This window comes from Rhinopithecus roxellana, chromosome 12, assembly GCF_007565055.1.
Source record: "Rhinopithecus roxellana isolate Shanxi Qingling chromosome 12, ASM756505v1, whole genome shotgun sequence".
NCBI classification, from domain to species: domain Eukaryota; kingdom Metazoa; phylum Chordata; class Mammalia; order Primates; family Cercopithecidae; genus Rhinopithecus; species Rhinopithecus roxellana.
In genome coordinates, this window is record NC_044560.1 from 85,926,659 (window position 1) to 86,057,205 (window position 130,547).

The following is a 130,547-nucleotide window of genomic DNA, read 5'->3' on the forward strand; positions in this document are numbered from 1 at the left end:
AGTCAAAACACTCCAATAAAGTGGCAGAGATTGTCCACTTTATTTTTATTTTATTTATTCTTTCTTTCTTTATTTATTTATTTTTGGAGACAGAGTCTTGCTCTGTCACCCAGGCTGGAGTGCAGTGGTGTGATCTCAGTTCACTGCAACCTCCATCTCCTGGGTTCATGCGATTCTTGTGTCTCAGCCTCTTGAGTAGCTGGGACTATAGGCAGGCACCACCACTCTCCATTATTTATTTTTATGTATTCATTTATTGCACTTTTAGTAGAGATGAGGATTTGCCACATTGCCCAGGGTTGTCTTGAACTTCCTGAACTCAGGCAATCTGCCCACCTCAGCCTCCCAAAGTGCCAGGATTACAGGCATGAGCCATATTTATTTATTTATTGGAGCTTTATCATCCAAGCTGAAGTGCAGTGGCAAAATCATGGCTCACTGCAGCCTCAGCTTCCCAAGGCTCAAGTGATCCTCCCACCTCAGCCTCCCCTGTAGCTGGGACTACAGGCACATGCCACCACACCTAGCTAATTTTTGTATTTTTTTGTAGAGATGAGTTTTGCCATGTTGCTCAGCCTGGTCTTGAACGCCTGGCCTCAAGTGATCCTCCTACCCTGGTCTCCCAAAGTGCTGGGATTACAGATGTGAGCCACCAAGCCCAGCCAATTGTCCATGCCTGGCACAGTGGCTCATGCCTGTTAATTCCAACACTTTGGGAAGCCCAGGTGGGCAGATCACTTAAGGCTAGAAGTTTGGGACCAGCCTGGCCAACATGGCAAAACCCCGTCGCTACTAAAAATACAAAAATTAGCCAGACATGGTGGTGGCACTTGTAGTCTCAGCTACTTGGGAGGCTGAGGCACAAGAATTGCTTGAACCTGGGAGGTGGAGTTTGTAGTGAGCCGAGATCGCACACTACACTCCAGAAAACAAGATCTTGTCTCAAAATTAAAAAAAAAAAAAAAAAAGAGACAGGCTAAAAGTAAAAGGATTAAAAAGATACAGCATACAACAAAATAAAGTGAAGTGACTATATTAGTATCTACCAAAGTAGACTTCAAAACAAGGACTGTTACCAGTGATAAAGAGCTACATTTCATAATAGTAAGGAGTCGATTAAACAAGAGGGCATAATAACTCTAAATTCACATTCATCTAATAAAGGAGCTTTAAGCAGCATAAAGCAAAAACTGAGAGAAGAGAAAAACAATAGACATATCTGTAATTATAGTTAGAAATTTCAATACTCCTCTCTCAGTAATTGATACAACAAGGAGACAAAAATTAGTAAGTACGTAGAAGACTTGAAAATTATCAACCAACCTGACCTAATTGACATTAATAGAACACTCTACCAACACAGAAGAATAAATATTTTTCTCAAGTGCACAGGGAACGTACACCAAAATAGATCATACACTGAGCCACAAAATAAATCTCAATAAATTCAAAAGGATTTCAATCATACAGAATGTGTTCTCCGGCCATAACAAAATTACATTAAAAGTAAAAAACAGCCATATATGAAAATAACTCGTGTCTAGGAATTAACAAAGTTCTAAATAATTCATGGTCAAAGAACATATCACAAGAGAAATTAGAAAATATTTAAAACTGAATAATAATGAAAGCACAATATATCAAAATGTGTAAGGGCATGGCTAAAATAGTGCTTAGCAAAGAATGGATACTTTTTTTTTTTTTTTTTGAGACAGAGTCTTGCTCTGTTGCCCAGGCTGGAGTGCAATGGCGTGATCTCAGCTCACTGCAACCTCCACCTCCTGGGTTCAAGTGATTCTCCTGCCTCAGTGCCTGGGATTACAGGTGTCTGCCACCACGCCTGGTTAATTTTTGTATTTTTAGTAGAGACAGGGTTTCGTCATGCTGGCCAGGCTGGTATTGAACTCCTGACGTCAGGTGATCCACCTGCCTCGACCTCCCAAAGTGCTTGGATTACAGGTGTGAGCCATCGCGCCTGGCCAAGGTATACTTCTAAATGCTTACATTAGAAAAGAATAAAGGTCAAAAATCAATAAGACTCCACCTTCAGAAAAAAAGAAGCATATATTAAACTCAAAGAGAGATTCCTTCTACTTATTAGTAGAAAGAAAGAAAGAATGAAGATAAGAGCAAAATAAAAAAAGTAGAAAACAAATAATAGAAAAAATCACTGGGCGCGGTGGCACGTGCCTGTAATCCCAGCTACTTGGGAGGCTGAAGCAGGAGAATTGCTTGAACCCAGGAGGTGGAGGTTGCAGTGAGCCGAGGCCAGCCATTCCAGCCTGGGTGACAGAGGAGACTGTGTCTCAAAAAAAAAAAAAAAAAAGGAAAAAGAAAAAATCAATGAAACTTAAAGCTGTTATTTAAAAGGTCAACAAAATTTATAAACCTTTAATTTAAAAAAGACACGATTTATTGATGTCAGATATGAAAGGGGAAACATCATGATCCTACAGATATTAAAGTGATAACAAGATAATCTTATGGCAATTTTATCTAATAAATTCAATAATTTGGATGTAATTGGCAAATTCAATGGAAGAAACAAATAGCTAATACTGACTGGAGAAAAAACCAAAAACTTCAATAGCTCTATATTCTTGAAGAAATTGGGCCAGGCAGTGCCTCACACCTGTAATCCCAGCACTTTGGGAGGCTGCGGTGGGAGAATCACTTGAGTTTGAGACCAGCCTGGGCAACACAGGGAGACCTCATCACTACAAAAATAAAAATAAAAATAAAAAAAACTAGCCAGGTGCGGTGACACATGCCTATGGTCCCAGCTACTCAGAAGGCTGAGGTGGGAGCATCGCTTGAGCCTGGGGGGTCGAGGCTGCAATGAGCCATGATCGCAACACTGCACTCCAGCTTGGGCAACAAAGTGAGATCCCATTTAAAAAACAAAACAAAACAAAAAAAAACTGATTTTCTAATTAAAGCCTTCCCATAAAGAAACCTCTCAACCCAGATGAATTCTGGTGAATTCTATCATTGTTGCATCCAGCTGAACCCATAGCTAGACTTTCCCCAAAAGCGATGGCAGGGAAATTCCTTCAAGGGCCTACTCCAGAACTTCTGGATATGGGGATGGTTCGAATTCCAAAGAAAGAGGCACTAAACACCAGGGTGATCAGTCCAAAACATGTATTAGGGCAATTTATAGCCTGATGCAGCGATCATTGCATTGAACAGTGAGCGAAAGAGAGGTTCTGCCTAAGTATGTCTGCAAGGAGGGGATCAGGTTATGGAGTTGATATGAGGGTTTAAGGAATTTGGCTCAGAGTGAGAGCTACTTTTTTCTACATGTTTAGCAATGTGTATTTCAGGCAACAACCTAAACAATTTTATCAGTGTCTGGGAATACTCAAGGCCCAGGTTTGGGTTCAAGCCTGCGTGGTTAAACATGCAGCTGGCCAGGGCACAGAGCAGTCAAGGCACTCTGTGTTTCTCCGTCTGAACCAGAAAAAAAATGGGGAGAACTGAGAGATCCTAGAAACATCAAAGAAGAAATAATACCTTCTACACAAAACGTTTTCAGAAAATAGTTAAGAACACTTCCCAACTTGTTTATAAGATCAGCATTACCGTGTTACCAAGGTCATACAAAGACCTCTCAAGAACAGAAAATTATTGGTCAATATACCTCAAGAATATAAATACAAAAAGTCCACAACAAATATTAGCAAACTGAATCAAGCATGAAATTTAAACATACGTCTTGATATCTGGAAGTGTAAGTATTCCAAATTAGTTCTACTGTCAAGACTGCCTTGGCTATTCTAGGTCCTTTATATTTCTATATGAATTTTAGAATTGGCTTGTCAATTTCCACAAAAATAACCCTGTTTGGATTGTGACTGAGATTGTATTAAATCTATGGATCAATTTGAGGGGCACTGGCATTTTAAAAACATTGAGACTTCCAATTCATAAGCATGGTATATCCCTTCATTTATATAAATCTTCTTTTAGAATATCTTAAACATTTTGTAGTTTGCAGTTTGTAAGTCAAGAACATCTTTCATTGACTTTGTTCATAGGATTTGTGTGTGTGTGTGTATGAGTGCATACACTATAGCGACTGATATTATTTTATTTTATTTCCTAATTGTATGCTTCAATGTAGATATACCATTGTTTTTGCACATTGATCTTATATACAGTGACCTTGGTAAATTCATTTTAAAATTCTAATAGTCAATTCTTTGGATTTGTACAGAATTATCTACAAATATTGATAGCTTTATTTCTTCCATTCCCATCTTTTTAATATTTATTTCTTTTTCTTTATTGCACCAAGCAACCAAACTACACCTTCATAGGCACATAATAGTCAAACAGCTGAAATCCAAAGACAGTAGGAAATCTTAAAATCATACAGAAGAAAATACACATTTCAGTCAAAGGAGCAATAAAATTGATAAATATTTTTCCAAAGAAAGTATGCAAGCTAGAAGACAACACAATGACATCTTTAAAGTGTTGAGGGGGGAAAAAACTGGAAACCTAGAAAAAATTATTCAAAAATAAAGGTAAAAAGATCAGATGAGATGGTTCATGCCTGCAATCCCAACACTCTCGGAGGCTGAGGCAGGAAGATTCCTTGAGGCCAGGAGTTCAAGATCAATCTGGGAAACATAACGAGACCTCATCTCTATAGAAAATCTAAAAATTAGCCAGGGAGATAACATATACCTATAGTCCCAGATGCTCAGGAGGTTGAGGCAGGAGGATTGCTCCTGCCCAGGAGTTTGGGTGGGATTGGACAATGATTACACCACCGCACTCCAGCCTGGGTAACAGAGTAAGTGAGACTCTGTCTCTAAATAAATAAATAATTAAGGTGAAACACAAAATTTTTCAGAGCTAGGCTGGCTGCGGTGGCTCATGCCTGTAATCCCAGCACTTTGGGAGGCCAAGGTGGGCAGATCACAAGGTCAGGAGCTCGAGACAAGCCTGGCCAATATGGTGAAACCCTGTCTCTACCAAAAATACAAAAATTAGCTGGGCATGATGGCATGCACCTGTAGTCCCAGCTACTTGGGAGGCTGAGGCAGAAGAATCACTTGAACCTGGGAGGCAGAGGTCGTAGTGAGCCAAGATCGCGCCACTGCACTCCAGCCTGGGTGACAGGGCAAGACTATCTCAAAAAAAAAAAATCAGAGCTGAGAATAGTCTTCATTAATAGATCTGTGATACAATAAAAACTAAGGTAGACAATAATAAATCAGTATTGTAATCTCTAGGGTAAATATTGAAGGAATTATAAAAGAATGTATAACAAAAGAGTTAATAGAATTGAAAAAAATTTAAGAATATCTGATTAATTCAAAAGAAGACAAGAAAAAAATATAAAACAACAAAAAGGTGAGACGAAGAGAAAACAAATAGCAAGATGGTAGATTTAAACCAAAGCATATTAGTAATTACACTAAATGTAAATGAACTGACAATCAAATTAAGAGATAATATTGATCTCATTAGATAAAAAACACCAACTATTTGGTTTTTATGAGATTCACTTTACATAAAATGAGGCAGAAAGGTTGAAAATAAACCATGGAAAGGTTCTACATTATAAAGTGTATTGCTTCCGGCAAGGGCTTTCATACTGCTTTTTCATAACATGGCAGAATATCAGAATGGGAAGCGAACACATGCACAAGAGACCAGACGTAAGGGGCAGCCTCACTCTGTAACCAGCCACTCTCGGCCAGGCGCAGTGGCTCACGCCTGTAATCCTAGCATTTTGGGAGGCCGAGGCAGGCAGATCACTTGAGGTCAGGAGTTCGAGACCAGCCTGGCCAACATGTGAAACCCCAGTCTCTACTAAAAATACAAAAATTAGGCCGGGCGCGGTGGCTCAAGCCTGTAATCCCAGCACTTTGGGAGGCCGAGACGGGCGGATCACGAGGTCAGGAGATCGAGACCATCCTGGCTAACACGGTGAAACCCCGTCTCTACTAAAAATACAAAAACTAGCCGGGCGAGGTGGCGGGCGCCTGTAGTCCCAGCTACTCGGGAGGCTGAGGCAGGAGAATGGCGTAAACCCAGGAGGCGGAGCTTGCAGTGAGCTGAGATCTGGCCACTGCACTCCAGTCCGGGTGACAGAGCGAGACTCCGCCTCAAAAAAAAAAAAAAAAAAAAATTAGCCAGGCGTGGTGGCCCACACGTAATCCCCGCTACTTGGGAGGCAGAGGCAGGAGAATTGCTTGAATCAGGGAGGCAGAGGTTGCAGTGAGCTGAGATTGCACCACTGCAGTCCAGCCTGAGTGACAGAGACTCCATCTCAAAACAAAAACAACAAACAAGCCACTCTCACGGTAAGGGATCCAGTCCTGAAAGAGCTGCTAATGCAGAGTCCCCAGGACCCAAACATCTCATAAAGTTCCCACAACTTCTCAACACTGTTACACTGGGAACTAGGTCTTCAATACATACATTTTGGGAGACAAATCATATTAAACCATAGCAATGCCTTTCATCAGTTTTGAAAAGTTCTTGGCTTTCATTTCTTTAAATATGCCCTCTGACCCATCTCTCCTCTCTTCTGGCACTACATTTACAAGCATAATGGAATTTTGATTGATCCCACATGTCTTTTATGACCTAAACTTAAAATAATAATAATAATAATGCTTGGCTTGGCATGCTGGCTCATGCCTGTAATCCCAGCACTTTGGGAGGCCAAAGCAGGCGGATCACTTGAGGCCAGGAGTTGAAGACCAGTCTGAACAACATGGCCAAACTCGTCTACACACAATTAGCCAGTATTGGGTACTAGGCTTAATACCTTAATGATGAAATAATCTGTACAACAAACTCCCGTGACATGAGTTTACCTATAGAACAAACCTTCATATGTGCCCCCAAACCTAAAATAAAAGTTAAAAAAATAAATTAGCTGGGCATGGTAGCTCACACCTGTAGTCTCAGCTGCTCAGGAGGCTGAAGTGGGAGGATCACCTGAGTCAGGAGGTCAAAGCTGCAGTGAACTATGATCACACAACTGCACTCCAGCTAGGGGACCAGAGTGAGACCCTGTCTCAATAAATAAATCAATACATATAAAACAAACAAACAAACAAATAAATGTATTCTTCATTCACTTTACATTCTGTTTGGATATTTTCTAATGACCTGTCTTCAAGTTGGCTAATTTTATTATCTACATTGAGTCCTCTCTTAAATCCATTCAAGGAATTCTTAATTTCAGATATTGTATTTTTTAGTTCTAAATGTCCATTTGGTCCTTTTTTTTTTTTTTTTGGAAAAAGGCGAAGCTCAGTCTTATTTTTTGTTTTTTCGGCAAATGGTGATACCTGGGGAGTTTAGACAAAGATGGGCTGTAGACTTAGTTTGCCAATGCTGACCAGTCATTGCCAATCACAGTCCTTGCCAAGAAGTAGTGTTAGAAGGGGACCCTTCTAGCAAACAACATTCTCTGTTCCATTTGCAATGGAAATCTGTAAGCATTTATTTTAGCAGGGGGTATAAGCTGCTGTTCCCATTTGCTTAAGTTTGTCCCACCTTGTGATAACATCAGGCTTTTCGGAATGGCCATTCCCCTGAATTAGCCAGAGGAATCTATTTTTTCAGCACAGCCTCTTGTTTTAGTTAAAATTCACAATGCAGAAGATAAATTATAGCACAGAATCTCAAATGTCTCCACTTCTGACATTTGTGCTGCTAATTAGTTTCTCCTCATTGTTACATTCCATCTTCTCTGTTTTACTTTGGAAAAAAATACATAAATGTAAATACATTTTCACATATTCAGAGTTCCATTTCAATATTCAGGAGAAGTATAGTTTCAGTGTCTGTCCTGAACATGTGACAAGTGTTTAGATGCCACATTTCATATTCAATCACATTGTGTTTTATTTCTACAGTACCATAGAAGCAAATTTGCTTAAACAAAGCCCAATTTAAAACAAAATCTTACTTGGGAGGCTGAGGTGGGAGGATTGCTTGAGCCCAGGAGGTCGAGGCTGCAGTGAGCCATGATCACATACACCACTGCACTCTGGCCTGGGCAACAGAGCGAGATTAAAAAAAAAAAAAAAAAAAATTCCAGCATGAAACTGGAGGTTAAAAAAAAAAAATTAAAACAATGAGCATTTTATCTCCAAACATCAGTTCTATCCCATTTTTAAGAATTATCACTACTACCAATTGACCCCTGATATATCCAAGCACTATATGAAATGCCTTACGGATGCTGCCTCCTCCTTTACACCTGGGAAAAACCAAGCATGTGGAAGAGCAACATTTTGCTAAGAGTCTATAGTTGGAGCATGATGGAGCTGAGATTTTATCCTAGGTGTCTCTAACTCCAGATCCCATGCTTTTTCGCATCTGTATTCCAGGCTTTCATCACGCCTTAATTTCCAAGCAAAATTTGACAATCCAAGCAAAATGATTTTAATTAATTGGAATACTAGACTTTGCATTTTCTTTCAAACCAAAATGATACCTAATTTTTTCTCAGCTGACATTTTTACAAAGACAGTTTTCTCCCACAGTTTCCCCTTGTCTCTGAAAACTGCTGCTGTACTTAGAGTGTTCAAGGGTAACCTACCCCACCTCTAATTTCCTTTAATGCCCCAGGATAAAAGCCCTGACAGCTTACAGGATGTCGGGAGGTCCTGGACCACTCATCCTCCTGAATGGCTGAAGCCAATAAAACATGTGATAGCAGACTTTTCTTACTTTGTTTCCATCAGTGTTGAAATGCTAGCGATTCCTTCTTCCCAGATATCTCTGGTAAAATTTTACCATGTAACATAAATTATTAATGTTTATTGATAGATTTGCTTCTAGCAAGAGGTTGATTAATCTGTTGTACTTTATAGGGTTTGGACTGAGAGAAATTATACAATATCGAATTCTGCTTATTAGCTGTTATTCTATTGTAAAAGAATCCCACATCCTGTCAATGTTATCTTACCTATAGTTCTCAAATCAATCATTTTATTCCTTTTTATGAATTCCAAGTGTTAAAAAATATCAATTTTTCACTCATTTGTTGATATTTTCCTCTATTTTAAAACCACTGTAATTATCATTATATCATTACATTATTATAATTATTTAATTATAATTGTTTTTAATAGTTTAGGTTTTTTTTTTTTTTTTTTTTTTTTTGAGACTGTCTCTCTCTGTTGCCTAGGCTGGAATACCGTGGTGCAACCACAGCTCAAGTGATCCTCCCACCTCAGCTTCCTGAGTGGCTGGGACCGCAGGCGTGCACCACCACCGCATCCAGCTAATTTTTAGACGTTTTTCGTAGAGACAGGAATCTTACCATATTGCCCAGGCTGGTCTCAAACTCTGGGGTTCAAGTGATCCTCCCACCTTGGCCTCCCAAAGTGCTGGGATTATATGTGTGAGCCACCACGCTCAGCCTATAATTATTTAATTACAGTTACTTAAAGTCTTTGTCTTATTACTTCAACATCTGGATCATTTATGAGTCTGTTTCTATTGTCTCTCTATTCTCTTGATTATCAGCCACATTTTCCTGCATCTTTGGATATCTAGTGACTTTCTATTTAAAAAGAGCTGCAGAGACCTGTATATGAAAGACCTGTAGAGGTTCTGTGTGGTATTTCCCACCAAGTTCCAGCTTTCCTCTGTTAGGCAGATAGGATGACGGACTGATCACCTCAGTCCAATCAGGAGTTAACTGAGGCAGAGCTGGGCTGCAGTTTTAATATGATGCAGTCCATGGCTGGGCGCAGTGGCTCATGCCTGTAATCCCAACACTTTGGGAGGCCGAGGTGGGAGGATCTCTTGAAGCCAGGAGTTTGAGATCAGCCTGGCCAATAGGTGAAGCCCTGTCTCTACGAAAAATACAAAAATTAGCCAGGTGTGGTGGTGCACACCTGCAGTCCCAACTCGGGAGGCTGAGGCAGGAGAATTGCTTGAATTGCTTGAACCCAGGAGACGGAGGTTGCAGTGAGTCAAGATCACACCACTGCATTCCAGCCTGGGCAACAGAATGAGACTCTGTCTCAAAAAAATATAGATAGATAGATAGATAGATAGATAGATAGATAGATAGATAGATAGATAGATAGATGGATGCAGTCCACCTGCATTGCATTCCTGTTTTCATGTGAGGGCTTCCTAGGTTTTTGATTGAAAGTCTTGTGGCTCTCTGTCTCCTCAGCCCTGTTAGACCTACAGAAGATTCCCTTGGAAGGTTCTGAGCTTAGAACTTTAGCCTTTTTCCCAAGCTCCTCTTCACACTCACAGCTATAAACTGGCTAATTTTTTGAGGGGGATACCATCATGTTTTTGTATCAGGCCTCATTCCTCTAGTTGGACTTTGTGTTCTAAGCATTTCAAGATTAGGGGAGATTTCACCTTGGCTTTTAGAAGCCCTCAACCTAGCTTTCCAGGCTTCCACACTCAGTCTCAGGACCTGGAAAATATCATATGGCTATAACCAGCTGTGTTGTTATTGTTGTTTGAGATGGATTTTTGCTCTTGTCTCCCAGGCTGGAGTACAATGGTGCGATCTCAGCTCACTGCAACCTCCACCTCCCAGGTTCAAGCAATTCTCCTGCTTCAGTCTCCCAAGTAGCTGGGATTACAGGCATGTGCCACTATGTCTGGCTAATTTTTGTATTTTTAGTAGAGATGGAGTTTCACCATGTTGGTCAGGCTAGTCTTGAACTCCTGACTTCAAGTGATCCACCTGCCTCGGCCTCTCAAAGTGCTGGAATTAGAGGCATGAGCCACCATGCCAGCAAGCTGTGTTTTTTGAGACCCCAACTTTTCACAACAACCCCACTTAACTACCAAAAGTCTTGCAATTGTAGAAGCCCTCTATACGAATTAAGCCCAATACTCAGTTCATACACAGAACAAGCAAATGCTCTCAGGAAGAAAACATCCCATGACCATCAGCTCAACTCAGAAGGGATACTCCCTGTCTGAGTTCCAATTCTAGTCATTGTTGCTTCCACAGCTCTCCAGTATCTTAAAGATATGATTTTTGTCATTTATTTAGCTTTTTCTCGTTATTGCAAACAAGAGTGCAGTGTTAGGGTGCTACCTCCTATACAAATCAGAATCTCAAAGTACAAGTTTGATTTGAATGAGGAACTGAAAACACACACACACACACACACACACACACACACACAAAAACCCAGCTTTCAATTGTCAGCAATGATTTAAAGGATTGCCAATGACAAGACTACAGTCATGATGCTAATATGACTAACAAAGAAATGTATACAAGGCAAAATTTTGGCCAAAATTCTAGAAGTACTCTTTGGCCATGAAGACAGAGTTTCCACTGTGCTGATACCAATGACATTTTTGGGTGTAATTCAGATTTTACACAATATTTTCTGGCTGTACCCAAAGACGTAACATATTGATGAGACACATCAAATCTGACCTCAGAACTACTCTCAGACACATTATGGCAATCCCAGCTAAATGCTGCTAAATAAATTAAATTGAATTTATTTAAGATATAAGATGTACTGGGAAAGTTAAATGAGACAACCAACATTCTCAGATAACAAATTATGGTCTTTGGTGGAAAAACATTAATTTTAGAGATGTATTATTGTTAGTTGATTTGCACTATTGTTTGCTATTTAAAATGTTGTAAAAGCTTATGTAAACAATTGACTAATGCTGTCATTTGGATGCTTGTCCCCTAAGCCTCCTGTTGAAATTTGATCCCCAGTGTTGGAGGTGGGGCCTAATGGAAGGTGTCTGGATCACCGGGGCAAATCCCTCATGAATGGCTTGGTGCTGTCCTTGCAATTATGAGTGAGTTCTCACTCTGTTAGCTCCTGCAACTGCTCGTTACAATGAGCCTGGCACCTCCCTGCTTCTCTCTTGCTTCTCCTCTCACCATGGGATATCTGCACAACCAGCTCCCCTTCACCTGTGGCCATGAGTGGAAGCAGCCTGAGGCTTTCAGCAGATGCCCTATCTTGAACCTTCTAGGCAGCAGGATCACAACCCAGATAAGCCTTTTTTCTTTATAAATCTCTCAGTCTCAGATATTCCTTTTACAGCAACACAAACAGACTTAGACAACTAAGTTTAACCACTTTACTTTTAAAATTAAAAAATATTTATGTAGGTATTAGAACATGGTTTTTCTAGTTTGGAAGAAAACTGCATATGAAATATACAACCAAAGTGAAATTTCAATGAAATATAAGGCAATTAGGACAATGAAAGGAAAATATGTTTATGACAGTGACTAAGTTCACAGTCAAATAATCTCAAAACTAATTTCTACAGAGACTATTTTTTGACCGTTATAGATTGAGGTATTAATTGATTGAAGAGAAATCTGAACAAGTTTAACAACAAACTGTCATTATATAATAGTGAATTTCTGTTTTTTAAATAGACCATCATTGAAGATTTTGAAAAAAATAAGAAAAACTGTATGAATATAACTATGGCTTGAAGAAATAGTAAAAAAAAAGAAAAAAGAAAAACACATTATGAATGATAGTAATTTATATGATGAAATTCAAATATTTTATATTTTCTGTGATAATCATGTATCATACATGACCCAAACACAATGTTTAAACACAATATGTAAAACTGAATGCAGTCATCTTTGAAAATTTGCTTACTTTCAGTCCTGAAAACTACAGCTTCCCACATATTTTTCTATTTTGTCATTACAAAGGTAGATTTGACAATGCAGAAGGATGAAATGCATTTTATTCAGCAATGTGTGAGCTCGATTTACAATTTTTAAATATATAGACATAGAGTATGTGGGCCACCATTCATACTCTTGCCACGGATGCTAGGGACCAACATGAGCCCAGCATCCCAACCACAAATACATTTCAGAAGTAGGCTGGTGAGCACTAAGAATGAGGGGTGAGGAAGCCTGATTTAATGACAATAATTCCCTGTCAGGGCTAGGTGACTGGCATGTGCCACACCAAAGGCAAGAAAGGGTGGGCCCAAGAGAGGCCTAGGAATAGTTGATCAAGAAAGGAGGCTGCTGTCCCTGAAGCTGAAATATAGTTCAAGGAGGTAGTTTCAAGGTCAGCAAAGGACAGCTGCAGCTCAAGAGAGATCTGCAGGACCCAGCAGGGCAAACACTACCCTCCTCCTAGGGCCAGAGAAGAGGAGCACAGATGTCAAGGCAAAGAATCAGATGCAGAAAATGCCTTGAGGCCCCAAGACAGAGATCAAGCTTAAATCTGACAGGCTTCCCTACAGAGGCCCCGGGGAGCAGGTGGCACGGGGGCTGGAAGTGAGGGTCCCAGCAGGAGCAGGCAGGGTCACAGAGGATGCATGGCTGGTGGAAGGGCCCAGGTGGGTGTGTGCACAGTCAAGGACCTGGGCCAGTCCTGGCCAAGGTCAAGAACCAGGTTGGGCTGAGTTCAGAGACCTGGACTGTGATTGAGCTGAGGGAAAGAGTAGAGTCCAGTAGAGAAAGGGAATTTTGTTCTTTGTGTGCCAGGAGCAGCTTCCCTCGACCATGTCTGCACTTCACAGCCACAAGGTGTGGCCTGGGTGGGTAGGAGCAGGGATAGGATGTTTCTGGCCCTGCAGGACTGTGGGGGTCTGGGGCAGACTAATTGGTAGCTACCGAGAACAGCTGTGGATGAGTTTTCCCTGAATCCTTGGAGAAAGTGGGTGTCCAGCATCTATCTAGTCAAGCTCCTTTCTTTTCTTTCTGAGAGGAAGGGAGCTCCCTTCTCCAACCAACCTGAACAACCTGGACTCCATTCTCTTCCTTTCTAGATTGAGGAAGGATCTTAGGTCAAATTTGTGATGGTTTGAAATAAGTATAAAGACCGAGAGTCCAAAAGGACTGCCAGTGCAAGGCAGTCTGTTCTCTCTCATTCCTCGGGTTCTTCACCTTTAGGTCCTCACCCAAGGTTCCTCCTTCCCTGAGTCAACCCAGAGGGAGGAGAGGATCCCCACACACTGTCACTCTAGACAGAGGCTTATTTCCATCATGTCTGACCTGCCAGAAGCAATCGACTCTCAGGCTCTTTTTCCCCAGGTCAGACACAAAAGACTAAGTTAGACATTTCCCAAAGGAAACTGACTACTAGGGGAAAAGTCACATCAAAAGCATGATAGTACAAGACTGCAGGGATGGATGTGACCATAGGGAATTTATTTTTTTATTTGGGCAGAATCAAATTCCACCTCAGGAGATTCAGCTGACTCTAGTGTGGATGCCAAGTTATTTCTCAAAGACCCAACCTTGCATGGCCCCTGGGGCTGAGCGACTCATTCCACCACAGCAAGTGAATTCATGATGTGGGCCCAGGCTGCCTCCTGGCCTTGGGCTGAGATGCTGGTCAGTGCTGCATGGCATGAGCCAGCCTAATTCCCAATGAAGGGGAGGGAATTAATTATTAAGGACCTACCAGTTTGCATTTGGGTTTTCATTTAATCCCTTCAACAAGCAAGACAGCTAATATTTGGCTGGTATGAGATCTTAGTTTGACCCAGTCAGGTTTCAAATAGCTGTGGAGGAGACTGAGAAATCTTCTAGGAAAAAGAAACAAATTGACCATGCTCACAATTAGAATGCAGATATATTCAAATACATCTCTAGAGGAACTAGGGCACCAACACAAGTCCAGACTCAAGAAGTGGCAGGTGATAATTCCCAGTGCTGGTGAGGGACCATTACATGCTTTTGATAAGTGTATAATTTGGTGCAGTGTTTTTTATTTTTTGTTTGTTTGTTTGCTTGTTTTGAGATGTAGTCTTGTGTCTGTCGCCCGGGCTAGAGTGCAGTGGCGCAATCTCAGCTCACTGCAACCTCCACCTCCTGGGTTCAAGTGACCCCAGCTTCCCGAGTAGCTAGGATTACAGGTTCCTGCCACCATGCTCAGGTAATTTTTCGTATTTTTAGTAGAGATGGGGTTTTACCATCTTGGCCAGGCTGGTCTCGAACTCCTGACCTCGTAATCTACCCCTCTCGGCCTCCCAAAGTGCTGGGATCACAGTCATGAGCTACTGTGCCCGGCCTGGTGCAGCGTTCTTGAAGGCAATTTGCTGTCATTAAACATTCGCACACAGATACTCTTTGACAGCAGTTTCACTGCCAGGAATTTATTCTACAGATTTACAAGTACGCAAACATTTGTGAACAAGAACATTCACTGAAGCATTGTTTATAACAGTAAAATAGCCGGGCGCGGTGGCTCAAGCCTGTAATCCCAGCACTTTGGGAGGCCGAGACGGGTGGATCACGAGGTCAGGAGATCAAGACCATTCTGGCTAACACCGTGAAACCCCGTCTCTACTAAAAAATACAAAAAAACTAGCCGGGCGAGGTGGCGGGCACCTGTAGTCTCAGCTACTTGGGAGGCTGAGGCAGGAGAATGGCGTAAACCCGGGAGGCGGAGCTTGCAGTGAGCTGAGATCCGGCCACTGCACTCCAGCCTGGGCAACAGAGCGAGACTCCGTCTCAAAAAAAAAAGAAAAAAAAAAAAAAACAGTAAAATAATGGAAACAAATGCCCATCAGTAGGGGACTAATTGAGTAAAATAAATACTCTGCATCTATTGAAAAAACGAGATGAATCTATATGTGCTGATATGGAACAATATATGAGATAAAATGAGAAGAGTAAATTGCAGAAGAACCTTGCAATACTATTCCATTTGTAGGTTTTTAAAGAAAAATGACTACATATGGACTTACAGTGGAATAGAAAATATTTGGAAAGATACACAAATGAATATTGTGTATATTTATAATTGCGTATATAATAGTGGCTATCACTAGGGGACTTTTACTTTCTTTTTGTTTTTTGAGACCGGGTCTCCTCCATCTCCAAGGCTGGAGTGCAGTGGCTCCATCACGGCTCACTGCAGCCTTGACCTCCTGGGCTCAAGCAAGCCTTTCACTTCAGTCTCCGAGTAGCTAGGACCATGCCCGGCTAATTTTTGTATTTTTTGTAGAGACAGGGTTTTGCCATGTTGCCCTGGCTAGTACTTCCTATCTTACATTTTTCTTTACTGCTTTGAATTTACTTTTATGAACCTATATTACTTTTAAAATAGAAAAGAAAAAAGTGAAAGAAGGAATTAGGGACCAAAAAGAGAAAAAAAGGAATTTACCAAATGTATCCTTAGAAATCAAACTCAGCAACAGGACCTAAAGGCAGGTAAGACATGGTGGCTGATTGATGGACCCTTCCTGACCAGCTGACATGGCCAAATGAAGAGGGTTTGCTCTCACTCATCAAGCGGTCTTGCTGTGGGGCTCCAATAATGTGGCTGAGAAGAGTGGTGCCCTTTCCCGTTAGAAGCAGACTGTGGAGTTGTCAGAAAGAACAGAAGGGTAAGCACTGGTAGCTGGAGCCCCTGGCAGAGACTGGTGCTCATGGAAGAGTCTGGAGGCAGCAGGCATTGGATTTCCAGCAGGCTGGATCTCCAGCTTACTTACCACCAAGTCTTGGTACAGTGGAGGTGATGGCAGAACTGCAAGTATCCAGCAACAGCAGAAGGAGGCAGTCATCAGAACTGGGCTAGGAATGTATGGTGGGGGTGGGTAAGACAAGCTTGGAGAATCTCAGAAACACTTGAGGAAAAGCTATCAGAGACTGGAATGTCTGAGTGAGTACTTAAGCAATTCAAATTAATGATATTCAGGTTTCACTCACTCATCTGATACACTGAGCTCTTATTATATGCAAGGCACAGTACCAACCACAGGAGATACAGCAGTGAGCAAGGTAAACACGGAATTTATTAAGTTGAACTGGGTGGAAATAAAATTTCCAATATTCAACTTTTGGGGACTTAAAAAATGGTAATTTCTTATGGGTCAGCATGAATACATTCCGGCAAGAGAGAAAGAAAACAACAACGCATTACCCAATTAATTGCTTGATTACAACTATGAAAAGAGCTATCAAAGAGCAATCCGATCTGATTCAGTCGTGTGTGTGTGTGTGTGTGTGTGTGTGTTGCCAGTCAAGAAAGGCTTTCCTATAAGGAGTTACTTTAGAGGAAGTGAGGGTGAAGAAGAACTAACTTAGTGAAAGAGAGTAACAGAGATCATTCCTGGCCAAGTCAGGTGCGAAGGCTGTGAAGGGTAGGAGACTGGCATTTTCCCGGGCCTGAGAAGGTGGTGACTGCCTGCAGGCAGACGCAGGGGTGGTGGGATAAGGTCTGGAGAGAAGGGGGAGTCGAATCAGACAGGGCCTTGTAGGCCATGATAAGGACTTTCTTTTATCCCAAGAGGTTTAAAAAAACACAATGGTATATTATTTGTATCCAAAAGCTGGCAACATCCAGGGAACATTCAGGTTACAAAAAAATGTTCTATGCCCTTGGTACAGATGAGCCCGGAGGTTCACAGCTACAGGGGTAGTATGTGGTTGCGTCAGGATCAGAATCTAGGTCTTTCCAAAGAGCTTTCTCCACCCTGGATGCCACTGGGAGGGTGGCAGGGGGGTGAGACAGGCGGGGAGGCCAGGAGACTCTCTAGGAGGAGGCCAAGGAGGCCCCGTGCGCCCTGGGCGCCCCCTTCACCGGGCGGCAGCTCAGTGCCCAGTAGCAGTCCTGGCGGAAGCGGCGCACCAAGCAGCAGCAGATGAGTGAGTCCAGGCAGCTGTTGAGGCTCAGCAGCGCCAGGCTGAGGGTGTGCAGGACTGTCGAGCATGGAGGTGGCGCGACACCGGTCTCCGTCGCTGTCCCGCCCGGCCACCCTGGGCTCCAGCAGCAGGTGGTAGGGCGCCAGACTGAGGGCGAAGACCAGCAGGAGCCCCAGGACCAAGGTCTTGGCCGCGCGCGGGTGCGCGCTGGCGCTAGCAGGGCCTGGGCCCGAGGGCGCCTGGAGCGCCCGCGCCAGGCTCACGCAGGCTGCGAGCACCAGCAGGAAGGCGGCCGCGAAGAAGGCCACCATGACTGAGGCCAGCCCCGAGCTTGCCAAGCGGTGCTCCTGGCAGGGAGGGGCCAGGCCCGCCAACCAGGCGAAGGCGCAGGCAGTGCGCAGCGGGGCGCCGGCGGCGCAGGCCAGGCAGGCAGCCGCCCCAGGCCCGGGGCCGCGTACGGAGCAGCAGCGGCACACGCTGATGTGTCTGGCGAAGACCACCGCGTAGGTGGACACGTAGTAGGTGGACACGTAGTAGGCGGCCCCAGCAGTGCGGCAGGCGGCCTCCGGGCCAGGCCCAGGTAGTAGAGGAGCCACGGCTGCAGCGTGAGCGTGAAGAGCTCATCAGCCAGAGCCAGGTTGAACAGGTAGAGAAGCAGGGCCTGGCCCAGGCGCCCGGCGCTGCGGATGAACACTGCCAGGGCAGCCACGTTGGCTGGCAGCCCCAGGCCCAGCGCCAAGGCATAGGCCGCGGGCACCACGATGAAACGAGCAGGGTCATCCCAGAGGCTGCAGCCGCCAACACCCAGGTCCCCAATAATGCTGTTCATCTCTGACTTTGATGTGGCAGAGGAAAGGTTACTGCGGAGGCTAGCCACAAAGGCAACCCCCATTCCACCTTCTCCCACCCCAATCTCCTTCAGCCCTTGCGGGGAGGGGGCACTAGAGGCAGAGTCCATGTGAGAGGGAATGAGGACCGAACCTGGCCAGCAGCTGCTGAGAGGGGATGGACTCCGGAGTTTTTGGTGACAAGCTGTGGGAAGCGAGGAAGAGGCAGGAGTCCTAGATAACTTGGAAATTTCCAACCTTGGTGACTGAGAGGGTAGAGGTGCCCCTCACAGATGGAGTATGGTTCATACATGTTGGGGCACAGACCTGTGCAGTAAACCCACATAGGGCTGAGCCAACAGAGAATTCTAGAGAAACAGGCTGAAACATAGAGGCCTTTCCAGAAAAAGACCCAACTCCCTCATCCTTGTGCCACCCAGATAAGAAGCACAGATAGAGGAATGGGCTTGTGGTGCAGTGACCCATAGGATAGGCCTATGCACAGTGACCTCGGACTTGCCTTGGTGAAGGTCCTCTCCCAGGGAGGTACCTCAGCACTTGCCTGGAGCACCCTTGGCTGGGCTGAAAAGCTTTTGCCACTCTGAAGCCTTCCATCCTTTTTCCTCCCCCCTCACTTTTTGACCACAAAGAAGTCCTGGGTCAGACTCAGACCTCTGGACAGAAAAGCAAAAAGTGCACAAGCCCAGCAATCAGGCAGATTCTAGATATACACATCTATTTGCCATGTGACCTTGGGCAAATTACTCAGCTTCACTGAGCCTGTCTTTGCTGCAGTAAAATGGAGATTAAAATACCTACCTCACAGGGTTGTTGGGAGGATTATGAGAAAACATAAGTAAAACTGAGCCATGTGGCTGACACTGGGGAGATACTTCATTACTGTTAGCTCCCTTCCCTTCTAGGCAGCACATAGATAAATGTGTACACTCACACAGGCACACACAGAGTGTCAGAGACATAGACACCCCAGGCACACAAAACAACACAAAAACATCTGGGCATATTCCTATCCTCTTCCCAAGGGAGGTAAGTGTACAAATCAATGTCCTGTTACTATTTGTGACACACTTACACACTCCTAGGATGTCCTAAAACTCAGTTCCTCCAAAATCTGGATTTTTGCCTTTGAGCATCTCAGGCTCCAATCCTTTCTGAGACCCTGGGTAACTATTTCCTTTCCCCACTTCCTCTGTTCTGTTCTCCATGCCTGTAGCCCTACCCTGACCCATCCCCTGCCATCCTACCAGATTGTTCCTTTCTTACCTTTTGCTATAATGGCTGCTGGAGTTCTCTCTGGGGTCCTGACTTTAAGGATCTGAGACAGGGCAGAATCCCCTCCCACACACATCCCAGACCCTCCCATGGGCCAGCTAATCCCAAGAAACGACATGAAGAATGGGTCTGACAGCTGGAAGGGCTGGAGCCCACCTGTGGCAGCTGTGAGCTGGGTTTCTGGGGCTGCAGCCAGGGCCCCAAGGGAAGGGAGTGTCATCGGAGGACAAGAGAGCCTTCAGCACAGGGAGGGAGATACAAATGTATTAGGAAGGGCAGGAAGCTGAACATCATCGTGCTGAGATGACCTAGATTTAGGCTGGAGTTTGGGGGGCACATTTCCTGAGGCCCGGCTTCTCCCTGCGCTGCTAAAGAGGCACCGCTTGGGCTCAAGATCCTCCTGCTGCTGTCAGTCCCAAATGCTCATACACATCAGCTGCCCAGCCTACTCCTCTAGCACCCTGACTTTCCTGTAGCTGCTGGGCAGTCAGTCCTACAGCCAAGCTTGGGGCCCCCAGTAGCTGCTTATCAGCCTACAGATCCAGACTTGGTAAACAGGAGCCCTCAATCTAATGCTAGCTGCGAGAGGTTTTACTCAAAGTCCGTCCTGGCAGGACACGGGCTGGCAGTGGCATCCTGGAAGGGGTGGAGAAAGTATAAGGCCAGGATCCTTGGAGCTCCAGGCTTTACTTTCTTGGGCTTCAAAATTTCCAAGCAAGACGGGCACAGTGGCTAATGCCTATAAACCCAGCACTTTGAGAGGCCAAGGCGGGCAGATCACCTGAGGTCAGGAGTTCGAGATCAGCCTGGCCAACATGGTGAAATCCCATCTCCAAAAAAAAAAAAAAAAATCCAATCAGAGGGGAAATGCTGGAAAGCAGGACAGATTTCATCACGCCAGACAGGTCATCCCATCTACCCTCAGATTGAAGACAGCAGGGGTGCCATGCCTGTCCATTTTCAGCTTTGGCAGCTGGTGCAGTGAAAAGTTTGGGTTCTGGAATCAATTAGCCTTAGTTCTAGTTCCAAATCTCATATATAGGCACTTAAGCTTTCCAGATGCATCTTCTCAACTGTAAAACAAATCAGTATTTAATAATGGCTAGCATTTACTCAACATTTACTACGTGCCGGGCTATTAAATAGTTACTATCATTATCCATAGTTTTCAAATAAGCTAGTAAATGACAGAAACCATTGTCTACTTCCTCTTCTTCCTTGCTGACCAGTGTGGGTAAATCTTAACTAGTCTAAGTTTATTATGGGAATTCCATTCTCCTACCAGTGATTAGGAATGGAAATGGGACATAGTTCTGCCCAGTAAGATCTACGGGAAAATCTAGGGTCTTCTAAAGCACCCTTCCTCTCTTTTCACCTTTCAGTATTATAGCAAATGCACTATCTGGAGCTGCTGCAGCTATTTCGCAACTCTGAGGGCAATAGCCAATACACTGAAAGCAGCAGAGCAGAAAGTTTAAAGAATGTTGATTCTTGATGCCATCATTAGGCAAATTAACCAACATTGAAACTGAAGTGGTTATCTCTGAACCTCTTACATGAGAGAAAAGGTTTCCTTATTGTTTTGACATTACCATTTATTTAGTGTAATCTATCTATTCTTACTGTATAGGCAGACTGTACCACCATGCTTTCGGACTCAAGAATAAAAAAAAATCCAACTGAGAGCGTCACCTTGCCTGAGGTTCACTAGTCAGAATGGGAATTAGCATTTTGTAGTGAACATGAAATGGAGTAATAGAGACTTCTTTTACACCCTCAAAGCAAGTCTGTAGGCTGATAGCTAGAATATTTGCATAAATAAGTGAACTGTTTCTCACTATGATCCCTCATGGGAGGTACATCACTTCCCAAAAGCCCACAGCCCTGCCTACCTAAGATAAAGATGGTGGTGACATAATAGCAGATGCCCTAACGTGTTGTCCACTTTTCCCCTAAGAACTGTCACACATATGCACCCTTCCTACCCCCAAGGACCTCTGGGATTCCTCCCAGGCTTTGGGCCCTGCTGTACCACTCAGCATTTCACAGAGTTGGCTGTCCCTCACCTCCACTTAGGTGTCAAGGAACACTGGACTGGATGCCACACATCACCACCAGAGTTTGATTTCAGGTCCTGTCAAATGGCTCCACGCCTACCTGCTAGCTCTGCAAATCTAATATGTCAGAGAAAAAAAGGAGTGGGAGGGAATCTCTAATGTGGCTCAAAGAGCATAGGCAGAAGCAAGTACTTAAGTTCTGCCATACAGAACCTGTACATTTTAAATATGTATTAAAAGCCTTAAAAATATGCATGTGTTTTGAACCAGCACCCTTACTTCTAGGGGAAGAAAATAAGTATGCAAAAGAGATTTACTGTGAGGCTTACAATAGCAAAAAATTGAGAAAAACCCAAATGTTCCTCGTGGGGGGTTAAATACATTATAGTACATCCTTACAATGGAATACTATGCAGCCATTAACAGCAATGAGGCAAAAGAGACATGAAACAGTGTTATAGTTTATAAGGTTTTAAAAGGAAGGAATAAAATAGGATATATGGTTTTATTTTCATTTTAAAAAATATGTATCTGTTTAAAGGCACAGAAAAAAGTTCAGAGGTATACTAACACCAAGGCATTAAAAGTGGTTATTTGGGGCATCAGAATTTTGGTTGATTTAAATTTCTTTTCTGCTTATTTTGTATTTTCATATGACATGAGGAATGTTAATATGCATAACATGTACTCCTCACAAAAAAAAACTTAGTAAAGCTAAAAAGAGAAAGCAGGGCCAGGTAGGCAAAATGTCTCTTTCAACACTGGCTGACCCTGGATATTATACTGGTAACAAGATGACAGACTCTGTGTTCTACCATATTTCTGCTGTGACAGCTGCATGGCATAAACAGGCAGAGATGCTCTACTTCCAGGATTCCTTGAATGTACTTAGAGTCTTCTTCCTAGTGGGTCTGACCACCTTCTTAGTCTGGGCTAAGAGCTGGCCAACATTCAGCAGCAGCAGGAACCCCAGGCAGACGATGGCCGGGATACAGGTGCTTAGTGACTCTTTTAGAGCTGCCAAGGTGAAGATAGCCCCTGGAATGGAAAGTGAGGTCCCTGAGGCTCCTAGGGAGAACCCAGGAGATCCAGGAGCTCAGGGCTCTCCAGTTTAGGCTGATCCACTCCAGCCCAAGCCCTCCCATTAAACACCCTCACCACTCCCAACGTGCATTACCAAAACTAGCTGCATTCATCTCTAGCCTCCTGGAGAAAGCAGGACCAGGAAATTAGAAGCCTCTTGAACAATAGCTGTGGCAACAGTTGCCCCTCTCAGAGGACAAGAAAGAAACAGAAATGACCCAGCAAAATAGGGCAGTGGCTAGAGTGGATAGATTTTGGGGAAAAAAATCTCCCTGATCCTTCTTTCTTTCCTCTTTCTTTTTTTCTTTCTTTTCTTTCTCTCTTTCTCTCTCTCTTTCTCTCTTTCTTTTTTAAGGCAGAGTTTTGCTCTGTCACCCAGGCTGGAGTGCAATAGCAAGATCTCCTACCAGCCTCCTGAGTAGCTGGGCTACTGGGTTCTGGGTACTGGCTTCAAGTGATTCTCCTGCCTCAGCCTCCTGAGTAGCTGGGATTACAGGCGCCCACCACCACGCCCGGCTAATGCTTGTATTTTTAGTAGAGATGGGGTTTCACCATGTTGGTCAGGCTGGTCTCGAACTCCTGACCTTGTGATCCGCCCACCTCGGCCTCCCAAAGTGCTGGGATTACAGGCGTGAGCCACCGTGTCTGGCCCCTTCTCCTTTCTTAATCCTACATCTACTAAGATTAAGATGGAGGGAAGGACTAGCCCAGCGGCTGTTGGTTGGAGGTACGGGAAAGATCTGAAAATGAGAGAAGCTCCAGAGATGGAAGCAAGCCTGGTAGTGGTGGCAGCAATGGTAACAGATGCCAGGGCATATAGAAGAGCCTGAAGATATCTGGCCTTTGAAGCAACAGCTGTCTACACCAAACTGCCAGACACATACATCAAATGGCAGCTGCTCCTCCATCCCCTCATCCCAGAAGTGGGTGTGTGGAGGAAGGAGCAGAGGCCCTGAGCTTGCAATACATCTTCACAAGGGAATACCATGCAGCCATTAGAATTGAGGAGGTAGAAGGTACACTTAACATGTGATAATGTTCTAGCATATTAAGTTTAAAAAAGTACCTGTGCTAGTTTGAAGACCATGGAAACTGTGGTAGAGCAGGAAGTGCTCTTGATCCCAGAGAAAAAAGAAGGGTGGCAACAGTAAGGGGGAACAGCCAGGTCTTTCCATCATCCTCCCCCAGAAAACCCCATTTTCTCAGGCCAGTTGGCCCCCTTACCCATCATGAGCAGAATCAAGAACAAGTTACTGATCTCTTGCAGCATCGGTGGGCCCGTGACCAGCAGCAACCCAGCCAGCAGTTCCAGAAAGCCCACAGCTATTTGGTAGTTCAGGGGATCTGGCTGGTAGCCAAATACCTTCAGTGGGAACACCTCAGCAAACTGCACGAACAGGGCGTTCTAGGGGTGGCAAGGAATGCCTGTCAGCCTCATGCTCACCAAGGATGAGCTCCCCAGATGCTCCATGGCATATCTATGCCTGTGCCCTCAACTCCCCAGAGAAAAGAACTACTACTCTAGGTCAGGTCCAGGCCTGAGGTCAGCCTGGAGGGGAGAGGGCTGCCCTGTGGCGCTGAGCTTTGGAATCAGGAAACAGGCTCCATGTTCCAAGTGGTACAGAGATTGACCAGACCTCCAAGTGGTATAGAGATACACTAGACCTCTCAAGAGATTACAACCCAGGCCAAATCCCAGGAGAAGGGGGCTGGGCTTGGCTCCCTAGTGCCAAGGCCTGGGGAATTCCACAGTTTACTTCTTTGTGCCTGCCCTGGTTTCTCTTAAGGCTGCAGTACAGGGAATATTTGGAGGTGGGGCGGAGTTAGGTGGGCTCAAAGTGACTCTTCTTGTCAAGGCAGGTCCACCCCTGAGCCAAATGGCAACTTCATCCTTACTTTCGGGGTTACTTTTTCCTGTTCCCACTCCTCAGCTCTACCTCCCCTCCTCAGCTCTGCTGGGCAGCAGCTCTAAGCTATCGTCTCTGGGGATGTATCCAGGCCTTGGAGAGAGATGCCAGCAGGGGTCTACAAGTCTAGCTCTTTTGAGGGACCTCGGAGATTGGTGAACAGGACATGAAAGCTTTCCCATGAGTCTGGAACTAGACAGAAGGCTGAAAGACGACTTCAGGGCTTCCCTCTCAGGCTTCCAGGAGAGGCTTCCCTTTCTGGGTTCCGAGTTAGGAGTGACTAGTTTGTGTCCTGCTTCCTGACTAGATGTGCAACCTTTAGCAGATATACTTGCCCTTCAGGGCGGGCTTCCTTCCCTGCAAAGCCAGGATTACTACACCCTAACGCCACGAACCTCCCGAAAACTGAAGCAAACGGCGAAAAAGGGGAAGACAGCGCGGAGTGAGCTCATTTTCCCGCTGCATCATCCTCCCCCAGGGTCCGGGGAGAGGGGAGGAGGGTCCTCCTAAGGCTCTAGGTTTGCCTGGGGCCACCAATGCTCAGCAGGAAGGGGAGGTTCTGTCCCCTTCCGTCTAGGGAAGATCCAGAGAACTCAAGGAACTCCCCAGGCAGGACCTGCGCCTCAGTCGAAAGCCAGGAGCTTTCCCCCATCTCCAGCTGAGCCTCGGAAGCCCAAAGGCAGCCTGCCGGGCCGGGGGCGAGGAGCGGCGGGGCGGAGCACACGCCTCCACGGGCCCGATCCCCGACCGCCCGCCCGCGCCGCTCACCATCCGCTCTGAAACTGGGGCCGAGATCTCCTCCGACAGCTTGGCCAACCCCACGAGCGCGAAGAAGCCGCCCAGCAGTACACGCAGCACCGACAGCAGAAGCTCCATGGCCGCGCTCCCCTCACCGTGGGTTGGCCCCGCCGAAAACCCGCCTCTGCCGCCGACTCATTTCCTCCCTCCCTGGGGCGGCCGGAAGACTCTCGCCTGAGCTACCATCCCCCGCCCTCCAGGGGGTCGCGAGGCTGCAGCACTGGTCCTACAGGTGGGGACACTTGAGGACCACTGGCTCGTAACTGACTAAACCGACACCTTTGGATTCAGGGAGTGTTTCCCAGCCAATACGGAGTGCTGGCAGACACGGATGGGTGTCTGGGTGCGGCTCAGCTACTATCAAAAGACCCCGGGACTTCGTTCCTGCCTGTGCCACAGTAGCTGTGGGATCTGAGCTGTCACCCGACCCCAAAGGGCCTCGGTATCTGCATCTGTATACGAGGATAACTCAGTTCTCCAGAGTTTGTAACAGGCCTTAGCACAGTGCCTGCACATGTAAGAGCTCAGAAAGTTATTTGTAAATTAGCAAATTAATTTATAAAATTATAATAAATCAAAAACCATTAATTATTAAATAAGTCTCTTTTCTATCTTTGCCTGAGGTATCTTTTCCCTCTAATTTATCTCAGCTGAGACTGAAATGTGAAAGCTGTTTGAAAATTCAGATACTTGCAGCCATGGATAGAGAGACTTTCACTGAACCAAGCCCTACAGTCCACTCCTGGCCCATTTGCTCTTACTTGGAAATCTGTCTAAAGCTGGGATGGGCAAACCATGGGCCAAATTTGCCCAGCTGTCTGATTTTTTTCCATGCTTCTCCCCTTCCCCGAAGCTAATAATGTTTGTTTACATTTTTTATGATAAAAACTTTTAAAAGAAGCTTGTGTGACATAGGAAAATTATATGAAATTCCTATTTCAGTGTTCACGAATAAGTTTTATTTAAGCAGCCACACTCATCTGCATATTGTCTATGGCTGCTTTTGCACTGCAACTGCAGAATTGAGTAGTTGTGACAGTATGGCCTGCAAAGCTGAAAATATTTACTATCTGGCTCTTTATTTAAAAAGTTTGCTAAGCCCTGGTATATTAGGCCAGAAAGCCCCCAAGCAGGGGTCTCAAACCCCCCTATTGCTTCCATTTATTGTTACCCAAGCTGCTTAGATCTTTTTCCAGCTGGGCATGGTGGCTCACACTTGTAATCCCAGCACTTTGGGAGGCCGAGGCAGGTGGATCACTTGAGGTCAGGAGTTCGAGACCAGCCTGACCAGCATGGTGAAACCCCATCTCTACTAAAAAAATACAACAGACAGGTGTAGTGGCACATGCCTGGTAACTCCAGCTACCCAGAAGGCCGAGGCAGGAGAATTGTTTGAACCCAGGAGGCAGAGGTTCCAGTGAGCCAAGATCACGCCATTGCACTCCAGCCTGGGCAACAAGAGCAAAACTCCATCTCAAAAAAAAAGAAAAAAAAAAAGATCTATCTTTTCCACCTACTCACAACCTTGCTGGGGTAAGTAGCTGGTTGGCTGGAAGACTGAAATGTTCCACTTGCTTCTAAAGGCCAAGCTGTTTCAACATTCAGGTTGTGCTGTTACATTATAAACTGGGCCTCTTATTACCTTCAGTCTTTGTCACTAATCCAAATTTAATGAAATAACTAAATTTTCTACCCTGGATTATAATTATACATAATTACTTACAAAAATCATAATTATTAAATTCCTCAACAAAAAGGGAAAAATTATTAAAACATTTAATCACTGAAAACACAAATCCACATTAGGAAATTATCTTTTAGGATACTTATACAAAACTTAACACAAGATTATTGACTTCACTATTAAGCAATGTGCATATTGCTACTCTTTTTCCTTCACTAATTTTTCCATCCTTGGAATTAAAGATGTGACTGCAAGTCTTAGGGCAGGGCCAGAAACCAACAGATTTCTTTGTTTTGACTCAGTCAAAGCTGAAAAGGCAGCATCACATAAATAAACAGTTGAAAAGGGTAATAAAAATTTCATTGCCCTTTCATGGAGTTCTGGGTAACTTGTCTTTGCATTTATCCAAAACTGAGTTACAGACACTGATTTAAATACTGATTGTAATCCTAAATCTGAAGATAGCTGTGTTAGCTTTTCTTCTTCGAAGTCGGTGAGATTATTATTTTGGTGATTCATAAAAGGGTTAATTATCCACAAATTTCCTGAACGCAAGTCTTGTTCTGGTGGAAAACAGTCACTGAACACTTGAGAAAGTCCTTCCAGGTGCTCAAAAATAATCCTTGTGATCTCTGTCATATTTAAGCCTGATGAATTTGAGAATTCAGAAAATGAAGGGAACATGTCATAATCATTCTCTTGCGTGCGCTTCAACCACATTTTTAACTTTCTCTTAAATACATCAATTTTTTTACACAAATTGAAGAAAGTAGTCAAAGTTCCTTGGAGACTTAAATTTAATTCATTTATAAGTGAAAATATATCTGATAAGTAGGCCAGCTTTGCAACCCATTCCTCATCATGGAAATACTTGGCCAAATCTGAATGCTTTTGACTTAAAAATATTTCAATCTCATGTCGTAATTCAAATAATCTTTTTAACATTCTCCCTCTTGATATCCAACGTACTTCAGCATGAAGCGGTAAACTCACATGCTCAGATCCCATCTCTTCACACAAAATTGTTAACATACGTGAATTCAATGCATTGCTCTTTATAAAACTTAGAATTTGTGCTGACTGCAAAAGAATTTTATGTAAACATGGAGACAACTTTTCTGCCACTAAACGTTCACGGTGAATAAAACAATGTGTAAATGCCACTGTACTCATGGCAACTTCTTGAATTTTTGCTTTTAAACCAGAATACCTGCCAGTCATGCTTGCAGCCCCATCGGTACAGAGACCAACACAATGTTTCCAATTCAGAGATTTACTATCAATATATTTATTTATTAGTTCAAATATTTCAAAACCAGTTATTTGAGTAGGCATTTCAATGCAAAATAATAATTCTTCTTTTACATCACGACAATCATAATCAATGAAACGAATATAGCACAAAAGAAGTGTGATATCTGAGATTTCTGATGACTCATCTATCTGTAGGGCAAACCACTTTGACTCTCTGATCTTTTGAATCAGCTGGTCTTCAATGTCTGCAGATAGTTCCTCAATCCTGTGTTGAATTGTAACGTTAGAAAGTGGGATAGTTTTCATTTTGTCTCCAGCACTTGAACCCAAAACTTCTGAACACATTTCTACTAAATATGGTTTAATTAATTCTTCAGCAATGGAGAATGGCTTCTTGCTTGCAGCAGTTTGGAAAGCAATTAAATAAGAAGCTTTCACAAGTGACTTTTCAACTAGTAAACACTTTTTTAAAGAACTATTTTGACATTCCATTTCCAGAGATTTTTGTTCAAAAAAATCTACTGGTTTGTTTTCTAATTCTGCATGTTTTGTCTTCAAATGATGAGAAAGATTTGCTGGCTTCATGTTTTCACTGGATAAGATCTCTCCACAAATGACACACTGTGGCCTTGGTGAACTTTCTTTTGATCCAGGACAGATAATAAAACCAACTTTTAGATATTCTGTATCGTAAGTCTGGAAAAAACCTAATCTTTTTTTCTTTGAAGGTGGAGAATCAAGTTCTGCATCATTTTTTTCATTAGGCATAGGTAAATCTGAATGAAATATTTGAATCACTGTTATTTTCAAGAACAAATAAGCAATGTTCTTTATGTATCTCCCCACACATTTAAAATTCATATTTGGTTACTATTTCTATTTATCAAAAGAATGCACTGATAAAAGTTTAAGCACAAATCATAATATTTCCAGTGATGCCACTGACAACTGAATTTCTCCTTTGCCCAAAGCTTGATCACTAGCTATAATAAAACTGTAGGATGTGATACATGTACAAGTAATCCCAAGCACCCACTAGGTTATTGAAATTAGGGCTGAAGACCACAGTACACATCAAATTAACAATAAACTTTTTGGCTGAGCAGGGTGGCTCACACCTATAATCCCAGCACTTTGGGATGCCAAGGTGGGTGGATCACTTGAGCCCCGGTGTTAGAGACCAGTCTGGGCAACATGGCAAAACTCCATCTCTACAAAAAAAAAAAAAAAAAAAAAATTGGCTGGGTGCAGTGGCACACGTCTATAGTCCCAGCTACTTGGGTAGCTAAAGCAAGAGGATCACCTGAGCCCAGGAGGTTGAGGCCACAGGGAGCCAGGATCACACCACTGCACTCTTGAGACTGTGTCTCAAGAAACAAAAAAAAAAAAGAAGAAATTTTGTATTGGTGAGTGACACTGGTATCGAAAAAAATTTTTAAAGAAAAAGAAAAAAAAGACCAGGCATGGGGCTCACACCTGTACTCCCAGCACTCTGGGAGGCCAAGGTGGGCAGATCACTTGTGATCAGGAGTTCGAGACCAGCAAGGCCAACATGGTGAAACCCCCTCTCTACTAAAAACACAAAATTAGCCAGGCGTGGTGGTATGTGCCTATAATCCCAACCACTTGAGAGGCTGAGACAGGAGAATTGCTTGAACCCAGGAGGCGGAGGTTGCAGTGTGCTGAGATCACGCCATTGCACTCCAGCCTGGGAGACAAGAGCGAAACTCCATCTCAAAAAAGAGAAAGAGAAGGAAGAAAAAGAGAAAGAAAAATAATGTTTTACTTTGAAACAATCCAGAAAAAAAAAAAATTGCAAAAAGTTAACATTTCATTTATCTAGATGAAGAGTATACTAGTGTTGACTGTACTGTATACTCAACCTTTCTGAATTTTGATACTCAGTGTCAGTGAGGTTGTAGAGAAATGGATCCTCCTGAACACCGCTGGTTGGAGCATACATTGATGTAACTTTTCAGGAGGGCAATTTAGGCAACAGGTATCAAAAGCTTTAAGAATAGATAATAGGCCAGGCACAGTGGCTCATGCTTGTAATCCCAGCACTTTGGGAGGCTGAGGCAGGCGGATCATGAGGTCAGGAGTTCAAGACCAGCGTGGCCAACACAGTGAAACCTGTCTCTAAAAATACAAAAAAAATTAGCTGGCCGTGGTCACGGGTGCCTGTAATCCCATCTACTTGGGAGGCTTGAGGCAGGAGAATCGCTTGAACCCAGGAGGTGGAGGCTGCAGTGAGCCGAGATCGCACCACTGCGCTACAGCCTGAGCGACAGAGATAGACTCTGTCTCAAAAAAAAAAAAAATTGATGATAGTCTTTGAATCAATAATTCCACTGACTAGGATTTATCCTAAGGACATAATTAGGCAAGTGGACAAGATCCATTAACCTAGCTTAACCCAACATTGCTTATAATATCTAAATTTCCAATTTTACGGAGTTGGTTACATTATATACACTGAATTCTATTTTTAGAATCTCATACCCAGGTAACAAATCTGCACATGTACCCCCTGAATAAAATAAAATAAAATAAAATAAAATAAAATAATAAAAATTGGAAAAAAAGAATCTCAATGTATATTTAAATTTACATTGATGTGGAATAATGTTTCCAATGCAATGTCAAATGAAAAAATAATTTCGATTGTTAGAAAACAATTCAATATTTATTCTTTTTTTTTTTTTTTTTTTTTTTTTTTTTTTTTTTTTTTTTTTTGAGACGGAGTCTCACTCTGTCCCCAGGCTGGAGTGCAGTGGCCGGATCTCAGCTCACTGCAAGCTCCGCCTCCCGGGTTCATGCCATTCTCCTGCCTCAGCCTCCGGAGTAGCTGGGACTACAGGCGCCCGCCACCTCGCCCGGCTAGTTTTTTTTTGTATTTTTAGTAGAGACGGGGTTTCACCGTGTTAGCCAGGATGGTCTCGATCTCCTGACCTCGTGATCCGCCCGTCTCGGCCTCCCAAAGTGCTGGGATTACAGGCTTGAGCCACCGCGCCCGGCAATATTTATTCTTTTAAAAAAGATGGAGTTTCACTCTTGTTGCCCAGGTTGGAGCACAATGGCGCGATCTTGGCTCACAGCAACCTCCACCTCCTAGGTTCAAGCGATTCTCCTGCCTCAGCCTCCTGAGTAGCTGGGATTATAGTCATATGCCATCACGCCCAGCTAATTTTGTATTTTTAGTAGAGATAGGGTTTCACCATGTTGGTTAGGCTAGTCTCAAACTCCTGACCTCAGGTGATCTGCCCATGTTGGCCTCCCAAAGTGCTGAGACTATATGCATGAGCCACCGCGTCCGACCGACAATTCAATATTTAATCTAAAACTCAAAACATAAGCACGCGCGTGCACACACACACAGATGCCCACAGATCCTTCAGTACTCTCCATGTGTGAATGTTTTTTAATATAAATTCAAGTACAAAGAATATATTGTTTTAATAGGAATATAAATTTCCTGAGGAAGGAAAACAGGATTCTCCTTGACTTCTACCAAAATAAAGGTACGCTACATAAAAACTTACTACTTGTTGACAGACTAAGCTTTTAAATACAGCATATTCTATGAAGTAAAATTATTATTAAAAACAAAAATCAGGCCGGGGGCAGTGGCTCATGCCTGTAATCCCAGCACTTTGGGAGACCGAGGCAGGCAGATCACCTGAGGTCAGGAGTTCAAAACCAGCCTGGTCAAAGTGGTGAAACCCCATCTCTACTAAAAATACAAAAATTAGCCAGCTGTGGCGGCAGGCACCTGTAATCCCAGCTGCTCAGGAGGCTGAGGCAGGAGAATCACTTGAACCCAGAAGTTACAGGGAGCCAAGATCGTGCTATTACACTCTAGCTTGGGCGACAAGAGTGAAACTCCATCTCAAAAAAAAAAAAAAAAAATCAATGCTTTAGGCACAGTAGACTATTAAAGCAATTGAAAATCTAAGGGTAGTTGGATTAAAAGTAATACTTTACAACTTTTTCAAATATAAGCTCAAACAATTTTCACGGTCACCAATACCTCAGATAAATTAGTTGTACTGTCAGCAACTGACAATTGAATTTGCAGTATTTAAAAAAAAAAAACAGGTTAAATCATTAATGCTTTCAACTAAAACTATATGTTAGTAATTATAATAGCTTGTTATAATAGCTGGTTATTAGTGTTAATAATTATGAAAGCAATAAATTAAGTATTCAAAGTATGTGAGCCAAGAAAAGGAATGTTTTCACATTTAAGAATCTGTCAATTATTTTCTTTTCCTTTTTTAAAAAACAAAAACAAGCCAGAAAACAAGCTTTGTACATGGGAACACACAAGGATACATACCTGTCTGACATTCTTTGTGCTGTGTATGTGGTTTGCAAGAAGTGGCCTTGGTCTGTGAGACGGGTTTGCATGATATGCCTTTGTTCTTTAAAAGCCTGGAAGGCTGGGAAGACTGGGAAGATGGAAATTTCATGGCATCTGCCTGTGTACTTTCCTAGTTAAAAGCAAATTCAGAAACCGCAGAAAGATTTTTTTTAGTATCTTATCACTGACTATAATTGCTACCAACTGAAAGTTGATATACATCAGGAGAAATACAATTCCTCTCAAAGAGTGGTTGCAATAAAAAAGTCACCTTGGAAAATACACACAGATTCCTACTTCTCCCAATCAGCATTAGTTTAATTTACTGATTTTAAAAAATATTTATAAACTATAAATATAAAATTTATAAATATAATATATATTTTTAAAATAAGTATGATCAAAACAATGAAAACAATTGTTAATCTTGCTGATTAGGATAACTGGCTACTCAGAAAAATTAGATCCAACCTCAGACCATACACAAAAATATATTCCACATCAATTAAAGATCTCAGAAAAAAAAAAAAAAACCCAAAACTAAAGTCACTAGAGAACTTTCAAATAATCAGATCACAAAGTATAACCAGATCACAAAGTCTTCTTTTCTTTTTTTGTTTTTTGTTTTTTGAGACAGAGTCTCACTCTGTCACCCAGGCTGGAGTACAGTGGCACAATCTCGGCTCACTGCAACCTTCGCCTCCCAGGTTCAAGCGATTCTTGTGCCTCAGCCTCCTGAGTAGCTGGGACCACAGGTGTGCGCCACCACGCCCGGCTAATTTTTTGTATTTTTAGTAGAGAAAGTGTTTCACTATGTTGGCCAGGCTGGTCTCGAACTCCTGACCTCGTGATCTACCCACCTCGGCCTCCCAAAGTGCTAGGATTACAGGCATGAGCCAGCGTGCCCGGCCGGGATCACAAAGTATTCTTTTTTTTTTTTTTTTTTTTTTTTTTTTGAGACGGAGTCTCGCTCCGTCACCCAGGCTGGAGTGCAGTGGCCGGACGCAGCTCACTGCAAGCTCCGCCTCCCGGGTTCACGCCATTCTCCTGCCTCAGCATCCCGAGTAGCTGGGACCACAGGCGCCCGCCACCTCGCCCGGCTAGTTTTTTGTATTTTTTAGTAGAGACGGAGTTTCACCGTGTTAGCCAGGATGGTCTCGATCTCCTGACCTCGTGATCCGCCCGTCTCGGCCTCCCAAAGTGCTGGGATTACAGGCTTGAGCCACCGCGCCCGGCCAAGTATTCTTAAATAAAACACGAAAGAGTCAAAGTAGAAAGTTGATACATTTGAGTACCTCAAAATTTAAAACTGCTCAGATGATCCAGGATAATCTCCCTATTTTAAGGTTAGCTGATTAGTAACCCTAATGCCATTTGCTACCTTAATTCATCTTTGCCATGTAATGTAATATATTCACAGATTCTGTGGACAAGGACATGGACATCTTTGGGGGGGCTACTATTCTGCCTATCATAATAAAGCTCTTAAAAAGTAAATTTTTTTAATCAAAAATAAAAACTTCTGTAAACAAAGGTCTTTATAAAACAAAGTTACAGGACAAACAACAGAGTGGAGGAATGTACTTAAAACATGTATATTCACTCAGTATTTATTTCCTGAATGTTTACTACAAGCCAGGCACTGTTCTAAGCCCTGGAGATACAGCAGAAAACAAGACAAAGTTCTGCTCTTATAAGCCTTACATTCTAGAGGAAGGCACAAACAATAAACAAGTAAAACAAATAATATATAATGCTAGGTAGTGATAAGTGCAATGAAGAAAATAAAGCAGCGTACAGGAATGGAGAGTGATGGCATGGAGGAGGGGCAATTTCAAAGTAAACATCTGAGCAGAGACCTTCTGAATTATTCAAAAGAGTAAGCCATGCAAAGGCCTAAGGTCAGGAGAGTTCAGGCAGGAAGACTATAGGTGCAAAAACCCTGAAGTGGGAAAAAGCTTGGCATGCTTTAGAAACATCAACAAGAACAAGGCTGAAAGACAGTAAGCAACGGGAGAATGATACATTTGGAGAAGTAGGCAGAAACTAAATTGTATAGGATCTGGAAGGTCTCAGTCAAAAACAAAATTAGGATTGTATTTTAAATTTGATGGGAAGCCATTGGAGATTATATTTAAATTTACTTTAAACAAAAGTAATACATGAACTCAGTGCAAAATTCAAAAGGTATGGAAGTACTGCGTTGGTGCAAAAATAACTGTCGTTTTTGCAATTAAAGTAATATATACATGAATCACTACCATCTACCCAGACTCAACCTTGAACACAACTACTGTTCCCAGTTTCTTATACAGTTGTTCCCCCTTATCTGCTGGGAATATGTTCCAAGACCCCCAGTGGTAGCCTGAAACCATGGATCATACCGAACCCTATATATATACACACATATGTATATATGTGTATATATGTATATGGATATATTATGGATATATATGGATATATTATGGATATATGTATATATCCATATATAGGCATAGTATATATGTATATACTGTATATGTATACATAAATACACACACAGATATGTATGTGTGTATATATATAATTCCAGGTAGTGATAAGTGCTAAGTGTGATATATATACACATATATATGTATATAGGGTTTGGTATGATCCATGGTTTCAGGCAACCACTATGTTGCCTGAAATATGTATACAGGGTTGTATATACACATACAATATGTATATTGTAATTATAATTATAATATATATAATATAATTATAATATATACTGTAATAAAAGTTACATGAATGTACTCTCTCTCAAAATATCTTAATGTGCTGTACTCATCCTTCTTGTAACCTGATAACTGAGATGGCTACTGACTAGTGATGGGTAGTATACACAGTGTGGATATGCTAGACAAAGAGATGATTTACATCCCAGGTAGAATGGCATGATATTTCATCGTGCTACTCAGAATGGCACACAATTTAAAACTTATGAATTGTTTATTTCTGGAATTTTCCATTTAATATTTTCAAGCCACAGATAAGCGGTACTACTATATATCCTTCTAGAGATGGTCTATGTAATCAAACAAAGTTGCTTCTGACTACAAAGTGTAGCCTATTATTATCAAGATTCAGAACCTTGCTCTTGTCACTTAGCAAACTATCTTGGAGGTCCATTTACACAACATTGTATAAAGCTGCCTAATAACAGCTTGCATAGTATTCCATTATTAAATGTACCAAAAGTAATCTGAAGAATCCCTGATGAACATATCTAGGATGTTACAAATCTTTTACTGTTATAAACAATGCTACAATGAGTATGTTTAGACCTAAATTAATTCTACATGTGCCAGTTTATCTACAGAATAAAGTCTTAAAAGTGTTGTTGGTGGGTCCCAAATACACAATGTTAATTCTGATGGTACTGCCACATTGCTCTCCATAGACCTTATATCAAATTATGTGACCATTCTCAACAGATGTGGGCCTTTCCCAGTATCCTAGTCAATACAGTATTACCAAAACATTTTGTTATTTCTCAGTAAGTGAAAAATTATTTTACTTTAGTGTAGTTAGGTATTTTTCACATGTAAGCATTATTTGTAGTCCCTCTTCTGTGAACTCTCAATTCATATTCATTATCATTTTCCCTTATCTTTTCAAAAAAAATTCTATGCATGTTTAACAGATGTGCCAAAAAATTCAAAGATTCAAATAATACACAATGAAAAAATAATTTTCCCTTTTAAAATTCTCCCCTAGTGATTCAATTATCCTTAGAGGCAACCACTATTACCCATTTATTAGTTGTCTTCCAGGGATAGTCTACACATATATATAAGTGTGTGTGTGTGTGTAGCACAAATGGCACCATGTTACACAATCTTGTGTCTTTTTTCACTTATGATATTTGAGACTGCTCTATGTATGCATATACTGAGCTGCCACATTCTTTTTTAACAACTGTGTAATATTCCATTGTTAGGGATATATACCTTGTTCAGTTTTAACTATAGCCTCAACAAGGCCACTATGTATGCCTGCACAGCAACTCCACGTGCCAGGCCATATAAATAGGTGTGAAATTCAAAAAGGGTACATTTCAGACCCTGCCCACGTAGAGCTATTTTTTTCTAATTCACACAATAACTCAAGAGTGAATACACCACGGCCCTGACCACTAGTGAAATAATTAGGTTGCTTTTAAGCTTCTGCTACTACAAACAATGCTATGATTAAAATCCTTGTACATGCTTCATTTCATAAATGTACAAAATGTATCTGAAAGATAAATTCCTAAAAATGGAGTTCCTGGGTAAATGGTAGTTAAAATTTTAATAGGTTCTACTAAATTGCCCTCTGCAGCACTTTTATCAATTTACACTCCTATTGGCAATAAGAATACCTTAGCAGTGTTACCCATCATTTTTCTTTGCCAATCTGATTAAACCATAGTTCTAACCAGCATTTCTCTCGTTTTGAAGTTAAGTATCTTTGCATATGTTACTTTTGCCCATTTTCCTACCTGCATTTAAAATGATTCACAGAAGCTCCTTGGGGATTTTTTGTTTTTGTTTTTGTTTTTTGAGACAGTCTCGCTCTGTCACCCAGACGCAAGTGCAGTGGCGTGATCTCAGCTCACTGCAACCTCCGCATCCCGGGATCAAGCAATTACCCGTGCCTTAGCCACCTGAGTAGCTGGGATTACAGGCATGTGCCAAGACACCCAACTAATTTTTGTATTTTTAGAAGAGACAGGGTTTCGCCATGTTGGCCAGGCTGGTCTTGAACTCCTGCCCTTAGGAGATTTGCCCACCTCGGCCTCCCAAAGTGTTGGGATTACAGGCATGAGCCACCGCACCCGGCCCATAGAAGCTCTTTACTATTTAAAAAAACTAGATTTTTGCAACATGAGTTGTATGTAACCTTTTCATTTTGTCATTTGTCTTTTGATTTTGAAATATGGTTGAATTTCCCCATTGATTCTTTTATGGCTTCTGGGTTTTGTGACATATTTAGAAAGACTTCTACACTGTTAAAATTTTTTCCTATATTTTTCTGACTACATACTTACAATTTCTTAGGTATTTCTCCATCTGAACTTTATTTTTTTGTGAAATACAAATCTAAATTTTCTTCCATGTGTCTACTCAGTTGTCACAGCATTATTTATTAAATAATCCATATTTTTCCTGTTGATCTGAAATGTCACCTCTATCATTACTAAATTCCCATATATTAAATATATGTTTGGGCCAGGTGCTGTGGCTCATGCCTGTAATCCCAGCACTTTGGGAGGCCGAGGTGGGTGAATCACGAGGTCAGGAGTTCAAGACTAGCGTGGCAAAGATGGTGAAACCCTGTCTCTACTAAAAATACAAAAATTAGCCAGGCATGGTGGCACGCACCTGTAATCCCAGCTACTAGGGAGGCTGAGGCAGAGAATTGCTTGAACCTGGGAGGCGGAGGTTGAAGTGAGCTGAGATCGCATGACTGCACTCCAGTCTGGGCGACAGGGCGAGACTCTGTCTCAAAAAAAAAAAAATGTTTGGGCCTATTTCTGGGTTTCTCTTCTACTGGGTTGTCTGTCTGTTCATGCACCAGTACCAACTGTTTTAACTACGTAGCTTTATATCTGTAGTTTTCCCATAATTTCAATATGTGGAAACTAGCTCTTTGCCTTCTTTATTCTTTTCAGAATTTCACTGAAGGTTTTTGAGCAGAGGAATGACATGATCTGATTTGGGTTTTTAAAAGACCATTCTGGTAACAGTGTAGAGAAAAAACTGCGAAGGACAAAAATGGAAGCAGGAAGACAGATAGGTCACTGCAATAATCCAAAAGAATGATGATGCTCAGACTAAAGAGGTGGTAATGGAGGTGGTAAGAAGTAGGGATCACTGAAGAGAAGTCTGGGGGGATAAAAGGGTTCTGTTTTAGATATACTATTTGAGATGGTTGTTAATCATCTAAGTGTAAATGTCAAGTCGGCAGCTGGATACATGAATCTGGAGCTCAAAGGTCAGGGTAAGAGAAATAAATCTAAATACATCTAGAAGGAATCAACCACCATCTAGGTGGTATTTAAAACCAAAGGACTGGGCCAAGAGAAATGGCTCACATCTGTATCCTAGCACTTTGGGAGGCTGAGGTGGGAGGATGGCTTGAGTCCAGAAGTTTGAGACCAGCCTGGGCAACATAGCGAGACCTCATCTCTACTAAAAATGTACAAAAGTTAACCAGGCATGGTGGCATGCCGCTGTGGTCCCAACTACCAGAAGGCTGAGGTGGGAGGGTCTCAATCCCAGAAGGTGGAGGTTGCAGTGAGCTGAGATCATGCTACTGCACTCAAGACCCTGTCTCAATCAATCAATCGATCAATAAAACCACAGGACTGCATGAGTTCACTAAAAGTAATGTAGACTGAGAAAAGGGCCAAGTATGATGTTCTGGAAGTTGAATGAAGAAAGTATTTCAAAAAAGGAAGACAGAGTAACTGTTAAATACAGTAAATTGACTACCAGATTTGGCAAAATAAAGACTGATAGCATATTGACAAGAACAGTTTCAATGCAATGGTGCAGACAAAAGCCTGACTGGAATGACCTAAGGAGAGATAACAGATAAGGAGGCAGAGGCGGCAAAAACAGGCTACCTTTAGAGGAGTTTTTCCACAAAGAGAGCAGAGAAAAGGGATAGTTGCTGGAGGGCCATGGTGTTAAAAAAGGATTATTCTCAGATAAGATGCAGGACTGTATATTTTTGTGTTGATGAAAATAATTAGTTGAAAAGGGGGAAAATCCAGATTAGAGAGACCACCTAAAAATCATTAAGAAAAAGATAATTCAACACAAAAATGGGGAAAAATTAAAAACAGGAAATTAAAGAAAATTCAAATGACCAAAAAACAGAAATATAAGCAAACCTACTGGTAATCAGTGACACACAAAATAAGACAACAATAAGATACCACCAAACAGATTGGCAAAAAAAGTTTAAATCTGACAACATTAAATGATGGTGAGGCTGTAATATATGGGTACAGTCATAACTGTTGGTAGGGATAAAAGTTGGAACAGCCCTAAAAATGAAAATGCTCTTTGACCTAACAATTCCACTCTTCCATTTCTACACATCTACGTACACAGAAGGAGATATATACAAGGATATTCACTGTAGCAGATATTTTTATTTATTTATTTATTTAGAGACGGGGTCTTACTCTGTCACCCAGGCTGGAGTGTAGTGGTGTGATCTCAGCTCACCGCAGCTTTGACCTACCTCCTAGGCTCAAGCAACCCTCCCACCTCAGCCTCCTGAGTAGCTGGGACTACAGGAATGCACCACCATACCCAGCTAATTTTTTGGTATTTTTTATAAAGATGAGGTTTCATCATGTTGCCCAGGCTGGTCTCAAACTCCTGGACTCAAGTGACCCTTGGCCTCCCAAAGTGCTGGGATTACAGGCGTGAGCCACCACACTTGGCCCCAGAGATTTTTTTTTTTCTTTTTCTTTTTCTTTTCTGAGACAGGGTCTCACTCTGTCACCCAAGCTGGAGTGCAGTGGTGCAATCAAGGCTCACTACAGCCTTGAACTCCTAGATTCAGGTGATTCTCCCATCTCAGCCTCACAAGTAGCTGGGACTAGATGCACTTGCCACCACCTCGCTAATTTTTTGTACTTTCAGTAGAGATGGGGTTTTGCCATGTTGTCCAGGCTGGTCTCAAACTCCTGAGCTCAAGAGATCTACCCACCTTGGCCTCCCAAAATGCTGGGATTACAGACATGAGCCACCGTGCCTAGCTGCAAAGATTTTTAATAGCGAAAACCTGGAAACGATCTAATGTTCATCAATAGGGCAACGGATAAATAAAATGTGGTACCTAGAGGCAAAATATTACTATAATCAACAGGAATGTACAAAACCTACTCAGTATCAATGTGGATAGATATTTTTTAAAACAATATTAAATATTTTCCATGGATCTGTAAATATGAAAGATTACTAGATCGTCTAAAAGCACACACACTAAACTCATAATAGTAGTTGCTTCCAGGGATGTAAAAGGGAGACGAACTGGTAGCAGTGATTAATTTTTTAAAAAAGAAGAAAAAGGTAGAGGAAAGAAACTGAGCAAATAAACCAAATCTAACAATGGTTAATTCTGGATGGTGGGAATATCATAGAGCAGGGGTTGGCAAACTATGGCCTGTGCACCATGTCCAGCCCACCATCTGTTTTTGTAAATAAAATTTTACTGGAACATAGCCACGCTCACTCTTTCATGTATTATTTATGGCAGCTTCTGCACTACAATGGCAGAGGTGACAGAGTCTACAGTTGCAACCATAGAGCCTGCAAAGTCTAAAATATTTACTATCTAGACTTTTAAAGGAAAAGTTTGTTGAGTTTTACAGATTTTCCTCTTTGTAGTTTCTGTATTCTTCACCTTTCCCAAAAATTTAAAACCATTTACATAACTTGAGGGAGATCCACAACAAAGTTTTCAGAGAAACCAAGAAAATATTCTAAAACTGTCAGGTTTGTTTGTTTTTTTTCATGTTGTAAGAGCACTACATTATTTATTATTATGCTTTTTATAGACTAAAGTGAAAATATTAATCAAAACTATTCTGTAACATAGTTTAAATGACTGGTGAATTATAGAAATACTCTACATAGGGGCTGGTTACAGTGGCTCACGCCTGTAATCCCAGCACTTTGGGAGGCCGAGGCAGGTGGATCACGAGGTCAGGAGATCAAGACCATCCTGGCTAACACAGTGAAATCCTGTCTCTACTACAAATACAAAAAATTAGCTGGGCGTGGTGGTGGGCGCCTGTAGTCCCAGCTACTCGAGAGGCTGAGGCAGGAGAATGGCATGAATCCAGGAGGTGGAGCTTGCAGTGAGCTGAGATCGGGTCACAGCATTCCAGCCTGGGGGACAGAGTGAGACTCCGTCTCAAAAAAAAAAAAAAAAAAAGGTGGCCGGGCGCGGTGGCTCAAGCCTGTAATCCCAGCACTTTGGGAGGCCGAGACGGGCGGATCACGAGGTCAGGAGATCGAGACCATCCTGGCTAACACGGTGAAACCCCGTCTCTACAAAAAAAAATACAAAAAACTAGCCGGGCGAGGTGGCGGGCACCTGTAGTCCCAGCTACTCGGGAGGCTGAGGCAGGAGAATGGCGTAAACCCAGGAGGCGGAGCTTGCAGTGAGCTGCAATCTGGCCACTGCACTCCAGCCTGGGCGACACAGCGAGACTCTGTCTCAAAAAAAAAAAAAAAAAAAAAGAAATACTCCACATATAATTCAAGACTAATTATCTCATATATATAGAGGAAAGAAGCATTCTCAGAGTACGGAAATCTATAATTAATACAGAATGTTTTTATGAATACATGTTAATACTAATATATAATAATACATTAATATCTTGATTATACAATTGTGTGGTTAATAATTAATGTACAACACAGTGATTTATTATGTAATTTTAAAATATAATTTAGGCTGGGCGCGGTGGCTCAAGCCTGTAATCCCAGCACTTTGGGAGGCCGAGACGGGCGGATCACGAGCTCAGGAGATCGAGACCATCCTGGCTAACATGGTGAAACCCTGTCTCTACTAAAAAATACAAAAAAAAAAAACTAGCCGGGCGAGGTGGCGGGCGCCTGTAGTCCCAGGTACTTGGGAGGCTGAGGCAGGAGAATGGCATAAACTCGGGAGGCGGAGCTTGCGGTGAGCTGACATCCGGCCACTGCACTCCAGCCCGGGCGACAGAGTGAGACTCTGTCTCAAAAAATATATATATATATAATTTATTGCACAATACGGAATATTCAAATAAATACCAAGTTAACTTAATGACAGTTCATTATCTAATGTGGTATGCTGCTTGAAAATAATTAAGGAGAAATTACTATCATCTTCCAACAACACAAATAATGAGAGGGTTACGAGACACTAAATTAGGATAAGCTATCTCTCCACATTTCAGTGAAGGCTGGTCTGATTCCTTGGAAGACTTTTGCTAAAGAATGAATCTAATGTAGTTTACAGAGTTTTTCTTTCTCTTTTTTTTTCACTGAGGATTTCTTGGTATGCAGACACATTTTTCATCTTTAGATTTGCCACCACGAACAGCAATCCACATTTAGCTCACCTTCAAAAATAGTAATTGCTGCTGAAATATGGTCAAAAGCCTATGGCAGTCACTTTACTGTCAGTTGTGCCCAAGGCCCGGCTTGACTGCTAGGACCCTCTTCCAGCTGCTTTTGTTTTTCTAATTCTAGCAAGACTTCCTCTATTAATCCATGGGGGACAACCCAAGCAAATATTCAATATCCTCTTCAGGAACTCTATGCAAATCTACCTTCTGTTCTACTTGCACAGATTCCTTATTAGCAGGTGTTACGTTGTTATGTTGTCTTCCAAGTTAAAGCCTCTTTAAATTATGGTAAGGCTGAAATGTTTTGATAGCTTTGGAGTTAGCAGATACAGCTTGCCGGCTCATTTTTATATTCCTAAAACCTTGGTGAGCTTTAAAATTGGAGAGCCAGCCATGACTTGTAGTAAACCTTTTGTCTCACTGTCACCTCTTTTCAAATCAAAATCAGAATACTCATGCCTTAGCATAGATGACAGATTGCCCTCAGGGGTGCATTATGGCAGCATTGATCTTGCAACTTGTGTTACCAGAACTTTTTTCCATTTATTCCATTATCAATGCCTGGTTATAATTTTTATGAACTAAGAGGCATACCTGCTTTAATACTACTTTCGGTTTTTTGAGCACTACCGCTAATATTCTGCAGGGTACACTCTCCTAAATTAATAGCATGAGATATCACAGCAGTGGTTTGGTCATCTTCATAGATTTTTTTATCACATCTAACTTTCATTCTAAAGTTATTAAATTTGGAGCACATTTTTTAGCACTAGCACCACCACTTAATATAACACTTAAATGGCATTGTTCTATGATATGAAAAAGAGTTTTAATTATATCAAGAGCAAATGTTAAGACAGCAGCACAAGCTGGGCACCATCGGCTCATGCCCGTAATCACAACAGCTTCGAGGTTGAGGTGGGAGGATCACTTGAGGCCAGGAGTTTGAGACTAGCCTGGGCAACATAGCAAGACTGAGACCCTATCTCAACAAAAGAAAAAAACAAAATAAGCTGGGCGTGGTGGCAGACACCTGTGGTTCTAGCTCCTCAGGAGGCTGAGGTAGGGGATTGCTTGAGCCCAGGATTTCAAGGTTGCAGTGAGCTATGATCATGCCACTGCACTCCAGCCTGGGCAACAGAGCAAGACCCTGTCTCAAAAGAAAAAAAAAAAGGCATAACAGTCATCAGAAACATTAACCCAAGAACCGATACAGTATCATGTGATACTAATAAAGAATGATGGGAATTTTGTTTTCCTGCTAAAGTGATGCTGATACAAGGCAACAATGCCATAATTTGCAGTCAGCCTGCCAGACTTGAAAGTATGCATTTCTTGAACATTTTTTTTAATTTTGAGGAGTCTCACAATATTTCAAATTTGAGACATAAAGTGAAAGTCTAAATGTATTTTTACTTTGCACTATTTTCAGTCTCACATAATTCAAAGTTGCATAAAACAGGACTACACTGAACTTTCGAAACTTAAAAGGAAAATACTTGAATATAGTAAAAGAGAAAAATAATGTAGTTTTGTTATTTCCAACCAGGTGGAATTAACAAGAATTTAAATAAATTATAGAACCTGAATATAAATAATAAAATAAATCAAGAATGCATTCTTACTAATGATCTAAGATTAAACTGTAAGATTCAAAACAAAAGCGCACAATATATCACTCCACTTTTTTAAAGACTAAGCTTGCCACTATGAACAGCAATCCACGTTTACATCATCTTCAAAAAACAGTAATTGCTGCTGAAATATGGTCAAAAGCCTATGCCAGTCACTTTACTGTTAGTTGTGCCCAAGACCCAGATTAATAACTAAGACCCTCTTCCAGCAAAAAGAAAAGTATTCAGATATATTAGAATGCTATACCCAAAGTGAAAATAAGCCCAAGTGGCATTATCAAGAAAAGTATTAACAATCAAACTCACATCTTGAATGATCTTTGCTGCCTCTTTAGAAACTGCACCTGTTGTAAATTAAAATAAACATTATTATCTGAGAATATACAGAAGTAAACACTGAAACTGAGAAGTTACTTTCCTCCCATTAAGCTGGGCTAGAGTCTAAACCAGAATTTCTCAGAAAAATGGTACAAGGAAACTGCATCAGTATCACCCAGGGTGCTTAATGTTGGTAAGGCTTCATGGGCCCCAACCCTATCCAACTGTATTAGAACCTCTGGCAGTAAAGGAATAGGAATATCAAAATAATTTGGGCTCCTAAAAAAATATCATTTCCTGGGGAGTGTCTCTGAACCTTCTATGGCTCAAGAGCCTGCCTGATTAAAAAAAAAAAAAAAAAAAATTAGCCCAGTGTGGTGGCCTGTAATCCCAGCACTTTGGGAGGCCACGGCGGGAGGCCAGGAGCTCCAGACCAGCCTGGCCAACATGGTGAAACCCCGTCTCTACCAAAAATATAAAATTATCTGGGTGTGGTGGCAGGCACTTGTAAACCCAGCTACTCAAGAGGCTGAGACAGAAGAATTGCTTGAACCTGGGAGGTGGAGGTTGCAGTGAGCCCAGATAGCGCCATTGCACTCCAGCCTGGGTGACAGAGTGAGACTCCGTCTCAAAAAAAAAAATTAAAAATTGAAAAAACAAAAATAAAGACACTTCCTTTCCCATCCACACCACCTTGCTTGCTACCCACTCCCCTGAGGCGGGGGTGGGGGGGCGGCGGGAGGGGGTGCATGTTCCCCTACATCACATGAAGAAAGGTATTACCAGTAAGAACTACTGGCTAGTAGCTCACACCTGTAATCCCAGCACTTTGGGAGGCCGAGGCAGGTGGACCACCTGAGGTCAGGAGTTTGAGATCAGCCTAGCCAACATGGTGAAATCCCGTTTCTACTAAAAATACCAAAATAGCTGGGCATGGTGGCAGGTGCCTGTAATCCCAGCTCCTCGGGAGGCTGAAGCAGGAGAACTGCTTGAGCCCAGGAGGCAGAGGGTGCAGTGAGTTGAGATCGCGCTATTGCACTTCAGCCTGGGCAACAAGAGTGAAACTCTGTCTCAAAAAAAGAGAACTACTTAGGCTAGACAACACTCACTTCTATGGCTTAGCCAAATGTCATTATATCAAGTCATACCTTTTAAAACACTGTTAGTGTTCCCTGTAGATAAGGCAGCAGGTATTTTTGCCAATGACACCACACTGGTTATAACTGGTGTTGTATCTGTCCTTGCAGAAGGGAGCTCCATCACAGCAGTTTTCGCTTTAGAAATATTTACTGATTAAAATAAAAAGTTAAGACCTGGAATAAACAAAAGGGTCTCTCTCTCATACACACTCATACTCACACACAAAACCCTGTTTAGTAACTAGGTTTTCAAGAAGCAATACAAATATCTGATTCTGTATAATGTTAGGTTGGGTGACTCTGGTCAGATTAGTGTTCATTAGGACTTAAAGAGAGTCCAATTCTATAAAATTATAAACCTCAAATGACATTTAACAGGTAGAAATACAGGTGCTGGATACAGTGGCACCAGCCTGTAATCCCAGCTACTTGGGAGGCTGAAACAGGAGGATCACTTGAGACCAGGAGTTCAAGACCAACCTGGGCAACATAGCAAAACCTACTCTCAACAACAACAACAAAAAAGACAACTATTAGCTTCAGGATTCACTGGGCTGTTCTATTAGTAACTATTAAAACTCCTAGACCTAAGCGTGCATCAAATAAAAACAGCATGACAATTTTTATAAATAAGTTAATGAGGGAGCTGTCCAACCCCATAACACTGGTTTTCTTAACCCATATTATAAAATGAATATTCTACTACCAACTTGACTGGTTCTGGGGAATGGAGGGCTAACACAAAAGATTAGCACAAGGCATTTATGATTAAGGTAATCATTAATAAGGCTGCAAAGGTAGGCAATGGCCAGACTGCAAGGAGCCAAAGCTCTGTCAATTAGGTAGCACTCCAGGCTTTGATCACAGGACATAATACCAAGCGGCTTTTTTTCTTCTGAGAGGGAGTATATCGTTCTGTTGCCCAGGCTGGAGTGCCATGGTGTGATCTCGGCTCACTGTAACCTCCGTCTCTCGGGTTCTCATGCCTCAGCCTCCTGAGTAGCTGAGATTACAGGCACACACCACCACACCTGGCTAATTTTTGCATTTTTAATAGAGATGGGGTTTCACCATGATTACCAGTCTGGTCTCGAACTCCTTGCCTCAAGTAATTTGCCTGTCTCAGCCTTCCAAAGTGCTGGGATTACAGGTGCAAGCTACCGCGCCCGGCTACCAAATGTTTTTAATCTAATACTGAGAAAGAAATATTTAGGAGAGCTACTTTATGAATACACCATGTATCTATCTACTCACCTGGATATTCTGACCACATTAGCTGTCCTACTTGCAAAATTATTTTATTCTTAGCCAGGATCAACTTTGCTACCCAAGTAGAACCCGTCTATTTTATATTTTCTGAGATAATTAATGTGTTGTTCTTTTCTCCTTGCCTATAAGCAAGCTCTGAATCAAATTTTACACTAGTCACAGCAACTACATTAACTATACTCTCCCTTTGTTTGCCCTGATTTTCTATTTTTATTTCTGGTTTATTAACTAAACACTATATATCCTTAGTTTAAGTTATTTATGTACAGATACATTCAATCAAAAGCAATCAAATACAAGTTTCCTATAAAAATAAGTGCAGATACATTATTGGCCTTTTGGTGTGCTTGACCATCAGAGCAAAAGGTATTAGAATTACTTTTCCCTCAAGGGAAAATCTTAAAGACTTCTTAAAGAAAAATTTAAGGAAATTCAGGCTATTTGAATCCAATGAAATTTTGTTTTTATTATATTATTTATAACTGTGTGTGCTGTTAGTGTCCTAGCACTGACATAAAAATCCCATTAGCTAAGTTTAATTTTACCTTTATTTTGTGGAAGAGAGTCATTCATAATTTGCTGATGACAAAACTCCAAGACACAAAATAGATTACAGAAATGTTTAATGTTGCCTCGCCACTTTATGGACTCATTTAGTTTACCCTGTCGTTTACAACCATCACACTTGGCCATCTGAGAAAGAAACGTTGGACAAGATAGGCTTAAAACTATAAAATAATGATAAGATAACATTAATCATAAAAAGAGGCACTATGAACACAGGATATATGAGTCAGTTGAGACTACAAAATGTAAGGTTCTTACCTTAAAATACTGATTTTATTTAATTTTTTGTTTTATATAGATGCCCTAAATCAAGATAATATAAAAATTGTGGCCAGGCACGGCAGCTCACACCTGTAATCCCAGCATTTTGGGAGGCCGAGGCAGGCGGATCACAAAGTCAGGAGTTCAAGACCAGCCTGACCAACATGATGAAACCCCGTCTCTACTAAAAATACAAAAATTAGCTGGGCATGGTGGCACACGCCTGTAATCCCAGCTACTCAGAAGGCTGAAGCAGGAGAATTGCTTGAACCCGGGAGGCAGAGGTTGCAGTGAGCGAAGATCGCATCACTGCACTCCATCCTGGGCGACAGAGCAAGATTCTGTCTCAACAAAACAAAACAAAACGAAAAAATGCTCTTGTTTTCAAAATTACCAATAAGGGAGTCTAAAGACAGGTTCATAACTGGGTGTGGTGGTGCGCACCTTTCCTGGTTACTCAGGAGCCTGAGGCAGGAGAATCGCTTGAACCCAGGAGGCGGAGGCTACAGGGAGCCAACATCACCCACTGATCACACCACTGCACACCACCCTGAGCAACAGAATAAGGTTCTGTCTGGCAGTGGGGTGGAGGGTGGGCAGCGTGAGGTGGGGGAAGAAAAGATACAAATGAAAAATAAGTAAAAAAAAAATAAAGTTAGGTTCAACTTTTAAGAAATTAAGCAGCAGCTTACAGCAGTTGATATAATATGGGCTTTGGAGTCATAAAGGTTTTGATTCATTCAGCAAATATTTAATTAGACATCCTTTGTCTTAAGCACAGTGATTGGCCCTAATTATATAATCATGAAAAATAGATTACCCTCCCCCAACAATAAAATTCTATTTTGGGGGTGAGGGAGACAAGGAAACAGTGATTTCACCAGAGTGTTATAGATGCTGTCTTCCTGTCCCCTACCAGCTTCCTCAAGAGCGTATTACTTAACTTCCCTGGACCTCTCTCCTTTTTCTTATTTATAAAATGGCAATAATATACTTAGCTCTTGGGACTATGGTAGGATTAAATGAAATGACACTTACGGAGCACCAGATATATATTAGTGGTTCAATTAACTGCAGCTACCATTGTTAGCCTTTCAAAAAGTTAATCTTTTTTAAAATGAGGTAGGAATGGTTGCCAGCTATTGTCCTTTGACCTATGAAGTGAGACAAGGTCTGACTTCAAATTCCTCAGAGTAACCTGAATGAGAGAGCCACTTGAGGCAACATTATGTGAAGTTCTAACCTGAAAGAAGTCAAATAAGGGCAATGTGCCTTATAAGAAGGCAAACATAAAAGGAACATATCCAATCAACAACAAAGTCTGCAGAAATCCTATACTTTTTATCCCAAAGATTTCATGTTTATATTCAACTGAATTTTTGTTATAGTCCATAACTTATTTTATCCAGTGCTAAACACCAAATTTTTCTTGACATAATTTGAATATATTTTAAATAGAAAACAATTTGCACTGATTTCAGAAAGCCAAAAAAAGTATATTATCACCTTTACCTGATAAAACAGAACCGTAAATTTGGACATACAATCTTCACAACAAAACTCTTCTAACTTGCCCTCCAATCGGTTTTCTACCAAATTTGGGGATGTCTGTGAACAATAGCTGCACATCTTACAGTAGTTTCCCCATCGTTCTCCAAAGTCACGGGCAGATAGGAATTTGCAAACTGAGGATCAGAGGGATGAAAGGAAGAAAGATCAAATTTACATTAACTGAGGAGGTATAAGAAGTTTCTGTGGTCTCAGATATAAAACTTTAAGAAAATTTCTAATACTTACACAATTATTTGCCTCTAGATTACAGGACAGTCTCTATAGTCACAAACCAAACTTATACCACCTTTTATTTCATTTTATTTTATTTTTCTGAGACAGAGTCTCACTCATTTTGCCCAGGCTGGAGGGCAGTGGCACGATCTCAGCTCACTGCAACCTCCGCCTCCCGGGTTCAAGTGATTCTCCTGCCTCAGCCTCCCGAGTAGAGTAGCTGGGATTACAGGCGCCTGCCACTACGCCCAGCTAATTTTTATATTTTTAGTAAAGACAGCGTTTCGCCATGTTGGCCAGGCTGTTCTAGAACTCCTGACCTCAGGTGATCTGGCTCACCTCAGCCTCCTCAAAATGCTGGGATTATAGGCGTGAGCCACTGCGCGTGGCCCCCACCTTTTAAATATACTCTAAATATTAGGCCATTTATATTCAGAAACATCAGAGGTATAAAAGTTTTTTAAGCCAAGAAGCAGCAACTATTTAAGCTCATCTTTACAAATGAGTGCAAGAACAAAAAGATCTCTGACATCATAGCTAAACTTATGAAGAGATTTTCTTTATTAATACCACTGATCTAATCATTTTTACAGTTTTTTATTGCAATTATTGCAACATTTAAAAAGACTGACTTTCGTCCATGCACAGTCGCTCAAGCCTGTAATCCTAGCACTTTGGGAGGCCGAGGCGGGAGTATCACCTGAGCTCAGGAATTCAAGACCAGTCTGGACAACATGGTGAAACCCCGTCTTTACAAAAAATAAAAAAAGGCCAGGCGCAGTGGCTCAAGCCTGTAATTCCAGCACTTTGGGAGGCCGAGACGGGCGAATCACGAGGTCAGGAGTTCGAGACCATCCTGGCTAACACGGTGAAACCCCGTCTCTACTAAAAAATACAAAAAGCTAGCCGGGCGAGGTGGCTGGCGCCTGTAGTCCCAGCTACTCGGGAGGCTGAGGCAGGAGAATGGCGTAAACCCGGGAGGCGGAGCTTGCAGTGAGCTGAGATCCGGCCACTGCACTCCAGGCCGGGCGACAGAGCGAGACTCTGTCTCAAAAAAATAAAATAAAATAAAATAAAAATAAAAAAATAAAAAAAATTAGCCAGGCATGGTGGCATGCTCTTGTAGCTTCAGCTACTTGGGAGGCTGAAGTGGGAGGATCCCTTAAACCAGGGAGGCAGAGATAGCAGTAAGCCAAGATCATGCCACCACACTCCAGCCTGAGTGACAGGGCAAGACCTTGTCTCAAAAAAAATAAATAAATAAAAATAATAAATAAAAAGATTGACTTTAAAGTGAATTAACTGTAAACACAATTTAAAAAAACTTTTTTTTGAGACAGTGTTTCACTCTTGTCGCCCAAGCTAGAGTGCAATGGCGTGATACCGGCTCACTGCAACCTCTGCCTCCGAGGTTCAAGCAATTCTCCTGCCTCAGGCTGCGAAGTAGCTAGGATTACAGGCGTGTGCCACCATGCCCAGCTAATTTTGTATAGAGATGGGGTTTTTTAACAGAGATGGGGTTTCACCATGTTGGTCAGGCTGGTCTTGAACTCCCAACCTCAAGTGATCCACCCGCCCCAGCCTCCTGAAGTGCTGGGATTACAGGCGTGAGCCACCATGCCAGGCCTCCAAAATACTTCTAATTATACCTCATAAGACAAAAAGAATGTGAAAGGCCGGGCACGGTGGCTCAAGCCTGTAATCCCAGCACTTTGGGAGGCCGAGACGGGTGGATCACGAGGTCAGGAGATCGAGACCATCCTGGCCTACACGGTGAAACCCTGTCTCTACTAAAAAATACAAAAAACTAGCCGGGCGAGATGGCGGGCGCCTGTAGTCCCAGCTACTCGGGAGGCTGAGGCAGGAGAATGGCGTGAACCCGGGAGGTGGAGCTTGCAGTGAGCCGAGATTGCTGCCACTGCACTCCAGCCTGGGCGACAGAGTGAGACTAGGCCTCAAAAAAAAAAAAAAAAAAAAAAAAAAAAAGAATGTGAAAACTAATTGTGGCTTAATTGCCCAAGTCATCATGAATTATAACAACCCATGCACTGTGGATAAACCAACTTTGTCTTTACCTTCACTACAGAATGGCTTGTCAACCCCTGAGAATCGCACAGTCTCCTTTATAATTTTCTGCAGTTTACAGTAGTCACACATTGCCACAACTTTATATTTCTTCTTGTATTCATCAGAGCAATTCTTGCCACAAAACAGAAACATTCTACCCTGCAGAAAAGCAAGAGTCATTAAGAGCTAACTAAACAGTTGCTTTATCTTTAAGAAGTCCTTTTCATGTCAAAGCAAATTGAGTGTTCAAAATTGAAAACACAAAAGTGTTTCTACTGGATAAGTTTATATTCAATCCCTTTCATGATCTCTCTTTACCTTGTAGAAAAGAAGTTCTGGTTTTGTGGCAAACAGATGATTACAGTGCTGACACTTGAGTTTAACAACTGTATGGGTTAAAGCAACTTGCTGGGATTGTTCAGCAAGAGGTTGGAGGCTGGCTGCAGCAGAGCCACGGATGGAGCTGGGGGAAACAGGCAGAGGTGTTACCTCCTCCTGTTGACACTGCTGACCTGGAGGAGGGCAGGCTTACAACCACTTGGCCCTGAGACAGGGGCACCGCTGAAGAGTTTGTTCCTTTTGGCTTGTTAAATACATTCTGAATGAAAACAAATAAGGTAAAGATTTTTATCAAGTGAGAAATAAGGTAACTTGGTACTTTTCATTTCCTCACTTTAATAAATCAAGTCCCCCACAAACATTTTTTAAAATTTTCTGTGTCACCGAAAGAGTTTAAATGGCATACTTCCACAATAAAAGGACTGAGAAATACAACATTAAAAGGTCAAGGACTGGAATTCAGGCTTTCCTGACAAAGACCTCTAATGTATGCCTCTAATAAATTAGAGCAGGCTTCTCCTTCCCCCCAAAACTTCCCCCTACCTGCACTCCCATTATCAACTAGCTTCTGATGGCTATTAAGACACAACAGCCACCAACAGTCTCTTTCTCCCTAATGCCAGGGATACTGCATCAGGCATGTTCCTACCCCGGAGATTACTAAACTCTACTCTGTGTGTGTATTGCAGAGAGGGAGGAGAAAATGGGACAAGTGGATGCTTACAATTCCATGCCAGGAGTCACTAGGTATCTGACCCAGGATAAGAGAGGAAGGGGCATGTGAATCCCATCAGGCTACTATTCTTCACCATACCACCTACCCAAACCATAATCCTAGCTTCCATCTTTGTGAAGGGAAGAGACCCAAGGGAGAAAGTGGGAGGGAATGACAGTTTAGGCAAAGATCCTAAATAAAGTAGAAATTGCTGAGACCCAATATCTGGGTTCAGATATTTTATAGAAATGACCTGGTTGGGACCCTGGATGAAACAAAACAAATTTTTTCTTTTTAATTCAAATTTAAATTTTCATAAGAACAGGACTTCAGCAGTTAACACTGTGCCACAGATCAATGCCTAAGAGAATCACATGCATGATGTGCTACCTTAGATCATACCTGGAAAGCGACCACACAACTGGAGCTGCAGAAGCTGTATATAGTTCCATTTGACATGGCTAGGTGATACTGAGGGATTGCTGAGGTTTTACAACTATGACATGAAACCTGGACACCTTGGTGACAAAAAATAAAAAACAATGATTAAGTTATACCAATGAACAAACAATACAAAAATCTATTGGGAGAATGAAAAAATTAAATAATCAATAATATACCAAAAAAATCAAAGAACTTTACAGAAATATGAAATCTAACTACAACTAACCTCTATTAAGTTCCACTTAGACAAAAACTAAGTTGGAAATTTTAAGTGTTTTTTCTTTCTTCTCACATATGAAACTATAAAATACTGTATATATTGCAACCAAGAAAATCGGTGAAAAACTATTTTCACATACAAGTCAGTTATTTAAAAGTCAATCTTGGGTCTTTATTTAACTAACTAGATAAATTTAGCTTGTAACAAAATCAAAGAAAAGCAGTTACATTTTTCTTCAATAGTTATTAAATCTATAAATTTATCAAATTTAAACATTACCTGAAGAAGTAACAGTCTTAACTCTGTAAGCAGATAAGCAATTAATAGAGCAGAAAAGCTCTGTTTTTCCTGAATCATTTGTAGTCTCAATCATTTCAGCTGAGGGCCTCAATGACTTCCCCAGGGCATATGGAGGAATCTGGGCTGAATTCTATTAAAATAAAAGAACATTAGATACCTAGTACAAGCATACATATTTACATATTGTTCAAAAAAGTAAAAAGAAAAGCTACCTACAACCACAGCTCTTGGTTGAAATATTTGAGCATGATGATGAAACCACATTATTGGGAGGTGGGAAAATAAGTTCTTCCAGACAGTAATAAAATAGAAACTGAAGAAAATTAGTAACTACTCAGATAGAGATCTTAGCAAACAAAACACATTAATTCAAACACAAGTAATGAATTAGGTAGTCATTACATACTTTTTCATCACCAATAACCAGAGAAGACCAGCGAATCCATGAACCAAAGGGCCATTCTCGATATAGCCTTGTACATCAATCTAGAAGAGTCTACCACCTTTAAGGTTACTTAATTTGTGAGATTCTTCAGCAGGAGATAGAAATGATACTTAATGTATATTAATAGAGATCCTACAGAACTACCTATTTTTCAAGGTGAGTTTCATAACAAAATCTGCTTACGTTTATTCATGTTTTAAGAAATAATAAAAATAGCTACCATTTACATAACCAATACTATAACTTACTGAATGCTTATCATGAGCCAGGCCCCAGGCTAAGCAACTGTTATATAGTGTGTCACAGAATCCTTTCAACGACAGAATGAGGTGCTCTCAAAAATTACATTAACAAAAAGTTCAAATTAACTTTAATTAAATTAACAGATGAGCAGAAGAAGTAGGAAATTAAACTCATTTCATCAGGCTCCAAAGTTCAGGCTCCTAACCACTACACTACCCTGTCAGTGACACATTATAAGGTCTCTCAATATGAAAGGAAATCGTAAGAAAATATAAATTCTGAGGTTTCACTACATAATCTTCCTAGTAAAAAGACAGAGCACAATACTGGTAACAAAATTAGAAATGGAACTCATTTTGGGATCATATATAAAATAACATGGATTCTTTTCCTGTGAAAGTAGTAACCAGACTGCCAAAAATGGCAATTCTTAAAAAAAAGAGATTATTTTCAGTGATGAATGTCCATATGTCCATTACCAACTGCTCAGAGGAAGTAACAAATCAAACTTGCTAACTGAAAAAAACATTTATCATTTACAAGATACATCTTTACATCTTTAAGAAAAACTTTTTAAAACCACAAATCAGTAATAATTAAATTGACACAAGGTAGATATATTTAGTAACAAGCTTACTGCATTATTCATTACAATAAATAAAATTACTTGAAGTATTCTCATAAGACACTGTTGACCAAATAATTACAATTCATTCCCAAACACATTTTAAAATGAAGAAGACAAGCTTTGTTTAGATTCACTGATTTTATCATCTTAACTCTTGCTTATGGCTTATTTATAATATGGTTTTCTTGCTATCAATACATCACAAAATATTTCATGCTCAAAGAAAATCATGAAATTACATTTGAGGCCGGGACGTGGTTACTCACGCCTGTAATCCTGGCACTTTGGGAGGCTGAGGTGGGTGGATGGCTTGAGCTCAGGAGTTCAAGACCGGCCTGAGCAACATGGCAAAACCCCATCTTGATTAAAAAAAAGAAAAGAAAAGAAAAGAAATCGCATTTGTGAATTCTGAGCTCTGAAGGGAGCCTTAAAAAAGGGACTTATTAGGCCGGGCGCGGTGGCTCAAGCCTGTAATCCCAGCACTTTGGGAGGCCGAGACGGGCGGATCATGAGGTCAGGAGATCGAGACCATCCTGGCTAACACGGTGAAACCCCGTCTCTACCAAAAAAAACTACAAAAATCTAGCCGGGCGAGGTGGTGGGCGCCTGTAGTCCCAGCTACTCGGGAGGCTGAGGCAGGGAGAATGGCGTGAACCCGGGAGGCGGAGCTTGCAGTGAGCTGAGATCCGGCCACTGCACTCCAGCCTGGGCGACAGAGCGAGACTCCATCTCAAAAAAAAAAAAAAAAAAAGGGACTTATTTTACCTATATCAACTTACCACCACAATCATCCCTCACACCATCAGAATCTATCTCATTTTCTGGAAGGGAAATCACATATCAGGATGGACTAATGGAAGGAGCTCACTCTCATTTTGTAGTTCATCCCTGTGCAGCCAAATCAGAAGGAGTGGGCCTAACTACATGCAACAAATAGATATTCATACCTGCTTGTATGCCGTGACACTTGTTGAACTAAAAACTTTCTGGGATTGGCAAGGACCAGAGCTACTATAGCAATAGCTCCCACAGTTCTCACAACAGTTCATGGTGAGGTTGTTTGTAGAGTGAAATTTTGAAAAACAGGCATCACTACAAAGACCATGTACCACATTTTGATATTTAACTTCAAATCGAGTCTAGGAAATAAACACACACACACATACACAAAATAAGCAGAGCCAGCTAAAAAAAATCTCTTTGAGCAGAATCCCAATAAAAGTAAAATAACTTACATCAGCATTCTTCTGACACATACTGCACTTAGTTGAAATGCTTTTGGTATATATGGTAACAACAGGTTTTTTCTTTAGCTCGTAAGACGACAAGCATGATTGGCTACAGAAATCTTTGCTAGGAGAGGAATTCTCAAAGCGAGTTGTGATCACATCCTTAGAATTTAAAATGTCTCTAAAAATAAATAACAAAGGTAAAAATGAAATGTATTCTTCACAATTGTAACTTCCTCCTCTTTGTGAGCTGAAATAACACTTACTAAGGGCAGGTATTGTATGGTAGAAAAAGGATAAGGTGTCTGCAAACCTTGGTTTGATGATGAGTTCTGCTATTTATCAGGTGAGTGACAATGAATGATGTAATTACTATCTCAATTTCCTCATGTATAAAATGGGGTTTGTAATACCTAATTCATAAATTTGTCAAGAGCGAATTCTATTTAAAATATAACCAGCCAGGGCCGGGCATGGTGGCTCACGCTTGTAATCCCAGCACTTTGGGAGGCCGAGGTGGGCGGATCATGAGGTCAGGAGTTCAAGACCAGCCTGGCCAACACAGTGAAACCTCATCTCTACTAAAAATACAAAAGTTAGCTGGGTGTGGTAGTGGGTGCCTGTAATCCCAGCTACTCCAGAGGCTGAGGCAGGAGAATCGCCTGAACCCAGGAGGCGGAGGTTGCAGTGAGCCGAGATTGTGCCACTGAACTCCAGCCTGGGCAACAGAGCTAGACACCATCTCAAAAAAAAAAAAAAAAATATATATATATATATATATACACACACACAAGTATATATATATACAGCCAGCCAGATGCTGAAGACAAAAATAGGAAGGCTTCCAGCCCCAACCAAGTCTCATCTGCTGTAGCCAATAGGACCAGTCAGTGTCCATCCCACAACTCCAGACCACAAGACACTGGTTCTCTTACTAGCCAGAGGCTGCCCAAAGTAGAACTGAAATGAGACAATAAATGAATTTTTTTTTTTTTTTTTTTTTGTGAGACAGAGTCTCACTCTGCTGCCCAGGCTGGAGTGCAGTGGCACGATCTTGGCTCACTGCAACCTCCACCTCCTGGGTTCAAGCGATTCTCCTGTCTCAGCCTCCCGCCCGAGTAGCTGGGACACAGGCCCATGCCACCATGCCAGGCTAATTTTTGTATTTTTAGTAGAGACAGGGTTTTGCCATATTGGCCAGGCTGGTCTCAAACTCCTGACCTCGTGATCCGCCTGCCTCAGCCTCCCAAAGTGTTGGGATTACAGGCACAAGCCACCGCATCCAGCCAAGACAATAAACGAAATGTTTAAAAGTTAAAAGTGCAAGATTTTGAGAAACAAATGAGCTACCAGAATACAAAAAATAAGCATGATATATGATATTTAGCTATAACTGAAAAAATCAAAGAAACATATGATAAAAGGGCTGTTAGGGCTTTGTATCAGAGGACAGATGGAAACAAGAACGAGATAGGAAGAACAAAAATAATTGAGTGGTTCTGTGAGATTCCTAGAGCCAATCTGTAAAAGCTAATTATTGCAATAAGCACAAATAGCAATATCCTGGTAAAACAGAAGCTAAGTATTGCCATTCTTCCGACAAGTATAAAAACTAAAGGAAATAGTCACTAATTATAAACACTAGTGCAGGCCACAAAGTAAATGGCAAAGTATATAATAATGGCAATAATATATACTACAATAAGTGTGTTGAGTAATTACTATGTGCCAAGCATTATTCTCTTTACTCAAATTATCCAATTTAAACAACACAAAAATGACAGAGTGCAGTGGCTTACCCCCATAATCCTAGCACTTTGGGAGGCCAAGGCAGAAGGATTGCTTGAGGCCAGGGAGTTCAAAGCTCCAATGAGCCGTGATCATGCCACTGCACTCCAGCCTGGGCAACACAGCAAGACCCAATCTCTACAAAAAATTTTTTTTAATTAGCAGGGCATGCTGGCTTATCCCCATGGTCTCAGTTACTCAGGATGCTGAGCTGGAAGGACTGCTTGAGCCCAGGAAGTAGAGGCTGCGGTGAGGTGGGATCACGCAACTGCACTCCAGCCTGGGTGACAGAGTGAAACCCTATTTCAAAAAAAAAAAAAATCCCCAAACTACTATGAGGTTAAGTATTACTGCAACTGCCACTTTACAGATGAGGAAACTGAATCAGAGGTTAAACAGCTTGTCAAAATCATATTGCTAGTAGGCAGTAAAGCTGAAATACAAATCCAGGTAGTCTGATTCTAGTCTATGGAATTAATTATTCCACTATACCACCTCCCATCCAGCACCTTTATTATACAGGTGTACTCAATGGTAAACCATGAGAAAATAACAACAACAAAAATTATTTTAATTCTTTAAAACTCAACTGTAAAAATACGACAGCAAATCTTGGAAACCAAAAGAATATGCTTATAATATACAGATGAAGTATTAATTTTGAAAAGTGATTTTTCTACTGAAAACAGAGCAATAAAGAGTTTCACTTAATAAGGTGAATCTGCCAGTGGTATAATAAGTAAAAAAAAAAGTAAGTAAAAATACGTAAATCAAAGACAGTAATTTTATAATGAAAATCTATGCACATAAATTATAAATGTACTCTGAACTTTACACACTCAAATGAGTGTTATACCATAACATTTACCTTAGAAAAACCAACAATAACATAGCTCAAACATTTTTCTAATTTTTTTAAGATAAAACTTAAGATAAACCTTTAGACTATTTAACTTTTAATTTTATAAATCTCATGTTTTAACAGTATGACTCAATTTAATTAGCTACTATATTAGCCTGATTAAGGTATCAAGCACCTTTGAAAATTTGTAAAAATCAAATGCATGCTGAAAAGATAAGAATCTGTCTCCTAATCTTATGCTAAAAAGTCACTGACAGGGGTGACTACTTTTAAGAAAACAATAGGCATTTGGATGTGTAAGTTGTGTTATGTTCTTTAAAATTATTTAATTTTATTTTGATATTTGGTATGTTGAAACAATATCTAAAAATAGAAAACTAAGTTTACTTCTTCAGATTAGTTTCATGAGAACGACATAAAAGTGTTAATTAGAAGGGTATTTTGCAACAAACTAATTTAGAGTATATAAATATTTTAAAATTCCTCTCTCCTGGCCAGGTATGATGGCTCATGCCAATAGTCCCAGCACTTTGGGAGGCTGAGGCAGGCTAATTGCTTGAGCCCAGGAGTTTGAGAACAGCCTGGGCAACATAGCAAAACCATCTCTACAAAAAATACAAAAATTAGCCGGGCATGGTGGTGTGCGCCTGTGGTCCCAGCTACTTTCAGGCTAAGGTGGGAGGATCATCTGAGCCCAGGGAGTTCAAGGCTGCAGTGAGCAGTGATCATGCCACTGCACTCCAGCATGGCCAACAAAGAAAAAAAAAACATCCTCTCTCCTCTTTAGTTGGAAATTTCCATATAGCAGGATCTACTTTTAGATAGTTTAGGTCAAGACACAAAACACATAAACATGGCCAAAGACAAAATAGGGGCCTACAGGTGGTATGTTAAGTATACAAAGTAATATGTATCATATATACATATATTTATTAAATTTAATATATTTATCATGTTAACTATAAATAGTAACACATGATATAATTTTTATTATTAATAACAGGATTCTATTTATTAAGTACTTGCTATGCGCTAGGCCATGTGCTAACACTGTCTCATTAAAATCCTAGGAAGCAACTATTATTTACTGATGAGAAATGGAGGCTTAGAAAGTTAAATATCTAGCCCGAAGTCACAGAGATAAATGATAGAGCCACAGTTTAAAAGCAAGCTCTTACTATTTTTTGCCCATAGTGACTACTAACAACACACTGTATTCCTCAAATTACACTACCACAGTGTACTGTAAAACATGCCAATCCTTCAAATGTACTAAGGCAGGGAAAGATTTATGTGACTTTGTTGCTGTTTTTTCTTCTCTCTGCATCTAAGCATTATTGTAAAGCAACAATGACCCCACAAGGACATTAGAAATAAACACATTTTTGTGACCATGTGGAGTTTTTACTTTTTAAAGAATTAAATAGCTTTCATATACTATTAAAAGAGTGAAATTACATTATGCTATACCAAATAACTTTCAAGATAACTGTTAAATAAATTTAAATGGTGGGTGTCTACGATTACAGGATAGTCCTGCAATTCCCACACGTTATTTGTTATTTCTTTCCATAGTAAAATCTAAAGTAATAAAAAACTGGTTTAATCATTATTCTAACACCAAGTCACTTAATGTTGCAAAACTTTTAAATTGGCTAATTCTTCCATTAGCTAAAATGTTATTTCTACAGATACATGCTAAAAAGATTTAAAGTATCAACAGCATGTTTGAACTAAACTATATATACACTAAAAAAAAGGTAAAGTAAAAAGGGATGTTAAGAATTTTATACTTCGAGCAGTTTGTGCAGGTTTTCTTGGGAGGAGGTGGCAGGCAGGCAGGTGAAGAATGTCTGGTGATGCATCGTGTGGAGCAGAAGAGCTGAGTAGATCCTGTCTTATGATATGCAGTTTGGCCCTTACAAAGCATTTTTTTACAACCAGAACAAAAAACCTTAATAGCAACAGCTGGAACTGAAGGAAGCAATACACTTGGGCCAGATGATGCAAAAGAAAGCTGAAAGCCTGGGTTCAACTGCTGGGCTATCAAAACAAAATAAAAAAAGTTTTAGTATCAATACTAATGCATACACAGTCTCAGTCTCTCCTTCTCCCTCTCTCTCTCTCTCTCTCTCTCTTTCTTTTTCTGAGACAGGGTCTCACTGTCACCCAGGCTGGAGGGCAGTGGTGCAATCATAGCCCACTGAAGCCTCAAACTCCCAGGATTAACTAATCCTCCCGCCTCAGCCTCTTGAGTAGCTGGGACTACAGGCACACGCCACCATACCCAGCTAATTTTTTTTAATTTTTAGCAGAGATAAGGTCTCACTATGTTGTCCAGACTGGCCTCAAACTCTTGAGCAAAAGCCATCCACCTGCCTCAGCCTCCCAAGTTGCTGAGATTACAGGTGTTAGCCACCACACCCGGCCCAGTCTCTCTTTTTTAGGACAAATTTCCTATCTTGAAATTCAGTATCAATGAGGCAATAAGTATCAATGAGGCAATAAGCACTCCAAAACTGAGGTTTCAATTTTTTTTTTACCATGACTCAAAGTAGGAAATACATTTAATATTATAACCCAGTTCTCATATACATATGTTTGTAAATGTGGGGATGTGTGTTCAATTCAATCACTGAAACAGAAATTTTATGAAACAAAACGTTTCCTTACTATACATATCATATTCTGATATAATCTTATTCTATTTTATTTTTTTCTGCTGAAAACCAGCTACTCAGTTTGAAAAACCACAGCTCTAAAGAAAGAGAAAGACGTACATGAAAAGATGCTTTCTCTCAATTTTACAAGTCAGAATAAGCAAATACTAATTGTAATTAACTTATACAGTTCCATTTCTTACCAAGAGGTCTCTCATTAACTGAAAACACACCACTAATTTTCAATTCACTTTCTTGAATTTTTGGCTGTTGGGCACTTCCATACTCCTTTAAAAAAGAAAAGAAAAGAAAAAAGAGCAAGGAATACAGTGTATGTAAGTAAACTAGAAATTCAAGCAAAAAAAAAATTATTCTATCCTATTCATCTTTTTTTTTTTTTTTTTTTTTGAGATGGAGTCTTGCTCTGTCACCCAGGCTGGTGTGCAGTGGCACAATCTTGGCTCACTGCAACCTCTGCCTCCCAGATTCAAGTGATTCTTCTGCCTCAGCTGCCCAAGTAGCTGGGACTACAGGTATGCGCCACCACACCCAGCTATTTTTTGTATTTTTAGTACAGACGGGGTTTCACCATATTGGCCAGGCTGGTCTCAAACTCCTGACCTCATGATCCACCCACCTCAGCCTCCCAAAGTTCTGGAACTACAGGCGTGAGCCACCACACCTGGCCCTATTAATCTCTTAAACAGTCTAATCATAAATACCTTCACAAACACCTCAAAAGTCAAAATTTACAAGTTATTAGACTAGATTTAATCTTTACGAAGACAATCTTTCAGAATTAGAGAATCTTTTAAAATACTTTTATCTACTTTTCAAATGTAATTTTGATATATGGGAGTAATACATAATTATTCCAAATGCTGAGCACTACCTATTTTTTAGATAGTGTGTTTAAAAGGGGGCAATAAATAATTTTTTTATTTTTTTATTTTTTGAGATGGAGTCTCATTCTGTCACCCAGGAATGCAATGGTGCGATCTTGGCTTAATGTAACCTCCACCACCTGGGTTCAAGCGACTCTCCTGCCTCAGCCTCCCAAGTAGCTGGGACTACAGGCTTGCGCTACTACACCCGGCGAATTTTTGTGTTTTTTCCAATAGAGACGGGGTTTTGCTATGTTGGCCAGGCTGGTCTCAAACTCCTGACCTCAGGTGATCTGCCCACTTTGACCTGCCAAAATGCTGGGATTACAGGTGTGTGCCACCGCACCCAGCAAAAAGGAGCAATAAATGAAATTAAATATGGCTGAGCGTGGTGGCTCACACCTATAGTCCCAGCTACCAGGAAGGCTGAGGCAGGAGAATCATTTGAACCCAGGAGGAGGACACTGCAGTAGGCTGAGATTGTGCCACTGCACTCCAGCCTGGGCAACAGAGCGTGCCTCTGTCTCAAAAAAAAAAAAGAAAAATTAAATCTGAATCATTTAGAGTTTGGATTTCAATCATTTTAGACTTACAAGCTGCCTTTTCTGTTAATGGCAGAAAAGATACAAGAGTGTCAATGCAATCTGCTCATTATACATAAAATCATCACAGACAAAATCCTATTTATTCTTACTACATTCTTTAAAACGTTTTAAAACAAAATGTAATCATGAAACATTTTTAAAATGTAAATGCCTATTTTGAATGGTCCTTTATTCTGAAATTATAACCATCCTTTTTTTAATGTTAAAATACCCTTACATATTTCAAAACAGAAAGTTTTAAAAAAAAGTCTTACTTTTCTGAATCACTGATGGTAATAAATGGCAGTTGTATTTTTAATCTCCCCACACGTAGCAAAATAAATGAGTAGCTATGTTAGTTCCAAAGTTACTTTAGAAATTTCTTCAGACTATTAAATGCCAAAAACTAGGAACCACTGCATTAATTCAACACTTCCCATGATATGTACTGAGCACCCAAAGAGGTGCTCTCTATAAGATATCCCTTCTTTATAGATGAGGAAAGTGAAGCTAAGAGATGTTCAGCAACTTGCCCAAGGTCACAAAGAGACTACGTGCACAGATGGGAATCAAACTCAGTCTCTCTGTTCTTTTTTTTTTTCTTCTTCTTTTTCTTCTTTTTGAGATGGAGTCTCACTCTGTTGCCCAGGCTGGAGTGCAATGGCGCCATCTCGGCTCACTGCAACCTCTGCCTCCCGGGTTCAAGTGATCCTCAGCCTCCCGAGTAGCTGGGATTACAGGCACCCACCACCATGCCCAACTAATTTTTGTATTTTTAGTAGAGACAGAGTTTCACCCTGTTGGTCAGGCTGGTCTTGAACTCCTGACCTCAGGTGACCCGCCCACCTCCACCTCCCAAAGTGCTGTGACTACAGGCATGAGCCACCGCACCCAGCCAGTCTCTCTGTTCTAAAATCCAAGATAGCACCGTCATATATGTGAAAATATAAAGTAATTACTACAATGAATTCAAACTCTGGCCCAATTGAAATTAAGTTCCCGCGTTGTAGTAATCTCTCCCATCTCCTTTCTCTCACAGCACTAAATCATTTCATTACTTATTTGGATAATTTGAATAATGCCTAACATTCATCCTTCCCCCTACACACACATTAGACTGAAAAGATCACATCCATTATGGACAATATCTGTTTTTTTCACCCCTGTATACCCAATCGCCCAACACAGTCAACATAACAGTAATGACTATGGGTTCTAACAGCAGACAGAAACATATGATCTTGGCTCCTAAACAAGCTATTTAATCTTTCTTAGTTTCAATTTATCTGTAAAATAAAGATAATATTACCTACCCCATAGGGCCAATGGGGAGGGAGGGGGCAAATGACTTAATATAAATAAAGTACACAGCATGGCATCTTACAGTTAGTCAAAGTCAAAAGTAAGCATGATACGAACACAAAATGCTAGTTCTTTTTTTTTTTTTTTTCTTTTGAGATGGAGTTTTGCTCTTCTTGCCCAGGCTGGAGTGCAATGGCGTGATCTCGGCTCACCACAACCTTGGCCTACAGGGTTCAAGTGATTCTCCTCCCTCAGCCTCCGGAGTAGCTGGGATTACAGGCATGCGCCACCACGCCCAGCTAATTTTGTAGTTTTAGTAGAGACAGGGTTTCTCCATGTTGGTCAGGCTGGTCTCGAACTCCTGACCTCAGGTGATCTGCCTGCCTTGGCCTCCCAGAGTGCTGGGAGTACAGGCGTGAACCACTGCACCCAGCCAAAATGCTAGTTCTCATACTTATTATTTTAATAACTGTGGCATTTAATAAATACTTGCTAAATGAAGGAATGTAAGTCTATTCAATCCAAAGTGCATGTTCTTAAACATACTTAAATAACAATATTTACTGACACTTGCAAAATGAAGAGGATGTTAAAAGTATTATATACATCTTCAAATTACCAAAATGAGTGTTTAAGATTCAATAAAAAAAATTTTTTTTTTTTTTTGAGACTGAGTCTCACTCTGTCACCCAGGCTGGAGTGCAGTGGCGCAATCTCGGCTCACTACAAGCTCTGCCTCCCAGGTTTACGCCATTCTCCTGCCTCAGCCTCCCGAGTAGCTGGGACTACAGGCGCCCGCCACCACACCTGGCTAATTTTTTTGTATTTTTAGTAGAGACGGGGTTTCACCGTGTTAGCCAGGATGGTCTTTATCTCCTGACCTCGTGATCCGCCCACCTTGGCCTCCCAAAGTGCTGGGATTACAGGCGTGAGCCACCGTGCCCGGCCAGATTCAATAAAAATTACTTTGCCTTATCAACTCAATTTCTAAAATTTTTCTAATACTTCTGTTATATTTCCCTGACTGGTTTCTTTTACCTCAGAAAGTAACTTTTCTAAACCTTCATAGCTCACAAGTCCAAACTCCACATCTTTCCTGCTCATTGATGTTTCAATTTCACCAGGTAAAAAGAAGTAACTAAGAACTCCCTCAAAATCCTTCAACCCCCTCCACCTTACCTACAAATCGCTCAGCAAACTGTCCTACTATCTTACAGGAAAAGGAAACCTTCTTTTTAGCTATAGCTGAAATAATGCTATTTTAGAATAAGTGTGTTCCAAATATTGCACGCAATACTCTTATAGTAAAAACTACCATTGTTTATTTGATAGTAAAATTTAAGCTGACATCCTGTATTTTATCTGGAAGCCCTACATCTCCAAGGAGATAACTTTCCAATCTCCAAATCCCAGATTTTTATGTGCAAATGCTTCCTTGTGCAATTCACCACTTGAATATCCCACAAGCCCTTTAAACACAACAGACCCCAAACTGCACTTAGTACTTCCTCCAAAATCCTGCTCTAACCCCTCAGTAAATGGTATCACCATAAACCCCAAAACCTGTAAGTATCCTTGGACTCCTCTTTGACCTTCACACCTCATAAACAATCTCTAAATTTGATCAATCCTACCTAACCATTTTTAAATCTATTCTCTTTTCCCACTTTACTATCAATACTCAACTAGTAAACACACCACATTATCTCACCCCTCCATGACTTGGCTATTTTCTCTGCTATATTTTCTCTGTCTGAAACTTTTAGTCAGTTGTTATGATTCAGTTGCTACCTGCTCTGTGAAGCCTTCCTCTCCCTCTCAAATAGATTTAGGGCTCCTTCCCCTATGCTCCCAATGCACCTCACACAATTTTAAAGCACTTACATAAGACTGTGATTTTGTATTTTTTCTTTTTTTAGGTGGAATCTTTCTCTGTTGCCTAGGCTGGAGTGCAGTAGAGCAATCTCTGTTCACTGCAGCCTCCACCTCCTGGGTTCAAGTGATTCTCCTGCCTCAGCCTCCCAAGTAGCTGAGATCACAGGTGCGTACCACCAAGACTGGCTAATTTTTTTGTATTTTTAGTAGAGATGGGGTTTCACCATGTTGGCCAGGCTGGTCTTGAACTCCTGACCTCAAGTGAGCCACCCACCTCAGTCTCCCAAAGTGCTGGGATTACAGGTATGAGCCACCATGCCTGGCCTTGATTGTGAATTTGTACAAAAGGCGGCACAGGCCAGGCGCGGTGGCTTACGCCTGTAATCTCAGCACTTTGCAAGGTCGAGGTAGGCGGAGTTCAAGACCAGTCGGCCAACATGGTGAAACCCCGTCTCTATTAAAAATACAAAAATTAGCCAGGTGTGGTGGTGGGCGCCTGTAATCCCAGCTACTCGGCAGGCTGAGGCAGGAGAATTGCATGAGCCCAGGAGGTGGAGGTTACAGTGAGCCGAGATCGCACCACTGCACTTCAGCCTGGGCTACAAAGCAAGACTCCATCCAAAAAAAAAAAAGGTGGCACAGAGCAACAGAAAGCATACAAGTTTGAAGACAATTAGGTTTAAATGAGAATGCATAAGATATGCTTAGCACAGCTTCTCACAAGGCACAGTCACTCAACAAATAAATATTACTTCTCTCATTCCTATAACTTTTCTCTCCATTATACTATCAATTACCTTGAGAGCAGAAGTCCTATCTTTTCATCTCTGTAGCCTTTCTGAAAACAAAGTAACTAATACAGTTTACCATTCTGGTTAAGCGTTTGGGCTCTTGAATCAGACTGCTGGGGTCCAAATCCTGACTCAACCATTTATTAATTATATGACTTTTAACAGGTTACTATCTAGGACTCAGCTTCCTCATAGGTAAAGTGGGAAGAAAAACTACTTAACTCAGGGTTGTGAGCATCAAATGGATTAAGGTATGTAAACTGCTCACAACAATGTTCAAGTATTATGGATTATAGTAGGCAGGAATAAAAACTGAATGAATATGAATGCTCAACATAGATGAATATGAGGGCTAAACTGTAACTTTTTTTTTTAGATAGAGTCTCCCTTTGTGGTCCAGATTGGAGTGCAATGGTGCAATCTCAGTTCACTGCAACTTCCGCCCCCCAGGTTCAAGTGATTCTCATGCCACAGCCTCCCAAGTAGCTGGGATTACAGGTGCCCACCACCATGCCCAGCTAGTTGTTGTATTTTTAGTAGAGACAGGGTTTCACCAGGTTGGCCAGGCTGGTCTCGAATTCCTGACCTCAACTGATCCACCCACCTCAGCCTCCCAAACTGCTGGGGTTATAGGCACAAGTCACCACACCTGGCCTTCAACTATAATTTTAATATCCAGAACAAACTCTTAGAAAATCAGAAAATAAAAAACATTTTTTATTTGTCTCTTATTTTCCAATATTCAAAGGAGATTCATCAATGCAACATGGAAAACAATACACAGTTTGTGTACTGTCAATTGTGTCAACTGGCTTGTCAACTGGCTTGTCAATCATAGTCTATACCCTCAATCACAAAAAATATAGCCTATTCACCTGAAAGCAATACTATAAACCAAAGACAACTGAGCAGTTCCTATCCTCTTAACTTTACAATCTAAGCTGCTAGGGAGATTTCCATTATCACAATTTTTATATTCAGAAAGAACATTTAATTAACTTAAAGCACATTATTTGTAAAGTGTATAGGCAAGGTATAATGAAAGAAATATTGCATCTAGAGTAACAACAAATTGGTTTGTATCCCAGTTTTACCATGAGACATTGGTGAAATCACTTATTCCTTCAGGCTCAGTTTCCTTATATGTGAAACACAGGCTCTTTTATTCCAATTATTGAACATGTACTTTGTGCCAATCCCTGTGCTAGGAAATGGAGATTCAGGTCAACAAGACCAATTTCTGACTTCAGAGAGACTGCAGTCTAGTGTGTCAATGAAGGATGAGGAGGAGATGGCAAGATTAGTATAATCAGTATGAAGACAAAATTCATTGACCTGTAGATACCATAATAAAAGTGACCGCACTATACAATTAAAAAAAGAGAGAACAGCTCATTCTATTGTGAATGACAAACAAACTTCATCTTAAAAGAGACAAAATTTTGCCAGCCTACCTAGCTTATTTCTTCTTCCACTGGCATAAGAAATGGCATGTGCAAAGGCAAGGAAATAAAATGCAACCTAGTTTTAGAAGATAGTTTTGAGTGAACTGCAAATAGTTCAGCAGGAGCATAGATTAGAAAAGGTGGGAACAATGAATGATGACACTGGAGAGGGAAACAAAGGCCTAAACATGGATTGTCTGGATGTCACAATGAAAGATCTTTGCTTCATCACACAGAAGGAAACAGGGTCTTTAAAGGGAGAAATATCACTCCATCTGTACAGTACAATGGCATCACCATACAGTGTTTTGATGGGATATGTGACTGAAGGCAGGAGAATAGCTAGGAAACTATTATAAAAGTACAAATGAAAAATAATGAAATAGTTCAGGTGTGATGGCTCATGCCTGTAATCCCAGCACTTTGGGAGGCCAAGGCAGGAGGATTGCTTGAGGTCAGGAGTTCAGGACCAGTCTGGGCAACATAAGGAGACCCCATCTCTACAAAAACCAGTTAGGTGTGGTGGAGCATGTTTGCGGTCAGCTACCTGGGAGGCTGAGGTGGGAGGATCGCTTAGAGTGCAGTGGCCATACTCACGCCACTGCACTCCAGTATGGGCAACAAAGTGTGACCCTGTCTCAAAAAAAGGAAACACAAAAGAGAGAGAGAGAAATAATGAAATACAGAAGAATATCAAGGATCAGATATAAAAAATATTTAAAAGCTAAAATACACAAAACCTGGCAAAGAAACGGTCACTTTCTAAGAATGTGACCATCTGGAGGGAAAATAAGAATTTACCATCTGGCCGGGCGCGGTGGCTCAAGCCTGTAATCCCAGCACTTTGGGAGGCCGAGACGGGCGGATCACGAGGTCAGGAGATCAAGACCATCCTGGCTAACATGGTGAAACCCCGTCTCTACTAAAAATACAAAAAACTAGCCGGGCGACCTGGCGGGCGCCTGTAGTCCCAGCTACTCGGGAGGCTGAGGCAGGAGAATGGCGTGAACCCGGGAGGCGGAGCTTGCAGTGAGCTGAGATCCGGCCACTGCACTCCAGCCTGGGCGACAGAGCGAGACTCCGTCTCAAAAAAAAAAAAAAAAAAAAAAAAAAAGAATTTACCATCTGGAGGGAAAATAAGTAGCATTGATGCCACCATCCCCCACTCCACATCTTACAGACACTACCTCAGAACTCTTCTTAGCCCAGCACTCTAGGAAGGCATAGAGTTCATGAGTGAAACAAAATCTACCTGACATCCCTGTCTTCTTATGATACTGCCTGTGGCTTGGCACAGTGGCTCACAACTATAATCCCAGCACTTTGGGAAGGCGAGGTGGGCAGAGCACTTGAGGTCAGGAGTTCGAAACCAAACTGGCCAACATGTCCAAACCCAGTCTCTACCAAAAATATAAAAAGTTAGCCAGGCCTGGTGGCACACACCTGTAATCCCAGCTACTCAGGAGGATGAGGCAGGAGAATCGCTTGAACCTGGGAGGTGGAGGTTGCAGTGAGCCGAGATCACGCCACTGCACTCCAGCCTGAGTGTGACAGAGCAAGACTCCATCTTGAAAACAAAAAAAGAAATGATACTGCCTGTGAGATGGTGTGAAAAATAAAATTATTTTTTATTATTTTAAAATATAACTGCTTCGCTTATACAACAAAGTCAGTAACTATAGATGTAAAGCAAAAGAACTGTCCCAGAAAAAAAAATCCTTGCCAAAACAACTAACTCATCTCTCCACAAGGATTTTTTTTTTTTTTAAACAGAGTCTCGCTCTGTCGCCCAGGCTAGAGTGCAGTGGCGCAATCTCGGCTCACTGCAAGCTCCACCTCCCAGGTTCACGCCATTCTCCTGCCTCAGCCTCCCGAGTACCTGGGACTACAGGCGCCCACCACCACACCTGGATAATTTTTTGTATTTTTCTTAGAGACAGAGTTTCACCAGTGTTAGCCAGGATGGTCTCAATCTCCTAACCTCATGATCCACCCTGCCTCAGCTTCCCAAAGTGCTGGGATTACAGGCATGAGCCACCACGCCTGGCCTCCACATTGATTTCTGTGCTTTCTATTCTAGGTCCCTATGGGGTAGCCAGAATGATCTTTCCAAACACAGATCTGTTTCATCTTACTTTTTCACTTAAAACCCTACAATTGGCAAGGTGTGGTGGCTCACGCCTGTAATCCTAGCACTTTGGGAGGCTGAGGTGGGCGGATCACCTGAGGTCAGGAGTTTGAAACCAGCCTACCAACATGGTGAAACCTCATCTCCACTAAAAAAAAAAAAAAAAAAAAAAAATTAGCCAGGCGTGGTGGCAGGCACCTGTAATCCCTGCTACTGGGGAGGCTGAGGCAGGAGAATCACTTGAACCCAGGATGTGGAGGTTGCAGTGAGCCACCAAGATCACACCATTGCAGCAAAACTCCATCTCAAACAAACAAACAAAAAAACATATAACGGCTATGAACTGCTCTTAGAATAAAAACCAAAATTTATAACAAGGTCCACTAGGTCCTGCATAATCCAGCCTCAAACTATATATACAGCCTTATCATAGAGAAGCAGAATAGCACAGGTTCTGGAGTCTGACCACCTGGATTTGAATCCAGTCTTTGTCATTTACTACTAACTGTGATCTGTGGTAAACTATTTGGCTTTTTTGAGCTTTGGTCTCCTCATCTGTAAAATGGAGATAATAATATGGTGGTAAAAATGGTGTCTGACACACTCTTAAGCATATATAAGTATTAAGTTAATAATGTCACATATGATTATGATATAATATATACTACATACTGATATACTAATGCCATCTATTTTTATTGTTGTTGTTTTAATCATTATCTTCATCACCATTTTCATACCTTTTCTGTTCCAGGCCCACTGTTCCCACAGGTCTTAAAAAGAACCACGCATCTTCCCAACTCAGGGCTTTCCTATTCACAATTCCCTCTGTCTGTAATACTCTTCTCCATGCCCTTTGCCTAATCAATTCATTCTTCATAATTCAGCTTACATATCCTTTCCTTAGAGAGGCCTTCCCTGGCCATTCCCAGGCCTCAGACCACAACCAAAACTAGGTCAGATCCCCATTTTAGGCTTTTCTTCCAGAGTACTTGTCATAGTTTGTAATTATATATATTATTTGACCAATACTTTTGTAATCTCTGCCTCCTCTACTAACATATAAGCTCTACAAGGGAAGGGACTAAGCTGACTTTGCTCAGTCCTAGATACCCAGAGACTAGCACAGACCACGAATTCTTAACAGAATAAAGAAAAGTACTACCAGATACAAGAGAATTTTTTTTAATGACAAGTATGGAAAAATGGTAAACATACTACTTTCCTTCCACACAAACAAAACCACATAGTTGTAGCTTTCATTCAAACAGCAAAAAACCAGCCAGGCATGATGGCTCATGCCTGTAATCCCAGAACTTTGGGAGGCCAAGGTGGGTGGATTGCTTGAGCTCAGGAGTTTTGAGACCAGCCTGGGAAACGTGGCCAAACCCCGTTTCTACCAAAAATACAAAAAAGTAGCTGAGCAGGTTGGTGTGTGCCCTGTGGTCCCAGCTACACAGGAGGCTGAGGTTGGAAGATCACTTGAGCCTGGGAGGTGGAGGCTACAGTGAGCCAAGGAGATCGCACCACTGTACTATATATACCCTGAGCGACAGCGAGAGCCTGTCTCAGTTTGGGTTATTTTAAACTTACAAACCAGAAATTGCCTGACTAAAATTTTTCAGTTGACCAGATGGAAAAGAAGGAATTTTTAAAAACGTTTAAATCAAGATGAAATGCTTACTTGAGCATTGTCTGGTTCTTCTTTAATTTTGTCCAGAAGCTCCTGCTGTGGTACCACTGCTTTGCCACATTCACCATCCAAAGGTTCTTTCATTCTAATTTTTTACCTCAAAGAGTTCCTCAGGCTCAAAAGAATAGATTTCTTCCTGGTAATGGATAGCTGGACACCTAAAATACATACTCAGGTTTATTCTTTTTTTTTTTTTTTTTCTTCAGGCTTATCTATATGAAAGAAAAACTTTGTGTTGAGTGCATGAGGCTTCACGGCTCAGCATTTGAAAAACAACTCTTCTGGGGCCACAACTAACTTTTTTCTTTCTTCCTGCTTTCTGTTCCTTCAGTAGCTACATAAGAAAACAGCTTTCCAGCAACAGCTCCCACTCCTCTAGTATCTTTAAAGACACACACTCTGGTCTCTCCTACGTTGAAGGTTATTGAAGGGAATTAGACCAGCAGACCAAGACGTGGGAGGAAGTTACCAAACTCTGAGAAGAATGGACTCAAGAAATAGTTTCTGACCCCATGAGAGTCCGTACTTCGAGGCCCACGTCGCCTTTTATTTCTCAAAGAGGGGCACAACAACCTCCCAGCCCTGACCTGTAACTCAATCTTCACTGGAAGCCTCCCTAAGGGCCCCATTTCTTGGCCTAACGCTAGATGTGAGCTCAAGATGCCATCCATCGCAGGCGAACAACATGAACGCCCTTACTGAAAGTGAGTCACCTGCCTCTTTCAAGGTCTTCGTGTGAGGGGTGGAGGACATCAAGCCCCTCTGAGACCCGCTTCACAATCGCCTTCCTGTAGAAAAGAAACTAGTTGGCCATTCAGTAAACTCCCTTCTCCTAAAAGTCAAAGAACTAAACGGGACGAATTAAACCTAAAACAAAAAGCTCTTCAAAGTTGTCTTTATCCGAACAGTCAGGGATGGAAACGGACAACTGGTTGAAAAGACTGTTCCAAAGAAGAGATGAGAACTTTTGCGCACTCGCCACAAACATCTATGGGCGCTCATCCCTCCTCTGAGAACCGCACGCGTTCCGAAATTCTCCTTCCCACCAAGAATTCCCACTCCCATCTTTGAGGACTAACGAGGCAACGTGGTCTCCGACTGAGAGCAGTGGACCAGCCAGTGAGTGTCAAAGTGTCCCTAAGGCGAAATCCGCAGCCGCCCCAGCAGCGTAGCCCACCTGGCACCGCCCCCGCCGCAACGCCTCATCACGTGGCGTGGCCTCCGCCCCGCCGTCCCGCCCACTACCACTGCGGCCGCACCCACCTTCTGTCGCCTCCCTGCTACCGGAAGAGCACCGGACGGGGAATTTGCGAATATGAACCAAGCCCTCTGCGCCTAGACAAGGATTAGTTTCTCTTCTGGAATTCCGCCTGATGCATCACAACGCAGCAGCTGGCCAACCACGCGTGCGCAGGCCTAGTCTCCGCCCTCTTTTCCCGTCAGGCTCCGGACCTGAGCCGAGGAGAACTTCCCAGCATTCCTCTTTCCTCAGTTATGGTTCACTTCTTAAAGAGACCGAGGCTCAATTGTGAAAAGGTAGAGGAAGGGGGAAGGGGTTTGAGGAAGAATTATCAGTGGTGTTAGAAGGCACTATAAGTGCTCTATAGCATTTTTGTTTGTTTGTTCGTTTGGTTTTTGGAGACAGAGTCTCACTCTGTTGCCCAGGCTGGGGTGCAGGTGCAGTGGCGCAATCTCGGCTAACTGCAGCCTCCGCCTCCTGGGTTCAAGCGATTCTCCTGCCTCAGCCTCCCGAATAGCTGGGCTTACAGGCACTGCCACTACGTCCAGCTAATCTGTAGCATTCTTTAGTGCCCGTTTCCTGAAAGGTGGCCTACTGAGAGAGCATGATATTAAAAAATACTTGGCTTGCTGAGCACTTCACATGCACCAACCCACTTAATCCTCACCATTTAACCCTAGGAGGTATACTTTTTTAATCTCGAGATAGAAATGAAAAGATTAATTAACTTGCTCAAAATTGAGATTTGGGTTTTTTTATTCAACACTGTTTCACAGGTACATCTGTGATTTGTGACTGTTCATTCATTTTAACTGCTGTCTAGTATTCCATTTTATGAATATGGTACAATTTTAATCATCTATTGATGGACATTTGAGTTGTTTCCAATTTGTGGCTATTAGGAGTAATGCTTCTGTGAACATTCTTGTCATTGGTGGTGTTAAAAGACAAAATTACAACAAATTTAATTTAAAGATCTCAGTTAGCTTCATTTGTGATTCTAGAATCTGGAAACACTTCATTCCAGAAAATAGAACAAGTGTTCCAATGAGCTGAGCAGAAGAGTTAGGTTTTATAGACAGAGAAGGGCTGGAGAAAGCAGAAATAAGAATAGAAAACAGATTGGTCCATTTCAAAGTAACCTTCCAAAAAATAAATAAATAAGTTATTTTCCTTGTAAAGCAGAACCGAGAAACAAAACGATAGAGAAGTAACTGATTGGTTAACATCAGGTAACTTCAGTTTACCTTTTTTTGGTAAGGATTAAAGCAGAAGGAATTTCATTATTATGCTAATTGAAACTGGCACTCAGGGGAAATTAGACTCTTTTTCCTGACTTTTCAGAACTTAAGATAACAAGGTAGTTTCCATTTGATGACATGGAACCTCAGTGTGAGTGACTCCATTTTGATTTTTAGTCTGGTTCATTGAGACCTAGTGCAGGAACTTAGCCCAAAACAATGGCCTACAATTTTTATTTAACGGTGATACATATGCACACATTTCTGTTGGGTTTATACCTAAAAGTGAAATTGTTTGTTATGTATATGTAAAATTTAGGTAGATAATCTCAGGCAATTTTAGAAAAGGGTGGTTTCAGTTTATACTCCCTTCAGCCATGTATGAGAGTTTCAGTTTCCCAACATCCTTGCCAATAATTACTACTGCACATCTTTTTAATTATAACCATTCTGATGGGGGTATAGTGGTATCTCATTGTGGTTTTAATTTGCATTTCCCAGATTATTAATGAGGCTAAGCCCATTTTCATGTTTTTTGGGTATCTGGATATCTCCCGTAAGTGCCTGTTCAAGTCTTGTGCTCATTTTTGTATTGGATTGACATTTTCTTATGGGCATATATTCTAGATATCAGTCCTGCTATGGTTTGAATATATGTGTCCCTTCAAAATTCATATATTGAAACTTAAACATTAAGGCAATGGTATAAGAAGTGGAGCCTTTAGGAGGGGTTAGGCTATGAGGACTCCATCCTCGTGAATGGGATTCATGCCCTTACAAAAGAGGGTATTCATGCCTTTCACAAGGTTCATTCCTTTGCCCTTTTAACCCCTCACTGTGTGATAACAATGTTCCTCCCAGCAAGAGGACAACAACAAAGTTTCACCTTGGAATTGGAGATAATTCCAAGACAAAAAATCTGCCAGTGCCTTGATCTTGGACTTGCCAACCTCCAGAACTGTGAGAAATAAATTTCTACCATTTATAAATTACACAGTCTGTGGCATTTTCTTTTGGCAATCAAGAATACACTAAGGTAAGTCTTTTTTGAATATACAATAGCGCCCCTCATCCACGATTTTGCTTTCTGAAGTCTTGGTTACCCATAATCAACCATGGTCTGAAAATATTAAATGGAAAATTCCAGTAACAAATAATTCTTAAGTTTTAAACAACTTTTATTAAAGTATAATTATTCTATTGTTAGTTGGTAGTCTCTTTCTGTGCCTAATTTATAAATTAAACTTTATCATAGGTATGTATGTATAGGAAAAAACATAGCATATATAGGGTTCGATACTACTGGGGGTTTCAGGCATCTGTGGAACATCTTGGAACATATCCCCATGGATAAGGGAGGACTACTGCATATATTGCAAATATCTTCTCCCACTCAGTAGCTTGCCTTTTCACTCATTGGTGTCTTTTGATGAACTTAAAAGACCTTTGTGGCCTGGTGCGATGGCTCATACCTATAATAGCAGCACTTTGTGAGGCTGAGGCAGGCAGAATTCTTGAGGCCAGGAGTTTGAGACCAACCTGGCCAGCATGGTGAAACCCTGTCTCTACTAAAAATACAAAAATTAGCTGGGCATGGTGGGCACCTGTAATCCCAGCTACTAGGGAGGCTGAGGCAGGAGAATCACTTGAACCCTGGAGGCAGGGCTTGCAGTGGGCCAAGATCGCACCACTGCACTGCAGCCTGGGTGGCAGAGCAAGACTCTGCCACAGGAAAAAAAAAGAAAATTAGCCGCGTATGGTAGTGTGCAACTATAGTCCCAGCTGCTTAGGAGGCTGAGGCAGGAGAATCACTTGAACCGGGAAGCAAAGGTTGCAATGAGCTGGGGTTGTGCCACTGCACTTCAGCCTGGGCAACAGAGCAAGACTCCATCCAAAAAACAACCCTTTGTGCTTAGTGCTTATTGTATACTCTTTTTTTTTTTTTTTTTTTTTTTTTTGAGACGGAGTCTCGCTCTATCGCCCAGGCTGGAGTGCAGTGGCGCGATCTTGGCTCACTGCAAGCTCCACCTCCCAGGTTCACGCCATTCTCCTGCCTCAGCCTCCCTAGTAGCTGGGACTACAGGCGCCTGCCACCTCGCCTGACTAATTTTTTTGTATTTTTTAGTAGAGACGGGGTTTCACCGTGTTAGCCAGGATGGTCTCGATCTCCTGACCTCATGATCACCCGCCTCGACCTCCCAAAGTGCTGGGATTACAGGCGTGAGCCACCGCGCCCGGCCTATTGTATACTCTTAAGAAATATTTTCCTACCAAATGAAGAACATTTCTAGAAATGTTATTAGTCTTTCACATTTAGTTTTATAATCCAGCTGAGGTTGGGTTATGTGTATAGTGTAAGGTAAGTCAGATTTCAACCTTTCCATGTGAATTTTACATGGATTAAGCACGATTTTTTAAAAAGACTGTCCTTTTCCCCACTGTTCTGCATTGACACCTTTGTCATGTATCAGTTGTCTCTATATATATACATATGTGGGTTTGTTTCAGGACTATGAAGGCTGTTCCTTTTGTTTCTCCTTGTGGAAATATCATACTGTCTTAATTTCTGTAATAGCTTTATAATAAATCTTAGTATATTATAGAAAAAGTCCTCCCTCCTATTATGTCCTTCAAGATTATCTTTGCTTTCCTTGGTCCTTTGCATCTTCATGTAAATTTTTGAATCAGCTTGTCAGTTGTGACAAAACTTTCCTTATAAATTTTAGAATCCATGGGGATTTTGTGTAGTATTATACTGAAGTGGTATGCCTGTTTTGGAGAATTGGTATTTGTTATTCATTGTGTTGAATTGTGTCACCTAAAAAGATGCATTGGAGTTCTAACCCTTAAAATGGGACCTTATTTAGTCATATAGGATTGTTGCACAAGAAATTAGTTAAGGTGAGCTCATACTGAAGGAAGGTGCATACTTCATGCATTATGACTGGTGTCCTTAAGGGAGGAGAAGATATGGAGGCATACACGTGCGAGGAGAACCCCATGCAATGGTGGAAACAGAGACTGAAGTACTGCAGTTGCAAGCCAAGGAATGCTAAGGATTGTTGATAACACCAAAAGCTAAGAGAGGCAAGAAAAGATTCTCCTGTATAGTTTTCTGAGAAAGCATGACCCTACCGATCTTTAATTTTAGACTTCTAGCCCCAAGAATGGTGAGATAATAAATTCTGGGTGTTTTGTTGTTGTTGTTGTTGTTGTTGTTGTTGTTGTTGTTGTTGTTGTTTTAAAAAATAAACCCAGTTTGTGGTACTTTATTAAAGCAGCCTTAGAAGACTAATAACAGCATTATGTGGGGTTGAATCTTTCAATCCATAAAAATGATATATTTCTCCATTTATTTTGGTGTCTGTAATTTCTCTTAATGCTTTACAGTTTTTAAGTATAGAAACTGCACACATCTTTGTTAGATTTATTCTAGGCATTTAATATTTCATGTCATTTTTAATGTAAATTTTTATTTTCTAATTGTTTTCAGTGTAAATATAGAAATACAATTATTTTTGTATGTTGGTCTTGAAGCTAGCACCCTTGCTGAATTATTAATTAAACTCTAATTCTAATAGTCTAGCCATTTTTCTTACTTTCTGTTTCCAGCTATGTAGAAAATAATGACCATTTTATTTCTTTCCAATTATATAACTTTTATTTCTTTTTCTTGTCTATTGCAGTGGCTAAAACCTCTAGTAATGTGTTAAATGGAAATAGTGATATTGGGTATCTATATCTTGTTCCTGTTATGTTGCTTTCAACATAAAATTATTGAATATTATATTTACTTTAAGATGTTTGTAGTTACCCGTGGGAGGTTAAATATGGCCATAAAGTTGTTACAACTTTTCCCATTAAGAGGAGTCTTTAGTGTGCAGATGGCAGATTTAAAAAGAGAGAGAGTGAGAGAGAGGGAGTCTGTGATAGTTAATTTCATGTGTCAACTGGAATCTGTAGACTCAGTAAAATAGAATGTCCTCCCAATATAGAAAGGCATTATCCAATCCATTGAAGGTCAGAATAGAACAAAAGGTGGAGGAAGGAGGAATTTGCCCTCTCGCTTGCTCGCTCTCTTTTTTTTTTTCCTGCTTCACTGTCTGAGCTGAAACATCCCCTCTCATCTTCTCCTGCCCTCGTACTAGAATTTATACCATCAGCTCCCCTGCTTCTCAGACCTTTAGACTCAGACTGAATTACACCACTGGCTTCCCTGGGTCTTCAGCTTGCAGACAGCAGATTGTGGGACTTCTTCGCCTCCATATCATGTGAGCCAATTCTTCATAATAATAAATATTCGTATCCTATTTGTTCTGTTTTTCTGGAGAACCCTGACTAATACATAGTCTTTTTCCCTACCTGTTGTTTCTTGACTGGGCTTGTGAATTATTTTGACTGACAAAATGTTACAGAAGTGATACCATGTGAGTTCCTAAGTGTAGGCCTCTATCGTCCTTAGAGCTTCTGCTTATGCTGTCATAGAACACTCCTACCACCATGTCAAAGTTAAATGGGATAACTGCTGACTGATGAGAAATCACATATGGAGAGTGATCCCATGGCCAGCACCAAGGCCCCATACATATGAGTGAAGCCATCTTCTATCCTCCAGATTACTAGATGATGACAGTATCTGTTGTTATATAACAAAACACTCCTTTGCAGATAACTGTTAGAGAATTGGTATCTAGAAATGGGATACTGCCATAACTAAAACATAAAACATGTGGCATTGATGTTGGGACCAGGCAGGAGGTAGAGCCTGGAAAGACAGCCAGGAGGCTATGAGTGGAGGTTAGAAGAGCAGTGAGGAAACTTACTAAAGCCTGGAGAGAGAACAACCAGTGTGATGCATTGGCAGAATGTTTGGCAGCACTGTCATCTGTGATAACTTAGAAGCTAGGAGACATACTTAATGACCGTCTGGATCTGCCTTAGGAGACTCCCATGCAGAATGTTAAAACTGTTCGCTGATTTATTTTAACCACATAGGATGTTGTAGTGCAAAAGAGAAATAAGTCAAAGAAGAAACTATTCAGTTTTCAAGCAGAACCGAGACAAAATGTAAAGGACTTAGTGAGTAAAGGACTAAGGACTTAGCAAAATAAGGAATGGCTTCAGAGCAAAGATCAAATCTAGGAAATTGCAAGTTAAATGTGGCCTCAAGGTCAAGATCAAATCAAGAGTGCAGCTGTGGCCGGGCGCAGTGGCTCAAGCCTGTAATCCCAGCACTTTGGGAGGCCGAGACGGTCAGATCACGAGGTCAGGAGATCGAGACCATCCTGGCTAACACGGTGAAACCCCGTCTCTACTAAAAATACAAAAACTAGCTGGGCGAGGTGGCGGGCGCCTGTAGTCCCAGCTACTCGGGAGGCTGAGGCAGGAGAATGGCGTAAACCTGGGAGGCGGAGCTTGCAGTGAGCTGAGATCTGGCCACTGCACTCCAGTCCCGGCGACAGAGCGAGACTCTGCCTCAAAAAAAAAAAAAAAAAAAGAGTGCAGCTGTAAGACTTCATAAGGAATTAGGCAGTGCCTTGTAGACCATCTCACCCAGACAAAAGGGCTTCTGAGAAACATAAGGGCATTGCACTATAGCAATCAGACACATCCAAAGTAGAGAGACTTCAGTCTCAGAAAGAAGTATGGATGTGGTTTGAGGTGTATGGTGTGAATCCAAGTAATATTCATAAAATGCCTACAAAGTTTTAAAGAGAAGTGTGGCCGGGCGCGGTGGCTCAAGCCTGTAATCCCAGCACTTTGGGAGGCCGAGGCGGGTGGATCACGAGGTCAGGAGATCGAGACCCTCCTGGCTAACACGGTGAAACCCCGTCTCTACTAAAAATACAAAAAAAAAACTAGCCGGGCAAGGTGGCGGGCGCCTGTAGTCCCAGCTACTCGGAGGCTGAGGCGGGAGAATGGCGGGAACCCGGGAGGCGGAGCTTGCAGTGAGCCGAGATCGCGCCACTGCACTCCAGCCTGGGCGACACAGCGAGACTCCGTCTCAAAAAAAAAAAAAAAAAAAAAAAAAAAAAAAAAAAGAGAAGTGTATTGGCAAAAGTGAAACTAGAGATTATAAGGGGCAAAGACAGTTTGAAATGAAAAGGATCCCAGGGCCCTCAACTTTCTATGGGTGGAAAGAAACTGAAAAAGCTCCTCAACTACAAATATGGACTGTTTCTTATGGAAATTGCTTTCTCAGGGTGTGAAGCCAAGATCCCAGAAGGCAAAAGGCAGAATTAAAAGCTTCTGAAAATAAAATGGATTATGAAACCATTCCTGCCAGGGGCAGTGGCTCACACCAGTAATCCTAGCAGTCTGGGAGGCCGAGGTGGTCAGATCACTTGAGTCCAGGAGTTCGAGACCAGCCTGGGAAACATGGTGAGACCCTGTCTCTACAAAAAAATACAAAAATTAGCTGGGCATAGTGGCATGTGCCTACAGTCCTAGCTGCTCAGGAGACTGAGGTGGGAGGATCACCTGAGCCCAGTGGCCAAGACCATGCCACTGCACTCCAGCCTGGGCAACAAAGTCAGACTCAGTCTCAAAAAAAAGCCATTCGATAAAACAATCAAAGAACAATTCATGTCCTCAGAGTAGGAGAACCTGACAATAGGTGCCCAGGTAAATTTCAGAATTATTATGAATCGATAACTATTAATGTGCCTTCTATTCTTCCCCTTTTTGAATAAGACTATTCAGTGGAGTCATTATGTCTCTATATTATCAAGTGTGTTGGTGTGTGGGTGTGGGGAGTGAGGAATAAGGGGAGCAGATAAGTCATCTATTTAGTTCACAGGTCTCTGGGTTGAAGAAGTTGTACCTGCACACCCAATAAACTATACCACAGGAACAACTTCTTCATGGGCCTTATTTAGATAGTGAAATGCTGGACTTTGATCCAAGGCCATAATGGTTTGAGACTTTTGGTGGAGTGGATGAGTGTGTTTTGATTGGGAAATGATATGGATTGTTATGGCCAGAAGGTGAACTATGAAAGATTGTTGCTGGGCTGGGTGTGGTGGCTTACACCTATAATCCCAGCACTTTGGGAGGCCAAGGCAGGAGGATCACTTGAGCTCAGGAGTTTCAGACCAGCCTGGGCAACACAGTGAGACCCCATCTCTACAAAAAATACAAAATGTAACTAGGCGTGGTGGCATGTGCCTGTGGTCCCAGCTACTCAGCAAACGGAGGCAGGAGGGTCCTTTGAGCCCAGGAGGTTGAGGCTGCAGTGAGTCAAGGCTGCAGTGAGCTATGATTGTGCCATTGCACTCCAGCCTGGGTGACAGAGTGAGACACTGTCTCAAAGAAAAAAAAAAGAAAGAAAGATTATTTCCAAAGATGCTGTCAATGATCCCATCTTCGATGTGCATGATGCTTCTCCCATCAGGAGGTGGGATTAACTACAAACCAATATCTCTGATGAATATTGATGCAGAAATCCTCAATAAAATACTAGCAAAAATAATTCAATAATACATTAAAAAGAACATTTGCTATGACCAAGTGGGATTTATCTCTGGGATCCAAGGATGGTTCAGCATGTGCAAATCAATCATTGTGATATATTATATCAACAGAATGAAGGACAAAAACCATATAATCATTTCAATTGATGCTGAAAAAACATTTGATAAAACTCAACACCCTTCAAGACAAAAACCCTTAAAAAGCAGTATAGAAGGAACATACCTGGGCATAATAAAAGCTGTATCCAACAGACCCACAGCTAGTATCATACTAAATGGGGAAAAACTGAAAGGCTTTCCTCTAAGATCTGGAACATGACAAGGATGCCCATTTTCACCACTGTTATTCACCATAGTAATGGAAGTCCTAGCTAGAGCAGTCAGACAAGAGAGAAAAATAAAGGGTATTGTTGGGCACAATGGCTCATGCCTGTAATCCCAGCACTTTGGGAGGCCAAGGTGGGTGGATCATCTGAAGTCAGGAGTTTGAGACCAGCCTGGCCAACATGGTGAAACCCTGTCTCTACTAAAAATACAAAAGTTAGCTGGGCATGGTGGCATACGCCTGTAGTCCCAGCTACTCAGGAGGCTGAGGCAGGAGAAATGCTTGAACCCAGGAGGTGGAGGTTGCAGTGAACCAAGATCATGCCACTGCACTCCAGCCTGGGTGACAGAGTGAGACTCCACCTCAAAAAAATAAAAATAAAAGGGTATCCAAATTGGAAAGGAAGAAGTTAAATTATCTTTGCTTGCAGATGATAGGATCTTATATTTGGAAAAACCTAAAGAGTCCTCCAAAAAATTATTAGACATGATAAATTCCTCTGGGCATGGTAGCTCACACCTGTAATCCCAGCACTTTGGGAGACCAAGATGCATGGATCACCTGAGATCAGGAGTTCAAGAGCAGCCTGGCCAACATGGTGAAACTCCATCTTTACTAAAAATACAAAAATTAGGCATGCTGGCGCGCACCTGTAATCCCAGCTACTTGGGAAGCTGAGGCAGCAGAATCACTTGAACACAGGAGACAGAGGTTGCAGTAAGCTGAGATTGCACCACTGCACTCCAGCCTGGGCAACAAAGCAAGACTGTCTCGAAAAAAAAAAAAAAAGTGATAAATTGCCAGGCACGGTGACTCACCTGTAGTCCCAGCACTTTTGGGAAACCAAAGTGGGCAGATTGCTTGAGTGCAGAAGTTCAAGACCAGCCTGGGCAACAGGGTGAAACTCCATCTCTACCAAAAAGACAAAAAAATTAGCCAGGTGTGGTGGTGTGCACCTGTGGTCCCAGCTACTTGGGAGGCTGCAGTAGGAGGATTGCCTGGGCCTGGGAGGTAGAGGTTGCAGTGAGCCAGGATCATGCCACTGCACTCCACCCTGGGTGACAGAGTGAGACCCCATCTCAAAAAAAAAAAAAAAAAATGATAAATTCAGTAAAGTTGCAGAATACAAAATCGACATATAAAAAGCAGCAGGACTTCTATATGCCAGCAATGAATAATCTGAAAAAAGAAATTTAAAAAAGTAATCCCACTTGTAGTAACAACAAATAAAATTAAAAAGCTAGGAATTAATCAAAGAAGTGAAAGATCTCTATAATGAAAACTATAAAACACAAATGAAAGAAATTGAAGAGGACACCAAAAAATGGTAAGATATTCCACGTTCATGGATTGGAAGACTCAATATTGTTAAAATGTTCATACTACCCAAAGCAATCTATAGATTCAATGCAATTTCTATCAAAATATCAACGACATTCTTCACAGAAATAGAAAAAACGACCCTAAAATTTGTATAGAACCGGCCAGGCACAATGGCTCACACCTGTAATCACAGCACTTTGGGAGGCAGAGACAGGAGGATTGCTTGATATCAGGAATTCGAGACCAGCCTGACCAACATGGAGAAACCTCATCTTTACTAAAAACACACAAAAAATTAGCTGGGTATGGTGGTACCTGCCTGTAGTCCCAGCTACTTGTAGGCTGAGGTACAAGAACCACTTGAACCCAGGAGGCGGAGGTTACAGTAAGACAATGCACTCCAAGCCTTAAAAAAAAAAAAAAATTTTTTTTTTTTTTTTTTTTACATAGAACTACAAAAGACCCAGAATAGCCAAAGCTACCTTAAGCAAAAAGAACAAAACTGGAGGAATCACATTACTTGACTTCAAATTATACTACAGAGCTATAGTAACCAAAACAGCATGATATTAGCATAAAAATAAACACATAAATCAATAGAACAGAATAGAGAAACCAGAAACAAATCCATGCACCTACAGTGATCTCATTTTCCACAAAGGGGCCAATAACATGCACTAGGGAAGAGACAGTCACTTCAATAAATGGCTCAGGGAATACTGGACATCCAAACTCTGAAGAATGAAACATGAAACTTGACCCCCTTCTCTCGCCATAAACAGAAATAAAATCATAATCCCAGCACTTTAAGAGGCCAGGGCAGGAAGATCACTTGAGCCCAGGAGTTCAAGACCAGCATGGGCAACATGGCAAAACCTCGTCTCTACAAAAAATACAAAAATTAGCTGGGTATGGTGGTACTCACCTGTAGTCCCAGCTACTTGGGAGGCTGAGGTGAGAGGATGGCTTGAGCCCAGGAGTCAGAGGTTGCAGGGAGCTGAGGTCGTGCCACTGCCCTCCAGCTTGGGCAACAGAACCATACTTTATCTCAAAAACAACAAAAAAGAGGTCAAAAGATTTGAGTAGACATTTCTCAAAAGAAGGCATACAAATGACAGTCACATGAAAAGGTGGACACAAAAAGGTGAAAAGATTAACATCATTGATCATCAGAGAAATGCAAATAAAAACTACAATGAGATATCATCTCACCCCAGTTAAAATGGCTTGTGTCCAAAAGACAGGCAATAACAAATGCTGGCAAAAATGTGGAGAAAAGGGAACCGTCGTACACTATTGGTGGGAATGTAAATTAGTACAACCACTGTGGAGAACAGTTTGGAGGTTCATCAAAAAACTGAAACTAGAGCCACCACATGATCTAGCAATCCCACTGCTGGGTTTATACCCAAAAAGAAAGGAAATCAGTATATTGAAGAGATATCTGCACTCCCTTGTTTGTTGCACCACTGTTTACAACAACCAAGATTTGGAAGCAACCTAAGCACCCATCAACAGATGAATGGATAAAGAAAATGTGATATTTATATACAATGGAGTACTATTCAGTCATAAAAAAAGAATGAGATCCTGTCATTTGCAACAACATGGTTGGAATGGAAGTTATTATGTTAAATGAAATAAGCTAGGCACTGAAAGACAAACATCAGATGTTCTCACTTATTTGTGCAATCTGAAAATCAAAACAATTGAATTCTTGGAGATAGAGAGTAATGGTTACCAGAGGCTGGGAAGGATAGTTGGGTGGGAAGGTAGGGATGGTTAATGGGTACCAAAAAAATAGTTAGAACGAATGAATAAGACCTAGCATTTGGTAACACAACAGGGTGACTATAGTCAATAATAATTGTACATTTTACAATAACTAAAAGAGCATAACTGGATTGTTTGTAACACAAAGGATAAATGCTTGAGGCAATAAATACTCCATTTTCCATGATATGATTATGACACATTGCATGCCTGTCTCAAAACATCTAATGTATCTCAAAAGTATATATACTTGCTATGTACCCACAAAAAATAAAAATAAAAATAATTTTTAAAAGAGGTGGGAAGGCCAGGCATGGTGACTCACACCTGTAATCCTAGCACTTTGGGAGGCCGAGACAGGTGGATTGCCAGAGCCCAGGAGTTCAAGACCAGCCTAGGCAAGATACCTCTTATCTCTACAAAAAGCACAAAAACTAGCTGGGCATGGTAGCACATGCCTGTGGTCCCAGCTACTCAGGAGGCTGGGAGGCTGAGGTGGGAGGATCACTTGAGCCCCAGGAGTTGGAGGTTGCAGTGAACTGAGATCACACTGCTACACTCCATCCTGGGCAACAGAGTGAGACCCTGTCTCAAAAAAAAGAAAAAAAAGTGGAATTAGTTTCCCACCACTTCAATCTGGGCTGGACTGTGACTTACCTTGACCAATCAATTACAAGGGAAGTGACCCTGTGACAGTTACGGGTGTAGGTTTTAAGAGGATTGGCAACTTCTGCCACCACATAAATAGGTCTGGCCAACCTGCTGGAGAGACCACATGGAGAGAGAGAGAAAAAAGCCCCAGAACCTCCCTGCCAATGTCTCAGGCACATGAGTGAAGCCATTCTGAATGTTCCAGTCAAGTTCCTAGAAGAAGGTAGCCACAGAAATAACCCCGGTCAGCATGAAGTGGAACAGAACTCCCACTTTGAGCCCAGCCAATCACAGAATCATGAGAAATAACGAATTATCATCTTAAGTCACAAAGTTGTGGGGTACTTTGCTATATAACAATAGATAACTGACACACTAAAATAGTCTGCAGCTTTAAGTCTGATGTTATTAACAATTTCCTCTCAGTATGCGTGTTCAGTTTCAAGAATGTTTTTTGTCCTTCTATGAAAAATTCCCAGCTGCAATGTTATGTTCTATTTAGATTTCACTGTAGAGATTACAGATTTATTATTAGTCTTTCATTTTATTTTCTCCTATCTTGAAAACTAGTTAGAGTACTCTTTCAATTACTTTTCTCAGATAAAGTTACAGATGATATACTGCCTGAATCCCTGATTATTAAAGACTAAATTTCTATAACAAAGAAACCCCAAAATGTAATAGCTCGAGTAAAATTGAAGTTTATCTTTCTCTCATGTTGCATTTCAGAGCATTGTTTTAGGACATTCGCAGTTATGCTGCTACACAATCATTTATGGACATAGTATTCTCCCATCTTGTTTCTTTAGCATTGAAACTGAGTCACAGGCACGTCTTCCTGAGAGTGTGAAGAGGGCACACTCTGGTCTTAAGTCACTGGGCTCAGAAATGGCACATAACACTTCTGATCACATTCTATTAGAGACAGCTTAGTCCGCATAGCCACGTCTAATTACAGTGGGGGCTGGGAAATAGAAGGTCATGTTTGAGGCTACAATTATAATCCCACAGGAAAGGAGAAGACTGAATTTTACTGGAAGGCTAGCAATCTCCCTACCGTCTTGCACAGCATTTCCAAAATTGTCATCAATTTGCCCAAGAATGATAGCTATGCATAAGATTCTTGGATTTTAGTTTCTATCATAGTACTGTAGAAGAGAAATGCAAAGCTAGTCTAATTCTCTTTCCTTTATAAGTAAAATGTTCTTTTTAATACCTGGAATCATATAAGCCTTTTTTCTTTGTCCTTGTTTCAGTTAGGATTTTCCCCAGTTACTACTCACCCACTCTGCACTATGCTCAAGAACTGGAGAGCTGCCTATCACTTTCCAGCAACTTTTTTTTTTTTTTTTTTTTTTGAGATGGAGTCTCACTCTGTCGCCCAGGCTGAAGTGCAGTGGTACAATCTTGGCTCACTGCAACCTCCGCCTCCTGGGTTCAAGCGATTCTCCTGCCTCAGCCTCCTGAGTAGCTGGGACTACAGGCGCATGCCACCACACTTGGCTAAGTTTTGCATTTTTAGTAGAGACAGGGTTTCACCATATTCATCAGGCTGCTCTTGAACTCCTGACCTCAAATGATCTGCCTGCCTTGGCTTCCCAAAGTTCTGGGATTACAGGCGTGAGCCACGGCACTTGGCCCCCAGCAACTTTTTAAAAGCACTTCATAACCCGATATGTTATTTTTTCAGCAAAACTTAGTGATTATTTCTCCTAAACAGAGTAAATAAAAACTAAACACAGCCTCACATCAGTTCTGGTCAGGCTTTGCTGCTAAAAGAGTTCAGGTCTAGTCATATTATGCCACCAACTGAATTATGAAAAACTTTCATTTTTAGAACCTTTCAAATTTCAAGATTGTTAAGTAAGAGACTGTGGACCTGTAAATTTAAGTTTAAACTTTTCCTACTTTCTCATGAAGTTTCTGTTTATGATGGTAAGAATCAAGGAAAAGGTTTTTCTTTTTGTTTTTTGAGATGGAGTTTCACTCTTGTTGCCCAGGCTGGAGTGCAATGGCACGATCTCAGCTCACTGCAACCTCCGCTTCCCAGGTTGAAGTGATTATCCTACCTCAACTTCCCAAGTAGCTGGGATTACAGGCATGCGCCACCACACCCGGCTAATTTTGTATTTTTAGTAGAGACGGGGTTTCTCCATGTTGGTCAGGCTGGTCTTGAACTCCCAACCTCAGGTGATCCACCTGCCTCGGCCTCCCAAAGTGCTGGGATTACAGGTGTGAGATTTTTGTTAATGTGCACTTTACATCACCCCTTTTCTGGCAATTTGGGAGCACCACCTTGGTCTGCATATGTGGCTTAAACAAGATGGAGATTTATTTCTCTCTTACATACATAGAAGTTCACAGGTTGATGGTATGGCAGATCCATAAACATAAAAAAGTACAAATTATAAGTGTAAAACTCCATGAATTATTATTATCATTATTGTTATTATTGAGACAAGGTCTGGCTCTGTCACCCAGGCTGGAGTGCAGTGGCACAGTCTCAGCTCACTGCAACCTCTGCCTCCTGGGCTCAAGTGATCCTCCTGCCTCCGCCTCCTGAGTAGCTGGGACTACAAGCATGCACCACCATGCCTAGCTAATTTTTGCATTTTTATAAAGACAGGGTCTCACTATGTTGCTCAGACTGGTCTTTAACTCCTGAGCTCAAGCGATCCATCTGCCTTGGCCTCCCAAAGTGCTGTGATTACAGGTGTGAGTCACCATACCTGACCAGCTCCATGAATTATTACAAAGCAAATATAGTATTTTAACCATTAACTAGACCAAGATATAGGACATTACTAGCCCTCCAGATGCCTACTTCTGAGGAAATGAACTTTGGAAACCTTCTGTGAGTGCTATGTTTTATTTTTATTTTATTTTATTTTATTTTATTTTATTTTATTTTATTTATTTTATTTAGACAGGGTCTTGCTCTGTCACCCAGGCTGGAGTGCAGTGGTACAGTCATAGCTTAATGAAGCCTTGAGCTCCTGGGCTCAAGCAATCCTCCTACCCCAGCCTCCTGAGTGGCTGGAACTATAGCGACAACTACCATGATCAGCTAATTTTTTAAAAAAATTTTTGTAGAGATAGGGACTCACGATCTTTTCCAGGCTAGTAATGATAAATTTTAAATTGGGAAGATAAATAGTCTTCTGGCAACCAGATGAGGGGGTGGACTTAGGGGAAAATTGGGGGAACAATGGTGCTGACACGAAGTCACATGACCCATAGCAAGACCAGACAGGAATCTGGAAATAGAGGTAAAAGGGCCCAGCTTTGCATTATGGCAAAACCAACTCCAACACCAAGCTTCTGGGTTCAGGACAGAAAAACAGGTCAATGCAAGGGCTGTACCCAGAGGCATCTGGAGAAGAGTCAGACAGTGAATATGAACTATTCCAGGAATGTGAGCCCACACAGGAAAGTGATCAGCCAATATTGTCAGCATGCCTCCACTCTAGGCTTATTTCAACCTTCAGAGATTTGATGCAGAGTCCCTTCCTCAACGCAGAATGAGGACAAATGCATCCATGGAATTACATGGACTGAAGCCCTGGTTTGGCCTTGACCACATGCTGGTCCCAGACCTGAGAAAAACTCACTTGCTACACCTTCTCAATAGCTACCATCTGACAGCCTGGGGCTCCCCCTCTCCCCAGCAGAGAGAACAATACCCAATCACTTCCCCCACCTTTCATGCACCAAATTTCATGCGCGTCTGTGTGAAGAGACCACCAAATAGGCTTTGTGTGAGCAACAAGGCTGTTTATTTCACCTGAGTGCAGGCGGGCGGAGTCTGAAAAGAGAGTCACCGAAGGGAGATAGGGGTGGGGCCGTTTTATAGGATTTGGGTAGGTAAAGGAAAATTATAGTCAAAGGGGTTGTTTTCTGGTGGGCAGGAGTGGGGTTCACAAGGTGCTCAATGGGAGAGCTTTTGAGCCAGGATGAGCCAGGAAAAGGAATTTCACAAGGTATGTCATCAGTAAAGGCAGGAACCGGCCACCTGGATGTGTACGTGCAGGTCACAGGGGATATGATGGCTTAGCTTTGGCTCAGAGGCCTGACATTCCTGTCTTCTTATATTAATAAGAAAAATAAACCAAAATAGTGTTGAAGCATTGGGGCGGTGAAAATTTTTTTGGAGGTGGTATGGAGAGATAATGGGCCATGTTTCTCAGGGCTGCTTCAAGCGAGATTAGGGGTGATGTGGGAACCTAGAGTGGGAGAGATTAAGCTGAAGGAAGATTTTGTGGTAAGAGGTGATATTGTGGGGCTGTTAGAAGGAGCATTTATCCTATAGAATGATTGGCAATGGCCTGCATGTGGTTTTATATGAATTGAAAAACTAAACGTAAGACACAAGGTCCGAATAAGAGAAAGAGAAAAACAGGTATGAAAGGACTAAGAATTGGGAGGACTCAGGACATCTAATTAGAGTGCCTAAGGAGGTTCAGCATAGCCCTGCTAGCAAAGATTAGAGAGTGAGTTGAGCACAGTTTGTGATTTTGAGGACCTCTAAAAGTATTAAAGCAGCGGCAGCTGCTGCACGCAGACATGAGGGCTCTGCTAAAACAGTAAGGTCAAGTTGTTTGGACAGAAGCGATACAGGGTGTGGTCCTGGCTCTTGTGTAAGAGTTCTGAACGCACTAACTATGCCTAGGAAGGAAAGGAGTTGTTTTGTAGAAGGGGTTGGGGTTTGGGAGATTAGCCATACACGATCAGCAGGGAGAGCACGTGTGTTTTCATGAGAATTATGCCGAGATAGGTAACAGATGAGGAAGAAATTTGGGCTTGACTGAAGTAATGGGGCTGTCTGTGAAGCCTTGTGGCAGTAGAGCCCAAGTAATTTGCTGAGCCTGATGCGTGTCAGGGTCAGTCCAAGTGAAAGCAAAGAGAGGCTGGGATGAAGGGTGAAAAGGAATAGTAAAGACACCACCCACAAACACTCTGGTTATGCCCTAATTCTGTGGGGTCAGAACTGGTTCAGTGTCTAATCCAGAAACCGCTGCTTCCCAGAGACCACAGAGATATCCTCACTCTCTCGCTCTCCCTCAGCCTTGATCATAGGTCTCCCACCCATGGCCAGAGCTGGCCCAGCTCCTCAGCTCTGCACACACCTGCACACACTGGCCCTGCAGCCTCTGACTGGACCCACTCTGGCCTCGATTCTCACCCTCACCTTCAGCTGTTGCTCCACAGGCTTCAGAAGTGAGGTCTCTTTCATTTTTCTGCCTTCATGTCAAGGCTTGACGCACTCTGTCTGCTAGGCTTCTCTGCACTTGGCATTTCCTTTTTCTCTGGTTATAGGAGGAGGAAGACGATTTCCCCCATGGGTGTCAGAATTCCTTTGTGGGATTAAATTGTCCTTATGTGACTCAGAAACCACCAGATTGCCTCTGTTATCTGAGCTCTAGGAATGGAACTTCTTTTTTGTAACTCTGCTGGCCAGAAACGATCTCAGGAGGCTCTCTCTGGGACTTCCCCTTCTGGTACTCTGGTGCTTTACCTCCCTCTACGTTGAGCACATCCTATAAATGGCTCTCACGAAATGGGTTTCTTCTTTGAAAATTAAGTTTATAACAGCTTTATTGAGATATATTTCACATATCATACAATTCACCCATTTAAAGTGTACAATTCAATGGATTTTTGTTTATTTACAGAATTGTGCAATCATTACCACAATTGATATAACATTTTCATTGCTGAAAAAAGAAGAAAAAAATGGCCAGGCACGGTGTCTCATGCCTGTAATCCCAGCACTTTGGGAGGCCAAGGCAGGCAGATCACAAGGTCAAGAGATCGAGACCATCTTGGTCAACATGGTGAAACCCTGTCTCTACTAAAAATACAAAAATTAGCTGCACGTGGTGGTGTGCACCTGTAGTCCCAGCTACTTGGGAGGCTGAGGAAGGAGAATCTCTTGAACCCGGGAGGTGGAGGTTGCAGTGAGCTGAGATCGTGCCACTGCACTCCAGCTGGCAACAGAGCAAGACTCCATCTCAAAAAAAAAAAAACAAAATAAAACAAAAAAAAACCCCTGCCCATTAGCAGTCACTCCCCATTTCCTATGGACCCCGAGGCAACTACCAATCCACTTTCTGTCCCAATGGAATTGCTTGTTCTGAACATTTTGTATGAGTGGAATCAGAAAATACGTGGTTCTTTGCGACTAGCTTTTTTCACTTAGTATGATGTTTTCAAGGTTCATCCATGTTGTAGCAAATATTAGTGTTCCTTTTTTTTTAAGACGGAGTCTTGCTCTGTTGCGCAGGCTGGAGTACAGTAGTGCAATCTTGGCTCACTGCAGCCTCCACCTCCCAGGTTCAAGCATTTCTCCTGCCTAAACCTCCCGAGCAACTGAGATTACAGGAGCATGCCACCATGCCCGGCTAATTTTTGTATTTTCAGTAGAGATGCAGTTTTGCCATGGTGTCCAGGCTGGTCTAGAACTCCTGACCTCCAGTGATCCACCCACCTCCCAAAGTGCTGGGATTACAGGCATGAGCCACCATGCCAAGCCTCTTTTTATTGCCAAATAATATGGATGGATTGCCATGTTTTATTTATCCATTGTATGGATATACATTTTATTTATCCATTCACCAATTGATGGACATTTGGGTTGTGTCTACCTTCTGGCTATTATGAAAACCGCTGCTATGAACAGTCATGTACAAGCTTTTGTGTGGACATGTTTTCATTTCTCTTAGCTATATACCTACAAGTGGCATTGCTGGGTTATATGGTAACTCTATGTTCAACCATTTGAGAAACTGCCATACTGTTTTCCAAAGTGGATGCACCCATTTGACATTCCCTCTAGCAGTGTGTGAAAGTTCCATTTTCTCCTCTCCCTCGAAAACATTTGTTATTATCTCTATTTTTTATTATAGCTATCTTGGCACAAAGAGGTATCTCTCTCTGTGGTTTTGATTTGCATTTCTCTGTAACTAATGATATTGAGCATCTTTTCATGCGCTCATTGGCCAACTGTGTATGTTCTTTGAGGAAATGTCTATTTAGATTCTTTGCCCATTTTTATTGGTTTATTTGTCCTTATATTATTGAGATGTAAGACATCTTTTTTTTTTTTTTTTTTTTTTTTTTTTTTGCTCTGTCACCCAGGCTGGAGTGCAGTAATGCCATCTTGGTTCACTGCAACCTCCACCTCCTGGGTTCAAGCCATTCTCATGCCTCAGCCTCCCAAGTAGCTGGGATTACAGGGACGCGCTACCATGCCTGGCTAATTTTTGTATTTTTTGTGGAGACGGGTTTCATCATGTTGACCAGGCTGGTCACAAACTCCTGACCTCAAGTGATCCTCCTACCTTGGCTTCCCAAAGTGCTGAGATTATAGGCGTGAGCCACTGCGCCCAGCAGAGATATAAAAGTTCTTTATATATTCTGTATACAAGTCCCGTATCAGATATAGAATTTGCAAAACTTTTGTCCCATTATTTGAGTTGCCTTTTCACTTTCTTAATGGTGTCCTTTATTAAAGCACAAAAGTTGACTGCGCAATCCCCTGACCTCAGCCTCCCAAAGTGCTAGGATTACAAGTGTGAGCCACTGCAACCAGCCTATTCTATTAAATTTCTAACGTCAACTACTGTATTTTTAATTTCCAAGAGCTCTTTCTTTCTCCCTTATTCTGTTTTTTTGTTTGTTTGTTTCATAGCATTGCTTCTTGTTTTATACATATAAAAATTATCTTAACTCTTTAGGTATATTAACTCATGTTGGTGAGCTTTGTAAGTAATTTTCTTAAATAATTTTCTGTTTCTTGTATTGTCCTTACTTACTCCAGGTTTCTTTTTCCTGCTTCTTATTAATAATTGTAGTCTCTCTTTCACCTTTAAAGTTCCCTCAAATGTCTATGATCACTGCTGCTTTATTCATTTTTTAGTAAAGCACATGGAGAAATGGGCTTCACTGGCTTTTTCATTGAGGGATCGCCAAATGACTCATCTAAAGATCTTTACTCTAGAGTCATTCAGTTTCTCCAGAGAAGAATCCTTCAAGTTCTTGCTTTATGACCACGGATCTGAGAACAACACGGGGGAAGAGGGCTGCAAGCCCTATCACTCCGTAGACTTTCACTCTTTTCATTCCCTATTCCCCCATTTTCATCCCTACTCACTGTCTCTATTCTCCATCCTGCCAGATATCCCCAGACATGAAGTCTGTCTGGTTGTTTCTCCAAAATGAAGGAGTCTGGTCTGGGTTGTTGTCTGGCTGTAATGGATGCTGGAGGGATTACTGGGGGATCTGGCTGTTCCACATTTAGAGTTTCTACCAATTCCTATGTTTTCATCCCGATGTCACCACTCACCCTCTGAGATGCCAAATGCCTCTGCACTTTGAGCCTTTCTAGAGTTCTGTGGAAGGCATTGACTTCTAAGGATACCCTACCTCTGCAGGCACATGGTAGTTTTCACCTTCTGTAAGTTTTCAGTCTTCAAAAATGTGTTGAACTCTTTCATTCTTTGGTATCTCCTTTCCTATTCTTCTTGCCCTTTTGTATCTTAAAAAAAAAAAAAAAAAAAAAAATCCTTTAACGTCATTTGTCAGGTTTCAGGAGGAAGACATTTTGTTTTGGTTTGGTTTGGTTTTCTCTTAGATGGAATCTCGCTCTGTCTTCCAGGCTGGAGTGGTGTAATCTCAGCTCACTGCAGCCTCCATTTCCTGAGTTCAAGTGATTCCTTTGCCTCAGCCTCCCGAATAGCTGGGACTACAGACGCATGCCACCACGCCTGGCTACTTTTTTATTTTTAGTAGAGACGGGGTTTCACCATGTTGGCCAGGCTGGTCTCAAACTCCTGACCTCAGGTGATCCACCCGCCTTGGCCTCCCAAAGTGCTAGGATCACAGGCATGAGTCACCTCACCCAGCCAGGAAGACATTTTAAATCAGAATTTAGTTCTCGGCCGGGCGCGGTGGCTCAAGCCTGTAATCCCAGCACTTTGGGAGGCCGAGATGGGCGGATCATGAGGTCAGGAGATCGAGACCATCCTGGCTAATACGGTGAAACCCCGTCTCTACTAAAAAATACAAAAAAAAGCTAGCCAGGCGAGGTGGCAGGTGCCTGTAGTCCCAGCTACTGAGGCAGGAGAATGGTGTAAACCCGGGAGGCGGAGCTTGCAGTGAGCCAAGATCCAGCCACTGCACTCCAGCCTGGGCAACAGAGCGAGACTCTGTCTCAAAAAATAAAAAAGAATTTAGTTCTCATCAATTCTACTATCAAATACTTATCATTTTTATTTTACTTTTTTTTTTTGAGACAAAGTCTCACTCTGTCACTCAAGCTGGAGTGCAGTGGCGCTATCACAGCTCACTGCATCTTCAACATTCCTGGCTCAAATGATCCTCCCACCTCAGCCTCTCAAATATCTGGGACCACAGGCATGTGCCACCATATTCAGCTAATTTTTATTTTTTGTAGGGTCTCACTATGCTACCCAGGTTGGTCTTGAACTCCTGGGCTTAAACAATCCTCCTGCTTCAGTCTCCTAAACTGCTGGGATTACAGGTGTGAGCCATCACACCTAGCCTTTTTTACTTTCTGAAGGGAGCCAAGGAATCTGTGTGGAAGACATCATCTCCTGCCATTCTGCCAAACCAGAAAATAGGCCTGTCACTACTGAGAGCTGGGGATCCCAGGAGGAATGTTGACCCTGTGCCTGATGAAACTCAAGATTCTAGGCAATTTGTGAGCCGTATGTATTATTCCTATACACTCCCAGGATGCATCCCATGGAGGGGCAGGAAGGGCTCTGGGGAGGGCTGAAGAGGGCCCAGACCCTCGTAACACCCTGTTTTAGTGGATGACGGGAGGCTTTCTTTCCAAGAAAGTGGATGATGGGAGGCTTTGTTTCCTCTTGGAAACAAACATTCTGTGGCACTAGCGAGGTGTATCTGCCTTCCTGCCTACTGGTTTTCCTTCTGGCCTGAAAGGTTCTGTCTGTGCCTCTCTCCCTAAGTCCCTCTCCATTTCTAGGATATTGGTTTGGGCCTCAGAGCCCCCTCCCTCCCTCAGCTATATCAGCCTTGCTGGCTTAGGGGTGATCAATAATTTAATTATTTTGTTTCTTCATCTTAGAAGATTAATCCTATCCATCACAGGCAGGCCACGCCTTCTCCTCTTGTTCCTCTGTCAGGGCTACCTAGCCAATTCCAAAAGGAAGAAACTCCATGGCTCTTTAGGCCTAGAAGCAATGGATGAAGTTTTAGTTAGGGTGAGGGAGTGTGTATCAATGTAGACAAGTGAGTGTTGGCTTAGTGTTGAGTATAGGTTTTAACATGTTTGCCTGTGAAGACATTCAAGCCTTTTGGTTTTCAGCTCAGAGGAGGCCAAGGTGCAAACCTGCCTTTTTTATTTTTCTTTTTTTTTTTTTTTTTTTACAGAGTCTCTGTTGCCCAGGCTGGAGTACAGTGGCACGATCTTGGCTCACTGCAACCTCCGCCTCCTGGGTTCAAGTGATTCTCCTCCCTCTACCTCCTGAGTAGCTGGGCTTACAGACATGTGCCACCTCGCCCAGCTAATTTTTTGTATTTTTAGTAGAGACAGGGTTTCACCATGTTGGTCAGGCTGGTCTTGATCCACCCACCTCGGCCTCCCAAAGTGCTGAAATTACAGGCATGAGCCACCATGCATGGCCTAAGGTGCAACTTTCTTCTGTCATCTCACATCTGGGTACATCTGACACTAGTCACTCCACCGTACTGCCTAAGTTCAACCCCAGCAAGATTGATTTGCAAACCTCAGGTGCACTGGTGGGGAAGTCAGTGCCATTTCTGCCCCAGCTCTCAAGATCAAGCCTGAGTCCATCTCCAGAAATGGTTGGCAATGATATCACCAAGTTAATAGGTGACTAGAAGGGTTTCAGGATTACAGTTGTTTCACGCATCTCTGTGAAGAGATCACCAAACAGGCTTTGTGTGAGCAACATGGCTGTTTGCTTCACCTGGGTGCAGGCAGGCTGAGTCCGAAAAGAGAGTCAGCAAAGGGTGGTGGGATTATCATTCATTCATATAGGTTTTGGGATAAGCGGTGGAGTTAGGAGCAATATTTTGGGGGCAGGGGGTAGATCTCACAAAGTACATTCTCAAGGGTGGGGAGAATTACAAAGAACCTTAAGGGTGGGGGAGGTTATAAAGAACCTTCTTAAGGGTGGGGGAGATTACAAAGTACATTGATCAGTCAGGGTGGGGCAGAAACAAATCACAATGGTGGAATGTCATTGGTTAAGGCTATTTTCACTTCTGTGGATATTCAGTTGCTTCCGGTTATCTGGATGTATATGTGCAGGTCACTGGGGATATGATGGCTTAGCTTGGGTGCCTGACACAGTGACATTGACCCTTCAGAATAGACAGACTCGGGTTGAAGTGGGACCTATTGCCTCTGTCCTGATGTTACAGTAGGTAGCTAGTCTGGTAGGAGCAGAGCAAGAAAGGATTCACACACACACCGGGACTGCCGGGCGAACATCAGGTGATGGTCAGGCAGTTGTTAAGTGTTTCTCTAAATAATTGGTCACAGCCAGTGCCAGGGAAAGGCAGTCTCCTAATAGATAGAAAACACCTGAAAATTGATATCAGCTTCCCAATAAGATCTCAGGGGTGGGGAGAAGTAAGGCAAGAATCCCAGAAGTACGCCAATGTATAAACCCCAAGTCAGGAAGTCAAGCTGCACACTTGATTTCTCAAGTCACCCGTGTGCCCTATTCCAAGTTGTGCTTTCCTTCTTTTCTTTCCTTTTGTTAGATATGAGTTCTAAATTTCTTTTCAAATAATTGATATGTCAGTATGTTCAATTCTTTGCGTTCTACTTTTAAACTTAACTTCCTCATAAAGCAACCTTTTTCGATTACATACTCCACCCTGACTCATTCTGATCATCTGCTCCACCCTGTGTTCCAATAACCTGCTCCACCCTAACTCATTCCGCTTACCTGGTACCTGCTCTGCTCTGACTCCCACCAAAGCACTCACACCATCATTCTCTTTAGATTAGCCAATCGGAATTAGTTAAGCCTGTGCGGTCTAACCCTAGCCAATAGGGGAACAACACAGCAGCAGGGGCCACCTGTGTCAGGCATAAGACCCCCCCCCCTTCCCCTTCCTTGTCCAGGTGTGCACTCACCATTGTTCCATCTGTAAGGGCTCACCCTTCTATATAGAAGTAACTTGACTCGCTGCGAATTAAAAAGAAAATTTTATATTCGAGTGCTATTTCTTTTGCGGCACCGAAACTTTGTAACACTTTTCTTCCTTTCCTTGCTGTTCCAAAGCTTTTTAAGAAAGTTTCACTCCTGCTCTGAAACTTGTCTCGGTCTCTCCCTCTGCCTTATGCCCCTCAGTTGAATTCTTTCTTCCGAGGAGGCAAGGACTGAAGTTGTTGCAGACCTGTACGGATTTGCTGCCGGCGTAATTCGGATACCTGCCCCCAGTAACACTGATCCTCTAAGCCCTCAAGGAAGCTCCAAGAGATAGAAACAAAAATATTAAATACAGTGGAAATGTCACTTTGGATGAGATAATCAACATTGCCCAACAGGTGTGGCACCAGTCTTTGGCCAGAACCATTAAAGAGATTTTGGGGATTGCCCAGTCTGTGGGCTGCAATGTTGATTGTCAACCACCGTCATGACATCATAGATGACATCGACAGTGGTGCAACAGAATGTTCCACTAGTTAAAATGTACCAAAAAAAAAAAAGTTCAATAAAAGATAATTTGGCAGTCCAAAAAAATTCATTGCAACATGTATATACAGGCAGGTGATTATGTAAGTTTTGTGTGTGTGTGTGTGTTTTTTTTTAAAGACTTAAATACTTTATAGACTTTAGAGTCCTACTATGCTGCCCAGGCTGGTCTTGAACTCCTGGCCTCAAGCAATCCTCACACCTTGGCCACCCAAAGTACTGGAATTACAGGCATGAGGCACCACATCCAGTTTTTTGTCATTTAAATTGTTGTGAATATGTGTTTGTATGCAAGGTATAGAAGAGTAGAGGCTGATTAGCTTGTGACATTATCCTGAGTGTCCTCCAGGCAACGTTAACCTCAACAAAACAGATATGTAATCTTCTGAGTCTTTGCATCTCTGGGACCAGTCTTGTATTCTTCCAAACTCTTAGATTTCAGAGTTGCAATGCACCTTGGTGGTTACATGATCTCAGGTTTGTGTCGTACTTGAATCCCCATGGCAGCATTCTTAAAGGAGTCTCCAGCCTTTCTTTGTAGTTTTCAAGACTGGAAGTTGACTTCTTCCTTGCAGCTCCTTCCACAGTGAACAACTTGGCTGTCAGAGAGGTTCTGATTACAAAACCTGGCCCAGGCACAAAAAGGTATTTCCTTTCTCTCTCTCTCTCTTTTTTTTTTTTTTTTTTTTTTTGAGATGGAGTCTCGCTCTATTGCCCAGGCTGGAGTGCAGTGGTGCGATCTCTGCTCACTGCAAGCTCCACCTCCTGGGTTCAGGCCATTCTCCTGCCTCAGCCTTCCAAGTAGCTGGGACTACAGGCACCCACCACCATGCCTGGCTAAATTTTGTATTTTTAGTAGAGACGGGGTTTCACCATGTTAGCCAGGATGGTCTTGATCTCCTGACCTCGTGATCCACCCACCTCGGCCTCACAAAGTGCTGGGATTACAGGCGTGAGCCACCGCACCCGGCCTCCTTTCTCTTACTTGCCCTCACCCTTACTTCTATAATTCAGCTCTAGGGTGCCACCTTTCCTTTTCTAGATCACTGAGTCTCAAGTCATTGAGTATTATTGAGCCAGAGCCAGTGCTGAGCACTGGATACATATAGATGGATGAAATATATGTTGGCCTTTAAAGTTCACACCCTAGTGAAGAGACAAACATGGGGGAAAATCTATTATTATTATTATTTTATTTATTTTTGAGACGGAGTTTTGCTCTTGTTGCCCAGGCTGGAGTGCAATGGCATGATCTCGGCTCACTGCAACCTCTGTCTCCTGGGTTCTCCTGCCTCAGCCTCCCAAGTAGCTGGGATTACAGGCATGTGCCACCACAACTGACTAATTTTGTATTTTTAGTAGAGACGGGGTTTCTCCATGTTGGTCAGGCTGGTCTCGAACTCCCAACCTCTGGTGATCTGCCCGCCTTGGCTTCCCACAGTGCTGGGATTACAGGTGTGAGCCACCGCACCCAGCTGGAAAAAAACTATTAACAAGAGTAGAGGAGGGATTGATTAACTTGGCCTAGGGGAAAGAGAGGTGGCATCAGGAGAAATTTCTGGAGGAAGGAAGACCTCTGAACTAAGTCAGAGGGCAAAGGCAGGCAGAGGTAGCTCTCAGTCTGTGCTGCCTCCTCGTCCTTCCTCTCCTGCTGTGTCCTCAGCTCCCAGATATCTTTTCTCCTGCTAAGTCCAGAAATCTACAAAGGAGGGCAGGGGCTTGGACATCTCTGAGGCTGGGGCAAGATCAGGCAGCATTTCAGGCAGAGCTGAGGGAGGGGAGGTGGCACCACGTGAACTCAGCAGTCAGCCGACCAGCCGGCCTTTGTGGGACCTCATAGGGCCCAGCCCTATGCCTGACTGTCCTATGAGAGAGGCCCAGAAGGAGGAGACTGGCCCTGGTGCTTGAAACTCCTGTCCTAGCTAACACAGATAGCTTATGGGACAGTGTGCTAACCCAGCAGGCAGTCCCAAGCTCTGGGCCCAGCTGGAACAGAGGGTAGGAAAGGCCATGGGCCTGGCTGGGCTGAACAGCTCCTGCCCAGTGGACACTTGCCATGGCCTTGAGCCTCTAACTACTGTTCTCTGGCAGTCCTGCCAGGCCTAAGTCTGTCAGCACCCCCAAAAGCCAGGGCACACCTTGGACTCTATGGTCACATCAGCCTCATCCAACACTAGTCATGGATTCTTAGACTAGAGAAGGCTCTGGGGCACTAGAAAGGAAGAAAGGAAGCAAGTGAGTTCCTCCTGTACCAGGCACCACGCTGGCTGGATGCTTCACGCAGATTAATAACTCAACCATAACTCACCATAACTCAACTTCAGCATGTTCATAAAGAAGGACACATACTACTAAACTGTTAATAACATTTAAATGTGATGGGAAGAATATTAGGGGACTTTGTTTCAATGTTTAACCCAATCATGTATCATCAGAAATAAAGTATTTCTAGCAGCCAAAACATTATCTGTCAGTCAAGATAGATAGACATAGTAAGATAGATACATAGATAGATAGAAATATGGACATATTATTTCCCTTTTATATTTATTTATTTATTTATTTATTTATTTATTTATTTATTTATTTGAGATGGAGTCTCACTCTGTCACCCAGGCTGGAGTGCAGTGGCACAACCTTGGCTCACTGCAACCTCCACCTCCCAGGTTCAGGTGATCCTCCTGCCTCAGCCTCACGAGTAGCTGGGACTAAAAGTATGTATCACCACGCCTGGCTAATTTTTTTGTATTTTTAATAGAGATGGGGTTTCACCATGTTGGCCAGGCTGGCCTCGAACTCTTGACCTTGTGATCTGCCCATCTCGGCCTCCCAAAGTGCTGGGATTACAGGTGTGACCACTGCACCCGGCATTATATCCCACTTTTTTATGTAAACGGTCAATTATCAGCATTCTAGTCCTGACTCCTGTCCACCCTCTCATTCTTACCCAGTTGAGATAGTGACTTCTCTAAATGGAAACTTTGGAAGGAGAAACTCATTGTGTGTAGTACAGCCTCTTCCTCTTTTCTTTCTACTTAGAAGCAAGTTGTCAACAGGGAACACTAGTTATTCTTTGCTCTTTTCTGCCTTAAATCTCACAGGAGCAGAAAACAGTAAGAAGGTTCTACCCTCCAACCTAGCTTTTTCCAGTAATGAAGGTGATGCTACCTTTTATTTGCCATTTCTATTAACTCTTATTTCTCAATTGGTTTAGAAGTGAGTGGGGGAAGAGGAGTGTTAATTACTGGGCTCCCTTTGAACTCCCAGTAGTAGAGTGGAAAGTACACTGAAGCAGGAGATACCAGGCCAGGTTTGTAATCCTAAATCTGACACTTAACCAGTTGTGTCCTTGGGCAAATCACTTGCCATTTAAGGCCTCAAATTCTTATCTAATAAATACATCTAAATTTTTGGTTATAGCAACAGAAACCAGGTCTGGTTATTTTAAGCCAAAAAGGGGAAATGTGTAATAAGGATACTGATGGCTTGCAAAGAGATGAGAAACTAAGATAAAAGGTTTAGATAATAGACAGAACCAAGGACCTCCCAAGATCTGTCAGTAAGAACAACTTGATCCACATCACTGCTAATGCTAAAATAAACCTTATGCCAAACATACTGTCTTTTAATCTGGGTAAGAACAAATGCTAAAATAACCTTCCAAATCACAGAGGTTTTACACAATGGAAGTTTATTTCTGTCTCACACAATAGTCCAGCATGGATGCTTCTGGTCTAGCGGCTTTCTTGGCAGCTCTCCTCCAGGCAGTGACTCAGAGACCCAGACTCCTGCCATCTTATGGCTCTGTGCTTCTCTGTATGTGGTGTCCTCTCCATTCAGCCAATGATTAGGAAAAGAGAGGGCAAAGATCAAATGTGGGAGGTTTTAATAGGTCAGGCCTTTTTTTTTTTTTTTTTTTTTTTTTTTTTAAGAGACAGGGCCTCACTTTATCACCCAGGTTGGAATACAGTGGTGCCATCATAGCTCATTGCAGCCTCAGATTCCTGGGCTCCAGTTGTTCTTCAGCCTCAGCCTCTAGAGTAGCTAGGACTACAGGAACATGCCACCACATTCAGCTAAGTTTTGTGGTGTATTCTTTTGTTTTGTTTTGTTTTGTTTTAAGAGACAGGGTCTTGCTCTGTCACCCAGGTTACAGTGCAGTGGCATGATCCTGGCTCACCATAGGCTCAGGCTCCTGGGTTCAAGCAATCCTCCCACTTTAGCCTCCTGAGTATCTGGGACTAAGGAAGGAGACCACTACTACTCCTGCTGCCTCCTCCCCTCACCTTCCCTAGTTCACAAGACAGGAGGAAAGAGAAAAAGCAAAAAGTTAGAAAGAAACAAAAGTAAGATAAATAGCCAGACAACCTTGGCACCACCACACGGCCCTAGGAGTTAAAAAAAATAATAGTAATAACATCAACCCCTGACTTAAACTACTTGTGTTATCTGTAAATTCCAGACACTGTATGAAAAAAGCATTGTAAAACTTTTTGTTCTGTTAGCTGATGTATGTAGCCCCCAGTCACATTTCCCACGCTTGCTCGATTTATCATGACCCTTTCACGTGGACCCCTTAAAGTTGTAAGCCTTTAAAAAACCCAAGAATTTCTTTTTCGGGGAGCTCAGCTCTTAAGACACAAGTCTGTTGACCCTTCCAGCCGAATAAAAAAACCTCTTCCTTCTTTAATCTGGTGTCTGAGGAGTTTTGTCTGTGGCTCTTCCTGCTACAGGACCACGAGCACAAACCAATGGCTAACTTTTAAATATTTTTTTAGAGATGGGGTCTCACCATGTTGCCCAGGCTGGTGTAGAACTCTTGGCCTCAAGCAGTCCTTCCACCATAGCCTCCTGAGTAACCAGGTTTACAGGTACAAGCCACTGAACTTAGTTTCTATCTAAATTCTGTCGTCCGGAACTCAAGACATAAGTCCACAGCTAACTTAAAAAAAAAAAAAATAGTCCATCTGTATGCCCAAGAAGATAAGGAAATGGGGGTTGCTGCACATTTGATGGTCTCTATCACAATATTATGTGAACAAGGGTCAAAGTTCTGAGAAGGATCACCTGATTGGACAAGTTTAGGTCACATGCTAACCTACTAGTTGTATCAGGAAAGAAATATAGGAAGGATCTGTCCCTCTTTACTTCCACTGTGAGAGGTGACAGTAAGAGGGAAGGCAGAAGAATTGCCCTCACTCATAATGGAGAATTTCCCTAAAAGGGAGATCAGGGTGTTTACAGATAGGTGGAGAGATGGATGCTAGATAGCCCGAAATGACGGATATCCAGCACATCTGTAATCTTCATGGATTTAAAAAAAGAAAGTTTCAGCTGGGCATGGTGGCTCACGCCTGTAATCCCAGCACTTTGGGAGGCCAAGGCGGGTGGATCATGAGGTCAGGAGTTCGAGACCAGCCTGACCAACATGGTGAAACCCCGTCTCCACTAAAAATATAAAAATCAGCTGGGCATGACTGTCCTCATCTGTAATCCCAGGTACTCAGGAGGCTGAGGCGGGAGAATTGCTTGAATCCGGGAGGTGGACCAAGTGAGCCAAGATCGCACCACTGCACTCCAGCCTGGGCGAGAGTGAGACTCCGTCTCAAAAAAAAGAAAGAATAAAAGAAAGTTTCTGGCCCGGTACAGCGGCTCATGTCTATAATCCCAACACTTTGGGAGACCAAGGCAGGCAGATCACTGAGGCCAGGAGTTCAAGACCAGCCTGGCCAACATGATGAAACCCTGTCTCTACTAAAAATACAAAAATTAGTTGGGCATGGTGGCACGCAGCTATAGTCCCAGCTACTTGGGAGGCTGAGTCATGAGAATCACTTGAACCCAGGAGGCAGAGGTTGCAGTGAGCCCAGATGGCATCACTGCACTGCAGCCTGGGCGACAGAGTGAAACTGTGTCTCAACAAAAAAAGGGAAAGTTTCTGAGGGTTTTTTCAACTGTAGTAGTTTATTATTCAGATGCAAGAATTTTTAAAAATATAGGTGCCCAGAGAGTTCTACTGAGGGGACAATGGCCCTCCCTGAGTCCTGAGGGCCTCCCACACTTTCAGAAGAGCAAATAATTAAAAGAAAAGGATAATATTTGTCAATGTATGAGAAAGCATTAATGGCCAATAAAACCATATACTATAAGAAAAGTGTGATTCAGCAACCGAACGTTAAAATGGAAACAGGACTGCAAGGTCAGAACCTTACAATTTTTTTTCCAGGTTTGTCACTACTAAAAGAGACCCAGTAGCAGGTCTAACATTTTTGCCCAACATTTTCTCATGCACACCCTGAAAATCTAAATTTGGTCTTTAGTAGTTTTATCCACCAAAAGAATCTGGAACTCTTTACAGAGTAACTGATTCCATGGGGTAGGAAATAAAGCAGTATGGCTTTGGAACATTCTGCTGTACACAGGAAAGAAAGGATGTTTCAAGGATGTCAGGGACGGAGCTAAAAGGACAAAGCTTAAAGATGCACCCACTGGCAAGTTATAACAATTATATTTTAAAACATCATAATTAGAGTTAATTGAAATAAGTCAAATCTACAAAGACTACGCATTCATACTAATACTCAAAAGAGAAAAGGAAATAAAACAGTTTTAAAACAATAGAAGGCTGAATACAATATGATACGTTTAATGAGTTATTTGCATGTGCACAAGTACACCTATTTTTTCAGTATTTTTCCTTTGTTAAAGGGTACATTGATTTAAATATATATAAATATAATTTACTTATACTTCTGTATATATTATGTATCTGACTGAGCAAGCAGGTAAAAATGAAAAAAAAATACATAATAAGCCAAACTATCCTTTCAAAAGTACTAATAATAGGAAGGCCCTGTCAGCATTGATGGTTTCATAAAGTCATCATGACCAGGTAGAAGGGGAATCTATAAGCTGGACAGCACCAGATTAATAATAAACTAGCAAAACGAGAGTTCAACAGATGATTCTAAGGATGAGACGGGTGAATGAATTATTCATCTCTCAAGAGAGAAAACAGTTTAATGGCCCTACTCATTATAATAAAATTATAAGAAATCCATAAACTTTTAAATTGATCAATGTTATGTAATGGTAGGATAATTCATTAAAACTGCTGGTGATGGAAATCGAAGATCTTACATAATATCTGGGATAGATACTGAGTTTTTGAAATTAAAAACTATGTGCCAGGCGCAGTGGCACATTCCTGTAGTCCCAGCTACTTGGGAGGCTGAGGTGGGGGGATCACTTGAGCCCAGGAGTTCCAGGGCATAGTGCAATATGATCATGCCTATGAATAGCCACTGCACTCCAGCCTGGGCAACATAGCAAGATACCATCTCTAAAAGAAAAAAAATTAAAAATCATAAGAAAGATAGGGACTTAAAAGTCCTGTGATATAATAAAAATTATTATGAAAAAGTTTTAAAGTAACCATGTAAATTATTATTTTTTTTTTTTACTCAAGCCTATAATCCCAACACTTTGGGAGCCTAGGAATTTGAGAACAGCCTCGGCAACATGGTGAAACTCTGCCTCTACAAAAAATACAAAACATTAACTGGGCATGGTAGTGCACACCTGTAGTCCCAGCTACTCAAGAGGCTAAGGTGGGAGGATTACTTGAGTCTGGGAGGTCAAGCCTGTAGTGAACCGTAATTGTGCCACTGCACTGCAGCCTGGGTGATGGCAGTGAGACTCTGTCTCAAAAAAAAAAAAAAATTACCTTTAATTTTTAAAATTATCTTTTTAGGCTGGGCACAGTGGCTCACGCTTGTAAACCCAGCACTTTGGGAGGCTGAGGCAGGTGGATCACTTCAGGCCAGGAGTTCGAGATCAGCCTGGCCAAAATGGTGAAACCTCGTTTCTATTAAAAATACAAAAATTAGCTGGGCGTGGTGGCACACGCCTGTGGTCCCAGCTACTCGGGAGACTGAGGCAGGAGAATTACTTGAACCTGGGAGATGGAGGCTGCAGTGAGCCAAGATCATGCCACTGCACTCCAGCCTAGGCAACAGAGCGAAACTCTGTCTCAAAAAAAAATATATATATATATATTTTTATTATTATTATCTTTTTTTTTTGAGATAGGGTCTCCCTCTGTTATCCAGGCTGAAGGGTAGTGGCACCATCATAGCTCACTGTAACCTCAAACTCCCGGGCTCAAGTGTTCCTCCTAACTTTGCCTCCCAGCTAGCTAGGAGAACAGGTGAATACCACTATGCCCAGCTAAGCTTTTTTTTTTTTTTTTTTTGGAAAGACAGGGATCTCACTATGTTGCCCAGGCTGTTCTCAAACTCCTGACCTCAACAGATCTTCCTGCCTTGGATTACAGGGGTGAGCCACTGCACTCAGCCCAGTCTAAATTACCTTGGACAGCAAAACTATGTTTTATAGCCCACTAAGAAAGAATTAGTTGATATCACAGGTTCTGTAATCTCAACTGGTATAATACTGTATTTATTTTTTCTATTAGATTTGATAAGATTTCCAAAAATCCCAGAAAATAACCAAAATAATATTACTGAAAATTCAAGAAGATATCAAAGTAAATATAGATATAAAAACTGCAAAAATAATGCAGGACTACTTAACCTATGGCATTGACTTAAATATGTGTAGTCATTTTGTAATCTTTGCATTTGTGTGTGCTTTACTAATGTTTAAGGCATTTGAAGTATTCAACTGTATCAGACCTAATAATTTTGTAATTGCAGTTTAAATTGTTTAAGATAATTAAATTAAATTTATTACGTGTTTAATGGTCAATAAAAAAAGGGTTTCAATGTTTCGTGTATTAGAAATATAACTAGTAAATTGGGCATTAAACAATAAAATAGCTATTAGTATTCCTGTCCATGCACAAAAGTCCTTTGGACATGAAAAAAAAAAAATCCATCAAAAATACTGAGTCACAAGGCACCAAATAGATAATTTGCTTTTACTACTCCTTAGGAAGAAGGGGAAGTGATGAGTCTGGAGACTTACCACTTAAGGGAACTGGAATGAGGGTTGGTTGAAAGAATTTGGGATACTCTGGCACATATAGTTTCTGAGAAGACAGCCAAACAGGTGATTAGTCTATGGTGTGGTGAATATTACAGAAGGGATGCTCTGGAAGCACAGAGGGAAGAGGAGTTAACCCAGCCTGGGATGGTTAGGAAAAGAGAGAAATAACCTTTTCTATGTATCTTTTATGGGTTCCTCTTCAAAGAGTCAGCTTGTTCACCTTTCTTGTTCTTTGATCTCGATTTTCCAAGCCTAACTTCCTCGTTCTTTGTGCCTCCTTGTCCCTATTTACAGTAAACAACTTTCCTGGCAGTCCTAATCTATAACTCACATCTATTTCCTTGGTTCCCACCAAAACTGTCCTTCCCGTCTTTACTGCACCCTAAAACTGTAACAGACAGCCTCTCCATTCCCGCCTAGTTAGCCCTATTCAATTTTAAACAGTAGCCAATCGGGTCAGCTTAGATTGTGCAGTCCAACTCCAGCCAGTGGGGAAAGAACACATGTACAGGAGCTGCTATGTTAGGAATAAAAACCCCTGTCCCACCCCACTCAGTGTGCCCTTGTGACCACACCCAGAGCGAGTGGCACCCTTCTGCAGAAGTAAATTGTTTTTCTGAGAAATCTTTTTGCCAGAGTGCTGATTCTTCTTTGCAGCACCAAGCATTTGTTTCTAACAAGACATAGTACATTATAAAATACTATGTAATTGACGTGATGTTTATAACCAAATATCATGGAAACCTCACATCAGTTCCAATGACAAGTATTTTTCACAATGAAGAGAAACCAGATTAGCTGTATCCCCACAGCTAGGATCTAGATATATCCCCGAGGCCTAACTAACTGGTAGGACGGCCAAGAAATCTGTTTGCTGAGGGACTTCCGGGAGAAAACTGATGTGAAGGTGTTATGGGAAAAGGAATCTGATCTAGACCGCGAGAGGAGATTCTTGGATCTCAAACAGGAGGGAATTCAAGATGAGTTGCAGAGTGCAGTGAAAAGAGAGTTTATTGAAAGTTACTCCATTACAAAGTGAAGTGTTCTCAGAAAGCAAGCAGAGGAACACATCATCTTTAAGTTTTTCTTATATAGGGGTCTTGTCTATGTAAAGACTAAAGTAAACTGTGCCTACATGTGGGTGGGCTGACAGCATGACAAAGTTTATTATTCTATTGATTTAAAAAAAAACTATCCTTGACATTTTAGTGTGTGTGAATACATCAAAGCATAACTATAATTATCTTGAAAACATACACTGCGATGAATATAGGGACATCTGGACTTTCTATTGTTGTAGGAGTGTGTCTTTGTAGGTATCTTTAGGCTGTTTCCTCAAATGCAAATATCTTGTGACTACCGGTAGTGACCAGCAAGAAATGTGCCTTGTTAGTCTCAAGATGGAGCTGAACTTAAAATGGCATTACTCTGACTCTCCTAGCCTCCTGCTTCCCTAACGGGGAAAAAAATAAGCCAGCAAGATAAACCTGGTCAGTAACAGAGACACAGGGACTGAGAACAGAATGAACAGAGTACAGTGTCTGTCACTTGGATCTAATTCAGCCTCAGCTCAAACGGAGTTATATCTAGATCTAGAGAATGGAAGAGAACAGACGAGTTAAGAGAAGAAGCAAGAAAAAGCAAGAATCAAAATTTGAAATGGAAGATTTCCTAAAAATTCTGACAGGTATTATTAACATTACCTGGGAATCCCTCTAATAGAGTGTGAGGCCACATTTGGAAGAGATCATCTCTTCACTTTTATTTATTTATTTATTTATTTATTTATTTATTTATTTATTTATTTATTTATTTTTAGAGACTGGGTCTCACTCTGTCCCCCAGGCTGGAGTGCAGTGGCGCAATCACAGTTCACTGCAGTCTCAACCTCCTGGGCTCAGGTGATCCTCCTGCCTCAGCCTCCCAAGTAGCTGGGACCACCACAGGTGCACACCACCACACCTGCCTGAATCTTAAATTATTTGTAGGCCAAGCACAGTGGCTCACCCCTGTGCCACCACACCTGACTAATTTCTGTATTTTTTGTAGAGATGGGGTTTCACCATGTTGGTCAGGAGTGTCTCTAACTCCGGCCCTCAAGTGATCTTCCCATCTGGGCTTCTCAAAGTGCTGGGATTACAGGCACACCCAGCCCAGCCTCAATTCTTGCAACTACTTCCACCTTGCATGATAGGTTACAATATGCCAAATTTAATTCCTCGAACACTTCAAGTTTTTTCTGGTTTCTAAGCCTTTGAATATGCTGCTCCTAGAATATCCTTCTCTTCACTTGGCTAAGTCCTACTGAGTCTTCTTGTGTCACTTTTTATGTCACTTTCTTCTGGAAGCCTTCCTTAACCTCCAAGCTCAGAATAAGTGGTCCTTGAATGGGCTTCCTAGCACACTGTGCTTCTACTGTCATAGTCTTATGTTGGCAATCCCTATTTACATGTTCAAATACCCCTCTGGACTAGCTCCATGAGGGTATAAACTATATCTATCTTGGTTCTTCTTTTTTAAAAAATCCCCACCATCTAGTATAGTGATGGGAATTTTAAAATCCCCACTATCTAGCACACAGGCAACACTCAACAGATGGATGTTAAATAATAATAATTACTGACATTTTTTTCAGTACTCTTCGCAGGGCAGATATGCTTTCCATATATTATTCCATTTGATCTTCTCAGCAACCCCATAAAGAAAGTGCTATTGGCCAGGCGCGGTGGCTCATGCCTGTAATCCCAGCACTTTGGGAGGCTGAGGCAGGTGGATCACAAGATCAGGAGATTGAGACCATACTGGCGAACACGGTGAAATCTAAAAAACAAAAAATACAAAAAGCTACTAAAAATACAAAAAATTAGCCAGGCATGGCGGTGTGCACCTATAGTCCCAGCTACTCGGGAGGCTGAGGCAGGAGGATGGCCTGAACCCAGGAGGCAGAGCTTGCAGTGAGCCGAAATCATGCCACTGAACTCCAGCCTAGGTGACAGAGCAAGACTCTGTCTCAAAAAAAAAAAAAAAAAAAAACCGACAGTGTATGTCAGGCAGAAGTGTAGAGAAAGATGTATAGAGAAAGTTTCATTTGGCTTTGATAGCCAGCAAATAAAACTCAAAAAATATTTCAAATGCTGTCCTGAGATGGGATGTTACACATAATTACAGTGCTTTTTAGTTTTTTATTTAGCATAAAGAGCCTTGAAGAGAGAGAAGGGTTCTTCAAGGAGACAAACAGAATTATGACTCATTCTTACTCTCCCTATTGCAGATTGTTCCACTTATTGGCAATTAGCTGTGTGCTATCTGGTGAATTCTCATATCTCTATTTTGCATCATTCTCCAGCTCTTGTTTTTTTCCCCTAGTAAATGTGTGGGGTGTTTCTTTCCATTATAAAGGTGGCACATTATTATGGTCAGGGATATCTATCTACCTATAGCTATGTAAGTATAGATATACAGATTTGTAAGTTAAAATGTAAGAGAAAGAGAAATCCACCCTCAGTTTCATTGTCTCAAAGACACTTCAGATTTAATGTATTTCCCCCCCGCCCCCATCTTCTTTCTTTTTTACTTTTTTGAGATGCATCTCGCACTGTCACCCAGGGTGGAGTACGGTGGCACGATCTTGGCTCGTAACCTCTGCCTCCAGAGTTCAAGAGATTCTCCTGCCCCAGTCTTCCGAGTAGCTGGGATTACAGGCACGTGCCACCATGCCTGGTTAATTTTTGTACTTTTAGTAGAGACGGAGTTTCACCAAGTTGACCAGGCTGATCTCAAACTCTTGACCTCAAGTGATCCGCCCACCTCAGCCCCCCAAAGTGCTGGGATTACAGACATGAGCCACCATGCCTGGCATCACCCCCCACCCCCCACCCCCACATCTTCTTTCATGAGTTGTTTTTTCAAATGTATTTGACACTTTGGGAGGCTGAGATGGGTGGATCACCTGAGGTCAGGAATTTGAGACCAGCCTGGCCAACATGGCGAAATTCCATCTCTACTAAAAATACAAAAACTAGCCGGGCATGGTGGTGCATTCCTGTAATCCCAGCTACTCAGGAGGCTGAGGCAGGAGAATCTCTTGAACCCAGGAGATGGAGGTTGCAGTGAGCTGAGATCACGCCACTGCATTCCAGCCCGAGTGACAGAGCGAGACTCCATCTCAAAAAACAAAAAAATAAAGTAAATCAAATATTTGAAATTGTGCTACTTGTGCAATCCTCCATTCCAACACTTCTTGCTCTGTGACAGCCACGTGCTTTGAATGGGACTGACACTACCTCCATCCAAGTCCGTGGTTGGGACCTGATTGGTACAATTCAGTAACAGTGTCTCAACCTCCTTATCCACTTAATTGATTCAGAAGCCGCACAAGACCCCAGACAGGCCAGCTAGTCAAACCGTTGTGGAAAGAAATACCCTCTTTCTTCCTGGTTGTGAATAAGGAGATATATATTCCATGATAACCACCTTATTACCACAAAGAAGCCAACTTGGGAACAAAGACAATCAAAGAGAGCAGAGCTGAGAGAATTACAGAAAAATGCAGCCCAGCCCAGGTTGGGCCAAGTTTGGAGCTTGTCCTCTTTTCCTATTTTTCAATTAATGGGTCAATGTATTCCCTTTATTGTTTAAATCTATTAAAGTTGAATTATAGATTACTGGCAACCAAGCATGCTAAACAGATATACCCCCCCACACACACACACGGGATAATCAAATGAAGAAATTTTAGCACTAGGCTGTTAAAAAGTAGATGAAGACTATGTTTGTGGATATAGAATACAAAGGATAAAACGGTAGTATTAACTTCCATTCGTTCTCTACTAGTTGTGAACTCAAAAGAGTATACACTTTTTCTTTTTTCTTTCTTTTTCTTTTTTTAGACGAGGTCTCACTCTGTCACCCAGGCTGGAGTGCATGGCGCGATCTCTGCTCGCTGCACCCTCCACCTCCCAGGTTCAAGCGATTCTCCTGCCTCAGCCTCCTGAGTAGCTGGGAATAGCTGGGACTACAAGCGCCCACTACCACACCCAGCGGATTTTTGTATTTTTAGTAGAGCTAGGATTTTGACATGTTGCCCAGACTAATCTCAAACTCCTGACCTCAAGTGATCCTCCCATCTAGGCCTCCCATAGTGCTGGGATTACAGGCATGAGCCACTGCACCTGCCCTCAAAAGAGTGTACTCTTAATGTCTGTGTATTCTCCTAAGAGTATGAATGTCACTGATGATGCATAAGATCCTGGGAACTCTTCTTGGATTATGGTTTGGCTGCTACTTGGCCTCTCTCTTCAGATACTTATTCAAAAGAGATAAATCAAGGAACCAAGTTGGGTTCCAATGCTTCATTCTAAAGTAAAATAGGCCAGGCGTGGTGGCTAAAGCCTGTAATCCCAGCAATTTGGGAGGCTGAGGTGGGCAGATCACCTGAGGTGGGGAGTTCGAGACCAACCTGACCAACATAGAGAAACCCCATCTCTACTAAAAATACAAAATTAGCTGGGTGTGGTGGCGCATGCCTGTAATCTCAGCTACTTGGGAGGCTGAGGCAGGAGAATCACTTGAACCCAGGAGGTGGAGGTTACAGAGAGCCGAGATTGCGCCATAGCACTCCAGCCTCGGCAACAAGAGCAAAACTCCATCTCAAATAAATAAATAAAGTAAAATATACATTTTGGGGCAGACTCAGGTATGGAAGAAAGAACGTATTTCTTCCTTTTCTCATACTAAAATTAAATTAGAATCTGAGACCTTGTGCTGGTATACTGGCAGAAAATTTAATCTCAATTGTTATTGGCAATCCTAAGAAGACTACCACTACCACAGTGAGTCTCACCACCAAAGCATCCCAGAGGCTCTGTAGCCATTGGCTCAATAGTCTAGCCTCTAGACTGGTTACATCAAAGATGGCCATTGCTCCAGCCTACATGTTATTATCAGGATCAGTGGCCTGGGGCATGAGCATCTTCATCAAGAACAGGACTCCGTGTGCTCACGGTTCAGCCCTCTCCCCACCATGCTGTTAAAGAACATGGCACAGGTACCCTCAAATCACACAACCTATAGAACTTCACCCTTCTCCTACCGTTCTGAAATATTTTCTCCCTTAGTACTTGCCTATCTCCTCGGCCAACATACGCATGCACACACACACAGACACACACACACACTCCCTCCCTCCTTGGATACTTTCATAATGTTTTCAGTCAGCTAAAATTTTTGCAAAATTTAGGACCAGCTCTTGACTTCCAACAGCTTCTGCTTTTGGTCCTACCAAAACCCCTAAGACAAGGATGCAAGGGAGGAATGGTACACAGCAAACAACAAAAAATAGTATTTCAAAACTTATGGCCAGGCACAGTGGCTCACACCTGTAACTCCAACACTTTGGGATACCGAGGCAAGAGGATCACCTGAGGTCAGGAGTTCAAGACCAGCCTGGCCAACATGGTTGAAACCCTATCTCTACTAAAAATACAAACATTAGGCTGGGCTTGGTGGCTCACACCTGTAATCCTAGCACTTTGGGAGGCCAAAGTGGGCGGATCACCTAAGGTCAGGAGTTCGAGACCAGCCTGGCCAACACAGTGAAACCCCATCTCTACTAAAAATACAAAAATTAGCTGGGTATGGCACATGCCTGTAATCCCAGCTACTCAGGAGGCTAAGGTAGGAGAATCGCTTGAACCCAGGAGGAGGAGGTTGCTGTGACCCGAGATCACGCCACTGCATTCTAGCTTGGGAGACAGATCGAGACTCCATCCCCCTCGGCCCCCAGAAAAAAAATACAGAAATCAGCTGAGTGTGGTGGCGCTTGCCTGTAATCCCAGCTTCTCGGGAGGCTGAGGCAGGAGAATCAATCGCTTGAACCCAGGAGGCGGAGGTTGTAGTGAGCCAAGATCACACCACTGCACTCCAGCCTGGGAGACAGGGCGAGACTACATCTCAAAACAACAACAACAAAACCGAAAACATACCCTGCCCCATGAACAAGCAGCTTATATCCAATGGAAGTCCTCACATGGAACCAGGTTTCTATCTTTTTTATGGCATTTTTTCCCTCTCGCTCCTATCATCAGAATCAGGGATGTATACTCACTACTCTAGTTCTTCTGTTTCGTGCAAAGGCGTTACACAAAAGTGCTAGGGCTTATCTCTCATTGATATTTTTTACTTGCAAGAACTATTCATTTATTGGAAACAGGAGCCTACATGTCTTATAAGGTCAAGTGCTTTATCTTGCTTAGTGAAACAAACTCTATTAATCTATAAACTAAAGAATACTTGTTATCAGGAATCACTCATGAATATATATATAATATATATGTATACATATATATACAGTCATGCGTGGCTTAACGATGGGAACATGTTCTGAGAAATGTGTTGTTAGGTGATTTTGTTATTGCACGAACATCATAGAGGGTACCTATACAAACTTAGATGGTATAGCCTACCACACACCTAGGCTATACAGTATAGACTATTCCTCCTAGGCTACAAACCTATTACATCATGTTATTGTAATGAATACTATAGACAATTATAACAAAATGGTAAGTTTTTGTGTATCTAAAATATCTAAACATGGAAAAGTTACAGTAAAAAGTACAATGTTGTAATCCTATGGGACCACCATTGTGTATGTAGCCCGTCCTTGATAAAAACGTCCTTATGCAGCACATGACTGTTAGGATGACTGGCTGCAAATGACAGAAAATCAAGTGAAAGTAGGTTAAGTACAAGAGAGAATCTATTGGCTCACAGAAGTTAGAAGTTCACAGTTGGGCACTGTGGCTCACACCTGTAATCCCAGCACTTTGGGAGGCCTAGGTGGGCAGATCACCTGAAGTCAGGAGTTCAAAACCAGCCTGGCCAACATGGTGAAACCCCATCTCTACTAAAAATACAAAAATTAGGCCGGGCACGGTGGCTCACACCTGTAATCCCAGCACTTTGGAAGGCCAAGGCGGGCAGATCACGAGGTCAGGATATCGAGACCATCCTGGCTAACATGGTGAAACCCCGTCTCTACTAAAAATACAAAAAAAAAAAAAAAAAAAATTAGCAGGACATGGTGGTGGACACCTGTAGTCTCAGCTACTCGGGAGGCTGAGGCAGGAGAATGGTATGAACCCGGGAGGCAGAGCTTGCAGTGAGCAGAGGTAGCACCACTGCACTCCAGCCTGGGTGACAGAGCAAGACTCTGTCTCAAAACAAAAAAAAAAAAATACAAAAATTATCTGGAAGTGGTGGTGCACACCTGTAGTCCCAGCTACTTGGGAGGATGAGGCAGGAGAATCACTTGAACCTGGGAGGCAGAGGTTGCAGTGAGCCAAGATCACGCCACTGCACTCCAGACTGGTGACAGAGTGAGACTCCATCTCAAAAAAAAAAAAAAAAAAAAGCTAGACTTCACAAATGGCTAGATCAAGGGGATAGAAGGGTGGGTATCAAAAGTGTCATTATATAATCTAGACTAGACTAGTGAATCTGAATACTCCATCTCCCAGGTATTGTGATTAGGTAAGTGGTAGTCATTATATGGTATCAACACCTTGCGGAAATTTTTTGCCCCTAAACTATTAGGACATACACCTCTTATCCAGTGAAAATATCCTTCAAGAATGGAAGTAAAATAAAGACAGTATCAGAGAATAATGAATATCCATTATTAGAGGATATCAGATTCCTCTAAAGTGGTAAAACATTGATTCCCAAGTGGACTATAAAAAGTTATCAGAGGATAATGGAATTCCTCCAATGAAGGGAACCTGATGAGGAAGAATAACAGAAATTGTAAATAGCTGGGTAAATATAATAGATTATTCCTCTTTTTAGTTTATATATATATGTAAAGTATATATATCTAAACATATATAAAAGTATATATACACACACATAAATACATATGTAAAAGTATGTGTGTATATGTGTATATGTGTAAATATATGTGTGTGTATCTATATACAAAATTATAACAAAATACAACAAAACTATATAAAATTATAACAAAAATTATAACAAAATTATAACAAAAATTATAACACTATCTGATGGGGCTTGCAATTCTACTGTATAAGGTAATTATAACATAAAGTGTGGGGAAGGAGATAAAGGAACTTATATAGTGATAACATTCCTATACTCCCCCTAAAGTGGTAAAATACTGGTTCTTAAGTAGACTATAAAAAGTTAATATGTTTATTGTAATCCCTAAAACAAACACTAAAAAAAGATATATGGATATGTGAAAAACACAATAGATCAGCCAGGCATGATGGTGTACCCATGTACCCCTGTAATCCAAGATACTGAGAAGCTGAAGCAGGAGAATCGCTTGAGCCCAGGAGTTTCAGAGCAGTCTGGACAACACAGTAAGACTCCATCTCGAAAGAAAGAAAAGAAAAGAAAAGAAAGGGAGAGAAAGAAAGAGAGAAAGGGAGAGAGAAAGAGAGAGAAAGAAAGAAAGAAGAAAGAAACAGAGAGAGAGAGAAAAAGAAAGAAAGAAAGAGAAAGAAAGAAAGAAAGAAAGAAAGAAAGAAAGAAAGAAAGAAAGAAAGAAAGAAAGAAAGAAAGAAAGAAAGAAAGAAGGAAGGAAAGAGAGAGAAAGAAAGAAAGAAAGAAAGAAAGGAAAGAAAGAAAGAAAGAAAGAAAGGGGGAGAGAGAGGAAGGAAGGTAGGAAGGAAGGAAGGGAGGAAGGAAAGAAGGAAGGTAGGAAGGAAGGGAGCAGGGGAGAGGAGGGGAGGGAAGGAGGCAAAGAAAGAAAGAAAGAGAAAGAAAGGAAGGAAGGAAGGAAGGAAGGAAGGAGAAACACAACAGAGAAACACAACAGAAGAATTAAAATGGAATACCTACAAATGTTTAATTAGAAAAAAAAGGGAGGAAAGGGAGTAGAGCACAAATAAATTAAATGGTACACCTAAATCTGACCATATCAATAATTACCTTAAATTTTACTGATCTACAAATGTCAATTAAGCAAAAGAAATTATCGTAATGGAATTATTTACTTATTTATTTATTTGATTTTTTTGAGACAAAGTCTCACTCTGTCGTCCAAGCTGGAGTGCAATGGCACAATCTCGGCTCACTGCAACCTCCACCTCCCAGGTTCAAGCAATTCTCCTGCCTCAGCCTCCCAAGTAGCTGGGACTATAGGCATGAGCCACCACACCCTGCTAATGTTTGTATTTTTAGTAGAGACGGGATTTCGCCATGTTGGCCAGGCTGGTCTCAAACTCCGACCTCAGGTGATCCGCCTGCCTCAGCCTCTCAAAGTGTTGGGATTACAGGCGTGAGCCACAGTGCCCGGCTTATCATAATGAAATTTTTTAAATCACCCAACTATATACTGCCTACAAGAAACATGCTTCAAATAAAATGTCACATAAAAGTTCAAAGTAAAAGGATGAAAAAGATATATCAAGCAAACATTAACCAAAATATAACAGGAGTAACTATAGTAATATCAAACAAAGTAGAATTTCAGAGCAAAGAAAATTACCAGAGATAAAAGGGGGCCTTACACAGTAATAAAAGGGTTAATTTACCAAGAATACATAATAATCCTAAATGTATATGCACCTAATAACTAACTGAACTTCAAAATAAACGAAGGAAAAACAGACAGAACTGGCTGGGCATGGTGGCTTATGCCTCTAATCCTGCACTTTGGGAGGCTGAGGCAGGAGGATTGCTTGAGCCCAGGAGTTCAACGCCAGCCTGGGAAACACGGTGAGATCCTGTCTCAAAAAATATTAATAATAATAAAATAATTGAAAGGAGAAACAGACAAATCCATAATTATAGTTGGAAACGTCAACACTCCTCTCAGAGTAGTTGATAGAAATAGTAGACAGAAATGAGCAAGGAAATAGAAAAATTGAATAACATCAAACAATTGGATCTAATTTACATTTATAGGACACTCCACCCAACCACAGTAAAACATACATTCTTTCAAGTACACGAGGAACATTTACCGAAATAGACAATATCCTGAGTTATAAAACAAACCATAACAAATTTAAAATAATTCAGATAATAAATATTTTCCCTGGTAATAAAGAAATTAAATTAGAAATCAATAACAGAAAGATAACAGGAAATCTCCAAACACATGGAAATTAAACAACGTATTTCTAAAACTTCTTTTTTTTTTGTGAGATGGAGTCTCACTCTGTCACCCAGGCTGGGGAGCAGTGGCGCGATCTCGGCTCACTGCAAGCTCCGCCTCCCGGGTTCACGCCATTCTTCTACCTCAGCCTCCTGAGTAGCTGGGACTACAGGCGCCCGCCACTATGCCCAGCTAATTTTTTGTATTTTTAGTAGAGACAAGGTTTCACCGTGTTAACCAGAATGGTCTCGATCTCCTGACCTTATGATCCTCCCGCCTCGGCCTCCCAAAGCGCTGGGATTACAGGCGTGAGCCACCGCGCCCGGCTCCAAAACTTCTAAACACACTGACCATGGATTAAAGAAGACTCAAGTAAAATTAGAATATTTTAATTGAACAAAAAAATACAATTTATCGAAATTTGTGGGATACAACTAAAGCAGTACAGTTGACCCTTCAACAACATGAGTTTGAGCTGCATGGGTCCACTTTTACACATAGGTTTTCTTCCCCCTGCCACCCTTGAGATAGCTAGATCATTGTCTTCCCTTCCTCCTCCTCCTCAGCCTACTCTGCCTGAAGATGAGGAGGATGAAGACATTTATGACTGGTTCATTCCTGGCTTTCGGCACCAAAAAAAAAAAAGACTTTTATGACTCATTTACACATAATGAATAATAAACATATTTTCCCTTCCTTTTGATTTAATACCATATTCTTTTCTCTAGCTTACTTTATTGTGAGAATATAGTATATAATACATATACAAAATATAGTTAATTGACATTTATGTTATTGGTAAGGCTTCTGGTCAACAGTAGGCTATTAGTAATTAGGTTTTGGGGGATTCAAAAGTTACACATGGATTTTCAACTGTAAAGGGTGGTTGGCCAAGAGTCAACTGTATTTAAAGGGGAATTTATGGCATTAAGTCGTTAGAAAAGAAGAATGATCTCAAATAAATAATCTAAGCTTCCATCTTAAGAAATTAGAAAAAGAAAAGGAAAATAAACCCAAAGCAAACAGAAGGAAGGAAATAAAGAGCAGAAATCAATGAAATTAAAATAGGGAAAACTGATAAAACCAAAACTTGGCTCTTTGGAAAGATCGTAAGATGGATAAACCTCTAGCAAGACTGATAAAGAAAAATTAGAGTAGCCACAACTTATTAATATCAGGAATGAAAGGGGATATTGCTACAGGGCACACAAACATTAAAAGGACAAAATACCACAAACGACTCTACCCATAAAAATTCAATAATTTAGGTGAAACGGGCCAAGAGCTCAGAATACAAAAACTAGCAAAACCCATCCAAGATAAACCAGATAAGCTGTTCTATACAAATTAAATACATTGAATTCATAGTTTAAAATTTTCTAAAATAGAAATTTCCAGGCCCAGGTAATTTCACTAGTAAACCTTACCAAACATTTAATGAAAAAAAAAAAAACATTTAAATCTTCAAAGTAGCCTCTAGAAGATAGAAGAAAAGGAAACAGTTCTCATCTCATTCTATGTAGCGAGAATTATCCTGATTCTGAAGCAAGACAAAGACAGATAAGAAACCACAAGCCGGCCAGGCACAGTGGCTCATGCTTATAATCCCAGCATTTTGGGAGGCCGAGGCGGTTGGGTTGCCTGAGCTCAGGAGTTCGAGACCAGCCTGGGTAGCATGGTGAAACTCCGTCTCTACTACAAATACAAAAAAAAAAAAACAGGCCGGGCGCGGTGGCTCAAGCCTGTAATCCCAGCACTTTGGGAGGCCGAGACGGGCGGATCATGAGGTCAGGAGATCGAGACCATCCTGGCTAATACGGTGAAACCCCGTCTCTACCAAAAAATACAAAAAACTAGCCGGGCGATGAGGCGGGCGCCTGTAATCCCAACTACTCGGGAGGTTGAGGCAGAGACTTGCTTGAACCCGGGAGGCGGAGGTTGCCGTGAGCCGAGATCCGGCCACTGCACTCCAGCCTGAGCCACAGAGCGAGACTCCGTCTCAAAGAAAAAAAAAAAGAGAAACTACAAGCCAATATCTGTCATCAATATAGACACAAAAATCCTCAACAAATAATCTAATATTAGTAAATCTTTAAAATATTATTAAATATAATATATAAAAAGAATAACACACTATGACCAAGTCACCATGACTAATTGGGATTTACTCCAGGAAGTCTGGTTTTATATAATTTTATATAACATAATATAATTTTATATAATTTATATAATTATATATAAATGTATGTGTACATGTATATATAATTGTGCGTGTATTTTTTTTTTTTTTTTGAGACAGAGTCTTGCTCTGTCGCCCGGGCTGGAGCGCCGTGGCCGGATCTCAGCTCACTGCAAGCTCCGCCTCCCGGGTTTACGCCATTCTCCTGCCTCAGCCTCCCGAGTAGCTGGGACTACAGGCGCCCGCCACCTCGCCTGGCTAGCTTTTTGTATTTTTTTAGTAGAGACGGGGTTTCACCGTGTTAGCCAGGATGGTCTCCATCTCCTGACCTCGTGATCCGCCCGTCTGGGCCTCCCAAAGTGCTGGGATTACAGGCTTGAGCCACCGCGCCCGGCCTTAATTTTTTTTTAAAGAGAGAGGATCTCACTCTGTCACCTGGACTAGAGTAAAGTGGTGCAACCATAGTGAGCTCACTGCATCTTTGAACTCCTGAGCTCAAGCCATCCTCCATGTCGGCCTCAGGATTATAGGTGTGAGCCACCTCGCCTAGCCTGGTTCAATATTTGAAAATCAATCAGACTGATTGTTATTAATCACATATTAATAATCTAAAGATTGTTACTAATCACATATTGATAATCTAAAGATGAACCACATGATCATATCCATTTCTGCATTTGATGTTCTGCACCAGATACCTTTCTAGGTATCTGACAAAATTCAGCGTCCATAATTTTAAAAAAGAAAAATAACTCTCGGAATAGTAGGATAGAGAGGAACTTCCTCAGCCTGATAATAGGGATCTGCAAAAACCTATAGTTAACATGATGCCTAGTGGCAAAAAGCTGAATGCTTTTCCCCTGACGTCAATAAACTGGGATTGTCTACTCTCACCACTCCAATTCTACATTGTACTGCAAGTCCTAACCAATATAAAAGGCATACAGATTGGAAAGAAATAAATACAACTTTTCTTTCTTTCTTTTTTTCTTTTTTTTTTTTTGAGATGGAGTCTCGCTCTGTTGCCCAGGCTGGAGTGCAGGGCGCAATCTCAGCTCACTGCAACCTCCGCCTCCCAGGTTCAAGCAATTCTCCTGCCTCAGCCTCCCGAGTAGCTGGGATTCCAGGCGCCTGCCACCACGCCTGGATAATTTTTGTATTTTTAGTAGAGATGGGGTTTCACCATGTTGGCCAGACTGGTCTCGAACTCCTGACCTCATGATCTGCCTGCCTCAGCCTCCCAAAGCGCTGGGATTACAGGTGTGAGTCACCGCGCCCAGCCACTTTTCTTTTCTTTTTTTCAAATCAAGCAGCTTCCTGAGCCATAATAGGTGCAGAGAGACTCTCATGTGACATGATTTTATATGCACATAATCCCAAGGAATCTATAAAAAAAACCTCCTACAACTAATAAATGTGCTTAGTAAGGTTGCAAGGTTAACACACAAAAACCAATTGTATTTTTATATTTGTATATACTGGCAACAAACAATTAGAAAATCTTTTTTTTTTTTTTTGAGATGGAGTCTCTCTCTTGTTGCCCAGGCTGGGGTGCAGTGGCCTGATCTCGGCTCACTGCAACCTCCACCTCCTGGGTTCAAGCAATTCTCCTGCCTCAGCCTCCCAAGTAGCTAGGATTACAGGCATAAGCCATCACACCCGGCTAATTTTTGCATTTTTAGTAAAGATGGGATTTCACCATGTTGGCCAGGCTGGTCTCGAACTCCTGATCTCAGGTGCTCCCCCCGCCTGGGCGTCCCAAAGTGCTGGGATTACAGGCATTAGCCACTGCGCCTGGCCAAAAATTAAAATTTTTTTAAAATTTTTAAATGGCATTTACAATAGCTCAAAATATGAAATAATAAGATACAAATCTAATAAAACATGTTCTGTGTTGTATGCTGAAAAGAATAATGAAAGAAATTAAAAGAAGATTTAAATAAATGGTGAGCTATAGGTGTTCGTGATTGAAAGACTTAATGTACTAAAGACACTGATTCTTCCCAAATTGATCTATAAATTTCACACAATTCAAAATCTCAGCAAAGGTGGTAATTGCACCTATTGCACCTGTAGTTCCAACTACTGAGGAAGGTAAAGTAGGAGGATCACTGGAGCCCAGGAGTTCAAGGCCAGCCTGGGCAACATGGCAAGACCCCATCTCAAAAAAAAAATCTCAGCAGAATTTTTTTGTAAATGTAGACAAGCTGATTCTAAAATGTTATGGAAAATCAAGGGAACTAAAATAGTCAAAACAATTTTGAAAAAGATTGAAGTATTTAAATATTTGTATTTACTTATTTAATTATTTTGAGATAGGGTCTCACTCTGTCACCCAGGCTGGAGTGCAGTGGTGCAGTCTGGCTCACTGCAACCTCTGCCTCCCAGGTTCAAGCGATTCTCTTGCCTCAGCCTCCTGAGTAGCTGGGATTACAGGCATGCACCACCATGCCTGGCTAATTTTTGTATTTTTAGTAGAGATGGGGTTTTACCATGTTAACTAGGCTGGTCTTGAACTCCTGACCTCAAATGATCTGTCCACCTTGGCCTCTCAAAGTGCTGGGATTACAGGCATGAGCCACCATGCTTGGCCTAAATATTTTTATTTAAATAAAAATAAAACTCAAGGTCTCCTTCTGTTGCCCAGGCCGGAGTGCAGTGGTGTGATCACAGCTCACTGCAACCTCTAACTTCTGTGTTCAAGCAATCCTTCTGCTGCAGCCTCCCAAGTAGCTGGGACTACAGGCATGTACCACCATGTCTGGCTAATTTTTTTTTTTTTTAATTTTGTAGAGGGGACTTGGGGGGAAGGTTGGGAGTGGGGGTGAGGGATAAAAGACCACAAATAGGGTTGCTGTGTATACTGCTCAGGTGATGGGTTCACCAAAATCTCACAAATCACCACTAAAGAACTTACTCATGGCCAGGTACGGTGGCTCACGCCTGTGGTCCCGGCACACAGGACCAAGGTGGTTAACCCCCATATATATATAACATACATATGTATGTTTTACAATGATCAAATTAGGGTATTGAGTGTGCCCACAACCCCATGCATAATCATTTATTTGTGGTGAGAACATTCAAAAGCCTCTCTTCTAGCTATTTTGTAATATACAATACCATACTGTTAACCTTTGTTGCAATAGAACACCAGCATTTATTCTGCCTGTCTAATTGTAACTTTGTACCTGTTGACCAACTTATCCCATCTTCCCGCCTTCCTCCCCTCCCCAGTCTCTGGTAACTCTACTCTCTGCTTCTATGATATCAACTTTTTTTTTTTAAATCCCACATAGGAGTGAGATTATGCAGTATTTATCTTTCTGTGTCTGGCTTATTTCACTGAACATGATGGCCTCCAGGTCCATCCATGTTGTTGCAAATGACAAGATTTCATTCTTTTTTATGGCTGAATAGTATTCCATTGTGTACATATACCACATTTTCTTCATTTATTCATTGTTGGACTCCCGGATTGATTCCATATCTTGGCTATTGTAAATAGTGGCTGCAATAAACATGAGAGTGCAGATATCTCCCTGATGTACTGATTTCATTTCCTTTAGCTATGTACCCAGTAGTGGGATTGCTGGATCATGTGGAAGTCCTTTTTTTCTTTTTCTTTTTCCTTTCTTTTCTTTTTTTTTTTTTTTTGAGATGGAGTCTTGCTCTGTCGCCCATGCTGGAGTGCAGTGGCATGATCTTGGCTCACTGCAACCTCTGCCTCCTAGGTTCCAGCGATTCTCCTACCTCAGCCTCCCAAGTAGCTAGGACTACAGGCACGCCTGGCTAATTTTAGAGATGGGTTTTTTTAGTAAAGACAGGGTTTCACCATGTAGGCCAGGCTGATCTCAAACTCCTGACCTCAGGTGATCTGCCTGCCTCGGCCTCCCAAAGTGCTGGGATTACAGGCATGAGCCACCGCACCTGGCCTGGAAGTTCTATTTTTAATATTTTGAGGAACTGCTATCCATTTTTCTATAGTGGCTGTACTAGTTTACAATTTCACCATGGTGTGTAAGTGTTCCCTTTTCTCCATATCCTCATTGACACTAATATTAGCTGTGGGTTTGTGATATATGATGATGTTAGTGGTAGGTTTGTCATATATGGCATTTATTGTGTTGAGTTACATACCTTCTATGCCTAATTTGTTGAGTTTTTTGTTTTGTTTTGTTTTGTTTTATCATGAAGGGATGTTGAACTTTGTCAAATACTTTTTCTGCATGTATTAAAATAATGGGTTTTTGTTTTTTGGGTTTTTTGAGACGGAGTCTCACTCTGTTGCCCAGGTTGGAGTGCAGTGGCACGATCTTGGCTCACTGCAAACTCCACCTCTCAGGTTCAAGCAATTCTCGTGCTTCAGCCTCCCAAGTAGCTGAGATCACAGGTGTGTACCACCACACCCAGCAAATTTTTTAATATTTTTAGTAGAGATGGGGTTTCACCATGTTGGCCAGGCTGGTCTCAAACTCCTGACCTCAGATGATCTGCCTACCTCAGCCTCCCAAAGTGCTGGGAATACATGCGTGAGCCACCAAGCCCAACCTTTTTTTTTTATTAATGTGATATATCATGTTGATGTACATATATTGAACCATCCTTGCATCCCTAGGATGAATCCCACTTGTTCATGGTGAACTATATTATTGATGTGCTTTTGAATTTAGTTTGCTAGCATTTTTTTTTTTTTTTTTTGGAGTCAGGGTCAGGTCTTACTCTATCACCAAGACTGGAATGGAATGGCACAATCATGGCTTACCACAGCTTTGACCTCCCAAGCTCAAGTGATCCTCCCACCTCAGCCTCCTGAGTTGTTGGGACTGCAGGTACATCTTCTCTAATTTTTTGTAGAGACAAAGTCTTACTATGTTGCCCAGGCTGATCTCTAAGTCCTGGCCCAGCAATCCTCCCACCTCAGCCTCCCAAAGTGGTGGAATTATAGTCATGAGCCACTGCACCCAGCCTTCCAGTTTGCTAGTATCTTCTTGAGAATTTTGCATCTATGTTCATCAGGGATATTGAACTGTAGTTTTGTTGTTGTTGTTGTTGTTTTGTCTTTGTATGGTTTGGAATCAAGGTAAAGGTGGCATCTTAAAATGAGTTTGGAAGTATTCCTTTCTTTTCAATTTTCAGGAATAGTTTGAGAATAATTGACATTAGTTCTTCTTTAAATGTTTGGTAGAATTCAGCAGTGAAGACTGGGTGCAGTGGCTCATGCCTGTAATCCCAGTACTTTGGGAGGCTGAGGCAGGCAGATCATCTGAGGTCAGGAGTTCAAACCAGCCTGACCAACATGGTGATACCCTGTCTCTACTAAAAGTATCAAATAAACCAGGCATGATGGTGCATGCCTGTAATCCCAGCTACTTGGGAGGCTGAGGCAGGAGAATTGCTTGAACCCAGGAGGTGGAGGTTGCAGTGAGCCAAGATTATGCCATTGTACTCCAGCCTGGGCAACAAGAGATAAACTCCATCTCAAAAAATAAAATAACATAAAAAAAGAATTCAGCAGTGAAGCCATTGGGTCCTGAATGTATTTATGTTTTGGAGTCTTTTGATGGCAGACTTTATATTACAGTTTCAATTTCTTCACTCATTATTGCTCTGTTCAGATTTTCTACTTCTTCGTATAATCTTGGCAGGTTGTATTTGTTCAGGAATTCAATCTTCTAAAGTTTGTTGGCATATAGTTGTTCATGATAGTCTCTTATGGTCCTTTGTATTCCTGTGATATCAGTTGCAGTGTCTTCTTTTTCATGTCATTTTATTTATTTGAGTCTTTTCTCTTTTTTGCTTGGTTAGTCTAGCTGAAAGTGTGTTAATTTTTTTTTCAAAAAACCAACTCTTCATTTTATTGATCTTTTGAATTTTTTTTTAGTCTCTATGTTTTTATTTCTGCTCTGAGCTTTATTATTTCCTCCCTTCTATCAATTTTAGGTTTCATTTTTTCTTGTTTTTCTGGTTTCTTGAGGTGCATGGTTAGGTAGTTAATTAGAAATATTTCTTCTTGGTCAGGCGTGGTGGCTCACACCTGTAATCCCAGCTCTTTGGGAGGCCAAGGAGGGTAGATCTCTTGAGGCCAGGAGTTCAAGACCAGCCTGGTCAACATGGAGAAACCCCATCTCTACTAAAAATACAAAATTAGCTGGGCATGGTGGCGCATGCCTGTAATCCCAACTACTCAGGAGGCTGAGGCAGGAGAGTCGCTTGAACCAGGGAGGCAAAGGTTATGGTGAGCCAAGACGCGCCATTGCACTCCAGCCTGCCAACAAGAGCGAAACTCCATCACAAAAAAAAGAAAGAAAGAAAACAAATGAATCAGCCAGGCACGGTGGCTCACACCTGTAATTACAGCACACTGGGAGGCCGAGGCAGGCAGATCACTTGAGGTCAGGAGTTCAAGACCGGCCTGGCCAATATGGCGAAACCCCATCTCTACTAAAAATACAAAATTAGCTGGGGGTGGTGGCGCACACCTGTAGTGCCAGCTACTTGGGAGGCTGAGGCAGGAGATTTGCTTGAACCCAGGAGGTAGAGGTTGCAGTGAGCCACCAAGATCATGCCATTGCACTCCACCCAGGGCGACAAGAGCAAAACTCCATCTCAAAAAAAAAAAAAAAAAAAAACAAAAGAAAAAAAATGAATCAAGCTTCCTATCTCCCAGAGCTCTCCTCCTATTCCTTAGGACTTAATCTTTCAGCCAGTATAAACTATTGAGACTTCAGGGCAAGAAAGACACATGTAACTTGTGACCTACATCTACTGCTTGAAATATTGAGACAAATTTTCAGCTCTATCTGAGGGGGGGTTAGAATATCACATCTCAAAATTATCACACATCCTTACAATTTTTGGTGATATCATGAATCCTATCTTTTTTTCAACTCCCAAGGAAGTTAGTAATGATGATGAAACCACCTTTGCAAAATTATGACTGAGACCATGAAAGAGATCTAACCTAAAGGACTCCATCTTGCTTCTAACCTTTAAACTGTCCTTGTTCCTTCCTGGGCATAGGCTGAACTAACTTTGGGAGGAATTTAGTTTATAGTTTAAAATAAAGACAATAATAGCCCTTTCCCAAAACAAATCTCCTTCTTGCCTGGGGACTAGACTGCCTTTGTAGGACTAACAAATTAGCCACAAGATTAGAAATTATGGTTTAGGAGTCATGCAGCTGGAGGCCAAGATTCTGACCCTCCCTAAACTGCTCCTAAGATCAGTGCTTGAGATATTTTGCAGACCCTGCACTTGATGGATCAGCTGGTACTACCCAGATTGATAAACAGGCTCATCTGATCTTGTGGCCGCCATCAGGGAACTAAGCGCAAGAGGACAGCTTCAATTTCCCATTATTTCATCTCCTATCTAGCCAATCAGCACTCCTGGCTCACTGGCTTCCCCCTACCCACCAATTGTTCTTAAAAACTCTTGATCCCCAAATGTTCGAGGAGACTGATTTCAATAATAATAAAACTCCAGTCTCCCACACAGCTGACTCTACGTGAATTACTCTTTATTGCAATTCCCGTCTTGATAAATGGGTTCTGTTTAGGTAGCAGGCAAGGTGAGCCCACTGGGCAGTTACAATGACATCACTTGCCTTTGGATGCCCACTGAACCAGGACTGATTTCTGGGTTCCAATCTAATCCCAGTCACTGAGTTGCTGTGTAACTTGGGGCACATTACCTTTATCCTCTTGCCTTCAGCTTTTCCTTTGGTAAGAAGGGAGTATTAAAGGGGAGATCATTTCAGTAAGGTCCCTTCTAATCCTAACAGTTTAAATACATTATTATGAATATTAGAAGGTAATAATAAATGTTAGAGAAATTAACCTCAGTTACTCGTATAATATTTCAAATTACCAAAGGGTTTATATTAGATTTGAGGCTAACGCCAAAGGATGTTTAAGGACCATAGCAGCAAGGATCAGAAGGCCCTTTTGGTCTGGACCTCACCTTCGCAAGGGTCTCAAATTTAGATTTTTGAGAATATCTCCTTTAAAAGTAATTGTCAAATATGATTATAATAAGTTCATCATTCAATTTTATATATATATATTTTAGAATCCTCTTATGCCTTTAGGAATAGCACAGTTAGTTGATCCTATACTTTTTTAGATGTTGAAAGTATTGTTAAAAGCATTTAAAATATACCATTATTTTTGACACGCAGTTTAAGGTTATTTTATTTTATTTTATTTTGAGGCAGAGTCTCTGTCGCTCAGGCTGAAGTGCAGTGGTGGGATCTCAGCTCACTGCAACCTATGCCTCCTGGCTTCAAGCGATTCTTCTGCCTCAGACTCCCAAGTAGCTGGGATTACAGGCGCCCGCCACCATGCCCTGCTTATTTCTGTATTTTTAATAGAGACGGGGTTTCACCGTGTTGGTCAGGATGGTCTTGAACTCCTTAACTCAAGCAGTCCATCCGACACGGCCTCCCAAAGTGCTGGAATTATAGGCGTGACCCACCACGCCCAGCCTGGGGTCATTTTAATTTTTTTTTTTTTTTTTTTTTTTTTTTTGAGATGGAGTCTCGCTCTGTCACCCAGGCTGGAGTGCTGTGGCCGGATCTCAGCTCACTGCAAGCTCCGCCTCCCGGGTTCACGCCATTCTCCCGCCTCAGCCTCCCGGGTAGCTGGGACTACAGGCGCCCGCCACCACGCCCGGCTAGTTTTTTGTAGTTTTTAGTAGAGACGGGGTTTCTTTTTTTTTTTTTTTTTTTTTTTTTTTTTTTGAGACGGAGTCTCGCTCTGTCGCCCAGGCTGGAGTGCAGTGGCCGGATCTCAGCTCACTGCAAGCTCCGCCTCCCGGGTTCCCGCCATTCTCCCGCCTCAGCCTCCCGAGTAGCTGGGAAGAGACGGGG

At 41.8% G+C, this 130,547-nt stretch overlaps 3 protein-coding genes across 3 annotated transcripts; all 3 read right to left on the bottom strand.

Moving 5' to 3' along the window:
- Nucleotides 1–16,715: 16,715 nt before the first annotated feature.
- On the bottom strand, nt 16,716–18,207 carry LOC115900860. The gene has a single exon (XM_030943027.1). The coding sequence runs from the start codon at nt 17,896–17,898 to the stop codon at nt 17,383–17,385; it is 516 nt and encodes a 171-aa protein (XP_030798887.1). The 5' UTR covers nt 17,899–18,207; the 3' UTR covers nt 16,716–17,382.
- Nucleotides 18,208–22,212: 4,005 nt separating this feature from the next.
- On the bottom strand, nt 22,213–26,440 carry TMEM35B (transmembrane protein 35B). The gene is made up of 3 exons (XM_010385162.2): nt 25,523–26,440; nt 24,072–24,252; nt 22,213–22,802 (listed from the first exon to the last, which is right to left on the bottom strand). Exons 1-3 carry the CDS (start codon nt 25,628–25,630, stop codon nt 22,627–22,629), a joined length of 465 nt encoding a protein of 154 aa, XP_010383464.1. The 5' UTR covers nt 25,631–26,440; the 3' UTR covers nt 22,213–22,626.
- Nucleotides 26,441–27,310: 870 nt separating this feature from the next.
- On the bottom strand, nt 27,311–73,784 carry ZMYM6 (zinc finger MYM-type containing 6). Its single transcript, XM_030943026.1, is given in 17 exon segments — nt 27,311–29,266; nt 32,830–32,983; nt 44,944–44,981; nt 46,104–46,244; nt 47,909–48,056; nt 49,704–49,876; nt 52,052–52,202; nt 52,362–52,517; nt 52,519–52,641; nt 53,500–53,615; nt 54,041–54,191; nt 56,325–56,516; nt 56,613–56,787; nt 61,050–61,299; nt 62,120–62,204; nt 72,610–72,776; nt 73,594–73,784. Coding segments are annotated over 16 exon segments (3,978 nt in total). The 5' UTR covers nt 72,703–72,776; nt 73,594–73,784; the 3' UTR covers nt 27,311–27,434.
- Between the last annotated feature and the right edge of the window lie 56,763 nt (nt 73,785–130,547).

Bases quoted from the DNA above. Each gene is read 5' to 3' on its own strand.
- LOC115900860 (XM_030943027.1), bottom strand. From the start codon at position 17,898: ATGGTGGCCTTCTTCGCGGCCGCCTTCCTGCTGGTGCTCGCAGCCTGC.
- TMEM35B (XM_010385162.2), bottom strand. From the start codon at position 25,630: ATGGAGCTTCTGCTGTCGGTGCTGCGTGTACTGCTGGGCGGCTTCTTC. The intron at 24,253-25,522 runs GTGAGCGGCGCG...TGCCACCCCTAG, and splicing joins CCCCAGTTTCAGAGCGGATG to AACGCCCTGTTCGTGCAGTT. The intron at 22,803-24,071 runs GTAAGGGGGCCA...TTTCCATTCCAG, and splicing joins CTTGATTCTGCTCATGATGG to GGGCTATCTTCACCTTGGCA.